Source organism: Hirundo rustica, chromosome 1 (genome assembly GCF_015227805.2).
Source record: "Hirundo rustica isolate bHirRus1 chromosome 1, bHirRus1.pri.v3, whole genome shotgun sequence".
Classification (NCBI taxonomy): domain Eukaryota; kingdom Metazoa; phylum Chordata; class Aves; order Passeriformes; family Hirundinidae; genus Hirundo; species Hirundo rustica.
The window spans coordinates 113,325,995-113,461,196 of record NC_053450.1 but is presented as its reverse complement, the minus strand read 5'-3'; the positions used below and the strand labels follow the sequence as shown (position 1 = coordinate 113,461,196).

Genomic DNA, 135,202 nt, shown 5'->3' with positions numbered 1-135,202 from the left:
ATTTGGCTGGTGCAAGCTGTGTGTGTTCACTGGTGCCAGATGACACTGCAGTCCCCAAGGAAGCTCTGCCACGGCGCAGTGCAGTCCTGCTCCAGTCACACACTGCCAGCTCCTAGGAAAGGTGTTTGCCTGAGCCTGGTGTGGCTCACTTGGTGTCACACGTGCCTCCAGGTGCCAGACTGCAGTTTATGACTTGCAGGATGGTGCAAGGCCCTGCAGCCTTTGCTCTTCAACCACAGCCAGCACAGGATCCCAATCCCAGCATCCCACGCCGAGGAAGCAGTACTGATGCCAAAATACAGCAAGGCACCCATGCCTTCATTCTGCTCCCTTACCTTGCTTCAGCAGCCAAACACGGGAGCCCACTGCAAAGTTGTACAAATGGCTGCAGTCAGGCTGCATCAGAGCCAGGTGAACAGCGGTGAGGGGTGGGTTTGCCATGAGGAAGGAGAGGTCACTGCGGAAACCTCTCAGTTTTCGACTGATGGAACGAGTAATCTCGTCACGAAAAAGCTGCAGCTGTACACAAAGGCCTTAACTGCTGCTTTAGTAGGTAGAAACATAACAGCAGGATTGTGCTAGATGAAAATGAAGGCCAGGCTGGGAGCTGCCAGCTGTACTCAGGGACTTCAAATTTACTCACAGAAGGAGGTTTCTCCTTGCTAGCTGGAGGCTCTCAGTTGCTCTGTGGGATAGGTCAGCCTTCTGAAAACACAGCAGAGCAACCGGGGCAAGTCTTTCCTCACTTGCTCAAGTGGGAACAGAAGGTGAGAGGATGCAGGGAGTGCCACAGGTGCTAGGGGAGCCCCTCTTTCATCCTGGGAAATTGCTGATCAAATCCCCTGTGAACCTTGATAGGGCTGACATCAGCCAGTATTAATTCTCCACTCCCAGAGGTAAATGAGAGCTGATGGCACGAGCTGCAAACATTTGAAACGGCTGACCTCAGGTATTTAGGGAGACATGAAAACAGGGATGATGTTTCAGAGAAAACAGCAGCTTCAGCTTCAGGAGCATCAAGGCATGAGAGGTCACAGCAGGTGGGTTAAGGAATAAAAACTGGTCTTAGAGGCAAAACCTACAGTCATTGCTTTATCCTGGGAAAGCAGGAAATGTCCTGTGCCTTTTGCAGACAGGGAGTCTGGGTGATGCACTGGAAAACAGCAGGTTTGGGGCAGTGCCGATGCCACCTCACCCACTCGAGGTCAGCACCTGCGGGGCTCAAGCAACGCTCTAGGGTGACGATACAAAAATGCCTGCCCCACGCAGGGCCTGCAGATGCTGCTGGCACCAGGGTTGCTGGCAGGGGGCTCCCAAGAGCCCCAGGAGGCTGCCGGTGGTGCAGGGCTGGTCTGGGCATGGGGCCGTGCTGGCCCATCGCAGCCCGCCCGCAGGCGGCTGGCTCAGGAGGCGACACGGCTGAAGGGCCGCTCCCAGCGCGGCAGCGAGCGGCTGTGGCCGACACCAAACCCGCCCCGGGGCAGAAGTGTCCCCCTCGCTCCCCTGGGGCGGGGAGCCGGAGCTCCAGCTCCAGCAAACACCGAAATTATGCCTAGCCGCTCCTGTCCGGGGAATTCCCCTTATACACTGAAGCCAGGCGGAGACTTAATTAGCTGAAGCGAGCCGGGAGACCTGGACCTCACAGACTGCAGCAAATGAAGCTGTCAAGCTCTCATGCTCACGTTACCTGCCAGACACTTTAATCCCGGTTCAGCAGATGTTAATCCTGGCCCGGGTGACTTGTGAGGAGGAAAGCTGCTCCCTTGAGAAGCCCCCCGGGCCCGCAGGGGGAGGGAGCGGGTGTGAAGAGCCCCACGGTCATTCTGCCCGGGACAAAGCCCGACGGGGCTCGGGGTGAGGCCTGGCGGCTTCCTCCTCCTTCTGTTTGAAACAACTCCAGGAAACAACCAGGAGGGAAAGGGGGCGGGGGAGGTTTTGTTAAAATGTAAACGCGTGTTCAAACAAAGCAATCTGTAAACAGGAAGGAACGAAAGTAGGGCAGAAGCTCGACACAAAACGTGAGTCCAAAGATAAGGGGCCAAACGCGGAGAGGCACAAAGCACCTGCAGTTTCCAGCGGGCTCAGATGAGGCCGCGTCCCCGCGCCTCAGCTCTGCCGCCTCTACGCTCCTGCCCTTCCGAGGAGTGAGTCATCTTGCGTCAACTGAGGATGGGCTTTATGCAGTTATTTATTTATGTCAAACCCTCCTCCCTGCCACCATGCATCCCTGATCTCATCCTCCTCAGAAAACAGATGCTTTATTACATGAGGGCTGGAAAACTCCATCTCACTTGGCTTTTGCTGAGGCTCCTTGTTTCCCAGTGGCTGGCTGGCAAGGAGACAGCGGGAAGGAATGAGCTGCACAGCACCTCACAGGCAGCGTGCTCTACGGCCTTGTTTTCCTTCTTGGTCACCAGCAGGCCTCTCCCTGCAGGGTGGGATGGAGCTGCGAGCCTCCACCGAACAAACTTGCTGGGGGATGTTTGCAGACGGCAGCAGGCTCCAGCCTGCACCCCCTCAGGCACAGACATTGCTCAGGTGCTTTAGCCTCAGAAGGAGAACGAGACCTTATAGAAGAGGGTGCTCAAAAGTCAGGGGAGGAACTTCCCTGTTTAGCTCCTGCTGCTGCAGGGGATTCTTCCCACCCTCTTGCTCTCTTTGCTGCAGGCTGTGTGTTGTTTCCCTCTTTCTGCACAGCATCCAGAACTGGACATGGACCACTGGCTGTACCAAACAACAGCGTGTGGTAGGGCCAGACACAAACACACAGATGTACCACATCACCTTCCATTGCTGACAGTTCCCAAGAACACTCTGGGGCCAGGACAGGATCCCAGATCACCCTACAGGACAAGCAGCTTGGGGCAGAGGTGGGCATGTTCCATGTCCCAGCCATAGGGAGGAAGGTGGGATGTGATACCAACAGATGCCACTAACTTAAGTTTCACACATGAAATCCTCTACCTAGTGAACTGGAATGATTTCCAGCAGATTCTTCTGATGCAAAGCCAAACTCAGCTCTAACTAGTTATCGATTGCTTCCATAACACAGCTCAAGGCTGAGGAGGAAAACACAGAAATAACGAGCAGTTAAGGGATTCCAGAAGGCGACTGGGAGGAGCAGCTGGGGAAGTGGGGAGGGGTGGTGGAAAAAAAGTTACTCTGACAAATGATAGGAACATGTTCCTCAGTTATTACATCCAACTGTTTCTGGGTGCAGACTTGAAAAATTCATGCATTAGAACTATCATCTCCCACAGAGAGAATTGTGATGGTCCAATTGTCACCATGCTTTAGCAATAGGTTCAGCTACCCCCAGCCACACCAAAAGGCTTTCTCAAAAGTGGAGCAAGCAAGAATGGACGCAGAGCTGTAGGGGGGAACCTGTGCCATAAATCCGAGCATCACATTCCATCAGCAGGTATTACCAGCCTGCAGAAGTCCCCCTGGCTGGGAGCAGCACCCAAGAAGCATCTCCTGCCTCAAGAGTGAACTCCTTTCATTTTCCCCCACATCCTCCACATAACCTCGTTGAAATGTGCTTGGTTTCACTTAGAGCACCCACAGTTCCACTCCCAACTGGTGTAGGGGGAGAGGTGTAAAATCACACCTTCCCCGCAGCAGACTTACCCTGTACACTATCCAAAACCACACGGCTCATCTGTGCTCCTGTCCTCATCTCACTTTACAGTCAGCACAAGGGCTACAGCTCCCCAGCTGCTGCCAGGCCAGGCAGGAGGGTCTGGAGTGGTAACACAGCCAGCCAGGTCTCTCACATGCACACCTACCTGCTGCAGGTGACCTGACTTGCAGAGCTGCAGCCACTGCCCCAGGAGAGTTTCCAGGCAGTCAGCATCACAGTGCTCTGCCTTTGCCAGGATGCTCCACTGGGGAACAATTTAACGTCCTCAGTGGCTCTGGGCAGAAATTCCATCCTCCAGCAACATGTCTCTGCAGGAACCCATCACAGTAGCCTCCTTCCAGCTGTTTAGGGACAAACAAGAGTGCTGGTAACCACTGGGGACAAAGAAATCCATGCACTGTCCAGCCACAGGTATGCTGTCAGGGAATCGGTTTTAAAGAAGCAACCATGAAGTGTTTTGGGAAGAAGCTAAAGTGGTATTTGGGTTTGAGGAAACTGACAGAAAGACCAGCTGTTGTTACTTTAATCCTCTGATGGAGGTTCCCAGACTCCAGGTGATGAGAAAGGACTGTTTGCTACCATCTTCTTCCCATATTCCTTTTTGTTTCTTTTGAAACCACCCGTGAGTTTTTCCCTACTTCCTGACCTGGCAGCTCTGTCTTCTGCTAACCTTGAAGGCCATCGTGTCTGCTGAAGATCTACAGATGATGCATTAACCAGAGACATCTATCTCACCTCCAGCCACCCCTACAAAACAGCAGCTACATCAGCTCTTCTCTGCCGAGACCTTCCCTGGCCAGACCGACGCAAGCCTGTGACATCACTGCTTGTGGGACAGGTGAAGAGTGAGAAGGGCTCAGAGGGGCCAGAGGCTGGCCCAGAGGGTTGCACTCCCACCTGCAGGACTGTGGACAGGCGAGATGCCAAGCTGCTTTTCTGGCTGTGACTCTAAAGCATGCACTGCTTTTCCTTCCTCTGCTCTAGCTCAAACTCCAGCACAGACATACAGAAATTCTGTCCCACAGCAATGCCTCTTTGATCAATACTTCAAAGAAAAAAAAAAAAAATCACTTGGAAGTGTGAGGAAAACTGTGCTTCAAAAGATTTATTACATATATTTGTACATATTTTACATGAATGGAATGTTAAACATACAACCTAAGAATCAATAAAAAAATATTTTCATTCGTGATTATGTACTGGCAAACCACTGAAAAGAGTACCTTAGAACAACTTAAGTCAACTTGCAATCATACTGCTCAATTTAAAAAAAAAAAAAAAAAAAGAGAAAAACAACAAAACAAACAAATATGTTTTACATTTACATTAGACATTGTAAATTACATTCCAATTTCCGCTCCGGGTAATGAAAGAAGGTATCTTGTCCATTACCACTGCATATACAGGTGGCATTTCAGATGCTAGCATGGACTTCCCTCTAACTCACTGTGGGCAAGGTTAGCTCTGTAGGAAGAGGCATATAAATAAAGGAGAACACACTCTCCTCCCTACCAGCAGATACCTGCCAAAGGGTAGGAAGAGCCAGAATGAGATTTGTAATCAAGGGATAAAGGTTAACACTGGATCACCACTCATTCCATCCCACACTACAGGTCTTAAATTTTGTTACAAGTAGTTTTTACATAGTTCATTAAATCATCCCCTCTACAGCTAAGCCACCTCCCTTCTTCCTTGAATAATAGAGCTTTGGCAATATCAGCTAGGGGAGAATTCTTCACTGTATGGTAACAAATATTCCAGCTTCATCTGAATATATACAAGAGCACAGAATCAAGCTTTGATGTTTCTTCCTCATAGAATTTCACACCTTGAGAGCTTGTGACCAGTCATGTTGAGAAGTGTTTACTATGAAATATAACCTATCAGCATTAAAAGGGACAGATTTAAGGGAAAACAAGAGGAACAGGATTCAGCAACAGATTATGTTCTTGCAACGTCAGGTTACTTACATTTGAAACTCTGCCAAAATGGAGCAAATCCTATTTATTGTTGCAAAATCTTTGCCAAAGCACACCCAAGGGCAAAAGTCTCTCAAACAAACACACATAGATTAAAAGCTGCCAGAAAGATCAGTGAGTGGGCTGGCTGCCTTCTAGTACACTGGCAACTTACTAGATCCGTGACAGAACCAAGTCCAGCCTTTTTCAGGTGCAGGATATTCCTATGGTGGTTTACCTAAGCAAGTCTTCAACAACTAATAATGCCCCCACAGTGAGATCATTTTACAGCTTATCCCATCATCAGCTCTGATGTACTAATTGAGACATGACCTTACAGAACACAAGCAGCTTGGGAAGCCAGTCTACAATTGTGGAGTAAGATAACCACATGTAATTTGAGAGTATGGACTGGGTTGGTTTTTTTAACCCCCAACAGCCTAAAATATCTCCAGCTTGATTTTAGAAGCAGGTTAACATATGTGAAGAAACAGAAACATCACATATTTTCCATTCAGGAAACAAATCCTGGATATAGTTCTGTTGTGAATTTCTCACACAGAGTCTTTTGAATGACAAAAAGTTAAGCAGTGGAGCTGCATGAAAAAACCCACATTTGGCTGGATTGTAGGAAACCCATAACAAGCCTTCTCTTACAGTTACAACCTCTTACATCACTTTTGCTGATGGAAAGCCTATTCATATGGGAATATGGCCTAACGTATATCTCATCTTCAGCTAGGTGGACAAGAAATTGATACTAAAATGACTTTAAAGCTTGAAAGGGTGGAAAGTGGAACATCAAACATAGCACTCATCAAAAAAAAGAGATAATCCTCCACTGGCAAAGGCGAGCTGGAAAATCCCATGGTAGCACTTCTGCACTCCCAGGTGTGTGGTAGTCTCTCAGCAGGAAAACTCCCAACTGCACAGCAGAATTAGTACTAAATTCGCACACAAAAACTCAATACAGGAATTACTCAGACAAATGACTGCCTGTATCAAAACCAACATGTTTTGCTACCATTTACAAAGAGAGAATAGTAAGATTCAAGTGCTAAGTTCCTTGGTTTTGGTGGAACACGGAAGAAATGGAGCAAGTTTCTAAAGCCCTCGCATAGAAAGGTAGCTCACTAAAAGCTACATCTTGCATATTAGACACATACCCCTCCAGAAACACCAAAGAGCCACATTTCTCTATAAAAACTATCTTTTCCATATTTGTTGAGATTTCAGTCTCCTGGGAGTCAGTTTTACCAACTCTCCAACCTTTCAACAAGGCTTAATTAAAAACCCAGTGCTCCTAAAACTAAGAAGCAGGCTAAGATAATCTTGAGATTCAGTCATAAACCCCCTTTACATCATAAGGGGGGAAGCAGGGAAAAAAACCAAGGTCACAAGTATCCACCCACATTTTCATACATTTCCTACATGTTTTCCATTCCAAAATACCTCAATACACATACCCTTGATTATGACAGCTAACCTGACTACAAATAAGACCATCTCGTTTTAGCTTTATCCCTCCCCAAAATAAAATACCAATAATTTGTGGTGTGCTTTGTATCTTTGCTTTGACATCCCACTCAACTCACTGCTGAATGCACACACTGAAAGAAAATGACCTACCTCTATCCAGAGTGAAGCATTTACTTCACTTTGACTTATAAGTGACTTTTAAGAGCCAGGACAAAGGGTGCCCTGTGCCGACAGCAGTTTTGACTACTTTGTTATTGTATGGGGAATGGTTATATACAATCCAACTCACAGCCACCTCCACTATGAACTTCAAAACACAAGTTGCTATTGAAGAGACATGGATATGCTACAAGTTCAGAAAAATCGCACATTTCAAGACAGTGTCAAATCTACTCTTCCCCTGCTGGCAAGCAGCATGTTTATGGCAGACCTGAGTATGGGAATTATTTCACACCCTTACATACTTAGGGAAGATATAGGCCAGATGACAGAAAATACTCTGAAACAGCACAGAATTGGCAATCTCAAGATATTTACAGGCAAAGAAGCATATCGCACCGAAACTGAAGTTATTGCTTCTTGTGGACAAGTGTGGTGTTCCTTATTTGAGACACAGGACTTGTTTGGTGTTTATTTTTCCCTTCTGAAGCACAATGAGTTGACACCCCTGTGAGGACATTTTCAAAATGAAGGTGCTGACTATGACTACAGCTCTGCCTACAGCGTGGTCATCACCAGCTGATGGTGACAGAAAGCTTACCTAGGTGAGTTTCCACAGGCGTTTTCAAGCCCAAGCATCGTTCTCATGTTTCCAGGCTTGGTCTGTCTTACAGGTATAAAAGAAAATCTCCCATAGTCTTTCAGAAGAGATTTATGGATCAAGAACATCAAACTAAGGCTGACTTTGTATCAGTTCCTCAAATAATCCAAGGAATTGCTGCACTACTGTGCTGACGGAAGCAGCGATGGACCCTTGCCTGCAAAAGCATCACCAGTGCAATGACTAGTGACCTGCTTTTCCCACACTGTTCCTAAACATGGGACAATAGTCCTAACTGCTGGGTCTTTAAATCAGCTACTTCCATCTGAATACAGAAAATTAAGGTTTTTGAGGAAACCTAAGTAAGTGAACTAGAAGTATGAACTACCAAAACTGAGCTCAAGTTGTAAACCGATTTATGTTTGTTGTATTTACCTACTTAACCCTCAAGCCAAAGACTATCTATGACCTCAGAGCACAGGACATCAAAACACTGACCTACCCCCTTTACATGACTACAGGTGAGTTTCTGTAGGCATGAAGCCAACAGTAAACATTAAATCAATGCAAATGGAAAAGTTTTACTTTCAGAAGATATCAGGAGTTTAAAACATTGGGAAAATGGGCCTGCAGGCAACACCACTATTTGAGTATTACAGGTGCTGTAATTCCTCATCCCCTCCCTCCCCCAAGATAATACAAGGCAACACAAATATTCTCATTGAAAAAGGACTCTGTACAGGGAATGACTGTACATTTGATGTGACTACAGAATCGAACGTGTGACAAAATGATTCTGCTCCCACTGAAAAAGAGAACTCAACAGGGCCCCACAGCTTACAGGTTCAGCTAAAACCAGTGATGAAAGCCCAAAACTGTAGAAACTGCACTGGCAATTATAACAATTATCTAGTTTGGATTCCTTTAGATTTGCAGCGTAACAAAGGCATTTTACAGAGCAACATTCAGGAGAAAATGTTATCCAGGGAAAAACTGCTCTTCAAGCAAGATGGGAGAGTTTAGGAACATGCACTGCACTTGTTCTCCAGATAGCAGCAGTTGCTCCTGTTCTTTGCCCTTTTTGATATAAATAACAGCAGCAACAGAGAGAAATGTGTACTTAAACAAACAAACAAAAAAATCAAAAAAACCCCAAGAAAAAACCAACTAGAATTATTTATGTACAAGACAAATGTTTGAAGAGTTGTGCAACTTATTTTAACTATTGAAACTCACTAAGAATACTGTTGCTAATAAATATTCATAAACTCTTCCCTGTGTTGCGAAATTCAGATACTACAATTAATTCTCAATATAAAAAGTATGCTTTTCAACCCTGATATCTGTTCCAGTTTATTCTCTTTTTAAAAAAAAATTATTTATTTTAATTGTGATACTTTTTGGGAACTAATACATATCCACAGTATTACTCGGTGTATCCACGCAGAGACATCCTGTGTTTTGTGGAGCTCTGGTATACCAACATATTACAGTAAAATAATAATAAATTAAACAAATGCAGATGCATTTAAAAAAAGAAAAAGAACCCATACTAAACAAAAATCCACACTGTCAAATGCTGGTCTCCACAAGAAGACACCCAAGGGTTTAGATGCAAAGTACTACAGGTCCTGCCACCGGAAAAACCATTCAATAAGGAAACATAAACTTGCGCATGTTCGAAAAATAAACACAAATCCCACCTCAATGTTATCTTGCCCGTGCCTATAAAAACCTCTCCCCGTGCCCACATTTGCAGTTATTCATTTACACCTCAGGAGGCAGCCTGGAGATGAGAGTAGTACAATAAAATAATTACCTGAAACATCTTTAAAAAAATACCCGTTAAACAAATTACCTTAACTGGCAGCACTTAAAATTGGTAATTCTTTTCTTTTTCCTATTTTTAAAAAAGTTGCATAGCTGTAAGATTTTGCTTTGCTGCTTTTGCTTTCTGTCATTTTGACTCACAAGCAGTAAAAGAGATGTTTTAGTTACTTAAATAGCAATACAGTGTGCAGATTTCAACAATCTCCATAGCTTGATCAATACAAATTAGTTACCTGTCTTGGTTTTACTCTTTGGACTGCATTGTGACAAAGGTTTAGTTACAAAACTCTGAAATACAGTATTCTTACGCGGAGCGGTTTATGTTTTCTGTTCTTGAAAAAAGTGGAGAACGTAAAACAGGATGTGAATTCAGTGAATCAAGGTCACACTGTTAGATTTTATTTAGTTTGCCATTTACTGTTCTTCAGCCAACGAGAAGGTGAAAACGTTCCCGCTCAAATCTGGGGCCGTCCCCCTGCGAGGGTCTCAGACAGCAGGTATCGAACGTCTCCGCTTCCACTGGAGGCAGTAGGAAACATGTCCAATAACTCGCTTCTTCACAGAACCGGAAGTTAGGCTGAAATTAGGAACTTTGGCCTTCGATACAAAATAGTGTCAGTAACGTCTCTGGGGAGTCGATTGTTACAGGATGTGCAGCATTTTCAAAATCCCTGTGTGTCCTTTGCATGAGTGTTTGGTATACCGAGCGCTACTGGCAAGTAACGGTGTCTGCAATGCTTTCTCTGTGTCACTGTCCATCTTTGCCTTTTTCAGCTACAAGGAACTAAGTCTCAAGCCAGGCACGCTGTGTTCAGCAAGGGAACCTCACATCTCCTATGTTTTCTGATCAGTGGAAGCAGCTGTTGGAAAAGCAGAAGACAAAATACCATTATTTCAGTACAGAAACCACTCGAACAGCATGAGCACAACCAAGGAGTTTTCCTTCCCCTTTTCTCCTAAGTCCCCAGTTATCACCATCCCTGCTGTGGAAAAAGCAAATAGAATTTAACAGGGGCTGGACAGCCATGAGCATGTACAGAGACAGAGGTATTCATGAACAGTATGCAGCCTTCTGCCACAACCAGAGATTGGGGGCAATATAGGAAATGTGTTTGTTTATTAATTTTGGCAAACGCCGCCCTGAGGTTAAAACAATTATCTCCTTAGCAGGATATTTTCCTTGAGGCTTTCTTTGCTACCCATACAATACAGACACATGAAGCAACATGAAACAAATGCACAAATAAATGCTGGTCATGAGTGCTTCGGATTTTTTTTTTTTTTTTTTTTAATTTCACTCAGAACAACAAAACCAAACTCCCAGCTACCAGACAGAATTTTAGGTATCTCTATTTCTCTAAGAATTATGATGATTGTTGGTGTGCTTCAGAAGGCTTAGGGGCAATTGTTTAATGTAAGGTAAAATTTCTGAGTTAGTCAACTAAAGAATAAAACTATCCTTTAAACTTTTAACACAGATTGCAGATCTGCAATCATTAACACAAAATGTAAGCTGGAAAAATGCGAACTTCTGTGAGATGGGATGGGTAGAAACACATCAACATTTTTTATTTATTTCTATGCTTTAAACATTCTGAATGCATTAACATTAGTGTTGAAAATACCTAGCTTCAACCTTTTCATATTATTCCAAAAGCCTTCTGCCAGAAATACATGCCAGCACTAACAGAACAACCCAAAATTACACAACTTTGTGTAATTATTTTAATTTTGTTTCATTTCTATGGAAAAATACTCTTAGGAAGTTATTGCTAAAGGTTTCTTGATACTGAATTGCCACTTTCCAGTACTAAAACTGGAAAGACCATGCCATGTTAGGATGCAGAAACCTGTAGCCTATATTGCAATATACATCAGTCTTTACTGATTAATATTGTAGGTCTGAGACACAGTAGTAAATCCACAATTAAAAAGAAATAGTACAGTTATTTCAGACAATCAAGACATTTATTGTTGGAGCATAAATAAACATTACCTAAAAATATGAATCTTGTCTTAATCTGATGGATGCTCAGGGCAAGATCTATTTACTTCAAACCATTCGTCTATGCAGCTGTTGGATACAAGACAAAAAATGAAAACAATTGACATGAATACCAGTAACATTTAGCAGCAGGATATAAATATAAATTGACTTCTCAATTTCAATGACTCGTAGAATTTTATATTATACAAAGAAATACATGCATATACACACATCACTGGAAAAATTAATAACCCCAAACCACAGCAATATTTGGGTATTAAACACTGTTGAAAACCTAAATTGCTTAAGTGCGAAAATTTTCTAAGGAAGCATTTTACAAATTACAGATTTTATACACGGGTTAATTCACTATTAACATTATCATCTTGCTTATATCATTCATTGACATTTTACTTTCTGTAAAGTACAGATACTTATGTGAAAAAAAAAAAAAAAAAAGAAACAGGTTAAAAAAACATTACCCTTCTCCCTGCCCAACTCTATTAGCATTTGACAAAACTTAAGCCCACAAAACCTAAGCTCCTCAGCCATGATACACATTTCTTCCCCATCCAGGTGATTTTCCAAGAATGAGAAGCTTGTAGCAGGGAAAATTAACTTCAAATACATTTGGTAGAGATGCAGAAAAATGTAATTTAAAAAACATCTTTAAGGCTTTAAGGTTGCAACTGCTGTTTCTTTGTTTTTTTAAGTGCAAAAAGCAATTAAGTTTAAGCACTTCTCTAAGCACCTCTTAAGAAGAGTTACTCCATAAATTCAACCTCCTGAAATTTTATATCCATCCTAAGGAATACTTGCCCTTTATGATATATGCAGAGGCAAGGCAGCCGTGCTATAGTATCTCCTTGCTGCAGCTCTTCCAGGCATATTGCACACTCCCCAGCATCTTTACTCAGCACATCCTCTGAGGAAAGAGCACAAAGTGAAATGGTTAAGAATCAGACTTCTATAAGCAAAATGTTGTTTATTCAGAACATCAAAGACAGCTAGAGAGGAAGGTATTTTTTTGTCTTGTACAGAGGTAAGGATCACCGACTGACTGGAGATTCAATGTGAAGGTTAAGTTCAAGCCTGAACATAACATTTCTCTGACAAGGCACTGTAAGTAAGTAACTAGATAAAGTTCTTCCTAGCTTCTAAACACTCAGCCTGTCATTTGATTTTTCTGCTCTCCTACTCATCTCTCTTCTGTACATCTGTCTTTCTTTGACCAGCCTTGCTGGTAACTCATATTTCACACCTTCAACCTCTTCTCACCACGCTAACATGTTCTACATCCCATCCACCTTTTTCTCAGTGTAAAGTATGAAACTTTTAACTGTAGGAATGTGAGATTTCCATGTAGGAAAGATCATTGCTGTATGGCTCAAATGACTCCTAGAGACACTGAATTTTTTGCAGTATTACCAAGTCCTAGAACAAAGGAAGAAAGAGTAAATTACTAGGAATGCAGAAGAGCTGGCTTTCACTAAGAAGTTTCTGGGAAAACATATTATTTTTAATAAAAACCTTCTCTTTTGGACACATCTCTTAGCCAGAATGTGAGATGCAGAATTCAGTCTTAGCGTGAAGCAAAACAGAAGATCACATAAGGCCCGTTTGCCAGATGCAGATTAGGAGTCTCAGTCAGACACAACCTCACACAGTCCACAGGGCACTCTCAACAAGAGACCACGTAGCAACCCTACCGGCAGATCAGAAAGGCACATGCTTGGCAAAATCAAGTCCACGTGTTCAAGTTTCCATGGTTTCATGGGAAAAGCTTCCCCTTCTTCGCCAAAAGGCACCTCAAATGGTTGCTTATGGAGAGCACCTTTTGCAGCTATGTGAGAAACCAGCAGCTCTATGCTGCTCTTTCCTGTGACTCCATCACCACTGGCATTCCAAACACAGATAATGACAGACAACTAGAAAGCTACCACGGCAGCAAGAAAGTAAAAGGAAATTATGTCTATGTTGTTTCCATTAAATGACAGCCAGATGTCTTGCAGGTGCTTGGGTTTCTGAAGCAGTGCTTATTTCAGTCTCCACTATATTCACTGGTTATGCTAAAAATACTGTATAATGCCACGTGTGTAGCACCTTCATAGAGATGTGAAAAATATCTAGCATGAAGCGAACTATTATAAAGAAAAACATTCAAAACAAAATAATAAACAATATACATCCACCACAACAAGGAAAACTTTAAAATGTATTTTACGCACAGTAAACTCCAATCAGAGTTTATCAACTCAGTAAACTTCAATCAGAAGCTGTAAGCTTCTCAGAACATTAGAGATACCGAGGAGACAAGGTAATTTAAAACAATACAAAAGATTTTAAGAACTCTTACCTATCAACTTGCCCAGAAGAGGGTGCTAAGGATAAATACTTCCTTGAGGTTGGATTTTGGTATTCGGTTGTTTGGGGTTTTTTTAATGCAAAGGTATTCTAATATCTGACACCAGGAGGCAAGCTCTCCAGACACTGCCCAGCTACAGGGATAACAACCTTTGTTTGACGCTGTCAGACCTCATCCTCCTAGACCACCTCTTTGCACCATTTTACAGGAACTCCTGTGAGCAGTTCTCTTCTCACAGTTAGGTTGTTGGAAGCAGCACCATTAATAATTCAAGCATGTATCATAATAGAGAACATACTTAATAGAAGTAACTTTTTCCACAGAGTGCCCTTATCAGATCAGTAGCTGCTACCCAAAACCAAAATGGGACTAAGATATCTCCAGTGAATTAAATCCCAGTCTCACTCCCTCAAGCACTCTCGAGAGGGAAGCATTTAGTCAAGCTTTGATAACAGAAATTAAAAAGCTGTCTGATAAAAATACAGTTTATAAAAGAAAGCATTCCTGTGAACAGCTTTCCCTTCATTCTCTATTGTACATATCTGGCTTAACCCGAACTTCCCAGACTGCACAATGCTTGGGTCTGAACTCCCACTGAACAATTTAGCAAGGTTCTGCACCTTTGGGCTAACATTAGGGCATGATGCCAATTTAAACATTTCTATCTCCCACCAGCCCTGGCCTAAGCGTCTGATGCTCCTTTATTTTCCCTCCAGTATTCCTGCACTGTCCCTCTTGCCAGCACTGGCCCTACTGCACAAGCCCCTGGCAAACAGCTTGCTGCCCTCCCTGGCTTCACCGCAGGCTTCCCAGCTGGGATGAGGCACCAGGCACACACTGGGCTTTGCCCAGTCGTGCCAGAGGGAGCTGGTGCGAATGACGGCTGGCACAGGCTGGGCCTCAGAAACACGGCGCAGTTCTGCCACCGCTGCAGAGGAGGTTATGTTAACAGGACTCAGCGCTCCTCTTCCTCTGGAATAAGGAGGAATCAGCATTCCCTGCTTGTGAAAACCTCATGAATCCTACCGAAGGCTCTAGTGCATAAATACTGAAAGTATGAGTACAGGAGAACAACTGCTGTAAATGCCCGTGCGTAACTGGCACGTTAACATACTCCAAACCCATATCATTAAGCTCATCACGAATTACACAGGTAGAGTGTTGACAGCAAAACCAATCCTTCACGGACTTACGACACCTTGGATCTGGCTACCTTTTGACCATTTTAGGTGATTCAGATCATCAACTTCAGACAAAGAAAAAGGAGTCAATAATCCTGCTAGACCTGGATCTGGTCAGAATTTGTTCTGTACTTGTTTCATACAGCACTCTCCTACACCAACACTGGCTTGTATCAGCTGGAAGTCAGTTTAAGGGCCATTTAACAATGACTTTAAAAAATATTTGTTACAGAAAAAATTGTATATCATTTTGCATAGAACTACTGCAGTCTGAAGAGGTTTTTTTGCTTTCATCTTTTCCTGCAGCAGAGTAATTCAGCAGACACATTTTATTTTATAATTTTTCCCTTAAAAAAACCCTGAACAAACAACAAAACACACAAACCAAAAAGAAAGAGTAAAGCAGCTTAAAACTTCATCCATGTTATGATTAAAATATTTATATCAGTGTATTACCTAGATGAAAGTGGGAAGAGGAAGTAAGCCACATTTTTCCATTTCGCCCACACACGGGTACACACACGAATACGACACCCCCACATCCACAAGCACTGCACCTAATAGGAGGCAAACACTCCTCCACCTTCCCAGCCACTTGAACAAGTACTCACTAGCCAAAGACTGGTGTCAAAGATGAAATCTTGAAAAAGAGCATAGTGTTTCCCTCCTGACTCTGCTCAAGTACTTCCTCCTCTTCTCCTCTACCCTTGGTTAATGCCATTTTAACTTTGGGTTGTCAGTAATTTTTCCTCCTAAACTTCTGCTTTTATCTTTACTGGAAAATAAATTCTACTCCATTTCTGCATTTATAGCAAAATAAGTAGTAGAGGACTAAGAAACAGACTTTCTGGCAATTTTGCACACAATTTACTGATTAAAAGCTTTTCCTATAACTTTTGAAAATACATCCAATAATTACAAAAGCCACTAACTCAGCCATGATTAGGATTAAAGGCAATATCTGTGATTAAAGTGTCTTTAAACTGAGGACTGCAAAAGCATATGCACTGCATACCTTCTGGGTAAGGTAATTAAAATCTGTGCAGGTGCTTTTTGTTTCTCCTTTTTAAACACAGATATAGCCCTAGGCTCAAGAAACCTAAGTCACAAATCATGGAAATGTCAATATATTTTGGGAGCTATCACTTCATAGCTGCAGTATTTTACTTCTCTCTGGGCATTGACTGGAAACAGAACACCAGGTTAGAAACACCTTGACCCAATTCAGTATGACAACTTTTCAAAATGTCTATATTTTTTCTAAAATTTAAAACCTTAAATGTCCATGGAAGCTGCCATCACAACTCGCTTACTAGTGAAGGACACTGCAAATTTGGGCCAACCCTTTCAGGAACACAACTGAAATTTCATGAAACATACCTTTTGAACAGTATTGGCACAAAAATTGGTAAAACAACAGCCATAAAAAAAAAATTGATGAAACTTTATTAAATAGTACATATTACCATGTATCTGTTACACATTCATCCAATTTTAAAGCTGATCACTAAAAACTGTGTTAGTAAAGTACCAGAGACTATCTCTGCTTGTTTTCAAATGAAGTAAGTAGAGCTCTAGACATCTAGAAACCAATATATCTTTTTACATGTCGAGAGAGCATGAATTCATCCATATTCCAGAATTTGTTCTACATTTTTACTGCCATCGCCTTTGCTGATATCACAAGGTGTCAAGGAGGATCTACATATTTCCACAGGTACCTTACTATTCAGCAGCCAGGAAGCATGTGTGGATATGATTACACACTTATTAAATGTTACTGACTTGATTCACTAAATCTTTATGGCTTCTGTCACATCTGTTTTTCTCCCTCTCCATTTCTTTCTGGCTGTTTCTTACTATGCTTTCCTCCTCTTCACACTCACTTTCCCTAACATGTGTTCTCTCTAGGCCTGTATTTTCTACCATTCCTCCTGCCCTCCCATCATCTCATTTAATTTTCTGTTGCAAAGCAGGCACTGGAGAAAGAGGAATAGAGAAATATTTCTAACTGTCAGATACAAATAATATGGACAGCCTTCTTATCCTTGGGAGAAGTAGACACTAGAATGGAAGGAAAACCATTATGCACAGGATGTGATTCTCTCATGTAGCTCAGTGATTGTCTTTACAAACTGGTATTGCCTGCAAGCAAAACCTGTCTTTCCCAGTCCATCCTAAGCACTAGGGGAGCCAGCAGTTTCTTTGATGTTACAGCTGGTTTTCAGTATTCTGGCTGCCACACGAGGAATACTCTTGATTCTCTAGGGATTATTCTTGGATGACCACGTCAGCCATCCACTACTGCTCAAAAGTTGAGGCAGAAAGACACTTGGAAGAAGAGATGATTCTTAAGTGCTCAGAGCTCCCAACAGAAGGAAGAACATCATTCAGCTGCAGATGCTTATTCTGCCACTCAGCTTTCACGGCTACAGGGTCAGTCAGCAGACTGAGCAAGGCAGAGCTGAAGCCATTAGCTTAGTTCACCCATGAAGATTGCGCCTTCACAGCCAGAAGTGGAACTTCATTGCCCTCAACAGGGAACACACCTTCTGAAGAAGCAGTGGTTTCCTAACTAGAAACGTTTATTTCTGCTCTAATATAAGCCACCTCCTCTGGATCAGATATAAAAGGAAAGATATTTGACATCCAGTGTTTTAACTTGTACCACAGCTAAGCAGTTCTCAGGATTCACAACACCACAAAGTCGAGCAGGTGGGAATTCAGTATTCAGCTCCCCTAAATAACTTAAATCCAAATTCCCTTTTATGCTGCTGAAAAACCCCAATGCCCTTGTGCTAATCAAACAAGCACAGGCAGTAACTTTTCATGCATACACTAACACCAAACACCACTGCACGACTCATGTGGTAATACCTTAACTTAAGCAATCCACAAATACCTTCCCAGTCACAATATACAAAACCCAAACCTCTCCAAAGCAAGCTAACAAGCTATAACAAATGTGACACTCCATCAAATACTGACAAAGCGCTTGATGAATTGCTGGGTTGGAGGTGCGGTGATGGTGTTTGGCATCTCACTCTTCACCCCTTACAACATGGCAGCCCATTACAATTTCCAGCTCTAAGTCCAAGTGTTATCCTTGTTTTTCCCATCCCTCTCACGTTGCTCAGTGTTGGTCCAGGACTGAGATACAAGCAGATACCCATCATGAAAGACTTCCTGCACACACAATGTCTACGGTCTTTGGTGCTCTCTTCTTAAAACACAAAAGGGGAGGGAGAACACAAAACAAAGGGAAAGTCACATGAGAAAAATATTTGCAGAATTAGGCCTAAGCGGCAATACGTGTGTAGCAACACCAGGCTGAAATGGAAGGAGATGGCTGCAAAAGTTTGATTGTTTCTTAGCTAATCCACATTTAAAGAACTAGATTTCAATTTTTTTGGGACATTCTGAGCTCAGTAAATTCTGAGAAATAGCTAGATGCTTCCTGTTCAGACAGATAACAATCGGGTTTATGGTAGAGAAAATTACTTCTGGTTAGATAGAGATAAAAACTGAAATAGTAGTGATAGAAATACATTTTAGGGAGCAGGAGTAAAAAAGGCTGTGTTGTGTAGTCGTAGTTCACCTAAACAGAATTGTATCCAGGTAGCTAATTAATATAGAAGGCAGAAGCATTTGCACACTGAGGAAAATTGAGTTCTTTTGTAGAGAGATTTAGCTTCAGCAACCACAAAGGAAACCTAGCTGGAGGTACAGGGTTCCAATACAAGTTACGGTTCTGAAAAAAAAATTAAATCCCAAGTGTAGATAACACAGGTTTGGTACAATGTCCAATTAAAGTATCTTGCTCAAAGACAAAGTCAAGTTTGCACCTCAGGGCTCCCAATAAAAAGCTAGGCTTTGCAAAAAAGGCCAGGTAGTCAGAGAAATAAAGCTCCTCACTTCCAAGCATCAACATCCACAGCCATTCCTGTGCTATTCTCATCAGCATACCAGCTTTCTCAGTCCATATGTACACTTCTGGCAGAAAGTGTTGGGGTGAAATAGGTATTCATACCAGATAAATTCTGTCAGCCCAACTGACCATGAAATGCCTTGTCCTCCCATCTTGAGATTTATTGCCAGTGACTATGCCTTTCCACAGTAATTCAAGATTTGCTCTCAATACAATTATCTGACTGACTCTAAAACTTCTGCTTAAGTCTTTCCAACATCTGTTTAATCAGTCTGACTGCAGTTTAAGGTGCCTTTGGACATTAAATAATCTCAAGATAGATAAATAACTTTCTCCTGTTGCACTGACTTCTAGAGATAAGTTCCATTCACCACATTTGTAAGTACCATGTCTTTAAATTGTCTAATTTTAGTCTAGGTATGGGCCAAAGAGCTGCACTGGACAAATAAAACAGTCTTGTCCTCCAGAACACGATGTAAAAACCCTTTTTGCCAGCCTTACCCAACTTGTACTGTCCCCGCTTCAAGTGAACTGACATATATTTGTTTTTTGAATGGCCCAAGGGGTACCTTGTTCTTGGAGAGTCTTCCTTGCCACGTTGTATTTTCTCCCAAGGCTTACCCTGCTCCTGTCAGAAACTTTGCTTCTGGGAGACAATACTTCTAAATACTGTCTTCTCAGGAGGTGATTGGGTGAAAAAATCTTGAATGCAGCCATAGCAAACTTGTGCCCCTTGTGAAAACCCGCCATGAATGGTGTACCCTACCACATGCTGCCTGAAACAAAGCTGCTCATTGCAGCACAGGGAATAAGGAAGCTGCCTTCAGGCTGTTTTCTTGGTTTTTCACCAGTATTACCTGACCTCTCAGGTTATCTCGTGTTAATCTTGAATGTCAGGAGTTAAAAGCAGCATGTAAAGGGGCAAACCCACAAAAAACAAAACAGCAGCAAAACAAGATACCTTAGGAAACAGCATAAAGAAAGGATCACTTGGGGAATACATCCTCCTTGGCTCCGTAAGGTAAGAATGATTTACACTTCTCAAGGCTGAGTTTACCATCAAAAAGGATCTTACACCACAAGCAGGCTACAAAAGGAGGAGTGGTTGATTAAATGGCCAGAGGCAACCAGAATGCATTGCTGACAGAGTCTGCAGAGTCATTTAGAGAGGATTTCTTACAGGGAGCTGGAGATAGAGCTGGGATGAAGAAAACTGACAGAGCCAGGCAAGAAAGAACAGAAGTGTTCTTTCCACACGTACAGATCTTTTATAATTTCTCTTTCAGTTTTGCTTGTTCGGAAGTAAAACAAAGCAAAATATTTAAGTGCTGCTTATGTGTACCCACCAATCCATACCAGCACGAAGAAACTGCTCTGACAGGTGAAAAATCAGCTTAGGTCTATCGAAAACTTGGGATTGCAATCCAGTTCAAAGGCCGGTGAGCCATACAGTTTCCGCTTAAGCAACAGGCAGGGTTACCAAGCAAGGTAAGCTCAAGGAAAAATGAGAGACCTGAATTCCAGCTTGTCTTGCATAGCAGATAACTGCTTTACCAAAGACAAAAAAAAACCCAAAACCCAAAACCAAACAAACATAAATCCAAACCCACCAAAAAAAAAACAAAAAAAAAACCCACTCGACCAACTAACCAAAAAACAAAAAAACCCCAACCCCACCACAACCAGCCAGGCATATAACACCAAGAATATTTATCTATAAAGGCTTCTTCTGGTAGTAAATCACTTGGCTATCTGAGTTAATGATTTCATGAAGAAAAGCCACCACTGTGGTCAGGAGAAGGGTGAAGAATTCCTTCCAAATACAGTGCAGAGATAGATCTCTTCCCTTAACTTTACAGTCAGAAGGAAGACTTTGTTCAGGTGCTCTAAGTCTGTTAAAATGAGCAACTTCTCCAAATTAAGACTGGACGCTATCACCAACAATGTTCTTAGAAACTTGGCAGGCAAGGCAGAGCATGGATATGGCAGAGGAAACAACAGAAGATGACTGATCAAGCTGAAGGAAAGATCTAAGTTGCATAAGATCTCACAAGCGCAGGATGTTGATGTGGCTGCTCAAAAAGATCCCCAGTGAGTTCAGGAAATCCCCTTTGCCTTGTCAGCTTTTTTAAATGACTAAATTTATTAATAAGATGTTTCATTCCTCATGGTCTGCAATGAACCAGGAGTGTCACGGGGACACGCTGCCCTAATGAAACGCGTGACAACTCTCACCTGACAGAGGGCAGATAAAAGGAGCACATTAGGAAACTTCACAGAAGGAAAGGGTAGGGCAGTAAGTGTCCCTGAACAACAGAGGCAGAGAGAGGGAAAGAAGAAAAGCAGCTCAGATGAAGTCATCTATTCTGTTAGTCTGGTCAATATGGGTTACTTTAATGGTGACTTGTTTTGAAGTCAGATGAAGGATTTGATTCCATATTTCGTTTGCTTTGTCCTTTTTCAGGTTTCTATTCCAGGCTTCCTACAGGTGCCCTGAGCACAATGAGTTTTGCCAAGTCTTTTTTCCAGTCTTTTAACATTGGCCAAGTAACTGACTCATTGCAAGCAGAGGAGTTCGGTTTGATCTGATGCAAAATGAGTGCACAGGGAGATGGCATGAAAGGTGAAACTATGAGCCTAAGGTAAAACAGGAGGGGGGGAGAAAAAGCAGGTGTGTGTGACTAAGACACTATTCTTAGGGAAGATAGGATGCATTACTAAGCAACACACAATGAAAACATTGGTGCCAAAACTCAGTGAGCATAAAGTCTGGCTTATTAACCCCAGTGCCAGGTGCTAGGCCTAGAAGGTACTTTTCCCAGCAGGCTCCAGATCAGCCTTCTCCAGATTAACACAATGTCTGGTGTTAACGTGCATACACGGGACAAGGATATAAATCACTGCATAATTTTCACTTGTCTGTCTTTTCTGTTTGTAGTAGACAGACTGCTTTTTACAAGCTATTCCTATTTTAAATGCAATTATCCTTGTGATATAGATGGAATGCAAAACATGTCTGAATGCAAAAGGTTCTGATAACATCAGATCTTGAGTCAGAGTTTTCAAAGTTATCTCTGTTTTTCTACTCTACACTAACCCATTATCCAGAATTATAATTTATTGCAACAAGCATAGAGATACAGTATTTCTGGTGTTAACAGGCACCTACAGGTTATTACTATCCCAGTGAGATATCCCAGAGCATGTAGGTATTGAGTTGCAAGAAGGTGGAACACCCCTCCCCCGCAAAAAAAACCCAACCAAAAAAACCCCAAACCAAACAAAAAAATCAATAAACACTCCTTTAAATTTTAAAGCAACTAAGTGAAATAAAAAACAAGGACAATTCAATTCTAATAGTACTCAGCCATCATGATCATTCACAAGCAATAACACAAAAAGATTAACATGGAAGGTGTGCTTAAAAAACCTGAAGTCCCCAAAGACACGTCTCCAGTATTTGTTCCAAGTTACATGCCCATAATCTGGCAGTATATTTCTACAGCCATATTAAAATTTTATTTTTCTCCTCATTTTTTTTTCAGTTTAGAGGCTACCAAAACTATTGAAGACCATTATGACATCATCTCAGCTAATAGAGCCATAAATTAAAACAGATTTCCCTGGAATTGGGAGAAGAAAAAAGGTAAGTGTTGACCAAACTATTTCTTCCTACACCTCTTCGTTCCAAACAAATGAACATTATTTATGGGCTAAAAATTAACAGTGAACACTACATTCTTGCTCAGCTACACAGAGGCTATCAAATACCTGGCATTACACCTGAATAGTACCTAATGAAACTTCACACAAGGAAGGAGGGCATGAGGAACATGGTCATAATGATAAAAATCTGATACGGTTTCAAATTACAGATAGCTGTTAGTGCAGGGTTAAAATGGAAGTTGAGGTTTTTATGAGGAAATTTTAACAAGGTTTCATGAGTGTTAATATAATTCAGCACTAAACACCACCACTGAAGTTTCTCATGTTTCAGCAATGTGTTAGAACTTGGGGATATTTCTGAAGCTGAGCAGACCTGTAGCCACATGAGACAAAGTTACATGAACTTTGGGGAGCTAGGAGGCTCCCCCAGGGAGGAGAGAATAGGCAAGCCTAGTATTTTGTACCTATGTCAGTAGGTGTTTTACATCCTGTTCTAGAATCACTGGATTTTGTTTAAAATACTAGAAACTGGTAATCTTTTCCCCCGTGTAAGAAGTGATAATAATCCCCAGTTTAAAAGTGAGAGCACTCTATCACACTAGCAGTGTTCTCACCCAGCTTGTTTCCGAAGTGTGGCTTCTTTTACCACTGAAATCCCCTACAAAAGCTGGACTGACTTCTTTTGTACACTGAAGGGCTGACTCTGCAGCTCAGAAGCACAGGACTATTTAAGTAATCAAAGGGTAGCAGGTTTTAAAGCAAGATTTTAATCTGAAGAAAAAAAATAAATTACAAATGACATTTCAGGCAGTACTTTCAAATTGATCTGCCCTTGGGGCAGTTTCTGAACAAGGAGTGCCTCTTATCCTTTTATACTTCTCTAGGAATAAAACCAAAAAAAACCCCAACACACCTTCTACAAGTAATTTGTATTAGCACCTTCAAAACAGTGAAAAAAATAGGGAAGGCAATACCATGAAATTCCTACAAGGATCACTCAATCGCAATGAGATGTATTCTGGCATTTACTTTTTGAAATCTAATGATTTCGAGTAGTTTTATTTCAAAATCCAGCAAATTAAATCCATTTTCTATGATTCGAAAAGTGGTATTTTCAAGGTTTTGTCTCCACAGGGCAACTAAGAAAAAAAAAAAAAAAAAAAGGCAGACTGCTGCTAGCAAGTGAGTAAAATCTTAAGGCTTTAGAGGTATCATCTTTAAAGGCTGCGGAATTACCATAGAAAACTAGCAAAACTAGGAACATTATTTCCCCTGGAGCTAAGTTCCCAGCAGTCACAAGACTGCAGCAGTTGCAGCCGAGATTTATGACATCCTCTGAATGACCTCTCCGAGCTGAAGGCTGATTAAGTGCGAGGCATGGAAGGTAGCTCCTGTCTGCCCGCATCACATGCTGCGCAGTCACAGCGCGGCGAGCGGGCCGGCAGAGCTGTCCCCGGGCTCCCTGCTGCAGGCAGCACTGCACTGCCATTATGTAAGAGAGGCACCAGGACACACACACAGCACAGGTGTCGGGTCCCCTCCTCGCCCCAGCTGCACCCCTCCTCCTGTCACCTGCAGATGCTCCTCGCGGCACGGGTTCACAGGTGTATCTGTCATTTTCTAGGACATGAACTGTCATTTGACTTCAGCGGTGCTGTCAGCGCAACAGCAAGACGACAGTGGTATCTGAGGTTAAGGAGTAGCATATAAGCAAGAGAAATAACTTGAGCTATTCAGCACGTGAATGATCCCATTTTCTCTATTTCTTTCAGAAACAAGTGGGCTTGTTCTATAGTTGTCAAAGGCTTTATTGTGTTTATCCAGTGCTGCATATCAAATATTCCCATGGCACAGGTATGCATTTAAATAAAGGCAATTCCAGTGCACTAAGAAAAAAATATATTGTCCTGCTCTTAAGAACTGAATTAAGTATGAGGTGACATTGAAGCTATTTTGCCATGGCTTGGTCACAGGAAGTTCAGTCTAGCAGATTTAGGCCTGGCTGAAGGTAAAGTACATAGAAAATATTTCTCCCCAAAGGTTTGTTAAAAGAATAAGTCACGTGCACAACAAATCAGAGAAAAGTTTAAGATATTAATAGGCGTGATCTCTGCAGTGTGTCCTTCTCAGCAGGATCCAAGCACGTTGACTTTACTTCATTACAGCAGAAAGAAAATCCAGCATCATCTACTATTGAGCATTTCCAACCTGAACCATGAAAGTGAGCTGTCATAGCTCCTTTACAAATCTATATCCCACCTTTCTCTTGCATGAGAAGTAAAATAATAAGCAATATTGATACTTCAACCTCCACCACTACATCTCCATGAGTATAACTTGCAGAGATAAATGGGGCAGTCTGAAGTTCTGGGAATTGCTGCTCCAGACATTCCAAGTACTTCCCTGTCAGTTACACTGTGTTCCCATTTGATGAGCTTTCTTCACAGCCACACCACTACAAACACACAGCTAACTTTTCTGGCTCCAAAGGGCTGACAGTTTGTGGGTGTGGAGGAAAGATAAGAGAGTGCAGCTTCTAAAAGTGCTGCAACTCCACACTGTAAGAGACTGACCCAGTTCATCCAGTGACTGGGGCTGGAATGGGGTCACTGAAGCAGGTCCTACCTCCTCCCTTTAGGAAGCAGGCACAGGTTGCACAAGTTGAACTAGAGTGTGGTTTTATTTAGTGACATTTATTGGCATTACTCTTCAAGATGAACAACCTCCCTTCCTAACAAACCTGAAATGCAAACAGGCTGCTTTCTCAGTGATGCTCTTCTGCGAGGTACTAAAAACTGCTGAAGGAGAGATTTGGGATGGCGGGAAAGTAATACAGCTTTACTGAACAAAGGGAGGAAGAAATTAAGTTTGCCACCATTCCTCTTGGCAGTCTGGTTTGGACAAGTAGCTATCGTTTGGCCTAGACTGGTGAACATCAGTAAAAGCTTGCTCTTGTTCAAACATTATCAACAATTCTTAAAGGGAGAAAGTACAAACCAGTCAATATATTTTAATCAAACATTACTTCAAACAGAAATTCTGTTCTTAAAATAACAATTCCCTCCTCAAATTTAACAATGATTTGCAAGACAAGTTATGAAAAGTCAGGGCCAATATTACATTAATTCACAGAAGAACACCTGTGCAAATATCTGAGATGAAAATTTTATTTACTATAATAATGTTCTACTGTCACCACATTAAACAAAATCTCAAAGTTCAACAATTCTTTATATTTTTAAGAACTACTAAAGAAGACAGTTTTAAAGCATTAGGGAAATTGAATGAACCTCCTACATACTCTGGAGGATGTTCACGAGTACACAAGATCAAAAGAAAGAGTAAATACCACTATTTTAATGGCAAGCAGGGCATAAGTGTTTTTTTAAACTACCTTTTAAAGTATGCCCTTCTGCCTCCCCAGCATCCCTGAGGACGGAGCACAGAACTACCTAGGGCAGAGTAAGAAGCTAGAAACCTATAGCCAAGAATCTTGTTAAACTTTTAAAATTATAGAATCAAGAAATTCTATGGAGAATCCACCTTGGATAAAGTGGAATGAAATAACTGATCTGCCTTAACATTATTTTGTACTGCTCTGCTAAAAGTCTAGTCCTATTAAAGGATGAGGACAAGGAGGAAGGCTTAAGCTTTTCCAGGCAGACTGGCAAGATGCCCTTTTGCAAGGTCTTTCAGGGTATGATCTCAGGAACCCTGGCAAAGAAATTAACTTGAAGTTAATAATTCTTTTCATTCCTGAGGTTTTGAGTGCATCAGTCGAAACAGTTGAGAGCATCAGCCCTGCTGAAAAAAATACTGTCCCTTGGTGCACAGAAGTGACCGAGCAAATCAAGTCACTGCAGTGGGCAGGACTACCAGAACATGCATTTTGGTGCTTAAAATATTAGGTTAAGGTGCACTGTTTTTCTTTCCTTCTACTGAGCAATATGAACGCAACAAGTTCTGGTGTAAGTATCTTGCCCCAAAGATGCTGAAACAGGCAGCAATCAACAAAGGTTGATTAACTTGTGTTATTAAAAATTAGGTCAGCCCCATTCACAAAGAAGGTTTCCAAAATATTTTTATTTAGTCCTTTAGGTGACTCATGCCACTATTTAAATCTCTGCTCTTGAACAAAATGCATGTTGTGGCCATCATTTCAGTACTGAAAACTCCTCTAGAAGGATTACTGCTTACACAGATTCCAGCTGAAAATTCTGACACTTGCTCACCTGCCAGCCTCAGCATATGGCAGTCCCAGCAAGAAATGGTTTCTTCACAAGACAAAACTTGATGCAACACCTCAAACTAATTTGGAACAAAACCCAGTGTGTTTATATCATGACAAACCCCTACTTTGCATCCTTGCTCATCTGAATCAATTGCACTGTTGTGGCCCAAGTAACTTGGAGATGGGCTCAGTTGGTCAGAGCATGGTGCTAATAACACCAAGGTTGTAGGTTCAGTCCCTGTGTGGTTCATGCACCTAGGAGTAGAACCCAATGATCCCTGGGTGTCCCCCTTCCAACTCAGAATATCCTGTCATTCTGTGAGTTCAGCTAAATGGCACGGGAACATTCCAGTATTTGTGCCTGGTGATGGACCAAACACCCCAGAAGACAAAGTCCATTGCCAGACAGGAAGAGCACATTGAGTTCCACTCCTGGTTTTCCTCCTGGTACTCATACCTTAATTTTTAATATTCAGTAACAGTTTTCCACACAGTAATTCTCCATTTCAAAGAAACTGGATAAACTAGTAATACAAAATCATATCTGTAATCCCTGCTATCCGTGATATCTGATCTCCTGCTGTTTTTTAATATGATAGGTCTAAAAAATTCACTTATTGTAATTTAAACAGAAAAATTACAAAGTCCTTACTTTGAGTAAGGAAAAAACCTTCAGCAATTCATGCACTGGATGTCTCAACACTCTTCCTCTCTGAATTACACTAGTGAAAGCTTCTCCCCTTAAAATGAACCTGAGTAAACATGCTGGCCATCAGTCAGACCCACGGCACACGTGAATTAAATGCAGAGCGCTCTGAGTGGGAGCAGCACTGATGTCAAAGCGGAACGGCCCCTGAGCGACCGGCTTTGAGGAGACACTGGCTTAGAAAGTTTCCAGTAGAACACCATTCCAACAGAAAGTGCTGACTTGATGAAACCCAAAATGTTCCACAGGAATGTGCTAATCCAATCAAAACTTTTCAAAGAGGACAGGCCGGCTCGCCAAGCCAGCCAACCAGCCTAGTGAGCTGCCTGGCTGTCCCCAGCTCTCCAGGGTCATTGGCTTCCCCACCTGGCCAGCTGCCAGGCTGCTATCCCTACCCTCTGAGGGGCCTTTTAATAATAATAATAATAAAAATAATGGAGTCTTACATAGTGTGCCGAGAAACAAACAGAAGGATTTAAAAACGAAAACCAGAATTATTTCAGAACCAACTGGAGGGTTTCATCGGAAGGAACTGGATGCATTTCTTGCAAAGCATCTAAAGTCACAAGTCTCTCCTGTGTCTCCTCACTCTTTTATAAAACATCTTCCAGTGGAAAAATTCTGTATCACTATTCCAACAACACAAAATAAGCAATATCTATATTCAAAATCCAAATTTCACCAGGCATCTGTATCTCAGCAAGCAGTTTAATGTGAGGTGCTTCCAAAGCAGTGAAGAAATTCACATAAATGCCTGTACCTGACTAAAACACAGGGCTACAGTGTAAGCGACACTTTTCACAGAGCAGTCCTTAAGTGGGCTCCCTGCTTGTCACCATGACAAATTTGAACAAGATGGTGCAAGGGATCTCATTTAACACTCTGGAGAAGCTCAAAGGAATAGGTATGGCTACACAACATTTTAGCAGTCTTTTTTTTTTAAAAAAAAAAAAAAAAAAAAAGTCAACTAGCAAGTAACCCACTTTCTTCAAAATTGGCTTTTGGCAACCTGTGGTTAACCAGTACATGGGAGCTACTCTGGCTCCTCAGCAACTCAGCAAGTAACAGTATTTGCTAATTGCTAGGGAACATTTTTAAAGACATCACCAAACACCACAATGTTTTTTGCATAATACCACTCATTTAACCAGCTTTTGTAGAAAAATGCCTAGATATTGGTTCATGTGTGAACAGCACAAGTAGTTTAAGAAATGTGGAACAAAGTTCCACAGAAAAAAAAGAAAGAGCTCTTTTTAAATGCCTAATTGAGTCAGCAATGAGATCTCTGTTGCAGGCAAGTCACATGAATTTGAAAGAATAAGGCTAATAAAATGTACTGATATATTTATATGAAAATCAGCACAACTTACAGCATAGAACTGAGACAACTTTGTGACCACTCTTTCAGAAAACACATGTAAATCAGACAGCTGCCCGAGTTTGCAGTTCACTGACCCTTTCAAATGCCAAAAGCAATGCACAAAGGTAGCTCAGAAAGCAATTAGAGATTGGCTGAGACGACTCATTAATTTATTTAAACTTCAAATCACAGCTAAGCAGTCTTGTAACGTTTTTCTGGGGACACTGTATGCCTCAGACTCATATTTAAAAAGAAAGGTTTGTCTTCTCAAAATGACAAAATACATACAATTTGTTCCCTGGTGTTTCTTAGAAAGAGCAACTAATACATTTACAGCACCATGAGGAAACACATCTAGAACAGAACAAGACATAAGCACAGTTCAATCCAACTGCTCAATCTCTAAATATTTCTGCACCTGTAAAGTCTAAGGCTCCTTTCAACCACTTGCAACACAAAACTCAGAGACAAAAGAAGGTGAAGAGCAAAAAAGGAAGAAAAGAAAAAAGGTGTTTTTCCTTCTAGTGATAATAGGGCTGGGAAATATCAATGACCAACACAAGCAAATGATGCCTGGTTGGCTCTATTCTAGTATATATGGCATGAGGCCAAAACAATGAGAAAATAAAGATGCCTTTCATTTTGGAAGCAGATATCAAAAGTTGACAGAAGCATCTTTTCTTCTCTCAAACAAAACTTGAGATGCCCTTGGCCTATGGCAAAATGGCAGATTCATCACTGATCTCATGATGACAAACAGCAAAAACAGACAGGAAAAAAATGCATGCATATAGACATTCTTATGCAGGTCTGGGCCTGAAATCATGTCAGCATTAAGTTACCAATCTGCTAGTTAATTTTCCTTCATTAGCCTCATTAAAGGGACCACAACTATAACACAAAGTAACAACTGAGCACTGCACAACTCAGAAGCCATATCCTCGATTTCTTCATGCTGTGGTAATTTAAATAGCCAGCAATAGGCTACAATCTAAGAAGACTCCAGGAACTAACCAACTGGGGCCACAAGGATCAATACACACTTCTCTGAAGTGTCTGTGAAAATCAGACACATCCTTCTAAGTAGCTCTCTCAAACCAGCCTACCTCATTTGATAGTTTCCTTATTTCACATGTACATAACCATTTCCTAGAATCAGTTTCTGAGGCTCACTGTAGAGCAGACACACTCCTAAACCGAGATGACATGCTGCTGTTAATTCATATTGCATTGTCCACAACTGCTTTTGTCATGCTGCAGATTATCCAGAGTGCCTTCAGCTGCCACTCACAGGTTTTACTTCTGCTCCTTTGTTGACTTAAAAAACTGTACAAAGGTAACAAGATGGCCCAAAGGAGCTCCAACCAGCAGTGCATAAGCTGAAACAATGCAAGAAGGAAAAAGGAGTCTGAATACAGCACCTCTGTGATTCAAACAAGCATCATAAATGATACTGAGAGGTTGCATTATGCAACTGCCGTCTCTTCGAACAAAAGTTACTCAGCTGAGTGCACTCCTATGTACATGTAGGAAGCAGCAGGGGAAAAGGATTTCAGTCAGTCAAATTTGTGCACACCCCATCAGATCGATTAGTGCCAGAGCTTGTCCTCTGCCAGTCTGCCTGCTCCTGCCCCACCCAAACTGATCCCAAGAGCATTTTCCTGCCCTCACTGGGGTGACGAGCATGCCTCTCTTCTCTGCAACGTCCAACATCCCTCAGTACACAACTTAGCTTGGAAAATGCACAGACCTGAATTTAAAAAGGAAAAATAAGGAGGAAAAAAGCCCCCTCTGTTAGATGAAGTCAACCTTCCTAAATATATGGGTGGTAACAACAGGAAGAAAAAGGAAATATTTACTTTTCCTAAGTACTGTGCTTTCAAATGGATTTCACAAATCTAACTATATGATTTCAAATTATTTTTGCAATTAAGGGCCAGCAGTATTGGATAGCATTATGCTATCCAAAAAAATAAGATAGGCCCAACCATTCTTCAGGACTTGTTTCACCTCTGGTGATCTTCTGGTCCAGCCCCTCACTCAAACCACGACCAAGTTAGAATAAATTGCTCAAGGATGGAGGTTGCACAACCTCTTCAAGTGCCTTGACCCCCCTCATTAGGTGACATTTCTACTTAACACTGAATCAGATTTTTCCCTGCTGTAACTCGTGAGCAGCAACTTTCAGCTTCTTGCTGCTTACCTCCAAAAATAGTCCAGTTCCCTCTCCTCTCCACAATTTCTTTCTAACTGCATTCTGTTCTGACATCTGATGACTGGTGGGCAATAATCTCATTGAAGATGCACTGTAAGATTTTCTGGCAAGGCAGGCACTGAAATTTCAGTAAGATTTTCTAATTCCTGGTTTCCTCAAGCCTCTTTGTGTGCTCGCCATAGAACTGAGTGTCAGCCTAAGCCACAGTGATAGAAAGGTTTGAGCACAGTGGCAAAAGTCCTGCTTGCCTTGCATTAAAGCTTGCCTAGAAGGAGAGCTCAGTAGTAGGGGAAAAAACAGTGCTACTACAGGTGATTCATTTGATATTGGCCAGTTTGATTAAAATAACAAAAACATATAACCAGTCTTTATGAAGTATCACATATGGAATCAACTGAAGTTCTTTCAGAACTTCTTTAGTTCCTTCCAGAAAGTGTACTTTTCTTGAATAATGTGCAAATGCACAGCATGTCAACTAACAGTCCTTAATAAAGTCCCCAGGAGACTCGCTCGACCCACCTCACTACTTGATGTCGTAAGATGAAAGGATGTGTAGACTACACATATCTCAACTGGACTATAAACACACACTGACCAGAGGTCAAAAAAATGGAATAAACACATTCAAACAGGAATAATTTTATATTTGCAGGACACGGGGCAAATTATATTGGCATGCAGTGCATAAAGATCAAATTCTTAGGAATTAATTTTAAAAAATAAAATACAAGCAAAAAAAACCCCATAATTTCTGAGTCCACCAAACTAGTTACCAGAATATCTTGCTAAGTAAAGGGTCATTATCACACCAATGTTTAAAATGAATAAATAATTATCAGCTTACTTCTTTCTTACCATTGTAGGTTATCCTTGGTTTTGTCAAACACATCACAAGATGTAAATCCATTTCATCAGAAGATACAAATTTTGAACATACAGGGCACTTGAATCCTATGGAAAATAAAAATATGTAAGTGTGAGCATACTCAACCATGTGGCAAGTATATCTACTCAAGCCAAAAAGCTATTCTGCACACATAAAAAGAAAGAAGAAAGAAATCCTGAAGGCTTTTCAGTTTTGACCTGACATTTCTTGCATAAATACAACTCCCTTGATTTCAAAAGATTTCAAAATGGACCATGGTTTCTGGAAATCATTCTGTTGACAACTGCAAACATTGTCAGCACCTCTGGAACGCAAATTTTCTCAACAACTTAAGACCAGTTTAGCGCAGGAGCAAGAGGATCTTATGACTCCACTAAAACAGAAATTACAAATGTGTAGAGGATATAGCCATTAAAATTTGAACTTGGGCAGGACTCCTGAATTAACATGCTCATTTTTACCAGGAATTGCACTGAAACTTTAACCAAGGATCTTGGTTTTACATCTTATCATACAAGCTGCAGCATCTTTTACCAGTCTGGGGCACTGGGAAAATATTAACTCGGGGTGTTGCCTCACCTACTGAATCACTAATACTTCCTGTAGCACTGAATTTATTTGACTGCTCTCATCCTAGCCAAGCGTGACCTTGTTTAGCTTTTGAGGTCACCGCCTCAGGCAACATGGGGTAAGGAATAATTAAGACAGTCTGGATTGTGAGGCAACTGCATAACAGTCTATGACAAAAGTGCTTAATACCTTAATTTAAGTCATTGCCAAAGACAGCAGTCTTCCAGTTAAAGGACAAGATCAGCTGGACAACTTTTACAGTCCACAGAAGAGCCTGATTGGTTTTGATCTGCTGAACAATTAACACACAAGTGAGAGACAAAGAAACCACCAACAGGGATCATCTCGATGCATAACAGTTGTTAAGGAGTACACCTACACGCAGATTGTCCAACAGGACAACATTGGGCAAAAATATCTAATCTACAGCCACTCCCAGGACAAAGGCACAACTTCTTCTCTGATGCTGTGAAGAGTAATGATGCAGGCCTGTCAAAAAGGTCACTGCACCTCCCAGCAGCAGGCCCACCTGGGCCTGCTCCCACATGTTTTAGTTTGCTGCCTCTTGCTTTTCTACTTCTAACCTTGGGAGTCCACAATAAACGGAGTCAGTCAAGGATGACAAGCAACTCGGTGCTGCACTTTCAAGTAACTGATGCCTGAATTTTCACCTTTACCGTTAATTATTATCCAGATGTAGATCAAGCAACTAACCTGAAGCATTAGCACTTGATACAAGTATTGCACTTCCTTTGTCAAGAAAATGATTTAGTTCTTACAGGCAGCTCATAGGAAGCAAGTCAAAGAGCACAGCTAGTACGACCATAAGGAACTCAGGGCAGCAGCTGAACATGTGCTAGAAACCACTTCCTGAGATGAAGTACAGTTCTGCTTCTTCCAATTTTAGTCAGATCTATTTCTTCTTTGTGTCAATCTTACACTTCAGTTTAAACACTGCTCTTCTCTTCTTAATTTTATTCCTCCCCCCGCAACCCACATTTTCACAAACAACAAATCAACAGGCATAGCACAGCCAAACACGTCTTCTGGAAAAAGCAGTTGAAAGTATTCATTTACTTGCTGAAAGCCTTATCAGTGACCTTTCAGACACCATGTAGCCTCCTTCACACAGGCTACACCTCAACATGACTAAAATCGAAATTAGTATCTCAGTCCTCCAAACACCCAACCCACCCACTACTATTCTGTTATGGTTTCTTCAAAAACTCACCCAGGGTAAATTTTCTTTCAATCTTTATCACCCTTTTGCTGCTGATTACTAGGTTTTGACTAGACTTAAGACCCAAGCATTATTGTCATTTATATGCTTCTATAAAGCATAATTGACAACACAGTTTGATGTGAAAAAGCCTCTAACCTCCTCATATGCTTCAGAACAAGTCCTGCTGTGACAGAAGGGGGTATTTGTATTACAGCAAGTTAACTTTTAAGTTTATGGCTAGTTAAGCACTGAGACAGTCATTAACAAGTTCTCTCTGCCTTCTGGACAGAACTCTTCTAGCTTATTCCCTAGAGCCATGAGCACATGTAATTGGGAGTGACAGAGGCCATGGACAACCACCAACAGGTCCTTAGAACCACTGTTAAAGTTGACAGTTTTAAGAAGGTAGGTATCCCAGGAATTCTTGGAGAAAATATTTTAATTAAAAAAAAAAAAAAAAAAAATTGAGGAAAGCTTGAGTGAATAATAATGATAATTTAATAATAATAATGCTTTTACTTAAAACCATGCTTGAAGATAGACAGCTGTGAAAAATATTTCAGGTTATCCATCTAGAGTATTCAGGTGAATACTGTCCTTAAACCTAGTAAATAAGCTGTGTTCTAGCAACATAGTAAGTATTTTAACAGTACATTTTGTTGTGGCTTGTCCTGTGTCAGGGGGGATGTGAAGGTAATGGTTAAACAACTACAAACATCCTCCTGACACAGCAAGTCTGGGATACCAGACTGCTGTAGCTCTACTCAGTGTGCAGAACTGAAGAACCCAAAGAACAGAGGTCATCACACTTAACAAAGCTTTAAGGAACAACTTAGCTGACAGAAGTAAAAGGCGCATTTGTGGAAAATATGCTTTTCCAGTGACTACAATCAGCTGTCTGCCAGAAGCTAGCATAATAGCAGAAAAAGAGCCCTGGGCTCACAATACGTGCTAAAACATTCTTTAAAAACAAGTGAAATCTGATTTCTCATTCCTTCACAATGGTCTGCTGCAATCCAGCTCCTGGATTTAGCCATCTTCCCCAGCAGATGCATAGTGTAAGTTTTGTGTGAAGGAAATGACCATTTCCAACTCCTTTCAGTAATCCCAAAGAACAATAATTTTGACTATAGACTAAATATTTATTTTATTCTAACCGTATTTGAAACATGTAAATAAGCAAACAATCTACACTGTCCACAAGCCAGTTGAAGGTCCTTAAAAAAGTTCATATTTTCCTACCTTTTCTCAAATCAGAAGGCAATAGTTTCATGACCCAGTTTACAATTAAGTACTGGGTAAGAACAAAGACTCTATTGTACCCTGCCCAGCAGGCTAACAACATTTATAGCCTACGTTTGTTTTTACCATCTTCCCAAGGAAGAATTCCACTGACTTAAAGAAAGTTTCACATGACTTTAACAATCAGCAATGGGTCAGAAATAACTTGCTCTTTACATGACTTGTTCTACTGAGTTTTGAAGATAATTCACAGACGTTTGGACAAAAAAGCAGAAGCAGTTATCAGGTGAGGTAGCATCATGTGAAGGGTCTTCTGAAAATCTATGAAACTCAGTCAACCACTTTCTCCCTCTCTTTACAGGGAGAGCACATCAGACAATATACAGATCTAAGTAAATATACAGATCTCTTAGGAAGGTGATGATTTCACAGCAAACTTTATTTTTGTCCCAGATGACAACCAGCACCTTTGTATTAGCATTGTCACTGTCAGTACATCACTGCAAAGTTGTCCTTCCTTCTCCCATAGCAGAGAACTCAGCCTGCATCAGCTGAAGGACCACCTCTCACCCCACTCCCTATGTACAGAAGTACAGCACTAAAGAACTGAGCACCAAAACTGAGCAAGCACACACCTCTAGCTGACTATCACAACTGCATCCTTAGGAGGGCACAGAGCCAAATTCTTATAAGCTCCCACCACTTAGTTTCACAACCCTGACTACAATAGTGAAAGTAACACATTGCTTAAAACACAACAAAAAAAAATTACAATTACAAGAAATGTAGAGAAGAGAACAGAAAGACAGAACAGAAAGTTGCGGCACAGCTACTAGAAAATCCCAAGATGACACACAAAATCTGAAATAACTAAACCTGTTTAAGTATCAGGACTTACATCAGAGGTGATTCTGTCTCTCACTCTCTTTTGAATGCATCACTTTCTTCAAGCTCTGCCATCTTTTGCAAATGAACCTCCAGTTAGCCAAGAAATCCCACCTTCTCTCACATCCACCTAACCAAACTCACATTTTTCATTTCTGGCAGACTTGGGAACTACGCACAGGGCCAGGCTGATGGGTGGCCACTCATTCTATCGGTACCAGTTTCAACCTCTTAGTGATACCTTAGTGTGCTTGCCTTGCTTTGCAAACATCAGACTGCTTAACTTGCACTTCAGTGCACAGCAGAGCAAATATAAAATGTCCAACGAAAAACAAACTCCTGGCCTGCTAAGATTTTTACAAAATCATGCCAGCATTTATTCTGGAATATCTACTTGTGGCACAAAAAAAAAAGAGAACAGCTAAGAGCTTCCAGACAACACAGTGCAGAGTGTCACAGAATTGCACATAAAGAAACATGTTAGACTTGCACAGAAGAGTGGATGATCCTTTCAGTCAATATTAAACAGTTGTAGCAAGAAGCAAGCACCAATAAAATCTGCACCAACACAAAAGATTGAATCAGCCTGATCAGAGTAACTTTTCAGCAGAAAACATCAATTGGAACACTGCCAAAGCTAAACTAAAAGTAGAATGGGAGCAGCTGCTCTTTTAAAGTATGCAGCAAATTACTATTTTAAATCTTTGTAGCCTTGTGTTTTCAAATAAGATGGATAAATCCACCTTGTTTTTGCATTTAAAGAAGTCATAAGAGAAATCCTTGCATCCACACACTTTTTTCTAAGGTGTATTTGAGAATAAGATGCCTGACAAATGTCACTTACATAGTCACACATGTTCTGTGGTACTTAGAAAAAGAAATACAAACAATCTGGAAACACAGCATCCAGTAAATCTGATGGTATGAGGGTGGTATGCAAAATGACTGTCACACAAAGAAAGCCTGCATAATAGTGATAAAAATGAAACAATACAACACAAAAAAAAGGAGTTGGTTACTTCTTATGTGTTCAGTAGACATGGAAAATAGTCAGTAACTCTGCTCAGTATAAAACACAAGCAGACACTGGGAAGTGTGCATCCTTTATATTTTTCCACAGTCTGAAAAAAAACAGGTTACTCCAATGTTTCCTCACAGGCCCTGGTGCTTAAACCTTTTATTGCTCTTCTTGTCCTCTGGCTTCTCTCCAATCTTACCATGGTACCTTGCCAAGAACTGGGCAGAGCTTTCAGGCTAAGACTTCACAAGTCCTAAGCAGAAATGAATACTTACCTATCACATTGTTCCATTACACTAGGTGTTAGTATATACAGACCTATCTACACACAGTGATATCTCTTCTATGGGTGTGTGTATATATAGGTAGGTGCATTTTAAACAAACCAACAGGTGATTGGCTCATTCCTCTCATGTCTCAAAACAACCCCATAATCTTCAGCAGAACTGTTGCTAGCCAAGTCCACTTTTAATGTTGTATTTCTGCTCACATTTATTAACTCTTGTGTCTTTTTTTAACCCATTATTAGCACTCTTTTAACTTGTTAAAAAAATTATGAACGTAAATTTTGCCTTCTGTAGTTCTAGTAAGTTTAGCATTTTATTTAGTTCCTTCAAGTGCCCAGCCTCCAAAAAAAGAAGTTGACTGAAAACAGACTCAAAGCAGACCACTGTGATATTGCATTTGAATTGCTTTCCTAAAGCAGCTGTAGGAATTTTTTCCCCAACTACTTCAGAATCCACCTACTTTTTCACCGAGACCAAATTCTCTAAGTTGGCATATAAGAATATACATCAAAATATCATAAACATTTTAAAGTTAAAGCATAATGCCTCTGTTTCTTCCACTTCTTCCTTTTCTGTTCAACTGTGTAGAAGACTATGAAGTGAAATTTTAAGAACGGCAGAAAAATAAATGGAAATAATTCAGCTTTTTGGTAAAGTAACAATTCTGGTGAAGATAAAATTCTGTTACTCCCTCCTTCCTCTGTAAACGAATTTGTAAAACCTGAAGAAGTTAAAAAAAAAAAAAAAAAAAAAAAAAAAAAAAAAAAAAAAAAAAAAAAAAAAGCTGTCCAGTAAAGACCTCATGGCCTATCAGAGTTATATGGTCAGAGAATTCTCTCTTCTCCTCAGACAGCCGAAATGGAAAAACAGAATGAGTAATTCTATAAGCTCAAAACCACGAAGCTTTGTACATGAAAGCATATTGCTTTAACACAGCTAACATCTTGCCCAGCAAGTTTACCCTAACCATCAAAGAGAATATGAAAATTATTTCACACTAAATTCAAGAACAAAGAACTAACATTTTCAAGTCTTTAAGTTAGAAAGCAAAAGAAAAAAGAGCATTACCAATTGCCAGGGAAACTTCTACAGGAAATTTTCTAAGTGCTGTAGATGGCAATACAAATGGCTACTCAGAGAAAGTTTGCCATTTTATGGACTTAAGTTTTTTGTTAAGGAAGAAAATGTCTCGGTGAAAAATCACATCTGATTCTCTACCTTTCACCCTTCCTTATGCTGACAATTGTCTAAGGCAGGAGAATGTAGCACCACCTGGAAAAGACTTCTAGAGATGAAAAGAAATAAAGAAATACTCCCCTCACTTTGGGAGAGAATATGAATTCAAATAGAAATAAGGAACACAGCACAAACATTCTAAGCTCTGTCTTTTTTAGAAAACGGGGTCACAGTTAAGAACAAATAAGCACTTACTGATTTCAGGTTCATAATCTAGTGGGGTTTTCTTCCCCACTTTTGCGCCATAACACTTTTTGTTGAAGTAAACCAATCTGTGAATCCCTTGAGGGAAACAAGGTATTTTCTCTTGTATTTTCTGATTTAAATGTCCCACAGAACTCAGTGGGAAAGGGGGATATATAAAGTGGGGGATAAAAACAAACCCAAACTATTTGAGTTAAGAGTCCATAGGACAATACTTAATCTCCTAAGCAAAAAGTTATGGAAGTTATGGAAGACAGAATCATAACTTCTTCAGCTCCCTTCATCTTGGTAAGTGGGAAAGTTAGATCTTCAGCAGTAATCACTGAAAAATAATGCAGTACAGAATGAAGAAGAGAAATTGAACAAGACATTTTCTGACTCATAAACAAAGCCTTTATCAAATACACAACTTCAGGTGCCTAATATCAATGTAAAAGTATAATGTGATGTTGATTACAATTGACAGCTGAACAGTTGTAGAAACTGAATGAACACAACCATTAAGAGAAAGGAAAAAAGCCCAATTTTAATATATCTTGCAAACTAGAAGATGAAGTTACAGGCATGCAAGACCTGTGGAAAGATTGATATTAACTTCAAATCGAAAAATAAGAACAGCTGTAATTAGAGGAACAGCCTTTTAAGACTAACATTTCCGATCGATGCAAGCACCCAACAAAGGGAGAAGAAAAGACCGTTTTAGCTCCACCTGTTTCGCAGGTCAGTGTTATCCTCCCAACCCATCACCCATAGGGATCTGTAGTCAAGCTAAATGAGAGATTGCTTGAGTCTCCATCATCCAAAGTCCTAGAATACTGGCACTTTCAAACTGACTAGCACGTAAAGAACAGTTTTTCAAATTACTTGTAAACCATTAATTCACTTTTTAACTTATTACTTCATTACCTGCATTTCAGACATGGCACACCCTTCCCATCACAGATCCATATCACACGTTTCTCAATGGATCTGAAGTAGCTGAAGACTCAAAAGTGTGTATATAAACTTTGGTTGGGAGCAAGCCTCGGTTTTCATATTAAAAAGGCTCCACTCACACCCTAAACCCAGAAGATTTTAGCTTTTGGCTTACAATGCTTGAGAAGCATATTTTCAACTAGCAACCAAAAACTCCCCTTAACAATGAGACTTTGCCTAGAAGATTATTTTTCACTTCCATTGTATTTTCCCAAGGAAGGGGGACAGGGAAGAGAACCCAAGGGAACAATTCTCATGTGGGTGCGATGACTCCCTTCCAAAACCTGACTCAAAGACAAGAAAAGAAAGACACTTTTCTTCTCTCTCATCTCTCCATCACCAGATCTTTGACAAGCAGAGACAAGAGCAAGATCCCCCTCTAGCCTCACCAGCAGGGTAATATAAGAAGTATGGGAAGAAACTAACCCTATCGCCATTTTGGAGGCTTCTGCACAAGTGGTGCCAATTGCCAACAGCTGAGCTGTTGTCTGAATATGAAGTCCAGCCAGGGTGGACACATTTTTGAGCCCAAATGACTACCTTCTTCAGAAAGTAACTAGCCAGAAAGCACAGTCAATAGTTGAGAGCACAAACATATTTTATTTACATTCGTCAGGCAAGATCAACCTGTCTAACTAGCTCAATTATGATGACAACTCACTTCAAGCCAGCTTGGAAGTCTGAAAACTTTTACACAAATGAAATGCCTGAAAACTCTTACTTCAGAAATACCCCATATTCCCACTGCTTTTTTCTTCTTAACTCACCTACCACAGTTCAAAGAGGAAGATTTCTGTCTCATTCCCAGTCTCTCCTAAACCTATACATTTGGTTTTTTCTTTCTTCCTGTATTTTGCTACTCCCTCAATTTTCTGTTATTGCCTGGAGCAACATTTTTCTCAAACACCTGAAAAAGGTCTTTTCACTCACCATTTTGCAATACAAGTGGAGGACGACATACAGGACAACTGTGTTCTGTTGTCAGAAGAAGGCACTTCTTGAGCAACTGGGTAATTTGGCAAGACAACTACAAATTTTTAAGTGCAGGGAACCAGTTTGTCTAAACTCCCCTGCCCTACTTCACACTGTCAATAACGTCACTACTTTCAAAAACATACCATGGTTAAAGAAAATTTTCCATTATAAATCACGTCATTGAAAAGAGAATATAAGAAGAGCTGCTCCAAGATCAGAAGAATCAAGTCCTACTTTTTCAAACTGCACAGGCATAAATATCTTGAAAACTTGTACTGTACAGTGCAACAAATCCGATCAAAATTACAGGAAGCACGATAACAAGAGAGAAGAGGGTGGCTTTTCCATGCTGAGAATATATTTAATGATAGCTAAAAGGGAAAGAGGTATGATGTGAAAATGGCTGAATAATGGTTGACAAGGATGACTAAACTGAACACGTGAAACAGAGCATCTTGTTGGATGCAGAGAAGTCTTCTGAGCAAACTGGCCAAAATGCATACGAGGTCTTATGAAAAAAAGAAATGGGAGAGACAAAGTAAACACTGCACTTGAAACGCAGCAGACAGGAACAAAGGAGCAAGCCCCAGGAGAAGGCAGCATCTTAGAAGGCAGCACAGATAATGATGCTGCTTGAAAGCATGCAGAAGACAAAGTCTCTCGGAAAATCTGAGAACTATTACTCTACTACACAAACAAGGCAATAATGGAGACCTGAGAAAGCACAGCATTTACAGACAATTAGTCTGTTGTCTACAAAGTTTTTACCAAAGTAAGTGAGGGTAAAAAAAAAAAAAAAAAAAAAAAAAAAAAAAAAAAAAAGAGGTCCTCACTAAGGCAAAACTTTGTAAAGTCTGATTTAGTAGAAATACTTACCAATAACCTACTCGTTCCTGCAGAAATAGAGGTAGCAGTGACAAAAAAAAAAAAAAAAGGGAAAGCCAATCAATGACAAAAAAGTCAGAGCACAAAATAAAAAGATTACATCTGGGACAAATATAAGTAAAACGATAAACTATTATGTGGGATGTTCCTGGGGTTTATATATTCATTCTAAACAGAAAAATTATTCATTTTTTGACAAGAACATTAAATTATATACCAAAAGTATTTAGTGTTATATTTACTACTCAGTATAACAGGAAAATTTTACCTATTACAGTTTCAAGAAACTCAGGAACAAAGGTTTCAAAGCATACTTTTCTTGTGCTTTTCCTCTATTTTTTTCATCACACATACAATAATTTTTATTACTTAAGCACAACAGCAGATTTTCCTCAATTATTATACTCTGAACTTTCCCCCTTTCTCTCTCCAAAATAGCAGTCCTCCATAGATGACATAATTTATCAATTCAGCAGGGAAAAATCTAACCAATGAACTCATTTACTTTCGTTCACTTGAAACTGTGAGAGTTGAGTAAGTAAGGCTGGTTGGTTGGTTATTTGAATTTGTTGTGGGGAGGTTGTCTGGAGGTTTTGGGGATGGTTTTTTGTGGTTTTCGTTTGTTTGGCTTGATTTTTTTTCCAGAGTAGGAGTATAGCTTATTTATAAGAACAGACCTTATTAGGAAAGTCTGGCTTAAAAATACCATTCATTGTCAGAACAAAAGAATTTTCTTTAAAGATTAACTTTTAAATAAAAAAATAGTGACATTTTCTGCTTATCATAAAGCAGCCTTTTGTTTTTAAATGGAACATTCAGGTAAGAGAAGTTCACTCTCCACTGATCCATCTCTTCTTCCAACTTGGAGAATATTTACCTTAACGTATGGACTATTGGCAAAACTAGGGTGTTGGACCATAAGAAGCCAGACATTTAAGATAATTAAAGAGAATATTACGAAATATAGAGATGTCTAAGGGTTGGTTACAAAACATGTTAATTTCAAAAGTGTATATTGGAATGAGACCATTGAATTCCTCAGTATTAACATAATTTAAGTGTTTAACGTGAATAACATACAAAATTTGGGAAAATGTGTTGCTGAAGTTTCCATAACACACTTCTATGTAATGCAACCACTAGTTTTGCAAAAGCTCCTATGTCTAGGAACCTTTTAAGAGCATTTGGGAATGGACCATTGCGAAGAAAGCATCCAAAATTCCTAATAAGAGGAACAGTAAAGAAGATGAATAATTAGTTCAGAAAAAGACAGAACTGAAGTCAAAACATATATAACCCCCCCAACTATTGTCAGTAAAAAAGTGAAGAAAAGCTATTGAGTTACATGCTTTAAACATACCAATCAGAGATTTGTCTATATTTAGTCTTTCACCTCTCTTAAGAGAGTACACAGCACCCATAAACGTGTCCTGCAAAATCTTTAAGAACATCCATAAATCCCAACCAACCAAGCTTCCAAATGATGCTACACCATTACTACCACAACAGCTAAGGCAGAAATGTTAAGTCTTGCTTTTTCACGGCTAAGATATCACCATTTGAACAAACTGTTCTTATTTTCTGTATCACTCATTTTTAAAATATCCCTTGTAAGGAATGCTACTGAGCATTTCCTATTTTTTTGCTGTTTACAACTGCTGCATTGGCCTATCAGTCAAATTGTTGAGAAATTTGACTGGTCACCCACTTTAAACATCTGTGTGTAGAAAAGAAACACCTTGTTTACATTAACCAGATCGTGCTAATAAGATGCACATATGCATGCATACACACACACAGATCATGGGCTCTAAATAAATTTTAACAGGTATCTGCAGCTGGAAAAAAAATCTACTGAATTATTGTTTGACTTTTCAGCATTTTGAAAAAACAACATGGTAACTCAAAAGTTTTTGTTTATCTAATTACACTTTTCACGTAGAGTGTTGTATGCTTTCATTGCTTTACTCATCCATAAGGCTACTGAAGGTAAGAAAACCTACACCTAACTTAAGAGGCATCTTTTTTCTTTACTCTTCAAAGAAAATCATGAACTGTCCTTTGATATACATAAGTAATATTCATAAAAAAAAGGAGGCACTGTCTTGAGTTTGAAAACTGAGACAGCATGAAACTGCAACATGCTAATGAATTATACTTTAATAAGAAAGGGGGGGGGGGGTTGTGTGTTTTTTTGGGTTTTTTTGGTGGTTTTTTTTTTTTTTTTTTTTGTGAGAGACTAAGGAGCAATCATTAGTAATCTTGTTAAAGGAGTGTCCTTATTAGATCAGAATCAGAGCATGCCAAGTGGTAAAAATATGTTTGTTCACATATATGTATTAGTCTCTCCTCCAAAATAGACAAGAATAAGCAGTGGTTATAATGGGATCAATGTCTCCATTATATACTTGAGAAAGGCAGTAAGAAACTAGTCCTACCTTACACAGAAAGTCAAATAAGTCCCATAACTCTCTGGCTGTCACCTTATATAAAAATGCCTATTTGCCCACAATGACATTGAGACAAGGGTCACAGAAAAAGTAAATCAGTGACATAAATTTGCTCTGCCTTTCTTTGTAGCACTGCCTTCTTACCTTCTTACCAGCACCTTACCTAATGAGTTAGCAAGGCTCTACCACAGGTCACTAAATCCAGTGACTGCATACTTTAAACATAAAGAATAAAATGCTCATTGAAAAAAAACCCCCATGTTTTGAAAGAATTAAAAAGCTCTTTAGAACAGTTCTTGATGGCAGCATAAAAAATGCCAGAGTTTGATCCTGCACTCCTCCCAACTTATTTGCAAGTCCATCTCTTCACCTTCCTTCTCTGTTGTATTAGTCAATTTGGAGACTGACAAGATCAAATCAGCAGCTAGAGGACAAAGACCAATAAGGTCCAAATAAACCCTTCCATGACATAAAAAACTCCAAATAAACAGTTAAAAACCCCCCATGCTAAAAAATTGCAAACAAGAGACAAGCTAATGAAAGATGTGCCCCAAATGCGTACTATATACATACTTTACTAGCAAACAACTTACTTATAGAAAAACACCTTCCATGATACACATTAAATAACCCAACACCTGGGATCTAATTCTCTTCAGAGATGCACTCAAATTATTTTTTAATGCCCCTCTCATATTTTAACAGGGATCTGCAGTTGGAAAAAACCAGATTTAATGATAGTTTGACTTTTCAGCATTAAAAGCCCTGAGGCAGACTACTTTGGACAACTACTACTGCTACCCCAGTGTCAGAATAATTAGACATAGATTTGTATTATTTGCCCATAGTAGCCTTTCATTCTAGGTTGAAATTCGTAACCTTCCAAAATAGTCTGTGAAGGAAACAATACTTCTAAAAAGGCACTTTTACTTAAGCAAACCATTGCCCAAGCAAGAAAGATTTCACACTGCTAAGTGTTCAGGCACTGAAATGTCACATAATTCTAACTAACACTTAACATAATTTATAGGCGTTTTTCTTTTTCAAATTAAATATTCTCCTTTATCTAAGAGGAGCATTAGTACTTCAAAAATACTTCTGTTTCAGTAGACAGGAGATGTACTTTCAATGCCTTATGAAATAAAAATCCCCATAATAGTCTTGAAGTATACATCTCTCAAACTGTTACCAGTTTTCTAAAATGCTTTCTTATCCTGGATTTTAGGAGAGGTCAAAGGAGCTGTTTCCCACATGGACACAAGTTTAAATCCACTCCTTTCATTGTGGGAAGAAGCCCTCAGAAGGCAAGTAAGTGCACTGCCCACAGATGAGTGTAAGAACAACTGTGATAAATTTCACAGTACAGCCATACACAGAATAGTGAGCTTAAGCCCGGTTCTAAGTCATGAGCTCTGGTTTAAAGGCAGACTTGTTCCAGTTCTTCCACAGCAAATTCTATCTGTATTTAAGGCTTCTGAGAAGTAAGTCATAGACACGTAAAGGATGGCCTCTGCCTCCAGGCTTTGTGGGTTTATCAAGTAACTTTTTTAAGACTTGCCTTTAACTATCATTTTTGGGACCACTTAATAAAAGCTCCTAAGGGAGGCCTGGCATTCCTGCCAGTCACCACAAAAGCATACTTCTTCTCTCTAGGGGATGTTTTGCCATACCTGTCCTTTACAGCAGTTGTACCAAATCAGAGACCAGTAAACCAAGAGATGTGCCACTAAGAGAAACCTCTTTTTATTGGGTTTTTCCCTTGAAATGAAGCAATACTCAGTACAATTCTTGGATTTGTGCAGTGCAAATGCCATTTAAACCACTAAACTTATGTCTCTGCTTTCCATAACTGTGCAAACATTGTACCAATTCTATTAATCCTGTAACCTACAACAGCAGTTTCTGGTCTGAAAGATCTCTGCAGGGCAGTGGGCACGCTACAGAAAAATAACATGACTCTAATCCTTCAGGGAGCTCCTCCAGCTCCAGGTTGCAAAATGAGTGAATGCTGAACTTGTTCTGTGAACAGAAGACTTCAGCCTGGTACACTCTCTGTCAGGTACTTTGCCCAGAACATGGTAGGATGCACTGAAATTCTGCTTCTGGTGTAAAACTGGTGCTTAGCTACTAAAACCACATCACAACTGTCCAGAAACCGGCCTAAGAGGAAAAAAATACATGTATTTGGAAGGGTTATGTCATATATATAGGAAGAGAATTATTTTTTACATGAGAATACACTTCTGGGTAGAAGTCAAAACCAAAAAAATTGTCCCTCTTCACTACTGTGGAAATAGGACAATTTCTATTGACATCAGAGATATTCAACACGGCAAATTAAACTCTTAATTAAGGAAGGACGTTCACAGCACTTAACTTCTACACAATAACTTCTTAAAAAAAAAACCCCAAAAACTTAACTCATTTACCAAGTGTCTACCTGCAGTAAAATTCATATGGGTTGCTCTAAATCTTGAAATGAACTGATCTCGTTACACTGTCACCTAGTTACTCTAGAGCCATACAGTGACAGCTTCAAGGGGAAACAGGTGATCTAGGCTCAGAAAAACAAAATCTGTGTGTCAATTCACCGTATTACTAACGCACAACACGGGTGGGATTATAGCTCCTGCAGTACCTTATTGTAGTTCTTGGCCTGGCTTGTCACAAAGTTGAGCGCAGCACTACCCACAAAATAAACCAGCAAGCCTTCTGGAATCAATTCCAAATATTAAAAGAGTAATACAGTATTCTAATCTAATAGTATTCTGGCAAGAACTTGAGTACACAAGTCAGAGTCTTTAAAACCAATTTAGACAAAAATTCTGATCTCAAATGTATTAATATAGACAGCTACAAAGCTGCCTTATTTTTCATAGAGAAATGGCTCATACACAAGCAATTTACAAAAGATACAGGAACATCTTCTGAAGTGCTACTTACGACAACTTGTATTATCAAGCATCTCTCCCTCAGGGATAGCTTTACAGAAAAGAAACTGAAAATTAAGCACAGAAAAATAAAACTCATATAAAACCACTAGCTTAAAGTAGGTTTTAAATTTATTTAATGTAAATGTAGAGGGTAGGTTCCATCCCTAACCAAGCAAATACAAATAGCATTTCATTTACTGTCCAATCTCTGTATATTTCTGTAACTACTCAGGGAAAAAAACCACCTGTTCTTATACCAAACCTAAGAAATCAGAACACCAAGGAAATAATTCCTAGAATGTGACTTCAATAAAAATCCTTGACTTATAAATAAAATAGTTATATATCATCTCCCAAATGGAGCAGGATTAAGGGGACGGAAAAAAAAAAAAAAAAACAACCTGAAAGGTCAAATGCAGTTCCCAGATATATGGCAGGGGTCCAACCTAAACAAAGCACAGTTACCCATAACTTAGGGACAAGTGATTTGCAAACACGTCTTTCCCATGGCTCTAATATTAATTTCATTTAATGATGGATTTCCACTTTTCATTTAGAAAATACACTCCAACAACTGAAACAGCAAAACCAGTTAATTTTCTTTTCTTCCTGAAATTCACCTTATTTCTTCCAGTGGGGAGGGAGTGCATAAAATGCACATGGGTTCCTTTCTCATTTGTTCACCAGCAAATTGAATAAAGCTACCAGTGTTCTTATAGAACCTGATGTAATGATGTGGTAGCATACCCAAAAGGTCTTCAGCATAAAGAAGAATTCATATTTACTTAGGATTCCCACTCCTAAGGCAAATCCTGCAAGACTTTGCTAAAAAGATGACAGTAAGTAAGGGGGGAAAAAAAAATCACATACTGTCTTAAATAAACTGCATTTAACAATATTAAAAAAAAATATTCAAACCACATAGCTCTCTGCAGCAGGGTCATAAAAAGAAAGGAAAAAGGTCACTAAGTATTTACAAAACTTGTTTTCACACAGGAATCGAAGTATTACCATGTTTTCCATCTTGGCTTTGAAAGCCATTAAGCGAAATTAATTATTCACGTTTTGTTCTTTTTCCTCCAAACACAAGATAGATCTTGTCTCGTTACCTCAGTATTACCGGATGCAAAGCTATCCCTTTTCAAAAGTATTTCAGAATACCACCTTGTAGATTTTATCTTCTTGAAAAACTAGTATCATTTCTAAAGGTTAATCTTTCAGTGAGCCTCGTACTGCTCGAGGCATCTTTCTAATACTAACTCAAAACATAGCAGAGGTTTCTCCAGTTTGGTAAACACTTAAGGTAAAATACTTTAATCCTCTCTTTTTCAAAACAGCGGTCTCACAGAGGGTAAAACAGACAGTGAGAACAGCAAGGATCTGCATAATTTGCTTTTTCGTTTCTACTTCCACTTACTGTAGTAGGGAAGTCCACAGTTGAAACCACAAGCCTACCGAAACTTTCAGCAGAAAAATGAGAACTAGCTCCAGAAAGTCCTTAAACCACGTGAAAAACGAACAACAGAGATGAAACTAAGAACGAGGAAGCTGGTGGTTTAGCAATGTTTTGGAAAGCTGTGACAGAAACCTATTTTCTAAGATAAAAGTGAACAAGTAAATAAACTTCTGATCAAAAATAAATAAATAAAAAACCACCCAAGGCCTGTGAGTCAAACTTGGAAAGAACAACCAAGAGCCTTCCAGGGAAGCGTGCCTGGTCTACCCTCAAGGCTGGGAAAGCCGCTTTCCGCACCACGGGGCACCGGGGCACATGAGAGCCGATCACAAGCTCTCGGTCTTTTCAACAGGCCTCGGCAGGCAGGCGGAAAGCGGTGGGGCACGGAGGCACGGGCAGGCGCCGGGAGCGCCGGCGGGCGGGAGGAGCGCGGACCCGGCCCCGCGTGAGCTGTCCGGGGCGCCGGTGCTGAACGGGCCCTGCCCGGCCACGGACTCGCCCGGCGCGCTGCTTCCTCCTCTCCTTGGCCTCCACAGAGCCGGCATTAACCCCAAACGATCCACCCTTGACTACCAGCCTTTTGCTCATCCTGTTATTCAGTGCAGTTAGCCAAACACCACAAGAATGACGCGAACATATTGATCCGTGTGGTCTGTCTTCTGCAGCCAGGCCAGGTTCAAGCCCTTTAGGTTTTCACTCTCGGCCTTAGGCCAAGATTCATGGCTTAAAGATTAAAAGTTTCAGTTTGTGTACCAGGATGATGAGGTATATGCAAGTGTAAGAAAAACCCTGAAATTCTCCTCTATTTATACAGCACGAGTGCCAATTTGTATAAACAGTCACAACAGGTACTTTGGTCTGTGTTAGAGAAACATCTTTTTACAGCTCAAACAGCTGCTTTTAGTTTCAAAGAGTAATTGCTGCTGGCTTTCTTGTTTATACAAGAAGCAGCAGCTTCAAGTTTACTAGCTAACACAAACAGCAACACTAGATAACTCTATACGTAAGCCTGTTTTCAATGAATTCTCTTATCAATCTATCCTCCTGCATCTCACTAGGCAGGCAGCCACTGACAGAAACAACCAACCAATGTTTTTAAAGACAGTTACTTTACTGTTAAACGCTCTTTTCTTCATTAGCATCCTGGTCCTTTTTTGTCAGACACATTTTAGCAAATTAGAGCTTTCTACAAGCTTAATTCAAAGTAAGAGGCTATAAAAATCGAGAGATACTAAGTGCAATAAATGTCCTTTCAGTTACATTTCAAGGCTATATGCATCATTGAAATTGTAGCTAATAGCTAGCAAGAGTCAAGTACAACTAGAAAGGAAAAAAAGAGCCCTTCATGATTGTAACCAGAAATGAACTATCTGTTAAAAAAAAAAAAAGAAGGCATCTGATGCAAATTTCTGCATTCAAAATTGGAAATCAGTTGCAAAACAGTAAGAGTAATTTGCTTATTAGGGATTTTTCCAATGGTAAAATTAGTTGTCAAAATAAAATACCAGTGAAATTAGATGGTTTTTCACTAAGAAATTAGGAAAGAGTAATCATCATCTGCTCAGAATGGGCTAAACCCAGCTGATCCCATATTCCAGTGAGAGCAGAAACCCCAAGGTCTCTTCATGTGCTAGGAACATCAGAGAGACTCTTGCCCACACATCACTCATTAGAATTAAATTGGTTTCTACAAGCCCTTTTGCATAAAGGTTTTGGAGAAAAGTCATTGTATGCATAATAACCTAAATATGATAATGATTTTTTTTTTAAATGATTAATTATTTTCCAAAGCATACTGTGAGAAAGGAAAAAGCAACGTTTCAATATTGCTTGCAACAATAACTGACAGAAATAGCTGGCTAAGTATCTTTCCTGCTATACTTACCTCTCTGTGTACAAGCGCTTGTGGTGATAGTTGTAATCCTCGGTTAGAGGGTTCAATTCAGAGCATTCACTGACTTCCAGGGTTAGGAAAGCACCATTAACACGGCTTACAATTTATGAGTTTCTGCAGGTTACAAATCTAACGACTTAAGAGCATGAACACTGAGAGACTGCAGGAAGAGCTCCTTCCCCTTCAGCAGAGGAAGAAATCCTTGTGAGTTATAGACAACAATTCCTGACAAATGGGATTATGCCCTTCAAGGTAGACTGGTGAGCAAACAAAAAGTTCTGCACGAGCAAGGCTCACTGACTGGAGTAAAGCTGTCCTCGCAGTGTTTTAGCTGTACCAATAGTTCAAAATCATTGTACCTAGTACATTCATCACCATTGCCTGAAGGAGCAGGAGGCTTAGTATGTCAGAGAGAAACTACAGGAGGGAAAATAAAAATAAGGTCCTATCTTGAGGCTTTTCTTCCTTTCTTATTTCTATCTGAAATTTCCCGTGTCAGAAATCAAATTACAAGTGTGTAATTTTGTAAATTTACAAATCCTTAAGGCATAAACAGAAAACCAATAGGATTAGAATTTAATATGTTGACATTTAAATTCCAGACCTATAGTGCCTTGTGCTAGATATACAGCCTATTTACATGATTAGTTCTTTGAGGGAGCAAATTTTATCAGTTTTACCTCAGATGTGCTTCAAAGCACTGCAAACAAAAAAGCAAAATTTACATCACATTTCAAGTTTGGGGTAATGCATGTTAGAAAAATTGGAATTCAAGAAAATATTTATGAATAGATACCCTAAGTTAAATAATTTAATCAAAATGGCCTCTTCTCTTTGATACAGAACTAATTATCTGTTTCAGTAGGTTTCTCTTCAGTGTTATTCCTCCATTAATACTACTGATATACTATTGCTAGATAAAACTAGGATATTAAAATCCAAATTATATATAATACCCTAAATTATGCCTTTTAAGAAAAACAAAGAAACAAGTCCCAAACTCAAACATTGATCTTCTTTTTAAATGTATTTTTAAGATCCAGCCAGGTCAGCGTTTCTGCCTATTTATTACTGTTTTCAAAAGCACTACAGTTACTAATAAAGGTGTTGCAAGTAAGATGACTCATCCACACAGAAAACAGCAAAAGGGCTGGGAAAAGGAAGAAAAAAGGAGAATCTCAGTAAGTGACACAGAGCTTTAGTGTCACAGGACCATAGTATAAGAGATTAGAAAACAACTGTATCAGTACTCATATCCCTGCATCCCATTTCCCTCTAAGTAAGAATGCAATGAACATCACCATCCCATACAGACCTTTCCTTCCCTCTTGCTTACAAATTTGGCATCCTTGCCAGATGACCTCTTCTGAGGCTAACATTTCCTGGAGTGCTTACGTTTTGCACTCATTTTAATTCTGCATCTTTGTGAATAGTGCCGGGCCAGGAACACGTTGAATGCAAACATTTGCTTTTAAGCGCATTTCAAAGAATGCTTGCACGCTACAGCTAACAAAATTTCAGGCTGCCATGGGACACAGCTATTTAACAGCTCAGAGATAGTGCAAATCCATGATAGAACAATGATGAAAACCAGGAGTACCTAGAGGTGCATCTTATAACCAGCATTTTGCAGCATTTTGGGAAATACAGGGGTATTGGCAAGCTGTAGTTTTGACCACTGGCTAAAAAATTATTTTAAAAACTTGTTAAATAATTACCCTTTTAACTTGTTTGTTTAAGCATAAGAGCAAAAGATTTCAAGGACCTTTGTTGTGGTCCTTGCTTTTAGAATAAAAAAATTAATTTCTGCTACTTCTTTCAACTCCTGGCAAAAATTATACTCCGAATAATTTTATCAATGCTAAGTACGCCTTGCGTTATAGTTGTTGTAGCATGACAGCCTTTCGCTGCAACTTGCTTATTGGCTAGCCAATCCCTAAAAGAGAATCAGCAATGGCCAGAATTTAAAAATTAGAATGCTTTTGACAACCACTCCATGACCATAGACTCCATGACCACATAAATTTGTGTTGATAGGAACAATCTCAACACTGCTGTCAGTCCAAGCTCCCTTCAGAGAGCTTAACTCCAGCTCACTTTTCACAAATTAATGGATTTTCCCAACATATAAAACAGTTTAATGTCAAGAAATTATATCATCCAAGCTTACAATGCCTTTAAACATTTCTTCTAAACAAAGCTTTAAAGCAAAATGTACAATGGTTAAATACATGTAAAAGGTTGGTTGCCTGCACACCTCTAGAGAAGTCACATGTACCAGCCCAGCCCACCAGGAGCAACTTTTCCCTCCAGCTCCAAACGTTGTTTGTAATTTCCTCTGACTTCATCAGCTGAGCACAACTGTGTGCTTTATGACTGGAGAGGCCAAGTGGAGACGCAGAGAGAATAACCTAGGCTGAACACGTCATCCATTCCCCCCCTTTGCACAGTGTAAAACACATTATTTGCATTTGCTTTCTTATCCCTTTGTTTGCGGCAGAACCAGTCCCACATTTCCAAGGAACATTTCCTCCACTCCCTAGTTCTATGCTGTCACTGGATCTCGAACTATCAAGCGCGTGAAAACCAGTTTATTTTGGTACACGGTTTATTATTCTAGCAATGACATCTGCATTTTCTCCAAACCAGAAGCTATTTCACTACTATATTTTATTTCAATAGTATTTTCAACGCTTTGGTTTTTCACAGCCATGGTTATGAAGAAGCTCAGTATCTTGTGTCTTTGAACATGTTATCACTTGCAAAACACACAAATTCACAGATCTGGCACACTGGGATATAAACTAATCCAACAGCCAAGCTATAGCAAGCATGCATTGCTCTTCAATTAATTTTAACTGTATTTCGGTCCTTAAAAAGCGAGGCAATGCCTCTACGCTTGTCATCTGGTATCTTAGTATTAGACATGCAGTATGCAAATGTTAGGACAGCTGAATCAGATATTCAAAGGGTGTCTCTTTGATAGCATACAGCCCCTTTCCATATGTGAATTTCATGCTGTTTTCATTCATGTGCTGTTTTAGTAAATCATTTCTCTTCAGCCAGCAACAGCTTTATGGCACTACTGTATGGGTGGACCAGGTATTTTATTTCTTTACAAAGCACTTTAAAAATACAGAAATAGTTTTACAATTATGTTTTATTATTTTGGCATTGTAACTTGTTAATAGATTGCTAGAGCTTTAACAAAAAATCAGGTCATCTTTGCTCTGCTTTGTACTCATGCAACCAATCTATTTGTCACTCATTGAGTAATACTCCCAATATAAAAATAAAACAAGGATCTATCCAAACTGATCTGACTGGCTCTAACAACTATACCCATATGGCTAAGAGAGTGGGAAAAACCTCTAAAACTCAAACCAGCTCTAATTTACAACTGAGTTTGAAAAAATCACAGCATTGAAAAATCAGAAGGGAAGTTGCATAGCCAACCCTGTATTTGGCCACTTTACACCTGAACTCAGCCTTACCACTTTTTAGAAAACTTCATCACAATCAGCTCTGAAGATGAATCATGATTATCCAATGTAAGATATTATAGGAGCTCTGAGTCCCTGATACACAAGCAAACTATCCCTTACAATATTCAGAACACAGGTGTGTGATTTTAAACTCATTCTTCCCAAAGGACAACAACACACACAAGAAAATGGACAGCAAATTCTCAAGTTTGGCATCTTAGGCTACTTCAATCCTCCTTGCTGAAGCAGCAAAGACAGTGAGAAGAAAGAGAACTGCCTCATAGTGAAAGCAAAGCAGTTAAATGACCACAGAGAACCACATTTTACTATTGTCACTGTTCTTTAAGTTCTGAAGATTGCCCACCATTATCTCTCTGACATTTGCTTAAATGATGATGCTCTGATCTATTTGGTAGGGCCAGAGCATTTTCTTAAGAGAAACAAGATCCTTTTTCCCCAAACTGGAACTTTTATCCATATTCACACCAAAGAATAAAGGAGGAGTGATGTTCTTCACTCTACAACAAGTAAAACTTCTGATAGCTACAGGAAATCAGGATTCAAATAACGTGATTTTCAGGGAACTATCTAAGATTCTTGACAGGATGACAATCTAGCTTTAAGTTCCCTCAAGGACTATCACCAGATTGGTCCAGATTTCATTATAAAAAAAATTAAGATTCTCAAAATACTGCTTATGTGTTCAGGCAATCTGCAGAAAGCCCCTCTGAGCAGTGTTTTGCTGCACAGAGAAAACTTCACGTTAGTGTATACTATGACAGTTTTTATTTTAGCAGTACAGAACAACTGCATTTGGGTTACACTCAGTTCAATCCAGCAAGAACCAATCCTTCAATTTTGTGTCAAATTCAACACTCTAAGACAAATGCATCTGTATTTTAATCAGACATGGGATCCTCCCCTTTCTGCACTGAGTCCCCTAAGTGCCTTAACTATATTTCAACTCAAGAAATTGCATACACACCTACACTTCAGGGGGAAAAAATTCCAGGAGCGTCATAACTAAGTTTCATTTTTTCACCAGAGAATAACCTTTATGGAATACACTAGTATTGGCATAAAAAATACTGTAATTTACTAGTATTGGCGCTATTCCAGATGCTCAAGTAACTTCTCATACGTAAAAACTCCACCTTCAACACTTAAAACCATAATGAAAATGCAGTATAAATCAATCTGACATAAAGACTAATTATGGGAGCCCAACTAGGAAGTGTTTTGGAATACCACTAGTTGTAAAAGCCATTTACAGTTAAAATGTTACTAAATAATTGCTTTATATAAATGATACTTTGCACGGAAAGCCAAACAAATCGTAACAGCTTGCTTCTCCTTGCCATTATTCTTAGGTGAATTTATTGTAAGTTACTAGAAGACACGCAAAGTGCATGCCAGATGAGAACTCTGTATTTATAGCACACTAAGTCAGTCAGCAAACAGAATCTACTAAAAATAGCCCCGATGGTATGCAGCACACCCACCCTTCGGGGACTGTGCGCAGGCTGTGGTGGTCTGATTTTGAGACAGAGCAGACTAGCGAGAAAACACCCAGCTAGGTCAGCTCCTGAGGAAGACAACTGAGAGTGACAGAGTCAAATCCCACACAACACTTGGCATTCTGCTTGGCAGGCAGTCAGACACCTCGAGGCCTATGAGATTTTCCTGCGTGCTTCCTGATCTCTCCAGGTCAATACTATTCAATTTCCATGCAGAAAATAGAAGCATGTCCTCAGTGAAAGGGAGAACCAGCCTCATTCGTTCTATGGCTTAACCTTCCATTTCAGTAAGCTCTGGGAATTTGAAGCCTCCCAAACAACAGAGGTCAAAGACCTTCTGGAGGCACACTGAGATATCCACATGAAAGTCAGGATGATCATTTACAAAGGAAAGGTGGTCTTGGGAACACAGGCACTCATTTAGGGACTATCTATCCAGATAGTAGACTACAAAAACCACTCTCCTAGATTTTACTCAGGTAGTTGTGGTTTTATACCAATTGTCTTCTTTTGATTAGAAAGATGCATGTCTTTAAACGTGCTCCAAAATAAAAATTCAGAGCACTCAAGGATTTCTCACTTTCTTTTCACAGGTTAAACATCTGCAAGAACAACATGCTCCATTACCATAGTAAATGAACACAATCTGTCGAAATGACCATACACCTCTCCTGAAACTAATTAAGCCATTAATGGGCAGGAGACACAGTGCAGAAAAATCTTGAAAATAATATAAATTGGTTGAATGCAAATAGCAAGGTAAACCTACCCAAATTTTTTCACAGTGTTATTCAAAACTTAAAACTTTCCTGCAAGACTAAGAGAGCAATTCAAGAACGTTTGCACGATGAAGTTTCCATGAGCAGCTGGCAAGAACAGGAGAGGAGAACTTAACCAAACAGATGCATAGGCAACATGTTTTAAAAATAGTTTTGAATTTCTAGCAGTGACAAAAGGCTTTCTTTATGAGATAAAGAAATTACTTGGGAGATTGCTGGAGACTAGTCTGCAATTATATGACAGAGCATGAGGAGAGACACTGTCAGAATATCAGTGTTGCATAGGTATTCAGAAGACATTAAATAAGAGGAAGGCCTTTGTTTGAACTGGCACCGCAAAGGTTCAATCAGGTATTATCACTACCTTGATAGCCAAAAGAAATATTTATATATGCCATTACAATTAGGCTGTTTCCTTTTCTTCAGATGGTTAACTATTTACATTTCTCCCACAAATGTAGTGTGGCCATTTTTTATTATTTGGCTTCTCCTAAACCCTTTCATTTACCAAGCAGGAAGAGTGGGGGAAAAGAAAAAAAAAAAAAAAAAAAAAGGCGCCTTTCAAAGATCCCCAATCACTCACCTCAGTCTTTCCTTCACTGCTCCAAGTACTCATTGGCACAGAGACTGTTCTCCAACTGAAGGAAATGAAAGATGACTCCCAGGGACTTCATGAGCACCACCAGAAGACTCAAACAGTTCTTCTTTTAGCTCACTTTGTCCAAACACTTAACATTTTAGATGATAAGCACTCTCTTGACTGAGCTGGAGCAGGTGGCTGGTGGTGTTGGACTTTTTGCTACTTTTTCTTGTCCTTGACTCAGGAGGGTTTACACCTTTGCTGCCAAACCAAGAACTGTATATTGCCCACTAAATGTATGCAGGAGCTGAGAAGTCCAACTAAACACTGGAACAGTGAGACTCTGCAAAGGGCCTGGATTCCTCAAACTCATCAGTCAAAACAGACCTTCAAAAGCTCATTCTCAACAGGACTTGGACTTACCCTTGGACTGCTAGCACAATGGATTTTTCAATCTGTGTTTTGGTGAAGGGGATGCTAATATACTTACAAAATCCTCCGTATCTTCAGAAACTGTAAAAGTGACTCTTCTCTCTCACTTTGGAGCCAACCCACTGATGTAACAGAACATATCTATCCCTTGTGCCCAGCATCCCAACAGTCTTGTTGCAAGGCACACTTCCCAACCTTTCTCCCAGTACTGGGGGCAAAGACCCCAGAGTGCCCCTTTGGCTGGCAAAATGGGAGCAGCATTAAGTCTGAAGTGTTCCAGAGTTCCATAATTTCTCAAAGCAATACTACTGGTGTCATACTGGAAGAGAAGGGCAAGGAAGTGACCAAAAGATGGTTGAACCTCAAAAATATATCCAAATGTATCATATAACTAAACAGATCTGATGGGAAACAGAACAAGATGTGGCCTTCTAGGCAGTATGAGAGCCATCTAAAGGACTCTTCTGAAGAGTTCACATCATTCTTCTACTGTTATATGCTTCCCACGATCCAACTAGGAATTCAGGTTCCTGAATTCAGGAACATGAGGCTTTCATAAACTTTCTTTCATAGAATGAAGAATTCATTCATTAGTTCTACTGTTATTACGAACAGAAGCTACTATAACACACCTACAAGATTCTGCCCACACTGAGTTACGTACATTCAGCAGCTGGTGATAAATCCTGCACTGTAAAGTATTTCATTTAAAAAGTCTGATCATTATTTGGCTTAAGAACGTAACAAATTTGCTTCTCCTAATAAAGCTGAACAGATGCAACCTAATCTCCAAATCATTACTCCCAATCTTGACATGAAGACTGTCAGCGGTATCGGACAACACTATAAATTTAAAAATCTACCTATAAAAAATCATAAAACCATATATGACCATATACAAGACAAACTGAGATTTTGTATAATGCCTGTAAGGTCTCTGCTCAATCATCTTGAAAGAAGAATTTATGTGAAATTTTTAAAAACTCAATATGTTTGAGTTTCTGCTACCTTCAGCTGAATTTAGTATATTAGTCCCTAAGAGACTCATAATGACGAAACAAAAAAGAGCTTAATGGCATTATTGTCTTACAACAACATTCCCAAATTTGAACACCAGAAGGATACTTATACCAGGTGTTTTTGCCAAGATTTCTCCCAGTTATGACCACCCAGAAACAGGAACATAAACATGAAGAGGGTTCTGAGGAGCTGTCAACACTTTAAGGGACGGAAGTAACACATCAGCAGTTACCCAAAGCAAAGACCACCCCAAAAGTCCATTTTTAGCTGAACCAATTGCAATTGCGTCACGGACAAAAACAAGCTATATTGTAACTACAGTGGTAGCTTTGCTGCACTACTGAGTATGTATGAGTATGTAATCTCTAAAAACACAGTGGAAAAACTAATGTGAATCTGGCCCCATGGTCCTCTGCCCCAGGGCCAACTCCTCCACACATAACAGAAGGTAAGAATATTTACTTTGGGGCTAGAAGAGAGGGGAAGTCCCATTCACTGAGGAACAGAGCAGGGAAACTACTGGTCAAAATTCCTGATAAGTGTTATCACCTTAAAGGAAGCTGGAACTTGGCACTGTGCTGCAAGAAAGCCCTTGAATGTCACGCACAGGTTTGGCCTCTCTGGGAGTGCCGTAGGATCTTATGGAATTTGGGTCTCACTCTACTTAACGCCCTAAGCCTACTTCAGGCATGCACACAGCACGAAGTAAAACACACATATATATATATATCTGTTTTTGTGAGACCAAGGCCCTGATTATTGAGCGAGCTGAACTCCCCCTGAGATGAGACAAAGCTACACAGCAGTATTTATTCCACTATATGTTGTTCATAAAAGTACCTTAGCCTGAGGTCAGATGGGAACATGAGACCTTCACAGTCAGGAAAGGCTGTTAGCACTCTGGTTCCTACTAAAGGAACAGAGGCAGTAACTGAACGTACTTGCCAATACATTAACATAATTTTTATATTCTCATTCAAATGGTGCATTAACAGGCTTAGTATATATTTAAGCACGTTACATCAGAGGGTTAATATTTATATATTACTTCAGCATGCAAAACAGCTCAGTAAAAGTGACAATAGAGTGTAATTCACTGAAGGCAAATTAATTACAGTAATTTAACAAATGCACCACCCACGTGTCACTGACTGACAAAGCCAAGCAGTATGCTTAAAAACATAAATAGCTAGAGATTCATAGAGATTCAGCTCAACTTACGGAAGGTATTCTTGATCTTCTTTTTTGTTTTAATTTTCACAGAATTGCAATGCTAATTGTCACAATTAATTTTGGCAGTTTTCAGGATAAAAAGAAATAATTCAGCTAATTTGCAAGTTACAAAACAAGGGAGGGGACTTCAAGCATGCTCAAGATACACAAGATAAATGCCAGATACCACACCTAGACAAGCTTGAGCTAGTTATCACCAGGACAAAAACAATGCTTCAAGTTATTTTTCAGAATGCTGATGCTATTAATGTACAATCTCCAGTTGGGCTACTTTTTCCAAGCATGTAGTTACTACAAGGAATCAAGAAAGCACAAAGTATGCAACTAGAAAATGATGGCAACACTGAGTGGGATGTGGAGTAATGTATCAACAACATCACAAAATATTTAAATTGGGAGAAAGAATAATGCTTCAAGTGAGGCCTTCTTCACAGGTGTTGCAGTATTATGATTAAGCAGTTATTCATCCCACTAAGATACGCTGTCTTTATGTGGTCACAACATAGTCATGAATCTATTTGCTTCTTCACTAAAAATCTTACTGTATCTTGAAACTTGTCAGTTATACTCCTAACATATGGCAGTCCTTATTTATTAGTGGGTAGATGAAGACAGTGTATCCCTCCTGGCACTTCTCCTGTACCAGTAAAAGCAACAAGCTTTGCATCACTCCAAGGACAAAATACAGTGTAGTACAGCAATTTAAAAATTATTACATGCCATAGAAAAGTAAGATCAAGTTCAGAGTTATTCTGAAGAGACTTTCCTGCATCTGAATACAGCTTCCTAGGTTATTTATCCTCATCACTTCATTTATATTTAACCCACTCCTTCCGGGCACCAAGGCAAGTTGCAGTACAGTCTTTAAGCAAGAGGGGGAGGAAAAAAAGGAGTTTCACCTTTGAGCAACAATTGGATATACATTGTAATGATTCCCTTGTGCTTAGCAGGAGCTGTACAATACTCCATGATAGCGCATCCTTTCATCACTAGAAGAAACACATGCACCTTCTTCCCCCTCAAGATAGTTTGATGGCATAATCCGTATCCTTGCAACAAAGCACTGCTGTCAAGCAGCTTGGTACTACGAGAATAGTTATGTTTTCCTTCTTAGAGGAAAATATTATTTTATTAAAATAGGGTTTGACAGCTGTTAATGTTTAACCGCTGGGACGAAGCAGTTTCAGATATAGGAAGTAACAGCTATTGCTGTCTTGAGGTCACCACGCCAAGAGGCGGCAGGACATGTGACAGAAACCTCGTGTACCCTGCAAGGGTCAGGCTGCACACAGCTCTACTTTGGCTAAAAACTGGGTGAATTACAGGAAACAAGAAAGCCAACTTGCTACAAACAGTATTCACAAATGGAATAACAAGAATACAGAAACGTGGAAATTTTACATTACCCTCTTCCTCCCCACCCCCACCAAAAAAAAAAAAAAAAAAAAAAAGCTTTGGGGTATTAAGTTCATATAGGTGTATATATATATATGTATGTATTAAAAATATTAGTTAAGAATACATCTATTAAAAAATAAAACTTGCACACTGCTTGACCTACATGAACAGCCTTTAGAATGAGCAGTACTTAAAGGAGTCAGTAACTCTGAAAGCAGTTGACAACTAACAGGATGATCTTCAACTTCAAGGTAAAAAGCACAGGCAGTAAAATGCTCGTCCTATACAGCCCTATCAATCTCGGTAGCGCAAGGCAGACAAAAACTACAACGTGCTCCACGTTTAATGCGCTTCTCAGAGGGCCTCAGCGTCCTGGTTATTTCAGAGGTTAGCTGAGTGCTCCTCCTGCCTCAAGAGCACATGTGCCCACCCTCAAGGCTACGGGGCACTGGTGCTGCAAGCCTGCACTCCAGCGCAGGCACAGCCATCGGGCTCTGCTCACCTCTTAGAGGGTGCATTAACAAAGAAACTTATTTTAACTTCTGTTTTCCTGAGGAAAGAGGGCTTTCTGAACAGAGAACCCGAGAACTCAGAAAGAGGAACGAGCATCAGCCACACGTTAATCAGTGCCTAAAGAGGAGTTTGGTCCGATTTTAGAATAAACGGCGGAGACACATGATCCAATTAAATTCTAATTATGTAAGTAGTAGGCAAGAGTATTTACACAGGCACTGATTACAGCTATTAGAGTCTAAAGTCGCCGGCCGGAGAGGCTCCGCTTCCTCCCCGCCGCCAGGCTCGTTTCATTTTTAACCTCCCCTCTCACAGCTCTCCTTACAGACAATAGGAGACGCCGGCCCGAGAGCCCCGTCTCCAAACCCGGACGCCAGCCTGGAGGAGCCGCAGCTCTCCCCGGAGTGATGATTCATTACCCGTCCCACCCCGGGGGGGAAAAGCCGGGGAAAGACCCCCCCAACACACACCCCATGCCACCGCCCGCAACCCCGGGAGAGGCAGCGAAACCCTTCCCCGCCCCGCCGGTGCCTCTTACCTCCGAACAGGTGCGGCGAGAGGTGCGCGGGCAGCGAGCCGATCACTAGCCGGGGCCCGCCGGAGGAGCCGCCGCCGCCGCCCCCCGCGGGCCGCTCCCGGCCGCCCTCCTCCGGGGTGCTGCTGACCGAGTCCTGCGAGCCATAGGGGCCGCTGCTGTGGGGGATGTTGAAGGCGGACTGCGCCGCCCGGGCCCCGGAGGCCGTGCCCCCCCCCAAGGACCTGCTCCGGGGCGCCGACCCCGCGGCACTCCCCGCCGCCGCCGCTCCTCCGGCCGCCGCCGCCGCCGCGCCGCCGGCAGCGGCGTGAGGCGCCGCCGCCAGGTGCGCGTAGCGCCCGCCGCCGCCTGCCGAGCGCCCGCCGGTCCCGTTAGCGCCGCCGCTGCTGCTGCTGCTGCTGGAGGAAGGCAGATCCCCGCCCGAGTACGCCCGGGTGCGGCCATTGGCGGCGGTGGGGCTGCTCTGCTTCGCGCCCATGGTCCCGCCGCCGCCAGGCGCTGCCCGGTGCCCTTCGCGGCCGCCGCCTTCCCCGCGGCGCCCGGGGGTAGCGGCAGTCCGGCCCCGGCGGGGGCGATCCGAGGCGCGGGTCGCGCCGGGGAAGGGGGAGAGGGAGAGCCGGGGAAGGGGGACGGGTCGCTCGGTGGGTCGGTGTGGAGAGGGGAGAGCCGCCCGCCGGGATCCGGCTCAGCTGGCGGCCCCGGCGCGGCCGCTGCTGGCGGGTCCGGGGCGCCACCATGAGCTGCTCGGGACGGTGCTGGCTCCCGCCGCGCGGCCGCTCGGCCCCGCCGCCGCTGCTGCTAGTGCTGCTGTGCCCGCCGCCGCCGCCACCGCCACCGCCATCCTCCTCCTCGTCCGCCGCCGCTGAGCCCTATACGGGGCACCGGCGGCAGCAGCGCCGCCGAGGCCGCTCGCTCGCCCGCGGCGCGCCGTGCCTGTGCCGAAGAGGCGGGAGGGGGCGGTCGCCCCGGCGCAGCCGCTCCTCTACCGTGTCGCCATGCTGGGGGCGGCACCGGCGGGCGGGATGGGGAGCGGTTACGGCGGGCGGCGGCCACCGCCTCGCCTCCCCCCCCCGCGCCCGGCGGGAGACCGGCCCCCGGCGGCGGCCGCGCAACGGGCCGGGCCCGCCGGCTCGCCCCGCCTCCCGCGCCGCTCCCCCCGCAAGGTGCGGGACAGCGCCAGGTGAGGCCCGCGTGGGCTCCGGCCGCGCTCGCCTCGCGGGGAGGGAGAGTTCCCGCGACGGGGCCGCCGCCGCCGGGACCCAGATACGCGCACGCAGACACGCACACGAGGGGAGCTCGCTGTCCCCGCTGCCGCAGGCGCGTCCCGCGGGCAGCCCGCCCGCCGGGGCAGCAGCGAAGAGCCGGACCGCCGCTGGCGGAAGGCGAGCGGCCCCTGTGTCCGCGCTCCCATCGAGCCCCGGCAGGTAAAGAAGAACGACTGCAGCGGGAGGCGGCTCGGCCGGGCGGGCAGGGCCGGCGTGGCGGAGCGGCGGTGCCCTCCTGTGCCCTCCTGCGCCCTCCTGCCGAGCCGCCGCTCGGTTCTCCGCCACTGCGGCCCCAGCAAACGCCCGGATGCCCGACCTCGGCTTCTGGGGCGGCTCCCAGCCGCCCGCCTGGGCCGCGGCTCGGCGGGGCAGCGGGGGTAAGGGCCGCTTGCCCCCCTTGGGAGCTCTCCCAGCTCGGTGACTTTCACCCCTGCCACTCTGTTCTCTGAGAACCTGAACGTACCAAGAGACAGGTGGACATACCGGGAAGGAAGAAGGACGAAAATCTCTGACATCTTTGGTTTACAGGTGATACAGGAAAGTCCTGTGTACCTTAGTCTCTCTACTCAAAGTCACGGGTTTATTTTTTTTACACGAGGATTAACTAGGCTGAAAATATTATCCCGGTGAATAATACCCATGTGGATAGCAGGCTCGGTTAGCTCATGACAAAACATTCAGAGACATAAAACTGTTTTGTGCCTTGTTTGATACTGAGTGTCACATACATTGAATTAATATAAACATGATTCCTACAGTCGGTCATCTGAGGAAAACTGCTTGTTTTTACGGATTATTGTCTGTTCTAAAATAGACTGTCACCATGAAGCCGTGCTTCAGGACTCTCCATCTTACTGTCTCAGTAGGGATCCCAGCTACATTTCTGCCTATGGTTCACAGTGGCAGAGTATCCAAGCTGTGTTATAATTAATACCATAAAACTAAACCAAACCTTAATTAAAGTACAAAATATTATGGAGCATTACATTTACACTTGTGGCATCTTTGATGCTCCTTCTCAGATGTGAAAGGCCTTCTGTTCCCCCTCCTTTTGCCATGTCTCTTAGAACTGCATGTGGCATCACATTCTAGCATCACACAGCTGGGTCTGCGAGAAGAGGTACCATCATTGGGGGTGGCACAGGTGGTTACTAGCCCTACCTCTTCATTCCAACACCACTTTTCTGGATAGCTGAGATACCCTGTGAATACTGTGAACCCCATTTAGAGAATGCTGGTGTAAACTGTTTGCCCGTTTCAGCGAGAGGCAGTGATTCCACAGCTGTCTCATCAAGAGTCTTTTGTGTGCTGGGTGTTGGGCGGACAGCTGGGGTCGATAATCTGCCGTCCCAAGCTATGTCATCCCCACTTGTGAATTATAAGCTGCAGTCTCTGCTAGCAGTGGTAGATACTCCAAAGTAGATCAATCATGAGCACTTACTAGTTCAATTCCCAGGAGAAAGAAAATTGGTGTGGGTATTCTGTCTCCTCCGCCACTGGTTACTTTTTAAACTCTTGTCCAGCTTCAGCCAAATCTCTCAGAGGCATTAACAGTATAGAAAATAAGTGGTTATGTAGAAGATAGAGATTCTAATGTTCCCACAGAAAGGAAAGCTACCGTAGGAATTCCTATCCTGCTAGATTCCAGGAATCTGCTTGGGCAAAGGATGTTGCAAACATGACTCATAATTTCTGCTGCTCACAGAATGCCTGTGGCATGTTGAGCCCTATTGGAGCAGGGTTAGAGGGAGCATGCTCAGAGTTTTATGGAGTTTTTAAAATTTCCACTGCTGAGTGTTAGTAGAGCTGTTCAGCTGCTAGAATAAACAGTGTTGAAAATAGTACATTGCTGCACAGTATCATAGCCCTTTCTGTATTTTTTTACAGGGGATTTAATGATTGAGCAGGTATTAAATACAGATAATATTTGACTGTGAATAAGATTTTATTCAATTTAGGATTAAATTCTGAAGCCTATGGCGGGAAAAAAGCCCTACAAAAAGGCATCTACTTACTCAGTCCTACAGTCAGAAACTTACATAGGAAACTACAGCATAGGATATTTTACAGAAAAGAAATCACAACAGCAGGACAGCCTGTGTTCCCTTCTCAGAGAGCATGACTGCTCCCAGTGCAATGTGATTTTCTTTTTTTATTTTATTTTTTGGTAGGCTTCAGTCTTTGTTTTGCATCTAGGACATATTTGCAGCTCTCTCACTATCAAGCGTGAGTCTAAACAAAACACATCTCTCAAATAACACCTATGTCTTCAGAAAAAAAAAAAAAAAAAAAAAAAAGTGCCATGCCTTTGAGCCAGCTTTCTCCCCTCAATTCTTCTTGGTCTCTCTGAAAAATGAATAGAAATTTTTCTAGATATGAAAATTTGCTTTATGTAAGCAACAGTACAGTTAGGTTTTTAAGCTAACATTTCTTCTAACAAATGTCTATTAGCTGTCTTGTCTTGTATAGGCAAGCACCTGGCACTGTAACCTCTACCTATTCCTTCATGTTTGCATTAAAACTTCGTAAGTTATGAAAGAAAGTCATTAGTGACGAGAGAAAGCATTGCAGAGGGAAAGTAGAGTATCCCACTGCTGACCATGCTTCTACAGATTTCAAGAACTCAGTGGAAAAGCAGATAGTTTTATAAAAATGAACTTTCATAGGTCTATAAGGGTGAATGCTGCTTTTATTCCTGTAGAAACATATCTAGGGAATCATAGTCATACTTAAATAAGCCCTACTTGTTCCTTGTCCAGGATAGTGGGAAAAAACTGGTTTAGACAGGCAAATATACTCAGTGTTCTTTGTTACAAGCTGCATACCTCCATTTCAGTTCTGGTTATACCACCTTGTCTGTCAGCAAGTGAAAATAATGAACTTGATTCTTGACCAGTTTCCTTGAACACACCGGGTGACAGGTGTGCCCTAAGCATAGAAAATTAGGTGTAAATTCATAATATTGCACATTTTGGGAAATGCCTGCTGATAAATGGAACATAAATGGAACAGGGGCCTGCATTTTGCTCGATAGTGAGCTATGCAAACAGATAATTTCCCCTCTTCTTTGATGGCTTTTAAATGGACATTGAAACAAGAATTTAAGCAAGGTTTCATTACTGACAGAAGCATCTGACCCTGAATTAAAGCCAGACAGAGTTTCATTCTGTTCAGAACCAATCAGACACTCTTTTCTAAAGGAGAAAGATTTAAAAAGTCTTGGCATACCCTCGTAACGTACAGCTTCATTTTGTAATAACTAGTGTGGGCTTCTAAAACCTTCTAAACAAAGGTTTAGCCAACTAGATTTTCTGAGCAGGTACCAGGCTAGAAGTGCACATTGTGACTGGAAGAGGTCAGTGCAGTTTTTACATTACTGTGTGTTTAATCTGTTTGAAAGAAATAGCTCTGCACGCCACTTCTGCATAGATAACTGAAAATAGAGACTTCTGATGTGTTCGGTAGCTCATAGGGAAAGCAAAACAGAACTGTTTTATCCCGCTGAGATAAGATGTGTAAAATGCACATGCCTTACATCTGTAGCTAGAGTAAGCCATCCAGCAGACAAGGCTGTTTTATGTTCGCATCTGTACACTGAGGGAAACGGGTCCCATATAATCCCTCTCAGTGTGACTGCAAACAATACATAAACCTATTGTAGGAATCCCTTCAGATAGATTTTGGTGTCAGTGATGCTCCAGCTGGTGTCTGCTGTTTTTATAAATGCAGGAGACCCCATTATCTGGATTTAGGTTTTTATTTGTATTGAATAACTCTTCACACATATTGATGTTAATCATATGAAGATTTAGGCACTGACATGCAAAACAATTCGGCAACATGTTGAGATCAGTCTTCATGGAATAAAAAATCCAAGCTGCTTGTGAAAGCAAGCAAGCAACCATGATTTGGTTTCTGAAATTGTTTTGGAAATGGGTGGTGCTCGCAAGGGTACAGAAGTTACCCTTGCTTTATGAAAGTTTTATTTAAAGCCTCCTATCTTTTGTTTGAAGTTTGTGCTTTTCAGAAGTTTCTATCATGCTGCAAACAATACGCTGTATTTTGTACTCTAGAGTTGCCCGTAGAGAAAATTGATGTTCACAAAGAAGATAACTTAATCTTGAAGAAAACCTGACATTTTGACTGGACTTATTGATTGACCATTTTGTACAGGAAGAAATGCTTGGAAAACAAACATGGCAGTTTGTGCCGTGCACTTCATTACCGCATGCTATAATGTAGTACTTTAAGAAATATACTTCAGTCCAAGATTTCTCATAGGAAAGGGTATTTCAATAATTTCTATGCTGTCCTACACTCACAGTTGTATTATCATAGCCACTGAGTACCTATGTAGGTAACCAGAGGCAATACCAAATGCTATTCATATGAACTTGCCTTTTTGGTACATGATCAGGCCAGTACTGTTACTGGTTCTCCCATAAAATGTAATAGTTTTACTTGGTGGGGTTTTTTGTGGTTTTTTTTTTGTTTTGTTTTTGGTTTTTTTTGGGTTGGGTTGGTTTGGTTTGGTTTTTTTGTTTTTTTGTTTTGTTTTGTTTTTTTGGTTTTCTTGGGTTTTTTGGTGGTTTTTTTTTTTTGGCTTTGTTTTGTTTTGTTTTGTTTTTTGTTTGTTTGTTTTTTTGTTATCAGCTTTGCATTAATCACCTCTCTGTGTGGTTTCCCTATCTTTCAGGCAGTTACAGCCCCTCCAACCCTCATTTTTATTACATGCTTGAGAAACAAGAGAAGACAAATAGCTGCTTAGGCTGTGCTCATTTCTACACTGGAGTCATCTGCACCATTCCATTAATGAAGTGACATCAATGCCTGTCTATCTGGGCAAGGCATGACACATGTATCTGTGTGTATGCGGGTCCTGGGCATACAAGCTGACATATAAAGGTGCCATCCAGCTCATTTTTGTGTTTCTGTGACTTCCAAGAGGAGGTGGAGGACAAACTAACAGATGGGAAGCATGTTTACTCTCTCTTGTTCTCAGATCTCCTATGTCAGTACCCAGCAATGCTAGGTGAGCTCAGCGTGTATTTGGGCGTCGGGGGAGGACGATTGATCACCTTAAACTCCCTTTACTTGGGCAGGGGGAAGTAATGGTAGTCTTTCGAGGTATATCCCTGAACTACACTAATTTGTTTTTCAATGCATGGTGGGACCACAAAACCCTTCTGCACCTAAAGAGGCAGCTGGTTTAACAGAGAGCTTTATCTAGAGCAGTTCATGATAGTTAATAATAAGGAAGATGCTTCAAGTCGTGACACACTGAGAATTGCACAGGTAAATCAGTCTTCAGAAGCTGATTGCAGGAAAAGCTCTTTTACAGGATAGATCTTTCATTATTGATACTAATTCTTTGAATGCCAGACATCCATAGAAAGAGGTAAGTAAATGGAAAACAGTATTACAGAAGAGTAACAGCGAAAAAGGTAGGAATGGGAGCAGGTGGTAGAGCCATGTGACATTAGATTTGCCAAGTACAATTTGTATTCTCTCAGGTTCTCTATTAAGCACCAGATATTACCTTAACTTCTCAGAGCCCAGAATAATAAATGCATTTGTCCTTATTTTTGCACAATATTTGCTAATATTTTATATGAATTATTATTCTACAGCCCCCTACTTGCAGTCTGCTACTGATAAGCCTAATAGTGAGAAACAAAACCACACAGGAATGTTAAGCACAGCTGCTTGGGCAGTCACATGTGTCACAGTGACTTTGTGCAGCGGGAGTCAAAGGGACAGTAACAACCATAAAGTATAATAAAAGTGAGGTGCGCTCATCTATGTATTAGGAAAATACTTTATTAGCTAGTGCATTGTGAGGAATACAAAGGCATGTAACTGGATTTTTCTGAAGGCCTAGATCACAGCTACAATGCTCCCGAGTCGGGAGGATGTCAGAGAGCTCCACACTCTCTGCCAGAAACGTTTTCTGCCTCGGCTTCTGTGCATCATGCCTGGTGTAAACCAAGCATGAGGGTGGTGAAAAAGGCTCCATCTGTCGTGTTGGCTCAGATCCACTCGACAGAAGCCAAAACCCATGAGCGTAAGAGATGAGAAATCAGAATTGTGAACCCACTTCCTCCTCTCTCTGCTTTGCCTTTCCCCAGTTTGTACTTCTCCAGGAGCAAGAGGAGCTGTGTCTTGCTCTAGATTGCTGCTTGCAAAATGAGGGGAGTCAGGGTTCATCCATCTTCCTCAGCCCTCCCATAACAACATAGGAAATAAGGAACTTAAATTTCTTAAAGAAGCAAAATGTTTTCTGAAAGCCGTAGAAACCAGTCATTTCATCACTTCAGAAAGACAACATACACTTCCTGGCTGGTTTCTCTGCCCCAAGCTGGTTTCAGTTCAATATTCAGAAAATGCCAGGCAAATAGTAAATCAAGTGCAAGTTAAAACAGTCCTTGTAACTGCCTGGTGTAGCAAAACACTTCAAGATGATGCAGTATCTTTCTAGGCAGTAGGAATGCAAAGACTCAGTCGTGTCAGTAGGTTCTTGTTGAGATGAGTGCTCTTAGTTGCAGGATTAACTATCCCCATGGACCACCTGTGCAATGCTTTCTTAGCAGGGTCACAAATTATCAAGATAATTCAGAACCATTTCTTTTTCTCTACTATTTTCTAAACAAAGCTTTTCCTCTGGACTCACAGCAACTCTTCTTTAACTCAGTCATGATATGATCACAATTTAGATAGGGTCCTTTTGCAGCCAATCAAGGACAGAAAGCAGTTCTACACTTTCCACGGGGAGTTTAAACAGAAAAAAAGACCTGTTTTGTAGAAAGCATATCATGAGGCTGGAGAGGCTTGGATTAATTCTGGATAGCAATTCTTCCTCTGTTGTTAAATAAAATTTACAAGCAATCTGGTATTGCAAGTCCACACTGACATCTAGTGCTGAAAAAATTGCACTAGCCAGTAGGGAAACAAAGGAGGAAAAATGTGTTGGATTAGGAATGAAAAATCTAAAATTATCGCTAAGCATCCCTCCTGCTTTATGAAAATGCCTGGTGGTTTGTGAGTCTGTCCTGTGGGCAGGAGGTGCTCTGTCTCCATGATCTTGGGTGCTGAGGGAGCATCCTTGGGGAAATGCATGGGATACTGGGTCTGACAAACAACACAGCAATCCCTGGCTGCTCCTGATAACTGCTCTTGAGGTCATGAGGAATCTTGAGTTGTGACTGACTTTAAGTTTGTTTTGTAGCCAGTGCTACCACAGGACTTGGTCCACATCAGCATAACTAATAGAGAACTGCTGCCAATGGCCCAGTAATCTTGATGTTATAAGCAAAGACTTCACAAGATTAAAATGTTCTCACCTTTCAATATTAGAAGAGAATTTCCTGGTGCTTCGGAAAGATTCCCTCTCTGAGCTGTTTCTAGGGAAGAGGAGCTTCCCCCACCCCCCACCCCCCCCCCCCAGTGGCTTTTAGTTCTTGATGTTCTCTTACCTCCCATTTCAATACAAAACATTCTCATCATTTTTATGCACACAGAGATCTTCACACTTTACAATATTTGACTGTGCCTTTAAGGGCAGGCAAAGATTGTAAAACAAAATATTTGTGATTTTTTTATTGTAATTTCTACCTTCCGTATGGAAGTAAAAAGTAATAATAATATACAGAATAATGAATGTTTTTCAGTATCTTAGCTGCCAGCACAGTTCCTTCCCTGTCACCAGGGAAGTGGTGAGATTAAAACCATGTGCTCTGCGTGCTTCAGAAGTGAAATATGCATGTCAGTGTTGTATAAATCATCAAAGGAGCCGAGCAAAAGGACAGATCCAAAGCCACCAAGATCAATGGACTTTTTTTTCCCCATTAAATCCCATGAGCTTTGGATCAGGTCCCGGCACATGTCAGAGCTCTGCCAACCCTACTGAGAAACTGTAGTCCAAATGCTGGTGTGCTGTTTGGCAAGGCACAGCTGTGAGGTTGGCAGATGTATCCTTCACAGAGAGAATCCTGGTGTTGATGAGCAGGATTTCACAGTGGGACCCAGCACAGGGGAGTTCTTGTTTCTCTGCATGGAGGCAAAGCAGGGTCTACCCTACCAGTGGTTGCTGTGTGTGAGGGCATCCTCCTCCTTCAGACTCACACTGAGGCACACCATCCTCCTCCTCCTCCTATTCTTCTGTCAGTTTTTGAATTTTTTTTTATTCTGGGAAATAATGATACAGAAGTAAGAGTGTTGTCACAGCTAGGCTGCATTTTTTTGCCCCTCCCCAATATCTTGTCATCAACAACAGTATGCAGATTTTAGAAATGTTTTCAGACTTTTGTGTCTGGGCTGGGCAGATTGGGATATGAGCGGAGGACTGGCAGACCAAATTAGACAATAAATAGTGTAAGCAGCTGTCAAAAAATAAGGCTAAAGCAAGAGAAACCATGTGGCATCTCTCACTAGATAAGCTAGAATGATTGGCATATTCAGTCAGAAACAGTCATTTTCTGATTTAATGGGGGCTTAAAACAAATTGTCTTGCAGCTGAGACCATGCAAACCAATCATTAAAATGTCAGGTTAGAGTCCAATGTCAGTTAAAATTCCATTAATATCTGTAAAATTGCACCAAATTTATCTATCCAAATTTATAGGGTGCAAAAATTGACCCATAATTACTATTAGGAGCAAAAGCATGCAAAACTGTATCACATGTCTAGAATTTTCTTGAAATAAAAAGTAATAGTAAATATATCAGTAAATAGAATAGTAAAGCCAAGAATGTATAATAGACTCGAGTAGAAAAGGAAACAGACGGAAAAAGAACAGGAACAGGAAAAGGAAAAGGAGAGGAAAAGGACAATGGAAAGAAGAAAGAAAAAGGGAAAGAGAACAAAAGACTCAAAGAAATGCCAAGAAAAGAATGCAGCAAATTTCCCTGAAGAAATTTAAAAACATGGGGAAAAAATCTAAATGTATATTAATAACATTGAATTAAATCACTTCAACATTACTATCATCATATCATGTTCATATTCACCTTTCCCTTTCTGCTTCCAAGAAAATCCAAAGGGAACCCATGAAATCTGGTGGCAGTGATTTATTCAAGGAGGTGCCACTGTAATTTTAAAGGTGACTAGTTTGCAGAGCTTATTTGGTGCAGTAACTGAGCATCCAGTACAAACACAGTCAGCTGACATTAGTTCCTAAGCCTTCAGGAACATTCAGAGTGTATGGAAATCAATGTTTTTTCAGTGTGGTGCTAGGCAATAACAGATACATTCCCGACCAAGAGCACCGGCTTGCTTTGTGCAGAGCACAATCTGTTTGAATTTCAAATAATTTGGGGGGAGGCAGTGAGTTAGGTTGAATGGTAATAGTTTAGTATTCTCTGCTTAACATCAAATCTTCCACTTGATCCTTTGCCTTCTGCTTAGGAGCGGGGTTCAGTGAAGGGAACATTCCTGTTCATACAGTGTGAGTTTGGGCTACACCCACAACCCAGGTCAGAGAGCCCCCATGGGGCTTCCTGGTGACTCAGGACCTCGACAAATCCCCAATCCGGGGTGAAAGAATAACTTTTGGAAAGCAGTAGATTGGTTTTACAAACAGTAGCTGCCCAGAAGAGAGGAATGACAGAGTTTTGGCAGTGTGCAGACCCACACAGCAGGAGATCAAGCTGGGGTGGCTGACACGAGTACCAACGTTGCCTCATCACGCTGCCCTTATCTGAGAGGCTGGCATCCTTGCCTGGAGCTGACAGAAGGATACAGACAGCTTGACGTGTTAGAGTAAAGCAGAAAATACGTCAGTCAGGAACAGTGGCAGTTCAGGAGCAGCTGTGTGACCCATCAACACCCTCCCCTGTGAGGCTGGGAGAAGGGGTGGGACAGCCCTGCTTTAATCCATTGCCACATCCAAGTTGATATCCTGATACTTCAGCATTCGGCTATGAACAGCTTCAGATTCAAGCTGGCTGTCCTCAGCAACAAAGAAAAATGTAAATGCACAATGACAGTTATGCAGTGTGGTGTGTTAGACAGTGACAAGAGTGAAAAGAATGCTTTAGAAAATTCACAAATACATGGTAAAACCCCTAGAACTGAAGAAGCTGAGGAACCTTTTTTTTTTTTTTTTTTTTTTTTTTTTTTTTTTTTTTTTTTTTTTTTTTTTTAGCTCCTTCATTATATTAGGAGTAATTCTCCTTGCCTTTATATGAAAATGGTTCTTTACAAAATCCTTTTGGACTTCAGACTTCATTTAAAATCATATTTGATGATCAGATAGTTTGCTCTGCCTGACAGTATTGCAGTGCAGGTTCCAACAGCTGTAACCCACCTGAACTGATGTGGCTCTACTAATAGTGTTCAAACCAGGGCTTCGATTCAGGTCCCTGTTTGCAGTGGAGGCTGAAGGACAAATGTTAATGCAATTCCACTATTATGAAGGGCATTTTCAAAGGGAAGAGAAAAAGTCAAGCTGAATAAGGATGTTAAAAATTATCAAAAATATATTGTTAAATTCAAAGTTATTTACATGAAGGTTGCCTTCCCTGTGAAAGAAAACTGGAAAGACACCACATTTTCCCAGAAGAAAAGGAATAAAAGGAAAGACCTATGCTTGAAGAGCAGCAGCATAGGTCAGAAGAAAACTTGTCCTTGTTTTTCAGCTATCAGGCTTAATTATTTGGGCAACTTATAAGTCAGTCCAGTCTCTAGTTGATTCTGTTCTTCCCTTTCTATTCCCTACCTCTTTATCATTTTGTCAGGATAAAACACATTACGAATTACAAGAAGCTCAAGCAGTAAGTAAAAGCATGTTAATAGGCACAGAAGGTCAATACATTTTGTACTATAGCCTTATGATAAGAAGAGCTTTGGAAACACAGAATTTTAGGGAACTCATGGTATCCAAGTTATGCAAGTACCAGTCACAAAAAAACCCCATGTCACTAATACTCACCTGCTACAGCAGAGTCATGAAGCACAGAACATGCAATAAATACTTCTGCAAAAATACCTTGTAGGTTCATATACAGCAGGATATCTCTGAAAAAATGAGTCAGAGAAATACATTATCGTGTAGAGATTGTAGCAGCTTGAGAAGCCACTTTTGAATTCACCTGGTGATTTATAGATATGACCTGTAGTAGAGATAAAGAGAGAAATATTTTTTTCTGATCAGCAGCTGACATAAACCAAATGTATTTATTGTCAATGCTGCACAATTATTCACAAAACCCCAGAAATCAGATGGTACAGAATGTATTGGGTTTTGCTAATATTGCTGTATGGTACATATTAGGGCTTTCTCAGGTTAGAAATTAATTCTTAATAAATGAATTACTGTGGGCATCAAAACAGAAGTAATGAGACAAGAATTAGCTGGCAGTCCAGAGGCAAATGGGCTGGGGAGGTCTGTATAGAACAGCTCCTTCATAAACAGTAGGTGAAAACCCATGAGAAAGGAGGAAGATGCCAAATGGAAACAGCTTTGCCTATAGCCTGAACAGTCTTACCCCATTTTAGAGAGGTAGGGTGAAACAGAGGTAGGCTGATCTGTGGCACAGACAGGCAGTAAAGAATTTGGTCTGTCTCTTTATTAGTTAGCTAAGTGAGCTGACTGCAAATTCAGACCACTGGTGGAAGTTTAATTATAATCCCTGTTGTTTTCATTATAACCTGCTGTTTCTTGATGGTTTATCACTTCAGTTTTTAAGGCCTTTCTGTGTGTGGTTTGGTCACAGAGGTAGCAGAGCTAGATGGATTTAGAAACAGATTTAACCAGACTGGTGCTGAAATTGTGGTTAAACTAGCCTGACATACTTCTTCGCCTCTTTCTGTAACACACATGTTAAGCAACCTGCCCTTATATTTACCAGAATTAAACATAACTGGAATTACATCAATAGTCTTTGCAGAAAAATCTCACTAAGAGGTCTCTTTGAGAGGCATGTGATTAACCTGGAATCTCTTATTGAGACTACAGACTGGCTCATGTCCAAGGTGCAGGTCAATTGATCAACACTTGCAAGAAATTGTGAATAATATTCCAAATTTCGTTTTTAGCAGAGCTCAGAAGATCTTTTCCCTATCCTCCTCTTCAAGATCAGGGATATGCCAGTCTCCCAGTTCTATTGGTTAATAAAGATGGGAAAGCATAGCTGTTACTGAGAGGCTTACATGTGTTTCACATACCAGCAAATGCGCCTGAGAAGTGAGAACCTGAGACGACATAAAGCAGATTTCTGTAGACAGTATTGCCTTATGCTGGTTTTCAAAGAAACATGGTAGATTTTAAGGTTTTTTTTTTTCCCCTCCATAAATCAGAGAGGTTAGAAAGGATGATTTGTTCCTCTTCTACTCCACACCAGACTGTGGTTTTGAAGGCTTTTCAGAGTACCTGCCAAAAAAGTGTTTATTACCTATCTGTTCAGGTCTTTAGAGGGCAAGAATATATTATTTTGGAAGGTGTAATTATATGGTTACAAATGCAGCATGCTGTGTGGCTATTGGTGTAGACAGACATTATAAAACATATATATATGGAGAGGTTGGGCCCTCAGTACTGACAAGATGTCCCGAGAGAGACTGACACCATTTCTCCTGGCAACACTAACTTATCAACATCTGGCTGCCATGGTGCTTTAGCTGTATGAGGGTTTTGACCCCAAAGGCACGGGTGGCTCTTCCCACTCTGAGCTGTTTTCTGCAAACCTGTAAGGGCAATTGGAGGGTCACAAGCTTTGCCTCAATATCTTCTTCCTCCTGAAAACCCCTGCCCAGAAATGCTTGATTTAAACAGCCCATGCGAGGAGCTCCCCAGTTTCTGGAATACGGACAGCTCTTTAATTAACCCCATTTATGGCCTGACCTCTTTTTACTGTCAGATCTGCTTTCACTTTTTATTTCCTCCCAAGCATGACCCTGATACTTACACCTTCAGAAGTGTAAGTTTAAGTAACTTCAGGAAATTTAGAGATTAGCAGTCTTGATGGAGAAGTGTGTAACTTCCAGCAGAGAGGGAGCATATCCCAAACGGCCTGAGGAAATCAATCTCTTTCTTCCTTACAATTCCTTGTCTTGCACATGTGATATCCCATCTCATGTTCGTGCAGGAGTATGTTCTCACCAGTCAATCCTTTTTTTCTATATGCTGTTACTATTCACATATCAGTAAAGCTACAGAATTAATATATTAATGTCAAATGGATTTTAATTAGTCTCATAATACTATTTTCACTAAGCACAAGGTCAGATTATATTTCCCCAAAGGCACTTTAAGACCACGTTTGGTTTTCAGTTCTTGAACACACGAGTTACCCAGCATTTTTCTCTCCTACACAAAGCAAACTTTGATAACTGAGGGTCTCCTTGCTTGACACAAACCTGCGTTTCTGTCGGATGACTGGCCTTTGAGCCACACGCACACAGACCTCTCATCTTCCAGCACTCAGCCCGAGCCAGGGCGACAGACGAACGGGGCATCCTCTCCTCTCCTCTCCTCGTCCGTCTCCTTGTCACGGCTTGCTGCCCGGCTGGTAGGTTACTGCCCAGAGAGTCCACCACGCCCCAGGCACTGCCCTATCTCAAGAGACATCTAGGAACCATTTGCAGATCCAAAGCGAACCCATTTTATCCTGTGTACGGATACGCGTTATCCAGCCTGCCCGGGGTGTTCTGGAAAAAAAAGAGAGAGAGTCAGAGACTTGCTCTTTTTGTATGTTGCTTTATTATCAAGCTTGACCTTGGGGGAGAGCTTGCTTGCTCTCTTGGCAACGCGGAGGAGGAGGTACACACAGCTTCACTTCACAGCAAAGCTGGGGACTCCCACCCCCCCTCACGGGCTTTTTCCCCTTGCCAGGGAGTCCGTTTCGCGTCGCTGATCAGGGGCATCCAGCGATGGGGGACTCCTTCTCAGGTCACGGCGACTAAATAGAGCTGCTTCGGCGGACCCCCGTACCTTTTGCACTAGTCTAAAGTGCGACTTCAGTCCTGGATTTTACTTTGGTTCTCTGCTTTTTAGAGTCTCTAGTTCTTGAGTTGTTCCCAGAATTCCAGTGTTCTTTTTATTTGCATATTCAGGCACTATCCGGCGAATGGGAGCAGAGATACAGGTAATAAGGTGAATTCTTAATTAACAAACAAGTAAATAAGGTGATAAATCAATATTAAAACAGGAATAAGGCAAATTCTTTATACAGAACTAGCATTAACAATCTTAATGAAATTACTTAACAATTAAGTAACTAAAACATAGATTATTCAAATAGAACTTATTTATAACAGGGGTGAATTTTAACTGGCGCATAAGCGCTGCGTGATCATTGTTTTGTGCGCTATTTCGGCCTGTTTTAGGAAGGTGCCGCCCTCTGCATGGCTGGGGTGCCGCTCCATTTGTATGGTGATGAATCAGTGTGAAGGAGGCCTTTTCTGCTCCGCTCCCTGCCCGGCCCTGGTCCCTCCCATAGCTGGGCAAGGCCCCCGACAGCAGAGCCGCTCACGAAGGTAGGGGAGATGGGGACAAAGAGCCCCGCCGTACCTATTCAGGGAGAAATCTGCATCTGAAAGTGCCCGCTGGAAATGGGCGCCGTGCCAAACAGCAGGGAGAACGGGGACGCCCTGGAATATAAAGGAGGGCATGCTATTATCTTTTTTTCTGTCTTTAAGTCACTGATTATTCGGCAGGGGAAAAAAAAAAAAAAAAAAAAAAAAAAAAAAAAAAAAAAAAAAAAAAAGGAAACAAACAAGGCGGACGGTTTGATTTAGCAGCTGGGCATTTTATATCCATAATCCAGCAAATGTAACACCTTTTCTCCCACCAACCTGCTTCCTGCTGCTACTCTTCTATTACTGTAAGCATTCTCCTCCTCCATGTCTCCACCACCATTCTCCCGTCCCATGTCTCCGTAAGAGTCTCTACCAAGAGCTGATCAGTGTGCTGGATCTAGAGCTGCCCCAGGATGTAGCAGTTCAGGCTGTGCCTTCTGAGCAAGGAGGTGACTCAAGCACTCATTTTCAGGGATCGCTTTCTTCTGGGGAGTGTAGGTTATGCAGCTGAGCACGATGCCCACAGCTCAGGTCACAGCAGTGTTAGGAAAATTAATCCACGAACACCAGAGGTTTATGTCCAAAAGGGAGACAAAGGAGTCCTTTTACTTTATTCGAATAACGGGAGAGGCCATGGGGCATTTCCCCTGGAGTCTCTCAGTTTTTCAGAGGACGAAGCCTCCTTTTTATCCTAATTTCCCGGCCGCATTTCCCTCTCTCTTTCCTCACTGGCTGAGATACTTGAGAGTTACAGACTTCCCGAAATGCCTAAGAGCTCAGATTCCCCTTTTAATGTATAAACCCCCTAATTTTTATGGGATTTATGGGTTTTTCCCCATTGTTGCTTTCATCTTGCAATATTCAATTTCATTTACAAACAAACCTATGGTTTGTTTGTAAAGGCAAGTATCTTCTTTTCCAGTCATCAATCAATAGAATCCTTCCTATTGTTTCTCTTATCTCTCAGTGCTGGTTTTATCTACCAGCAGACCCAGGGCTTGTTTGTAAAGACAAACCTTGTCATTCCTCTCAGCAGCACCCATTGCTCAGCAGCCTTTGCTATTCCAGTTGAATGGGTTTTGTTTCCTAGTTCTGCTTCCACCCATGCCCTCCAGTGGGGAAGGTGCCACGGTCTTTCCCACTACAGCCCCTCTGCGTGCCCTGCTGCCTCCAAGAAAATAAAGCTTTCTCCAAGAGACCGTGGCAGCCTTCAGGTCCTGATGTTTAATGGCATCCCCTGCTGAACACAGGTCAAAGCACACAGCTTGCTTCAGAGGAGAAAGCGGGAAGCAGATCGGCAGCAGCAGGTTCATCAGTACTCACATTCACGGGGGACAAACTGCAGCAGGAGCCTGCATGACAGGTAGGAATGGCACGCACAGCCAGCATCAGTGGATAGCATAATGCTGGAGCAAGAGCCTGTGCTCTCCCTCCCCTACTCCCCTATTCCCCTTTTGGTAGCTAGGCTGGTAAATAGGCAACAGCCCTGCCTCTGGGGAAAAAAATAAAAGTATTAAATGTAGGCCTAGAGTGAAAGAGTTCAACTGAGGGAGGCCATCTTCCCCCAGCAACCTCTAAATTATGCTCTAAACCCGGTGTTCAGCACGGTGGGAGAAGACCTTCAGGCCCCTCAGTGCAAGTTTGATAACAGAGTGTGAATCACATGCCAGGAGACCTGGGCTGGGAACCTGCTACCCAAATCTCAGCTGCCCCAGTGCCAGAAGCACCCAGCTGAAACTCATCCAGGATTCATCTGCAAAGACTAAGAAAGAGAAGGAGCAGTGATTGACGTGGTAATACAGCATCTCCCATGCAAAACGGCCCTCAGCAGCCTCACAGCATTTTCATAACCAAATACACACCTTGTTTTGCACTGCAAAGAGCATGGGAATGAAATGTGATAATGAGACATAACGAGATGCATGCATGAGACAAGCTGTGGACAGGCAGTGAACATAAAAAGACACATATACATGTGCACATACGGGAGAAGTGGCAGGCACTTTCTTATAATCTGGCAACAATAATCATGACAATAATGGAGTTCTGTTTTAATTTTCCATTCTCCCTGCCCTTTTGTGTCCCTTGAGAAAAGAAGCAAATGACCAAATTGCAGTTGCAATTTCTATTCAGATTCTTGTAACTAGAGTTCAGTGAGCCCTGTCAAAAATGTCCACTAATATCCACTTATATGATCAGGCAAGTTTATTTCATCTGTCTTCCTGCCCCTTGTAGTCTGTATTTTTTTCTTTATTAAAAAGGAGAATGCTGCATGGAAAGCCTGTAAGAATGCCTTTTACAGAGAATATTGGAAAATATCAATTCAGAATTCCCTTTTCATAATCTATGGCACACCCAGTGCTAAAAGCTGCTTCCACTTTATCAGGAATCAGAACCAATGCCAGACCTGCCTCTGTTTCTTACACTTGCAAAATTAATACCAGCAAGCTTCATCTCAGAAAGGACTTTGCGAGATTGTCTGGCAGATATTTTCAAATGATAAATAATAGGGGGGAAACAAAACTCTCTGGACAGTGTACCAGCTGAAAAAGAGGCAATATTGGTTCACTGAAATCTTTTCTAATTACTGACATACTGCAACTACTCATCATGAAAGGCAAAAGAAGTTATAATCTATCCATGTCCTCCTCTTTTTGGACTGTTCCTGCTACTAATTTCAGCAAAGCGTTCTGGACTGAAATCCTCAGGCTTTTCTACTCAAAGAAACTCAGAGGCTGCACAAAATGTTGCAGGATTTCTGATTTTTTTGCAACAATACTTTTGTCCTTCTGACTTTCTGTGAGGCCAGGGATCCACAGCAACAACCCTTTAGCTGAAAGCCTGTTGTAAACTGAACCAACAGTAGCAGATGCAGAAACAGATTTCCCTTGGGAAATACTGTCAAGGCAGTCTGGCAGCTGTAGTGGCAAGTACTAGCAATGTTCATTGCCCTTGTAAATCCTGGGGATAGACACCCCTAACATGTCAATGACTGATGCTGGAGACTGAGTGGAGGGTAGGTGTCGTAGTGCACAGTGCACATTCCTGTGCAAAAATGGCAAAGAATGATCATTTATGTTGGGCAGGGTGTAATTGCCTGTGCTGTGTCACAGAGCTCGTGGGCAGGCAGTGCTGGGGTGGGTGCAGAGCCTCTATGTGAACACGTCATGATGCTCAGCATCCATTGATTCTTTTACTCCCTTGTATTTGTTGCTGTCCAGGTGAATGCTTCCTCTTATTGAAGCAGAAATTGTTTATGCATAGCGCAGTGCCAAGAGCCATGCAAACATTGAAATGTGGATATGATTCATTCTTGCTGGTGGAAGCAAAGCCATGGCATAAGAGAAGGAATTTATTCTGTTTCTTTCCACCATGGCATGAATGTCTCTATAACAAGCTTGAGGGATTTCTAGTCTGGCTTTGCTCCCTCCTGGAAAGAACATTCCCCTGCTGCAGCCTCACAAGAGAAGTTGGGCTGGCTGCACATCCTCTTCTGGGCTGAGACATGTGCCTGTCTCATGACAGTGAAGCCTCCCTCCAGGCAAATCCTTCCTCTCAGCCAACCTTCCGGAGACCATCTTTTTGCCCTTTTTGCATTAGAGGGCAAGGAAATTACTGATGGGACATCGACGACGGGAATTTCATTGGCAAAACCAGCAGCCCGCTCTTCATTGTTAGTTTTTACTCATGCCTGGATCACCTCGCAGTGGTTTCTATGACAACAGAAAAATTATTTTGTAACATAAATCAAGTTTGTCAGACTTATACTTGTGCGTTGCACTTGCTGAAGGCTAGAAAAGCAATTCTGAGACCAAAAGCAGAAAAACTGATGGGCGCTGTGAAAATGGAGCTACCAAGGATCTAAAATGGAAAAGATTCCTTGTTTTCCTAGGGAAATTTCCTCTTAGTATTGCACTGTTGCTGTTTTTTTATATTTTGAGAAAGAAAAGCATGGGAATAGTGAATATCAGAAGTAATACACTTATATTTTAAATGCAGACACTTTGGGGCAAATCAGCTGTCTTTCTAAAAAAGTAAGTGTGAATATTCCATATAGAAACAACATAGGAAAAAGAAGAAAAGAGAAGATTCATAGGAACTCCTTTTTAGAAAATGTAAAGAGGTTTCTGAAAAATCACATTCTGCGCTTGTTTGATGCACGGGTAGTGATAATAGTTCTTGGTAACCTGGTCCCCAGAATGTGAAATCATAAGTTTACCTTTTACTTTCACCTTGTTTCTCATCTTGTCCTCTGGGATCTTTTTGTTAGCCCCTAAAAGTATAGTTAGCATTGGCAGATTTCAACTACTGTTTTGCAAGCAGTTCATCCCTAAGCCACGTGTTTCTGCTGCACAGCGATTAGCCTTTTAAAATAGTGTGATTTTTTTTTTACAGACTGAGTGAGGAATGGTAGAACCCCATATCTGTTTAATCTAAAATTATGATAATTTTTAGTTACAGCAAAACGCTTCCAGAAGCTTAGTGCAGTTTGTGGTATTGGTATAAGCTAGTGGTTCTAAGCAGTGGGTTACTCTTGCTAATCTAAAATTGGTTTCAGTTGAGCTGTCTCTGGCCAAGGAGGTTCATGCTGTGGAAGAGAACAAACTCCACCTCCACCCCTGGATATGGAGAATGAGCTACGGTATGAGTATGGACAAGCATATTGCCTTCTGTCCATAGCACAGCTCCTGTTTGTCTCAAAGAGGGCTTCACAGAATGAATAAAGGCAAAGCCTCACCTTTCGCTGCAGAAGGTAATGTTTATTATCCCTTCACTTCTTTAGTATTTGATTCAGCGAAACTCAGTAGGAGTGATTTCCCTTCTTTCCCATCTTCCTTTCTCTCTTTCTGTTCTACTTCCTTCTTGGCATCTCTCCTTTCTCCATCCTTCTCCTTCCAGCAGTTCCAAGCCCAGCCTCAACTGCATCTTGGCTTCATTTCTATTCCTCTCCATCTGCTAAAATGTATTCATATATAATGTATCAAATGTTGACATTTATAATGTTGTCAATAAGGTTTTGAGTTGAAGCCTGAATAGAAACAAGCAAATTGGGCAGCATTTATATCTCATCAGTATAATTTCAGACTATTTTTGGACTGAAGAAAGGAAACGCTGCGTAGTTTGGATCTACTAGGAAGATTTCCTGAGCAACCATGATAGATAAGAGCAATTTTTGTACTTTAATGGAAGTATAAATGCCAAAGAACATGGTGGTTCCCTATGGTTAACTCATGAATCAAGCTGACATAGCATTTCAAGAATCCTGTATCAAAGTAAACATTTGCCACTGCAGTGAAGTGAATGTGCAGTCCTTTTGGAACATACACACACACACATATGCATGACAAGGAGTGGGGTTGTATTCTTAAAGCTGAAATTCCACAGCAGTTTAGTGTATGATCTAAAGCCGGGTTGCCCTCTGCCTTTCCTTACATGTTCTCTCCACTCTTCTCTTTGTGTGATCATACAGAGAGCCAGTTACAGGGGTAGAAATTCATACTGGCAAAAACTGTACCTAATCCTGCAGAGAGTTGGAGAGCTAAACTGGAAGTAAATGCTTCTTTTCCCCTCTGCACACCTCAGGAAATGATTTGCTCATTTGTGGGGATTTTGAAAATCTCAGGCACGACTTTGCTGTATCCATAAAAGCAGAAGAGGTGTGTCAAACTTGCTTCAGAAGCATTGTGGCATTAGGGGTGCTTCAATTTACAGCCCTGTTTTCCATTTCTTGTCTCTGATGTATTGATTGCTACCCTTCCTTCAAGCTGCTTGCTATGCATCACACTTTGATTTTAGGAGAGGTCTCAGACAGCTCTGGATATCTGGATAAGAAAAAAAAAAACCTCCTGCTCTACAGATTTATTTGATTTATGTTTATGGGATGCCTGTATCTGACTGTTTGGATATGAACTCCATATACACCAGAATAATTTGATTGCAAGTTCCATAGGTCTTCTAATTACAAGAGGCTACAATCAGATGGAAGCAAAATATGAAATAGGAGCAGGTACAGCACCAGTCAATAGCTATTTTTCCCAAAATGTGATTTTTTTTTTTTTTCCCCACCCAATAAAAGGTTCAGCACTTGGAAGAAATGGAACGGAATATGATAGAAATCCTTAGGTGTGATTTCCTCTTGGTAAAAAACTGAAACAAACTGAAATTCAGCTTCTCCATTAACATGATGAAACAAAGTAAGAACTAGGCAAGGTAGACTAACAAGTACATGGCTGAATCCGGAAGGAACAGAAGTGAAAAGAGATTATAAGTGAGAAGAGAAAAAACAATGGTTTTCTAAATGCCCCAGTTGGTCAAAGCCCTGCACAAATGCCCAGCTGGGTGAACTGTGTCCCTTTTACTCTCTGATCTTGGTCTGCAAATGATTCATGGCATTCACTGCACCAGCTTGCCAGTCAGTTATTAGGGAATCACAGTTTCTCTTTTTTGCATTCTGTCCTTGCTTTTACTTCATTCAGTTAATCTCTCAGTGGTGTATTTGCAAGTGTGAAAGAAGCAGCAGTGAAATGCAGAAGAGTTCTCCCTGTGTGTATGGCCCTTCTGCCACCCTGCCTTTGTGTTTAAATGTTTTCTCTTGTGTTTGGTTCTTGCTGCTCCCGGTCTTTTTAAATATACCTCATTTTCTCTAATCATTTTACAAACACAGACTCAACCAAAGGACACCCTCCAGGGCTAAAAAACTTCTGCTTTATTTGCTCTTAGAGGTTACCTACCCTGAACATTATATTCACAATTTATTTTAAAACTGCTGTTTATCCATTCTAAGTGGTTCAAGCCATACATAAAATCCTAAAAAAAAGACCTGGCCTTGAAACACTCTGAGGACCACCCAAGAACTGCTGAACACTTCCCAATTCCATGAGAACTGAAGGCTCAAAGTAACCCCCTGTGCTGTGCCTTAACTCTCCTGGCAGAACAGGACTGCGAGGCTTCACCTTGATGCTTCTGCTCCCCACCTTTCCTGTTTGCTATGCATCAGCTGACAGGCACCAACCAGTACCTGTGGTTGCACTTCTTCAGGTGTGTCTCAAAGAGAGAAGAGCTCAGGAGCACTTTTTCATACTCAGAACAACCTCTTGTAGCTACCCAGTCAAAGGAAATTAAATGTGGGAATATTTGCAGGAAAATTCCAAATCCCACCTCACAGTAGGTGAGCACTAGCCTTTTTGGGACAACAATGTTTTGTATCAGTCACAAAGAGTTTACAGATTAAATGTGTCATTCTGGTGTATGCGACATCCATGACTTTTCATTCACTACAGGATGATCCTGTGCCATCACAGGATGATACCTGTCTGTCCTAGAAAGGAGGCAAACCTTCTTCTCTCAGGAGGTGAATTCCAAAATGGAGTAGTTTATTATTTAGTTTCTCTTTATTATTTATAGTCACAAGGACCCATTAAAGCTGCGAAGCTGCACAAATGCTTGCTAAACTGGAGCTGTATTCTTTTAACTCCTAATCCACCTGACAACACAATCCAACACCTCATAATAGACACCTGGGGAAAAAAAGTGATGTTGTGAAGAGATTTCAAAAGGAATCAGAAGTGTTCGGTCATGAAGCTAATATTTGGCAAGGGAAAAGTGACAGTCTATAGAGAACAGAAAATATATTTTCAGAGGATAGTGACTGGAGAAGGATATAAGAAAGTTGTGCCAGAGGCAGAAACAACAAATGAGAAAATGAACTGTACCACTCACTGGAATTTTACATGGCAATACATTATCTAATGGGCTGTAATCTCAGCTAGGTAGGCTGACAATAACTCCACTAAAATCAATGAACTCAGCAACTCCAGCTGGGAACACGGAGAAAGATGTGCCTTTAGCAAGTCTTTTTGTTTAAATTACCCTAGCACAGGTGCTTACTATGCTGTTTGTTTTCCTCTTGTAACACACTAAGGGCCAAATTCGTTTTCCAAGGTTGTCCAGCACCCAGCTCTATCAGCATCATTGCTGCTCCTGTCAGAACCAGCACATGGAGAAGTGCAGCAGATTGGAGCAAAATGCCCGTGCTGGGCAATGGTAACAAATGGTAGCCAGACAGGAACAGACTAGAGCCTCAAAGCAGCCCTCTGAGCTGGCCTGGCCCTGCCAGGACTGGCAGGACAGCCCAGGACTGGCAGAGCCAGGGGTGCTTGGGCAGGCAGCACTCCCAGGGAGATGTTACGCCTCATCTCCTCTGCAGACCAGCTGCTTCTGCTCCTCCATTATTTTCAGAGGAGCCAGGAACAGGCGATTACAAACCTGCACACATGCTGGCCAATCTGTTGTCCCTTTATGTCCCTTGATCTGCCCTCTCTATGTCTAATGGAGTAGTGAAGTCAGACACAGGGCACACGTGAGCAGTTTTAAAGGAAAAGCAAAGCTTTTGACAAGAAAGAACTTTGAGGGAGCGAAAAATTTTATTTTATGGCATGTAAAACACATGCTTGTGATGAAATGACCTAGTCATATGCAACAGACAACTTGCAGAAAAAAACACCAGTGCTAAGCACAGAGCAATGTGAACGGGAACAGGTCTCCTGAGAGTTTTTAGAGGTTTTGCTTTTTATTTTCCTTTGGCAGCATGGATGCAAGAGAGGAAAGCCACCTGACTTTTCCCTCAAACTTATTTTCCCAGACCTCTGCAAGTCAGAACCCACCATAGACAAAATTCTGGAGCAAAGATCAGCTACATCAGACCTCCAGGTAAATGGATGCCTTAGCTCAGAAAGGTCACTGTTTTCAAAATGAGTCACTCTTGTTATTCCCTCCCTCAGATTGCAAATGACATTTATTGAGATTTTCTCTCTAGATTTTACCCATCATCAAATGACCTTTAGCTGTGTGGGCAACACCAAATAAATATGACCCTGTCATATTATGGGTTAGGAGGAAAAGCCTAGAAGAAATGCAAGAGTTGACGTAAGCGTGCTGCCAAGCAGTTCACATATTCATCAGCTAATCTCAAGCAAGCCTCCTGAGATGTTTATCAAGTTAAATGCTCAGTTCCTTTCCTTCTTTTCCCATTTTTCCTCTTGCCTTTGGATTTGCTACCTATCCAGAATAGTTGTCTTGGTAAATAGCAGTACTTTGGAACCACGTGCTGGCTCTTCTGGGTGACTTTTCCAGAACTCTTCCATCTCTGGGCACTGCAGTACAGAAGCAAAGCATTATGAAGTTAATTGAGTCCATTATTGAACTCCTCTTTAGATACAAGATGTTCTAATTTATGAACGGTTGCTGAGTTTCTTTGGCATAGTGAGGACCTCTCTCTGGTCTTCCTCACTACAATTATAACCTACAGAACGCAAATATTAAGGACCTGTTAGTTTTTCAACATTTTTCTGCAACACCCTCAGGAGTCACCAGGAGCATAATTTTCCAATGAAAAATCACTTATTGTTGTCAGCCTATTAAGACTTGAGACTGTTCAAGTCTGTTCTTGAGCTGCTCAGCTCTCCTTCTTCATCCCAGAGGTACCTAGGGACCTCATCAAAATCGGGAAGTTTGAGAAGAAACTGTGTTTCAAGTGATTTTGAAAAGCTCTGGGCAAGGAAATCTCTTTTCCAATGTACTCCCTTTTCTCTACATATGCATTTATCTTGTGGTACAGGCTGGAATTATAAATCTTAGTCAGAAAGGTAGACTTCTGAATGAAAATTAGTCCTGAGATTAAGGAGGAAAAGGTTGGCATCCTCCACTTAGTCAATGGTCGATGATAGGTATCTTCCAAAAGCCTTTCCGCCCACCAAGCTTGCACTCCTTTTTTAGGGTATGATAATTGCCCCCAGTGGAGGACAGGTCTCCACAGGTTATGGAAATAAACTCTGTGCCAAGGTTTGTGTGGATGCTTGGTATCTAGAAGACTAAATTTGGGTAAGATGAATGTTCTCCTACATTATAAGATTTTGTTAGTACTTTGGACCTGATCACCACAGATTGCACCCAGCCTGGTCACTGTAACCCCTCATTTGGTATTGCAGCCACCGTTTCTTTGGCTTTGCTTTCCTCCAACGATGTTGTAAGAAGCCTAAGGCTGGCCATTTTGGATTACAGAAATCAAAACCTGTGTTTCCTTTCTCTCCTTCAAATGACCCGGTCTGTCAAATCTTGTGTTGGAGACAGCATTTTAACCCCAAAATAGTTTTCTTTTTTTTTTAATTTAAACAATCATTTCTTTGCCTCTGCTCAAGCTGCCTGCATGTCAGATTTTGGCAACCATGACATGAAAAGAACTGTGTAGGACTGGGACTAGAAGAGTTTGCTGTGCCACAAGAGGAGTCATGAGTGTCTTGGGGACAGGTCAAGCTCCTTGGAGGTAACTGGCTTCATCAATTCTGCTGGAATATGGTAAGACAGGGACGGGTGTTACCAGCACTTGGAGCCAGATTTGTGATATATATTTAGTTGCATGACACCCAGGCTTCATTTGCCACTGAGAGGTACCCTATCCATCCCTCTATTATTGGTGAGTTTAATCTTTATGGCCTTATTTTCAAAGATAGCTGTCTCCTTCAGCCTCAGTGACTAAAATTGTACTTTGGGGGATTTACTTCCTGTGTATTCTTAAATAACTGCTCTATTTGACTTATTAAAGAAATATGGGTATTGATCTAGTATCGATACCCAACTGTGACAGACAAAAACTCTCTAACAGTTTAAAGTTAGAAAGTGTATGTTTATTACAGCCGGGCAGCACTCGGAATAATTCCCTAATTTGCACTGCGAAATTCACAGGTAATTACAAAGCCTTTTATTTACAAAAGTGTTGAATACCCAAAATACAAATGCATATTCATACCCCTGTCACCTCCCATTCCTCGCTTCATATGCTAATTGGCAAAAAGGCTATTAAGCATGCGTACTTTGTTTCTTAAAATGAGTCGGGGGTCTCTCCTGGGGAGGGGTCACCCAAAATGAGGAAGTAAGATGAGTCTTCCTCGTCCTGACCTTTCTACCTTTTCAATGCATTCGTGACAAATGAATCCTTGGTAGAACTTATAGTTTCCTGTGTTCAATGGGTCCTTTAAGCAGGAAATCTGCAGCTATCTTATGTCCTATTTACCACATTTTGTTTTTCATTACAAGCACAGCTACATAAACATAAAGCTGACAAGCAATGAGTTACTAAATCCAAGATATCTTATCTAAGATCTGGCTTCTGTTAACTGTGAACAAAGATTACCTATCTACTTCAGCTATTTCAGCAACTTATTATCTTAACTTTCCTAAAAACCCTAATTCTTCAAATTTAATGTCTCATACTGATTACACAATGGGGAAATATTGCTACTGTATGTAAGAGCTGTGGGATTGGAGTCTTGAGGGTTAAGATTCTCCTGGCTGTAATCATCTTCCCTGTTTGGTCAGCTCCAACAAATTGAAGACAAGCAGAACATCAGCACACAGGACACAATTACATTTCTGACATGTTGCGACTTGCTGTGCTATCTCTTCTTAAATCAGAACCTGTTTTCACTCTTATAATTTAATAGAGCATGATATGAAGCTTTGAATAGAATGCATTTCTTTAAAATTTGACTAAAAATAGCTTTCCTTCCTCAGTGAGCTCACGTCTTTTTGCTTTGTTTTATTGTCAGTTGACTTCCATTTCACACATATTTTATGAAGTGGATTCATACAGATGAGATCTCTGAATCATTAATTTACTTTGTGATTTATTTTAATAGTTTCCTTATATGAGTTCTCAGAAAAAGAGTTGGGTGTTATGTAAATGGACATTTTGCAAACATAGCACCTCTTCTTGTACATAAACATAGTTAAGTATATACTTTTATGCTTTTCCTTTGAAAAGCAGTAGAGTTGGTGTCTGCTGAGGAAGAGTTTAATTTACACACTTTCGTGACCTCTGGGCTTTGTTAATCTCTGTGACTGTAAGTTTGCAAAATAAGATGTATAAATTTGTTTACCAGACATAACAAAAAGTCCTGCATTAAGAAAAAACTGGTTTCTGTTCCTACTGAGTTAGGTACCTGAATTTTAGCTGTGGGAAAAGCTCTATTTTTCATTTCTTCAGCCATCTAAAACAACAGGGCTTCCAGGCCTAACTACATTATCTTCTGTTTCCCAAGGTTTTCTGTTAACTCTGGGAAATGGACATCTGCTGGGAACTGTCTGTGTAATTCCTGGTCAGATGGTTGGCCCCTTCATGCTCCACTTATGTCTTAAATCCCTTTTCTGTGTACAGTGCAATTGGGTTTCTTGTCCCAGCATGGATTGTCCATTTTTATGAGTACACTTTGCAGCACAAAACCTGGGCATTCTCATAGGCAAATGTTCATGATAAAGTAAAAGTACTGTTTTAAAGAGAGCTGTATCTTTCCAGAGTTTCTCTGCCATATCTGTCAAAAACCAAATTGCTTAAGGAGGGTGAGAAGGGAATTTGCATTCCCAAAGTTCAATCAAAGCAAAAATCCCTGCTCAAGCTGCCTCATTAGCCTGGCATTGGTTTGTGGAGGAGTACCAGCAGGGCACGGGTTTGTTCAGGGGAGCTGTGACTGATTATCAACAAAGATTACTCCTAAGACCTGAGGAGACCTGCAAGGCAATTAACACTGGAGGACAGAAAATGCTCTTGGCACAAACCACCTCATTAGAATATTTATTGCAGTAAAGAAGACAAATTTGAAGGTGTCAGTTATATTCCAAGGAAAACCCCTTTATGACACGATGCTTCAAGAGCACAAGACCTTTAACATATTTACTCTGTTAAGGATATTCAGGACCAATGCATTAAATGTGGTGGTGAAAACAAATAAGGAAATTTGAAAAAAAAAAGGAAAGAAAAGGAGAAGTAGGAGGCAAGCTTAGATTTCATTATGTTAGAAGCTGCACCTATTGACTCAAAAAGCTTTAACATCCGTTAAAAGGATTCTGAGCTTGTTTGCAGAAGGATACACTTTCAACAGATTTGCAGAAATCTGAAATATTAGAGTGACATTAGGACCACTAGATTACACTTCACCATATCAATATGACTTTTCACGAAGCATTTGTTAGGATGTCCAGAAATCTGCTGAACAACCAGGTTCAAATATTTCCTCTCACTATTAGGCCACTATGGCTGAAAAAAATAAAAGTAAAAGAAAAAGAAGAAGCAAATCAAAACCCAGTGTTTCTGCAGTTTAGCAGGGTAGCCAAAAGGACATCTGGCAAGTGGCAGAAGTTCCACCATGGATTCCTTTGTCACTTAATCAAAAGCAAAACAATGGGAAGAGATGTCCTGTTACACCGCTGCAGTAGCTGATTTTTTGTACTTTGCATTTGTAATGAGACTTGATACTGATCTTCACAGTAAACCTGATCTCCAGAGACCTCCACAGAGGATATAAGCACTGAACACTTAAAAACTATAAATCCTGCAAGACAATTAAGATGCCTGATTTCATCACACAGTGATGTCAGCACTACAATCAGCAGTATGTAAGTGCCAAAACAAGAGTCTCCGAGAAACCATCCCTCATCATGGACATAACCAGAGATAGCTCAGGAGGTAGGAACATTCCAGTTGACTCAACAGCTTGAAGCTTCCTTGAAGTTCCAGCAGGGACTGCAGAAGATAAAGTCCTGGGCACGTTGAACATCTGCTAAAAGCATGGTTCTACTTTAAAGGAAAACCCTATGGAAACGTAACAGAAGAGCTGTATTTGATAGAAACATCCCACCCAACATGGAGAAAATGGAATGGACCAACATGACTGAACACTAGAATTGTCAGTGTTACAACCTTAACTCTGTCCCTTGGTCCATCACAGTACCAGTCTGTGGCAGGGCATAATTTAGGCAGGCTGGAAGGAAATATCGAACAGTCTGTAGCTTCCATTAATGTGTATCTTAAACTATTTCTCCCAGCATCTCTGAAGTCCCTCCCAAGTCAGTTGTCTTTTGTGTGTCCCATCATTCTCCCGTCCCTCCCACCTGCCTAAAGAAACTCTCTTTTCTGATTCCTCTTTCCTGTGGAGTCTGAGGGAGGGGAAATTCTGCTCCTTCTCTGTAAATCCCCCATTTGCTCTGAGAAAGACATTATCAAATTTACTATCAGCTAAGCATTGCCTGGTTCAGGCGATTCCTGAAGACTATGGGAGGTGACAGTTTAGAGAACAGCTCTACTACCACACCTGGTTTATATCTTTTTCCTGCTCCAACAGGCAGCAGGAATGTAACACAAATGTTCTCTCTTTTCACTGTTGTTAAATTGTGGCCTGCTACAAGTGCAAGTTCAGCTTAATCAATATTAACAGTAATCATAAAAAAAAATTCCTTCAGGTTAAATGGGAAATGTTTCCATTTCAGATGAAGACCTTTAAACAGCACCTCAACCGTGAAGTAGATGTCTGCTGGTTGCTCATCATTTTGTCATATTTTAATTCTCACAGATAACCGGGTTGTATTTTTGGGGGAAGAAAAAAACCCCAGAATGCAAAGTTTCTCCTGTTCTTGATGGTGAATATTTTGCTGTATGGCTCATGACATTGGAAGGTACATATATCCTACCTGAACAGAAAAACTATTTCCAGTTCCTCATCAACCATTAATAATATTGTTGTTAACCAATACGCAAGGACTGTAACATAAATTGTGCTGATTTTTACTCCTTGCAGACTGCAGATCCCCATAACTTGGGGGGGGAAAGGAGGTTATGTAGGTGACTGTCTCCATTAATTAAGCTATTCAAATCCAATTAGCTTTTTCTAGAGGGTACTTTGTCTCATTACAGTTCTCTCGACTTAAACAACAAAACAAACAAGCCGAAACTACAAACCCAGTCTTGCTGTTCCCATGTCACGATCAGTTAATGTCCTGCTCGCCAGAAAGTGAGCAGTGATGCTAACGCGTCTAGTCAGGCCTGCTCTTGCCTTCATCTAAGACAGGGAGCAGCTCTGATCTTCATTAGAGACACTCGTCACTGTCACAAGAGAATGGCAAGTCGCACCACAGCAGCAGTGGCCACCCATGGTCCTCACATTCCAGCAGCAAGAAGCTTTTGGATGTAACTTGCCTCTGTAGGGAATCACAAGCCTGGCTACTGCATTTAAAGGTGAGGCCAAAGTTCTGTTCTTGATTCAGAAGGCATTGCCTGTGTGGTGAGAGCGTAGCACGTGTGGGGATTTCCAGGACTAAGGCTCAGCATCGTTGTTTCTCACACAGGATTTCACCCAGCCATGTGGAAGTGAAATGCTACACACACCAAGTTGTTTTGCCATCTGGACACTGCAGGAAGCATTTTGCTTCTCATAAACAGAGTGAGATCATCTTTCCTCATTAGCTAGGTCATTGAATGGCTAGCTATCGTGCCGTATTATAACATGCATACTCCAATGCCTAATCACTTCAGACCAATAGCCTCCAAAACACAAAAATAAGGACAGATCCATAATTTAACATTTCTTTGCCGAAAGGTGCCCCAAACCCATGTTCAGTGCTACCCGGCAGTGTGAATGAGCACCATTCAGGTCATTTACTCAGCAGTGACAGTGATTGGCAGCTCTAAGAGAAATACCCAGATGTTCCTGTTCATTACTTGCCACCTTGCAGGACTCTGGCAGCTGATTGTAATCCAAGTGAGGACTCATAAAACCAGAAAGAGGGGGTAATAAAGGCCAGATATGCTGGGGAGCCCATGAGAACAGGGAAGAAGCTGTTCTGTCAGTGACTCAGAAGCAACTCCCTCCCTTAGGAGTCATTTTATGGTTTTTTGTTAGAGGGCAGAATTTGAATTAATGAGAGACTTAATGGATATAAGTAATAATACTTCTATTTGAGAACTTGCATAGTCAAGAAAAACAATCTAAACAATCCATGAGTGCTCTAAAAATAGATAATCCCTGAACTAGAACAATGTAGGACTTGGCAAGTTGGACCTCAAACCCTTTTGCCCATAGTAGCTGGCATGCAGGTGGAACTCAGTAGTTGCCAGGGATGGAGCAAACTGAGAATTGCTGTCAACAATGCACATTACCAAAAAGCCTGAGAGAGAAAAAAAAATATGCCAAAGTAGTTTTAAATTAAAGGATTTCAAAACTCTTGTCATTGATATCAAAAAGGACAATTTGGCACACAACTCCTTTCCTCCTCTGGTCTCTGAGGCAAAGCCTGTGTGTCTGCAATGTTGTTTTGTACCGTATCAGATTCTGCAGTAGTGCAAAATTGCATGTGTTGACTCATCCTTTTGTCCTGCCCTTCTTCCACAAGTGGTGAAATTGCAAACTATATGGATAAACAGCGATTTAGAGATCAGCTCTCTGTAATCCTAGTTTCCTTCGGTGCATGGACACAGAAGGGACAGCATCATAGACCCTGTTACTTTATCAGATGACCTGGGTGGGAGCTGGGAGTGCTGTGGAGGGCATAGCTGGTGGCGAATGAGGGGAAATAGGGCAAGAATCTGTAGGAATTCAATATATATTTGTTCTGGTTCTGACAGAGCAACGTGTTTGCGCAAGACCACACTTGCAGCAAACTTCAGCACCAGGGTCTGCTTTGTAATGCTGGTGAGCCCTGGCAGCAGAATTTCCCTGTGACGTTTGAATGGTTAAACAGATTTTGTTTCAGATACTAGAGGAAGTATTACAAGTATTATTATGCTTAATGGATGTTGTTATACTGCCCATTTCCTAGATGTGTTGTAGCTAATTTTAGCCAACGTGCATCAACCCTTTGTGCAGTCACAAAATCATTGGTTGTGAAAATACACCAATCTCTAAGGAATGTGCAAAGCTACAAGATGGGCACGTGAATTTTAGATGCCTGAGACAGAGTCTCAATGTCAATGACATGTCCATGCAACACATATCTAGAACCCAGTATGGGCAGGATTTGGGGGAGCTGAGTTGGGCAACTCTACAGAGCCAAAAATAACCATTGGGGAGGAGAGCAGAAATAACATGCATCAGACATGCAGTCATTTTGTCTGAGCCCTGAATCCTACATCCATTCCAAAGACAACTTCATAGATGACTAAATGACAGGTTTGCTTTTGGAATGCAGCATTTACTGCTGATTTGAAGGGATGGTGGCACAATTGATAAACTTGACAACCCCTATGTAGCTGGCCCCTCAGGGAGATAGTGACCCTGGGGGAAGATGGTTTTTGTTGGTACTTAAGATTAGGTTGAGCTCCTGGGTGATGCTAGAGAGGTTGTCTCTTAAGCATGTGATGGTGTTACAGTCACCAACAGGGGTTTCTGGATGATCTCTTCAGTGGCCCTTGCAATTGGATCTCAGCTGCTGTGGATGAACCAGTGACCACTGTCACCATTTGTCACAGTCTGAGGGGCACAAAGCCTGATGACTGAAGACAGGGGGGGTTGAAAAAGGGAACTACTACTTGGTCCCGTCTTAATTCCGAAAACCTGCTATCTTGCTGACATTCATGTTCCTATGTCATGTACTGGTGTGTCTGCTGGCATGGGTCTTGAAGATACTCAGACTAAAATTAACCACTATAGCCACTGATTGTTATACATCTGAATGATTGTATAATCTGAGCTACAGGGTTTAACCCACCACCTTGCCCCTGATAAAGTGATCCAGACAGTCATTCCTGTAAGGTAGAAGCATAGTAGGAGCGATGTGAGTGGATGGTGACTTTCTTCTCTTCTCTGGTGTACACTGCTGTGAGAAAGAAATCAGACACAAGATTTCTCATCGAGTCCCCAGTTAGAGTAACATATGGTACAGGTGCTGAGCAGTCTCTTGTTCTTCATCTAACTTCAGGTTTTGCATCAGTAATGTCCCAAGTCAAGGTGGGTGTCATCTCATCTGACATCAGATGTCTCCATCTGAGCTGGCCTTTATCATCAGTGAAGTAGATACTTATAGGCATGAGTCATCTGGCCTCTTTGAAATGTCTGCATTGGCGTGAGATGACTCACACTCTTCCCACTTACTACAAAGGAAGCTCAAACCTGCAAGCTCAGACTAGCCCAGCTTTATTCTTAATATCTTGAGGTATGTCAGTGGCCCAGTCGAACTCCTGGCCTGTCCTTTCTAAATAAAACAAAGCATTTGCCTGGAGAATGATGTGTCGAATTCATGCCTAGTTCAGTGGACACTCTCAAACTGGAAATAACCTAGTTTCAAGTAAAGTGTAAGTATCATGGAAATATCTCCTGTCCCTGGCTTCTATAAAGCCAGCTGCTAGCTAGCTATATTATGCTGATGTTTTACAGTCACATCTTTCTGTTATCTTTTAAATTATATTTCTCCAGCTACCTTCTACTCCTGACAAGCTACTACTGAGACACCAAATAAAGCACACAAAAAGTGGACACAGCAAAGAGAAAAACTAAGACATACAACTGATTCTGCCAGCTGTTTGAAAAAAAAAAAAAAAAAAAAGTGATTGCCCAAAGGATTTTTTCACTCCTGTCTTTTCTTTTTCAAAAAAATAAAAGTAGCTACTTATAACAGCAATAGAGACTTCTCCAGTAGAGTGATCTTAGTGGGCAGTGTCCATTTAAATTAGATTTTTCTAATCAAATAGCTAACTTCATCAAGCAGCCAAAATCAATGCTTTGTATTAGACACGGACCCAAACTCATTAAGGCTTTATTATTCAAGCATGCACCTCCCTTCAGCTTTTATCTCCCCTCAAGGGTTTTCATAGTAAAGCAGGCACTTTTTTTTTAATTAGCCCTTCTGCCCTGGAGTCTTCTATTTGATTTTCCAGTATCCAGGGAAGTATTGTTTTTTTTTAACTACTCAATCCTTGAATAGAAAATTTTGCCTCTTAGTTCTACATTATCAGTGATAATAAAGCTTTGTGGAAGACATTTTGATAATGCAGAGACAGAAGTGCACAAAGGCAAAGTGACACTTCAAAGAGCATTAGCTCTGATATTGGAATCTCATTTATCTAACTCGCTCCTAAAGGACAAGTTAGCAATTCACGAGGGTGCAGTTCGCACGCACACATGAAGTGGCATGAAAGGCCTTTCTCTTCAGCAGAGCTGCCTGATCCCAGTGCCCTTGAGCGTATGGAGCTTTATGAATGCTGTTGTTTTATTTTTATTTTTCTTCAACCTTATTTTCATATGGAGAACCAACTGCTTGCTTGGCTGTTTCTGTGTGTGTTGTGCGGGACCCGGAAATGGTTGTGTAAGGATTATGGTTATTGTACGGGGTGTAATCTGCAGGTTTGCTGCTTTCCCATGTGTGCTGAGCAGCCTGTGACTGCTCCCCAGCCCATGACTGCCCACCCAGGTACATGTCTCAGTGTCAAGGGTGCTCTGCCTTTGCTGCTTAACTGTGTTGTATCTCATAGACAGGATAACAACAACGCTCACAGAGCAGAGCATTATTAATCAATGTCTGTGTATTAAATGGGGATAAGTATATGTCTTATCCACTGGAAATGCCACATGCACCTATTCAGGAACTATCATTTTATAAATAAGGGCATTAAAGCATGTTATGTAATGGACTCCTCAAAGCTCAGTTCACATACTGGACCACATTGCTGTCAGTGACAGGTGAACCTGTAGGGTGGGTACCACCCTGTAGGAGCACCAGTGAACCTGGAGCTGCTCACAGGGGCTCATCAAGACAGAAAGGCTCATCTGCTGTAGCAGCCAGGGCTCCCAGATGACAAAGAGGTCTAAAGCTGCTGTCACCTTTTCTATTATTTCCATGCTTTGCACAATAATTCACTGTGTGCCAGCCTTGAGTGCCAAGGCAGACATTGCACATCTGTGGCACAAAACAACCTGGTGCTGAGCTGGGTCAGACAGACACACCCCAGGTAAATTTCCACTCTGGCAAGTAGCTAATACATGGGTCTCCTTCCCTTTACCAAAGGCTTACATTTACCTTACTTCTGTGCTTGACAACTGCCAAAGTCTCCATACCTTGCTGAAAAAGTGGGATGTCAAAACTGAGACCAAAGAAGTGAAAGCTTTCAGCAAGAGACAAGCTCAGGAGCTAGTGTGACTGGGAAAAAGGCTTTTGGTGAAGTTTTGCCTCAGTTATTTTCAAACTAACCATCCTCACATGAAGAAAACTGAATGTGAACTGTTAGCAAATTGTTCTCCAAAGCACGAGACAGTTACTGCCTGAAACTTCGAAAGGAAACTGTTCTACTCCTTTTAGTGAAATAAATGTATGCAAGCAGCCATTTAAATGTCTATGCAAATTAATTCATTCGGTGATCATTTTGCTCCTGCTAATGAGTTTATTCATATTCTCCCAAAGTCCCCAAGGCCTGGGAAATTTAAGGTTCTGCACTGTTTTGGGGGAAACCACAAGAATAGCAGATGAAAAATGGAATTTGTTGAAACAGTGTCAAAGAACAGAAATTGGACTGAAATAGCTGTCAGACTGAAATTTTTTGCCTTGCTTTCTTGGTCCAGTCAGCTAATTTTCAAAGTTAATTGCTTCTTAGTGTAAGCTTGTCAGAAGCAAGCCCCAGCCCAGCACAGAGGGCTCTGAATTGTGCATTAATTTTCATATGTACTCTGAATGTTTTCATATTTAAATCGGGTTGCCACAGAATCCATCCTGCCAGGACTTTCCCGACAAAAGAAGACTTAAGACAGAGCTTAGCACCATCCTGCTCCCCACATGGATTTGGAGACAGAGTTTTCTTCATTCTGCTTCACCAGCATGGGAGATAATTTCCCCTACGGTTGTGCACGCTTCTCTGCCCATCATTCCTGCAGGATCCACACATGAAGGGAGAGGGCTGGCAGCACAAGCAGGTGGCTGGCTTTGCAGTGCCCCATGTGTACTTACTTCTCTTTGTTCTTCAATCTTTTTGTTCTCAGTTTTTCCATGGGTGTTAGTTTAGCAGGGGATTTTGGCACATTGCCACATCTGAACTTGTGTGATTTTGGTGGGCACAGTAAGCCAAGGCAGGCTAGCTCATGCTCTTCTGGGAAGTTCTGTACCGTACTGGACAGTAACTGGAAGTTTCCAGAGTGGAGTGTCCCTGGTGCTTGTTCCAGCTTGTGATGGGGATTCCCAGCCCCTCTGGCTTGACACCTTACCTGCATCTGTAAGCACTTCTAACCCTGGTCAAAGCCAGTCAAGGCTGCTTCTTGTCATAAGTCACAGAGCCTTGGTAACTTAAGGAGCCCATGGGGACACAGGTTTCATAAATGTGTGACCCAAGGATTTCATGTGCTCCATGTTCAGACGGTGGCTGGCTGGCAAATTGAAGAATATGCTGAACAATTTTAAAATATGTGCCATGAATAGCATTTTTAATATAGATAATTTGCTTGGAACATGGCTAGTTGACTGAAAGAGAAGCTTCTCTTTTTAGCCAGGCCATGATTAAGACCATACCAAATATACCACCTAGACTTGGTACTAAAAACAAATACTTGGCTCTCAGGAACTATTTAGATCATTAGCATATCTAAAAGTGCCTCAGGAAATAGAACTGCCTCAGGCCTTTAGTATCCACTGAGTCTACCATTCTGCTCCATGATAGAATCAATTAGAAGTAAACTAGATTTTTGACAAGAGTTTTTCTAGTCTGCTCTTAGAAATCTTTAACGACAGAGACTCAATAAACACCTAGGCAATCTCCCCCAGTGTCTCACAACGCCTGGAGTTAGGAAACTTAATTTTCTGGTCTAAGTCTGGAGTTTAAGTTCACTTTGCTTGTCCTGCCTGTGGTGGAAAGACTATTCCCTGCCCATCAGCAACAGCATGTTTGTGGGCTGCAGTCCTCAATGGAAATCTTCTGTTTTCCTTTCTGGTCTTACTAAGCACTGCCCATTTGTACAGTCTTTTCTTATTGGTAGTGTTATTTAGACACTCTTACTCTCCTGGGTCAGTGCTTTCCTTCAAATACTGGAATATATCAAGTGGTTTTATTTTGGTGTGTTGGTAGATGCCAAATACAGGCCTCCAGCAGAGCTGTGGTGCTCCAAGTGTTATGGATGACACTTACCCGAGTGAATCGAGTGTCTCCCACACATTTTCACCACAGTGTGTTATCATCCATGCATGTTAAATTGTCACCCTTAGGTCTTTCTGCAGAGCTTCTGGTGTCCAGGAACACCAAGAGCTACAGAGGTAAAATGGCTTGAGCAGTCCCCTCCAGATCAGAGGCAGGCGTGGGAACAGGCAAGAGGAGGCTGGTTTTAGAGAACTGCATGAAAAGCAGGGAAAGAACAGAACGTGGGAATGCAAGTGTCAAGGGTTCACAGAGAAGCTCTCATCAGAGCTGCAGCCAGTTCCCAAATCACTCTCCTGCATTCCAGTCCATCCTGGAGTTTTCTCTGTTTGCTCCAGACAAGCCAAAGCAGTTAATCTAGCACTCACAGCCTTAAAGAGGTCCACGAGGTAGTGAAGGCCATACAATATCAAATTCAGATACGCACCTGGAGCCCTCCCTGAGTGCTATTCTGCCGTGCCAGAGCACGGTTCAGAAGTGAAGGCAGCCAGCAAAGCAAACGCTCGGTGCTGTAAGGGTGTGTCAGGCTCACCCGCAGTCTCCACGGCACTGGGGCAGGGCTGGGCTGAGCACAGCCCGCTCCCTCTCTCACCGACACAGCGAGAAGAGAAGGGCGTCGGGGTACAGTGCCGCGTTCAGAGAGGCCACAGCACACTGTGGTGACAGCATCAAGGCAGGGTCAGAGCACAGGAAGGATGACTGATGCAAGCAAGGTGGCAGGGTGGGGAATGAGAGAACAGAACATCGAAAGCTCTGAGCATATTACGCTCTCTTGTTCCCAATTTTCATTTGCTTTGAGAAGACAGCTTTTTTTTTCTAGTCATCACCAGCACAGAGCATATTTCCTGACTATTTGGAGAGGTCCAGTCAGGTAAGATATTCTCACTGAAAGCTATGTTGCTTGGAAATGAGAAAGTCTGTGTTTGAAGAAAGCCCCCTTTTTGCTCTTCCTTGATGCCCTATTGTTTGTCAGGCACTGACAATGCTCGATGCCACGTGCACAGCATCCATGCCTGGAAGGAAGGCGTACTCCGTGAAGAGTGGCACAAGGCTGTCATCCTGGCTGCAGAGAAACAAAAGCTCCAGGAGGCACTGCTGTCAGGAGCAGAGCAGAGGGGACACGGAGCCTCGCAGCTGTCACCCTCCAAGTGAAGCTCCCTATTCACTCACCTCCTGCCATCCATGCTTATCAGGGCTCCAGATATTCCCCCCTCCCTCTGCTTGTCACTCATGGGCCCCCAGGGATGCTAATGCCATACCCTCTCCCCTGCAGCATGAACGAGCAGCTCTGTTCTGAAGTCGGTTTGGTAGGAAGCCTCACAGCAATAATTAGAAAAGATTCAGGATTTGGTTGGGGTTTTGTTGTGGGTCTGCAGCAATGAGCCAGCTCCCGTGCCCCCAGCGTAATTATTTATGAATGTTCCACAGAGACCAGGACCTGTCAAGAAGTGATTAAGTCAAATGCTCACTGGCTGTACCACTTGGCTGTTGTGGCAGTCATCCTCGCTGATCGCTGGCAGAACAGAATCCTGCCCTTATTAAAACAGACTACCTAACTGCCTCCTCTGGGAGAGAAAGAGCTCCAAATCCTCATCTGCTTGGAGGGCAGCAGACCCCAAATCCCTGTTTATATCTCTATAAAAATACATGCATAGGTATTCACATGACTGTAGTCAATGCATACACACCAGCATGTGCACACTGGCATCAGAGAAAGGTGATAGTGACATCTTGAGATCTCCTGCATTCTGCGAGGCAGGGGGCAGCTGACAGGGCGGTGGGTGGATCTCACCAGGCATCACAGAGATGACAGCTCAGTACAGCTGTGTAAGGAGAGAGAGAGCAGAGTAGCTGGGTCCCTTCACACTGGCCCCTGATGGATAGTCCCTGCCTTGATGCCCCCTTTGCTACACCACGGTATCACAGACCTTCTCCCAGTCTGTGGTCTCACAGGCCAGCAGCAGCAGGAGAGAGGCTTATCACTCTGTATTTACAGTATTTTGTAGTATTTGCACCCTAAAAAAAAGCAGGAGCACTGTTACCCTGGTTTTTCTGAGCCTTTTGATTTTCTTAAACGGAGTCAGATCTTTTTAGTTATTGTACAATATTAAGAGCAGTTTTCTACCTTTCCCACAGATGTAACATAAACAAATCCTTTGTTTTTCATTCTCTGTCCTTTGTTTGCATATTTCTTACCTGAAAACAATTGTAACTGACAATTGGTCTGGCCACTGAGGCTGAGGGGTGGAAACCCCAAAAAGCCAATCTTCTGCTAGACCCACAAATGTATAAAAAGTAAGAAATAAACAAAGGGATTCTCTTCTCTCTGCTCTCTCAGCTGGGAGTTGGATTGGAAGAACCTCTGTGAAAATCTCTTGTCTGCGTGTGATTGCTTTGTGCGTCTTGATGACAGAGCACAGCTTACCCCGTGTCTTGGAGCACAGTAGGCGGCCCACTGATCTCCAGAGTGCTGAGACTGGTGAGTGGTGTGGCCACCTCGAACCATATCCCCTATCAATCATATATCCTAGACACCTCATGTGGTGTGCAGTGCCCTGATGAGGATATGAGAGGATGAGGATGGATGAGGAGGAGACACTGACCCAGTGACTTGTCTTCTGTTGTGCAGTAAGTGCTAACATCAGAAGTTTCAATATGTGATGGAGATGTATGCTTTTTCATATGAACTGTGAATTTTGTTTCCCTGTCTGACAGGTCTCTTCTGTTCAGGACTCAACGCAGCTCCCATTCTGATGGCTACATGCCACTTCTCTGCTACTAAAAAGAAATTAGGCTAAAAAGAAAAGGGGAAGAAGGTCACGACAGCCATTTCTGGTCCCCCCCAGATATCCGTTTTTCCACAAATAGTAGTTGAGTGAAATTTTGGGCATCCACATCCTGTGTTAAGTAACATATTCCAGCATTGAGTACATTTTGGTGAAGAACTTAATTGAGCCTGCCTTCTGCTAGTTTTATTTCATTTTCTCCTCCTCCTGTACCGAAGCAGAAAGTTTAGGCCTTTTCCCTGCTCTCCATGGTCACCTCACTTATGACTTCACATACCTTTAGCATCTTCTCTCTGTATTTTCTCTTCTACAAGAAAAAGAGTCCCAGAAACATTTATCACTGTTAAGTTTTATCTGCCATTTCATTGCCTGTTCCCCATGCAACTCTTTGCATTTGCTTATGATTTTATTACACTTATGAATTCATTTTCCTACAGCTATTAACTTGGACTTCCACAGATGAAGAATGGGTATATCCTGGAGCCAGGGCTCATGCACATCACAAGTGAGACTCCTTTTGCTGTGTTGGAAGGGTTCTTCAAAGCAGGCAGCCTTGGATCTGATTGATGATGCCTCCAAGGAGAGCTTAATTTGTAACTCCTGAACAGAAATTCCTAAAGATTTCAGAAGCAGTTAGCCCCATTCTGCTGGCTGAACCTCATGCCGTGAAACAGAGAGGACCCACTCCTGGTAGCTGATGCCTTTGGGAGAGGTGCAGGGAACTGATTGATGTAACTGGATATATGTTCTACTCTGCTACAGTGAAAGGATAGAGTTTGGTGAGGCATGCAGGGTCTTGTTTTAACCCAGTTTTCAAAGGAAAGAGGCAGCTTGCTGCTCTGCCACCAATCTGTGGTTTTTAAAAGCCTTGAAACACTGCTAGCAAAGGGCAGCTGTCCATGGGTTAGATACAAAAAGAACTCCTTTTGACCTAGAATGAAGTCCCTCTCTTCCTAGTTTCACAGCATCATGTGCCACCAGAGCAAAAGGATTTGTAAAAGCCTATAAATAAAACATTTCCAAAAAAAAAACCCCACCAAAAAAAACCCCCCAAACCCAAAAAAACGGAGGCAGCTGCACTTCCACAAGCTGCTGCTTCCCTCTGCCATAGACACATCCCTTATGTGTCCAAAGGATGGGTGAGGTGAATGAGGTAAGTGCTGAGCTGTGAATTCCTGAGCCACCCAGCCTGTTACTAATTACCATGATTAAATATTGACACAGTGACTGCACACAGAGCTCCCAGGCAGAGATCAGTACCCCTCTGTGGTGGCAGGAGAGAAATCCAGACAAAGAAATAGTTCCCCAAGCACTTATACTGCAAGACCTCATCCTACAATTATCATCCCCTGGGGACTGGCAGCATGTGTGAGAGCTTGCAGACCTCTAGCAAGAGGCAGATGGGGGTCAAGAGGTTTCTGACCCCAGATCATTTCCCTTGGGACTCCCTTTGCTGCAGTCTCCAGCAGCTGTGTAGGGCGAGCAGGACAAGGTAGCACAGAGGGATCTGCTTCCCTGCAGCAAACACAGGCTGTTACTTAGAAGAATAATAGGGTCCTGCTGCTCTGGCTGCCAACCCCACGGCATCTTCAGGGAAGCTCCCAGACTGACCTCCCAGTCCCGCTGGGCTAACTCCCTGTACGCCTGCCCAGGCTGGCAGGTCTGGTAATTGTATCCCCACACTCTCCCTCAAGCATCTTATGCCCTGTCCTCTCATGGGTCCCAGTCAGAGATCAGGACAAAAGCTCGTGAAGCTGCACTTGAGATTGCTCTATTCAGGAAAACATCTAATCAAATGTCTAAGAGTGTCCTGCACAGGGATGCACGAGCACACCCAAAACGGGAAGATTTTGCCCTAGAGACACCCACTGCCAGAACACGGAAGCCTCTGGAGCCCAGTTCCTAGTTCCTTCTTCTCTCTCCTCTTCCCCAACACTTCTGGTTTATGTGCTGGGCTGTGTGCCAGGAGAGCAGATGTACTACAGCATGGTTTTTACTCTCATACCGTAGCCGTGTCCAGCACTGATTTTGACCATGTTCATTTTTTAATACAGCAGCTGACTTGGCCACAAGTGAAAAATAAAATATGATCCCTCGCAACTGCAAACTGCCCAAAGCTATCTGAGCTCCTGCTCCTCTGGGAACAAGAAGCAGTATCTGTGAAGCTTTTCTGTATCCAGTGCACCTACTAGCCCAAACTCCATTCCTTCTTCATTAGATTTTCAGTCTTCATCTCTTCAAATCAAACTGGGCAGCTGCAGAAGCCAGGATGAATTGTGCCAGGTTAGTACTTGTAAAGCAGCAGAATATTAAGTTTCTCAGCTTGACCCTGCTCTAGTGCTGAGGTTTTTAGTGAATGCTGCCTGTTGCTTGTGTTAAGAACAATCACTTCAAAGTCTCAGGCTCTAAGGAGCATTTGCTTTGTGGCTGAGCTTTCTCATCCTGATGCCAGACAGAAAAGTATATTTCATTTCAAAAGTGATGATGACAGAGGTAGCTTCTGAGATTATATTTGCAGGGAAACATCTAAGACACAGCTTGTATATTGACACAAAATGTTGCAAGGCATAAATTTCTCCATTCCCCTGGTTTCACCCTGCAGCATCCAGCAGCTTTGCCCTTGTAGGATGAAGGGCTACAGCTGCTGCAGCTGCCGTGAGGCTGGATGGGACCACCCTGGCTCCAGCTTCCCTCCTTGCTCTCCCAGAAGCAGTGAGGATGGAGGGAAAGAGAGAGGAAGTTACGCTGCAGCTTCTTTCCCCATGGAGTGTCAGAGGCTGCAGAGACAGATGGAGGCAAAGGGCCAGAGAGAGGGCTAAGGTACTCACTTGTGGTGGTTGCTTATCCCCTTTCAATGTACCTTCTGCTGAGGATAGCTCATGTTCAGAGCTAATGGCAGCCCTGAAAAGCACCCACAGAACCTACTTATTTGGGATGGGGAGGGGGAGAGGAAGAGGAGAAGACAGGACACAATGTATTTCAGACATAAACAACAAGTGTTAATTACCAGACTGTAGCACATACAGCTGTAACATACATGGTTTATACTGGAAACTGTGGTTTAAAGAAAACATCAGGGATGCTATTCCTTTGGCTTCTGGTTTGCCTGTACAGAGCATGTTGCTTGTTACTTTCGTACAAGCCTGGTACATTTCCAGTTAACCAGAACTTAGCTGGGAAGATGCCTGAGCCATCCCCCAGGTTTGCAGATAGGCTGGGAGAGGGGTCAGGGAAGCACAATTTTGTACCACTCCGCTTCAGACCTTTCCCCTGTCTTCAGGGAAGATGCTGGGGCTGAGGGGGTCATCCTAACCCAGGTGTAGGTCCCACACATATGGCCTGATTTAATTGTTTTTTTAGCAGCTGGGAGCTGCTCAGAGTCCAGCAGTAGGAGAAGTGCTTATCCAGTGGGAATGAAGGGGAGGGTGATTTGGGAATCTGCGGAGAAGGAAACACACTTTGTCCTGATTTCCCCAGGTACTTTTGTAACCTTGAGACAAGTGAAAGGAGCTTCAGTTCGATTCTTCCACTTTTGATGATATTTTAATAGTCGTTAATTAACACAGTTGTGCATTCAAGTACTTGAACACTCGGGGTTTAGGAGTAACTTCAACCAGCACTTGAGGATTGGGATGAACATCGTGGTCCATTACCAAACAGCTGTGAAGCACCCACACAAGAAGTGACACACCACCATCCCAGGCAGTCATTTGACTCACATTGCTTTCAGCTGTAGCTTCTTTTCTTGCTATTCCCCACCCCTTAAGAATCCCCACTTGCTACTCCATTGTCTCCAGATTTGGAGCCAAAAGGCTAACCAGCCTGGGTTACAAATAACTTCATCTGTATGGAGGTTGTTTTCAACACAAATCAAGTCTTCAGTCTATTTGTTGTGTGTCCTGGCAAATAGTCTCACTGACACAACCGAGAGAGCAGGGCTGGAAAGAAATGAGTGGGCAGACGCAGAATGAAGTCTCACTTGAGCTAGACCTCCTCCAGAAGTGTGCATGCCATCCAGATGCTAACTCCTGCTCATGCTGCTGCTGCTGTAAACACAGGGGCTGCCTATTGCTCACACTCTTCAGAACCTGCGTGGGCAGCGCAGTGGGAAATGCACTCTAAATCTGAGTATCAGCAACTGCTTTACAGCTGCTGAAGAGCTGAATGTGTAACAGAGAAGGCAGCAGTTCAAGTGGTAGTCCCAAGTCTTGCTGCTGTTGGTTCCACAGTGACTCTCCCCTAGTTCTCGATTTTTTCTAGCTCTACTTCCATTTCTTACATTAAAACACATAACAAAGAATTTCTATCCTTGTTTATGCAAATCTGTAGCCGGAACTTTAGTTATTGAAAGAATAGCATGGGCTGAAGTACAATTGGTCTGAATTTTCTGATGGAATTAATCCAGATTTTACTCCCTTCTTGAGAACAACTAAATACATGGTGGTAACTTACACCTCTACAAATCAAGTACTTATTGTTCACCTAAATTTCTTCAGCCTTCTTTCAAATCACTTTGTCTCCTGCTTTCCAGAAGAGAAAGCTTCAAATGCTTGAGTTCAGCCTGTAAAAGTTGCTCATGAGTTGGCACAGAGTGTGAACCGAGACAAATGTTGTGCCAGGCTATCTGTCACTTCAAAAGCCATCAGTCCAAAAGACCAGAAGCTGATTTTACATTAAGGAGTCCATGGCACATCTGGTCCTATAAATACATCATAGCGGAGACTTCTATGGCTTGTCAAGGAGCAGGTTTGTATTTATGGTACCCAATGAATAAAAAGAGAGAAAATTAATTTCCTGTTTTGAAATGAGTCTCAATTTTATCATAGGGAAAACTACATCACGAAGCTGACTGCAGTTTAATGTACACAGCTTTCCTATTCAGCCATTAAGCAGATTATTCTCTGCTGGATGGATGTGTCATTCCTTTGAATGTTAATGATAGTCTCACATATGCTATGACAGAATAAATGTCAAACTATGTGAACCATTTAATCCCTAAAGGAAAATGGAGTAAATCCTTCAAGCAATGTAGGATCTGCCAGCAAAGTGATGGGAGCCTGTGAAGGGTAGAGAAAGCTTCTAGCAGAGCTGAAATTTAGGGATGTTGCTTTGCCGGTTTTGGCATCAAAGCCAACTGAAGATGTTCCCATCCATCCCGTGCCCACCCCTGTCCCCTTGCGCTGTCATCCCCTGCTCCCTGAGTTGAAACAACTGTAAAAATGAGCTGCTGACAGGACTGAGGTTTAAATCACCCCTTCAGAAGAAACTAGAAACCCAGTTGCCCTTGTTGGTCTTTAACCCAGCTCATTTCACAGTTCTGCAGACAGTTTTACCAGAGGCACTGGGAGCAGCAGTGGCCAGAGTCCAGGAAGAAGCAATTAGGGAAGGGCTGTGGAGAAAACTTGCTACGCTGGTGTAGGAGGAAGCAGGCAAGCCGAAGGATGCGGAGTTATGCCGGGTGCTTGCCTGCCTCGGCACACAGAGCATGGCTGTGCCACCTCTGCATAGGAACACTGGCTCACTGAGCTGTGGCTCACCCAGCTGATGACTCCAGCAGGGTTTGGTCAGCACCTGGCTTCTCACCTGTGCCTTTGCCTAGGCTTTGATGTGGACTGTCCAGTTCTCCTGGATCACACCCAGGTTGTTCAAGGTCCATCCCTGTTGTCTGCCCTCTGAGGCACCTCTAGAAGTCATGGACACATGCCAGGGGAGCATGACAGGGGGACTTCATGACCCAGAAAATCCTGACGATTAATGGAAAAGGCAACACCAAAACATCCTTTGGAGTTCTTTATGCAGCCATAAAGCAATTGTTTAGATGGACAAAAAGAGCAGGAGCTGGATGAAAACCAGCTCTAAGATTCACTGATTAAGCTGAATAGGAAACTGGGATTTTACTCTCGGATTTTACTCTTTGATTTACTCAGTAAAATCAGCTTTAACTGTGTATTTTCACACAGATTTCACAACTTAACAAGTTTATAAATAAACAAAGCCAGTGGCATTACTTAATATCTTGTGTGCTAACTTGCCAGGAGGTCAGAGCCACAGCAGAGGAACTAAGCTGGTCCTGCCCACTCTATTCTCATAAGGTGAAAATCCAGTGGGTGCCCCCAGTAACAGCCTACCTGCAGACCTGGGATACTTTCATTCCCTGCACTTTGTCACAAAACATGTATTTCTTTAATAAAAAAGATTCTTGCCTTTGGAGCTGAGAATCTTAGAGGTCTTTTCCAACTTCAGTGATTCTATAATTCTATGATTCTGTGCATAATGCCTCGTGGTGTTAATGCAAGATTATATCACATTGAAAGAATGCAGTCAATCACAGCAGAGGAGGGGAAGTAAAGCAGACTTTTGATGCTTCAAACATAGAGCAGGTTATCAGATCAAGTTGTTTCCTCCCCACATAGGGTTTCTTCCATGGATGAGTCAGTCTGGATTCACATGGAGTCTCTCATATGGTACCAACAGGCTATGAAAGAGAAAATAGCCAGGAGGGTCCACACTGCAGATCTGGCCGGTCAGCCTCTGCAAGCCCTGTTCGCTACCCCACCTTCTCTTGCCCTCCAAGACTGACGGGGATTTGGCAAAGCCCTGATGTGTTGTAGTCAAGATAGCTTTCCATGCAAGCCTGCTGCTCACTGGCTGCTGGCAGTGACTCCAGTCCATGCGTTTGACCTGCTCTCCTGGCTGGCTGCGGTTTGGTGAGCCACGTCCCTGCTCCCACACTCCCTGCATTGGATACCATTTGTTGTAGCATCAGCAACAGCAGACAGAAGCAGGGAAGAGGACAGAGGACCTTTCCAAGGATACCTGAAAGAAATACCCACCTTAGCTAGGAGGGGCTGTGCTGTTCATCAGAGAGGCTGTGAACTGTGACCTGTTTCGGTCAGATGTACAGAGATGTAACTCTGAGCATGGTTGTCTATTCAGGAGCACATGCCCACCATCTCCACTGCCAGAATAGCTAATATGAACATTGGTTATTTCATCAGTCTTCTCCTTCTTCTTGGAAGCTCTACTCTGCTATCACAGCTAATGAATCATTTTTATGGGATATTGGGAATGCAGATTGAGACTATTTAAGTACCACTGCCAGAAAAGAGTTGCATGCATTCTGAGAAATGACAGGTAGATGACAGGCACTGACTGGAAGGCTTACTCTGCCAAACAGCAGCGGCAAAGGCAAAGGAGAACAGGGGTTCAGGGACCTGCAAGACCACATGAGCTGCCCATCAGATGTGCTGGCTTCAGTGGCAGTAGCCAGAGGCATGGTCTTCACATCTTTTGTGTAATTTGCTCGCATGTCTAAATGTCTGATACACAGCAGCAAGCGTCAGGCCACTGCAGATGACTGAATGGCTAAACTTGGTCACTTTGCTTTGACTGTAGTAATTCTCAGCATCATCATCCCATTAAGCAACCTGTGGGCCTGGGCAGGTCCCTTCTCCATGGGTAAGGCTTGCCATACAGCATACAAACAGCCCTGTCGCAGGGCCAGTGGGAGAAAGGAGAATTTCAGGAAGTCAAGGAAGTCATCAGGAAGGAGAGCACGATTTTTATTGTTCTGAAAGAACAGTTGGTGGTGAAAGCTCTAATGTGTGATAACATGTACATGTTCATGCAAACAGACGTGGTGACAAGCTGTGCCAAGGCTGCAGAGGACTTTAGCCTCAGAGCTGCAGCAGTGCCTTCCTCACAGAGCAGCAAATAGCCCTGTCTGATCAGTGTGGTGACTGGCTGGGTGTGGAGCACTGTGACAGCAGGACAGCACATGGTCATAAGGATTTGGGGTCCTGCCAATGCTCTTTTTGCAAAGGTTGAAGAAGCTGAGTGGCAGGAGAAGGGGCCAGAGGGGCAGTGGCTGCTATTCACTACTTGGGTTCCACACTGATGACTTTTCTTCTCTCCAGAAACTCCCCCGTTTTGAGATGTTATCTCCACCACTTCTTACATGCATTTGAAGACTGTTTAGTGGCAGATCTGGCAGGGTTAGGTAAAAGGCTGGTCTCAATGATTAATTAGAGGCCTTTTTGAACCTTAATGATTCTAACCCAGAGATGGCAAGTCTATCCCCAGTTTCTCTCTTGAGCTCTTTTATGTGCTGATGTATGAAAGCATGTTCCCGGGGTCTTTGCTGATCTGCTGCAATGAAATCTATCTTTCAGCAGGGACGTTGCACAGGGCCAGTTACCTACTTGATTGCTCATCTCTGCCTGAGGGGGTTTCAGAGAATGCTGATGAACCCTGGTTAGTGATCACATTACCGGTTCTGCAGGCAGTGCCCTCCCTTTTTTTTTGGATGACACAACAAATAAACTGTACATGGATAAAACCTAAAGGAATTTAGCGAGAGTCTTGCTCCGGTGATTCCCAGAAATGTGCCTCCTGCTATTCTGCAGAGCTAGAAAAACACACACTCATGCACTGGTCCTTATGCACAGTTGGAGAGGTCTCAGCAAACATTTCATTATCCAACTTTATATCTGCAGCTCATGGATTGTTGCACCCATAAAACTGTTATGACCTCAGGCTCAGATATTTTGTGATGGCAAGGAAGGGTCCACAGTCTGTGCTTTGTAATTTAGGTTTTGCATAAATAATTTTCTTTCAGCCTTCCACACTGACTTCAGAAGGCTCAAAAAACAGAGCTGTATTCATCAAGGCTAAGGCGTTCGCTTTCCATAGCCAGAGGCACATGGAGGAGGAGATATGTGACCAGCACCTGGTTGACCACCCTAGGCATGGCAGCCAAGAGGGCCACTGAGCTGGGTGACACATCAGCAGCCTTTTTCACGAGATGATGTGAGCTGGGCACAAACTCACATGCTCAGCTCCCAGAGCTGCCACTCCCCATTGCTGCTACATGACTCACAGGCAGCTCAAAACCTTCCCTGATAAGGGGTTTGCAGAAACAAAAAGAAATACAGTAAACAGGGAGTAACAGGATAATAAAAAAGAAGAGTCAAAATAAAAATTTCCAAACTTTTATTAACCAAACCAGACTGTGTGAATAAAAACTGGCACTGTTTTTCTGTGTGAATCGCTTCATTTCTAGAACTATGTGTCCTCCTGAACCAAGACTGCAAGTCTCTGTTCTTTCCTAGAGCTGAGCATATGATCCTTAAGGATGCAGAGGAAAATGGAGAGCTGTGCTTGGATGGTTTCCAGCTAATCAATAGGGAAAGGGGCAGCCACAGACCTGAGTATGCTGACCAGGAGAAGAGCTGGGGAGAAAGAGGTATATTTTGCCAACTGAACTCTCAGTTATTTAGCTTGCAGCTGTAGCTGGGGAGAGGGTGAGCAGCGTGTATGGCGAATGCAAGCTCCCGTCCACTCAAGGTAACTCATTTTCTCATTACTGAGAAATGTGATGCACATGTTGGCAGTGTCCTGCAGGCACTGGTTTCAGGTGTCCCCCCTGACAGGACTGCTTGCTGCAAGGCAAAGACATGGAATATGTGGACAATGTGTGTGCTGACTGAACATGGAATGACTGTCTGTGACCTGCTTGTCAGCCTCAAATCATTTCAATGTGGCAGAGATTGGCTCCCTTACACTGCTGTTCCAATCCCAGAAGCTGAAGGAGTCCAGGGAAACTCAGCTCCACCTCTAGTCCTGGGCCAGAGTGGCAGGTAAAATGAGTGCCTGCATGAAGTAGGCTGGGATTGCAAGGATCTGGGCAAGCAGAGGTAATATCTGATCAGCAGCTGCAGCGTAGCTGAGGCCAGCGTGGCACAGTGCACACAGGTGAATGCTGAGAGCAGAGCAGTGTGACCAGCAGCCCCTTGCTTCAGGTTCTCAACCTTACTGTCCGTCTGCAAAGGAAAAACCTGTCTCCAAAGCAGGACTTCCTGGCCATGAGCTGATTCTTTTCTTACCCAGCCTGATCCCTTCTCCAGCAACAGCCGAAATTGCCAGAGAGAAAAAGCAGAGCCTCACAGGCCAGCAGCAAACTTGCTTTCCTCATTTCTGCAAAGCTACCACCAGCTAGAGCTCTTTCAAAATGTAGGCTCTGCTGACCTCTAGGGGACTGCTACAAACCCAAACCCATAAAGGCTCCAAATCTCATGGCATATTTCAGCCCTTCTTCACAGGCTCCTCAGGAGCCCCGCGGTGGGGACAACACAGCTGACACAATCCACTCCTGGTCTCTAGCACTACTAGGAGCTGTAAATAAAACCCTGGCTCCAACACTGCCTCTTCCATCTCACCTTTATGGCAGCAATACCTCAAGAAGCGTGTAGAAGCAAGGTTAGGTTGTCGCGGAGGTATTACCTGCTGTCAGACTGCCTCACATAATTGCTGTTTTTCGGCATGGAGAAGCACGCTGGGAGTCTGGCAGTTTGTGGCTTTCAGTATCAGTTTGTCTAATAAATGGTATAAAAGCCTTGCCTTCGTGTCACAAGTACAGCACTACCCGGAGAAAAGCATGGATGCATATACCTAGGCATTGGAAATAAAGTTAAATGTGCTTTTTTACGGCATTTCATCACTCAGTAAACAAGTGGCAGAAGTAAGAACGTTGTTGCAAAGTAGAAGGAACATGAAGAAAATGTAAAATCTGATGTGCTCCATAAAACTGCACATGGTGCTGCCAAGGGCAGTAACAGCATTTCCCAGCTGGCTGATTGAGGACAGACCTGGGGAACAGAGCATTAAGCAGGAGTCAACAGAGGCAGCACGCACTGTGTACCTCTAATGGACCTGTTCTTGAAACAAAGCCAAAGCCTATCATAGCCCTAGAGTATCCTAATTTGAGCTGGGAAAGGAGTGACATAACTTTAGAGAGCTGGAGTGTGGACAAACTTGAGCTGGGAAAAAAACCCGGTGTACATGACAGTGCCCCCAGGTGCAGCCACCACCTTGTAGGGCAGCTCCCCACCACAGCAGGGCATATGGTGTCCTTGGGCTGAGGTCCATGTTAGCAGACAGCTGATGTCTAAACCATTTAAATTCACTTGTTGACCTTCTGATGCAGGAAGAAGCCCATCCAGCAGATCTGAGAGGGCAGCAGGATCCAAGCAGCTGAAGAGGTGCTTGGGAACAGCACTGCTTCTGCAAAGGCAGCTTTATCTGTAGCCAGAGCCTAACTGTCCCAGTGGTTTCCACCATATGAGAATGTCTCTCAAGAGGCTGTGGGGCCCATGCTGTTGGGATCGTGCTCCAACACGAGGGAGGCAGTCCTGGCAGACACTCCAGCAGCCATAGGAATGACTTTATAGGCAGTGCTTGGGGTTATGGGCACACCATAGCGTATATACTTGGTGTGCTCCTAGGCAGTGCTCATGCCCTAGGGAGTGCCAAAAATACAAGGCAAGTGCTAAGTAAAAGCATTTCCTCTTCCATGGGCTGGAAGATGTCAACCCACAGAGGCTCATGACAACAGGTAACTACTGACTTGACTCTTTCAACTAAATCAGGGTGAGAAGATGTCAAAGGGGCAGTTAAAAGTGAAGTGTTTAAAGAAAAGAGACAAATTATTTTAATAAAATCACCATTTTCATTTCAGCATTGTTACACATCTCTTAATTAGAACAGATGTCTCCCTGTTCTGTGCAAAACAGAAAAGGACCTGCGAGGTCTGAAATACTGGCTCATACACAAATACTACCACCAATTCCTGGCTTCTGACAGCAAACCCACAGTGCCAGACCAAACCACCTGACGCTTCTGGGTCCATCAGGGCTGGCTTCGCAGTGCCCGAAGCTCAAAGGACATAATTTTCTCCTCCTTATACCTGTAAACACTGTGTTATCCCACCATGCACCAGCAGTGCCCAGGAAAGTCAAGCCTGTGCCACAAGCACTCTAGCAGTGTTTTAGCCCCTCAGATTCACAACTGAGTTGATTTTGCTCACAGAGAAAAGACACCATCAGTCACCAGTGTTTGGTAAGCTCTTTAATGGGAAGCTCATGGTGTAATGACACTGCTGGATTTGACACCTTGGTGGTGGATGAGGAAAGAGGATCAGAAGGCAGGCAGTGCTCCACTGAAGGTTTACACCTTTGAAAGTGCTGAACAAAAGGGCAATTTCTTTTGCTGACTCCTTTCACAGCTTTATAGTCCCAGAGAGGTCTTCCAGCCAGAAAAAATAGTGGAAACCACACCAAACACAGCCTTGTCACAGTGTGGCCAACATTTCTGCTTGATGTGCTGAGGGCTGACCAGTCCCTGCATTAGTAAAGGAAAACCTGACAAAGGAATTACATTGACTGAAATCCAGAGCTGATATTTCTACCACCACCACCCCTGAAGATGAAAGCTTCCTTTACATGCAGTGTTACCACAGATCTTTGCCTACATGAGCAACAGCATGTTGCTACAGAAAAGGAATTTCAAAGTTCCATGTATTTTACATGAAACCAGTAAGCTTCATTATAGTCAGAAATAACTAGTTCAAAGAAGTTTAGTTTTTTTTTCTTGCAGACAAATGAAGGCCCTTTTTGTTAATCTGTATTTTTTTTTTTTTTTTTTTTATGTCCAAGCTCGTACTGACAGTGCAGTGCTACGTAGCTCTATATAAATTGGGGTTTCTGATAATGCAGATGTGCCTTTAGGGACTGTCTTTCTTAAAAAAAAAAAAAAAATCAGCAATGGGAAAAAAGTCGAACACAGACCATGTAAAAGACAATTTGGCTGACTGAACAAGTATATGTGGTTAAGGGAAGAGGTTTCCTCTGCACACCTGCCACAGACATCAGACACCAGCAGTGCAACTAAGTCTCAGAAGTCCAATGAAAACCCAAAGTGACAGGGTCTGCCTTCTAAGGACCAAATTTAAGGACTCTATTTAAATACCTGCACTGGAAGTGATGATCCCTGAGCCCTTAGCTCTGTGGCTACCCTGCAAGGATGACCTCAAATCCAGCCTTTATAGGGCATAGGAGCTGCTGCCCTGAGTCACTCCTGCCTGGCTCTCACACAAAGCCTTCCCAGCTGCAGCTGCCTGCAGAGACAGACTGCTGGGGAGGAGGGGAGATCGTGCCAGAATTAAACACATAAAACAAAGCATTTGCCTCTGCTCAGCAATTTACAGAAAGGGGCATCCAGCTAATGTCCCTGAAGGGATCATTCCCAATTTCCCATGTCCTCTGGCCAGACTGAAAACAGCCAGCACTGAGAAAGACCTCCCAGTGACCAAGGTAACCAGACAAGTCTCATTTTCTGGATGCCCAACCTGAAGAGCCTCAATGGATTATGATTTTCAGAGACTGGATTATCTGGCTAGACATAACTTCCTGTGAAATAAACTGGGTTTGACACCTAAAATGACTGCTTGTCTTCTGCACAACCCTTGTCTGGCATGGACCACTCACAGGTCCTCAAGGGGTAACACATCTCCCATGCCACCTCATCCCCTGTACAGAAAGGACAGTGTGGCTCACACTGTGCTGAACTGCAGCTCCACTGATGCACCTGGCTGCAAGCTGCGGGAGGTAAGAGGTGTTTCTCTCCTCCTTCCTATGCTTCCCTTCTTCTGGGAGTGAGAACTTCTAAGGTTCTGGTAAGGATGGACAGGAGGAAGTATGGACACAGGGTAAGGATGCAACCTCACCTCCTGCCACTGCTAAAGTGAACACTAAGTTCAGCCATAGACATCAGCCCTGGATCACAAAGATCAGGAAAGATGCTGAAAAAGACTGGGAATATGTCCTAATTGGCAGCTCTCCAAAACAATGTCCATAATGTTATTGCAATCGTTTTTACTGTGACAGTCTCATGTTCCACCTTGCAGAGGGGTAAAGGGCAGGGACCTACTGAGCAGTGTTGCAGCAGAAACTCCTCCCCGCTGCCCCTAGCCACCGATCTCACACAGCACACATTCCAAGATGCAGCAGCTGACACGCATGCCACTGACATAAGAAAACTAGCTATGGCTATTCCCAGAAAAAGTGTCATTCTTACAAGCATGAGACTTTCAAAGGCACAGCATGGAGGAAAACTGCCTGGAAAAGAGCCAGGAGCAGGGCAGAAGGTGGAGTTGAAGTCTGGTAAGGGTTCAGGTCATCGTGCTCAGGGGTGAGCTATTCTCCCCGCTTCTGTGAGATAACAGTCTGACTATTTTTTCTTTCATGAGCAAGTCCTTTTAAGAGATGTTATTATGCACCTAAAAATGGAGCTTCCTGCATCCTGACTGCTGCTCCTACCAGCTCACACAGTATCATAAATGCTGGAGAAGAGGAACAGGCTTTCCAATTTGTCTTCTCTATCCCTTCCTCCCTCAACCATCTCAATGCATTAATCAGGCAGGACACTAAAAGGAAAACACAACTGAGCTCAAGGCCTCAGTAGTGTCCAGAGGGGCTTTTTTAAAAACTGCATGAGTTCAATATGCAGATACTTGGCAGGATGGCTTTGGCTGTCTCAGAAATCTCAGCATCTCTGTCTCTGAAGGGGCATTGCTCACTCTTGCCCCTGCACTCGCCACAGTTCTTAGATGCCTTCCCATCTGGCATCCCATGTATTTCTCATCGCCCAAGCAGCACTCTGCTGACTGCATTCACACAACTTATATTCAGAAGCACCAGTTCTGCAAGAGGCTCTGCTCTGCTGTATTGACATTTAGTTAGAGCATGGAATACCTGTGAGAAAGGCTGAGGGGAAAGGGAGACCCTTCTGTGTCCTTTCATTACTGGTTTGCTCTGAGGATAGCAAAGACAGTGCATGTCTCTGCTTACCTGCAGACCTAAAGCACTACATACACTGCCGGACAAATAATATTAACAGTACCTTTTACAAAAGCCTTAAGGAGGGACTTTCAAAGAAGTTACCTTGCTCCTGCTAAATTTTCCAGAGGCCTACATGCATAACTGGAGGCCTTCATTGAATTCTCAGAGACTGAGACCCACCTAAAGCTCAGGGCAAGGCAACGGCAGAGCTACAAACCCACATCTCACCGAGTACCCACGTTTGCAAGCATTTATGCATGTGTTGGCCAATCTTGTGTCCCAGTCTAGCAGCCTAGTCACTGGGTCATGCTACCCCTGATTAATTATTGAATGGCTACTAACTGCAGTATGTGGTAGGAGGGAGGGAAAAATAAAATACAAATGAAATACAAAAACATTTCTTAGTACAACCAAAGCAGTTCCACACCTCTTACATTGTTTGGCAAGTATGGAAAAGTAAAGTAATACAGAAATCTATTTGGTCAAAGCAAGGAATCAGTTTTGTTTTTTTTATAAAATACGTTCTATATTAATGCTCATTCAGATTTATTACATGTAAATTAAATTTTCTGTGTATAAAATTCCAGTTTATTCTCAGCACTGTCTGGTCATGCTTCAGTTCAGCAGCAGGCTCAACACATTCAGCTCCTAGTGATGTGGGAGGAAATGAGAGTGCTCAGCTTTCTGCAGGGCCAAGCCTCACACATCTACTGGTCCTGCAGGTTCTGTCTGAACAAAATCTCAGTGACTTCAGTGGGAGTTTGGCAGGGGAGAGCACTGCAGAAGAGCAGCACTTGCAGTCTGTATGGAAGTCATTCAAATGGCATACGACGTTCAAAAGAAAAAGTGAATTAGTGAATACAGAAAATAATAATAATATATCTACATATTTGTATGTTTGCTTGCAACTGTATTAATGCTCAACCACTCAATAACAATTCAATCAATATGCAGGGAAAGGTAGCAGAGTGCAGTACACATTACAACCTCCTGCATGCAATTACAAGCACGGGATCTTCGTCTTTCCTCATTTCATGAATTCTTGCCTATCCCACTGCCACCCATGCCCAGTTCCCACTGAGCCTTGTGGAGTCAATCCCTCACAGCATTTGGGCCGGTCCACACCTCTGCCACAGGCCCCTGACACCGTGCAAGGTGCATTTAGCAGCAGGTCCTCAGCTATTACCCATGTCCACCCGGCAGCCTCCCCTCTGCTGTGCCAGCATTGGTCTGTGCAGCCACACGCTGAGCCAGATGGTGGGACTGAGCCAGCTGGACGCCTGCCTGTCTGTAAAAGGCAGAGGGTTGTGTCCCAGTCAGGCTGGGCTCACAGCCCAGCTCACCGTGCAGGTGTGCGTGGGGTGCCTGCACCTGCACACTGGTGCCAGGCACCTGCCCCTCAAACAAATGGGTGCAAGTGCCCAGCAAACCTGAACAGCAGGACTTTGCCTCCAGCCTGCCCTTCTGTAAATTGCTCGCTTACGTTACACAAGAGCAGAGCAAAGTCAGCCCCGTAAGACCTACTTCTGTGAGCCACAACCCAAGGGTTGGATGCTATGAAGAGAAAGGTTCTCCCAAAGGAAGGCTCTGTTTAAGGTTATAGCATCTGTTCCTAGCTGGAGAGGAAAGAAAAATTTAGGGGCTTAAAGCAGGATGGAAACCACTGGTCTTACACTTTATTTCAGTAAGCAAAAAGCCTATTGCTGCTGTACAATGTTATACAGTGAACTGCCACAGTTCTCACATCACTAGTCCATAGAAAAGGTGCTGCAACTACCATGTCTATGCCTGCATGCTGCAAGAATGTACAAAGTTGCACTAAGCTCTACTTTTCTTCCACTTTTTTTTAATATATTCTTAAACTCTTTTACAGTGTTGCAGACACTTCTGTGCAGACTCAGGTTATACACATCGTCCCAGTTATGGAAGATCTTTGCCTCCGATAGAAAAAATCATGTGCTATGCATCTCTCAAACCACCATCATAAATGTAAACCATCAAGAAAACTTGCTCTCTGTAACCCTGGAAAAAGCCTCTAAAAAATCTATTGAAAAGAGGACATCATTAACAACAGGGTTTTCAAAAAGATGCGGGTTGTTTATAGGAGTTGTCCAAGCATTTTCTCTTCATTTGCTCTTTGTTTTTATAAAGCTAATTCTGTATAAAAGGGCTTTTGAAGTGTGTGACTTTTGTTTCACAATTTTTAAAAAATTGGAAAAAAGGAAGAAATTTAGAAACATCTTTCTTGATTGTGGAAAACAGCTGTATTACAACAGAATTACCTTTGCTTTTTATATTTTTAGTACAAAAGGCAAGTAAAGAAAGAGACCCTGCATCTTCACAGTCTGGCATTCATCCAAGTTACTTGGAACGACACAAAACAGGTAAAAAACATGAGGGGTCATCTTCTCCTTCATACCAAGACCCTTGCCAAACCCGTCGGGGAGCAACTCCCCCGATAAGTAAAACCTCACTAGATTTTATATCAACTGAAGCAGTATTTCAGCTCCCCTCCAATAAGGTGTAAATGCCCAGACCAGCTCAAAGACCCAGGAACATGCCCAGCTTAATTTTAAGAGCCAGGTGCTGGTTGATACCCTTATGGCTTCAGTGTTAAGTTGCATTCAAGTTGCACTCAAGGAAGATCCTGGAAACAACAGGCCTGACAGTCTCACTTCAGTGCCCAGTAAAATCATGGAAAATATTATTCTGGAAGGTACATAAAAACACCTGGAGTACAATGCAGTCATTGGTCACAGCCAGCATAGCTTCACAAAGAGAAAGTCCTGCTTGTCAAACCTTATTTCCTTTTATGACAAGGTATTCCACCTACCTGATCAAGGGAAGCAAGTTGATGTAATATATTTGGAGTTCAGTAAAGCTTTTGATACTGTATCAAAAGTATCCTTCTGACTAAAATGTCCAGCACACAGCTGGATAAACATGTCATGGGATGGGTGAGCAACTGGTTCACAGGCTGGGCATGAAGGATTACAGTGAATAGGGTGACATCAGACTGGCGATCTGTCACCAGTGGGGTTCCACAGGGCTCCATCCTTAGCCCTGTGCTCTTCAACATCTCATTAACAATCAGGATGCAGGACTTGAAGAAATACTAAGTAAGTTTGCTGACGACACTAAATTGGGAGGAGCTGTCAACTCTCTCAAGGGCAGAGAGGCCCTGCAGAGACCTTGACATTTTAGAGAGATGGGCAATCACCAACTGTATGCAGTTTAAAGGGGCAAGTGCTGGATTCTGCACCTCAAAGAGGGCAACCCTGGTTGTGTGTAAGACCAGGGAATGAAAGGCTGGAGGGCAGCCCTGTGGAAAGGGACCTGGGGGTTCTGGTGGATGGCAAGTTCAATGTGGGTCAGCAGTGCCCTGGCAGCCAGGAGGGCCAAGCGTGTCCTGGGTGACATCAGGGACAGCAGCACCAGCCAGGCAAGGGAGGGGACTGTCCTGGTCTGCTCTGCTCTGCACTGGGGAGGCCTCACCTCAAGTGCTGGGGGCAGTTTGGGGAACCACAATGCAAAGAACACTTTAAACTATTTAGAGAGTATCCAGAGGAGGGCAACAAGGATGGTGAAGGATCTGGAAGGGAAGCCTGGTGAGGAGTGGCTGAGGTCACTTGGTTTGTTCAGCCTGGAGGAGACTGAGGGGAGACTTCATTGTGGTCTTCAGCATCCTCAGGAGGGGAAGAAGAGGAGCAGCTACAGATCTCTTCATTCTCATTACCAGTGCCAGGACCTGAGAATGGCCTGAAGCTGATTCAGGAGAGGTTCAGGCTCGGTATCAGGAAAAGGTTCCTTACCCAGAGGGTGGTTGGGCACCAGAACAGGTTCCCCAGGACAGTGGTCACACAAGCCTGACAGAGCTCAAGACGCATTTGGACAATGTTCTCAGGCACACAGTGTTACTCTTGGGGTGTCCTGCGCAGGGCCAGGAGTTGGACTCGAGGATCCTGATGGGTGTCTTCCAACTCAGCACATTCTACGATTCTATGGTTCTAACGCACAATGCCACAAGGTTTGAATAATAATTTGGCAGTGTATCAAAAACCAGCAAAGCTTGAAGTTAGTTGTCATGCAGAAGTGGGAAAGGCGATGACTATTTTTTACTTGATTTGTAAGAAAGCAGCACTTGCCTTTGGATCACATGGTGTTGGAGTACCAGGGTTGGTTGTAATTTGTGCTGTTGGTGCCAGTTACTCCCAGTTATTAATTCAGCACTTGGAAACCCAGGTGTCAGTGATACGACATCAATATGTCTGAAACCTCCTGAATTTCCTACTTCCCATTATTTTTGTTAAGCCTTCATATGCACTTCTGCAGCACCAACCACTACTAAACTACTGTTTTTCAGGTGAAGTCTCTCCACGTTTGGTACTTTGTCAAAAACCTATAGCTGTTGAACTAAAAAGAGAAGCGCAGGTTGTGTTTGCTCTCTGCCCTGGTTTCCTTGGAAAGGTCACTGGTGAGGACTGGGCACTCTTCCCACACATCTCCTACATTCTCAGTACTCTACATTCATGTCAGCAAACACTACTCTCGAACACAAATCGAAGAGACAAGTCAGCGACAAAACTACTTCTACACTGATAACGGCAGAATGCTACCAAGACAACTCCATAGAAAACCCACTGAAGCAGGAGCAAAATTCAGGTCACTTCTTAGCAAAGCTCATCACGGATTATTATTAATTTTTTTTTTTTAACCGTTTTTTGTAAAACTTTTATCTTGGCAGCCAGATAATCCCCTTGTGATGTGCTAATTCAAACAGGCTAACGTGGGACCACCTGACCCCACCTGGTACCAAAGGCTTCCGAATTTTTTTATAGCTTCTCCGAAAATCACTGCTGACTGACACCCATCTGTTGGTGATCGGCTTCTGGTTCCTCTTCTTCCACATCTGCGTTATATTCTTCAAATGCATCATCATCAACATCTGGAAGCCCAAGTAACTACAAAGAAGAGAAAATACTGTGTAACAGTGAATTACCCACTCGTGCAGCTTTGCTGCAAATCTTCACACAAATCCTACGTGCACTTCTTAAAAACCTCAAACGTTGGAATAACAGTACTGCATAATGATCTTGACTCTCTTTCTCTCCCTCCTGGGATAAAGAAAGATTTGAAAATGCATCCTCACACCAAATTAAGAGACCGGAACATAAATAAAACCAAAACAAAATACTTGCAAAAAGCTTCACATTCTTCCCTGAGGTCACATTATGAATTGCAGAGTGTTTAGACTTGGCAGTGGTTTAACTTCAGAAGGAACCATGATAATACTGTAGTAGTAGTTGTCTTGGTTTAAGTTTGTTTTTCATCAGCCCCATAAAAGCCAAAGAAGAAAACATCCTCATGGAGGACTGGCTAGTGTGGAGTCCTTAGGGCAAGGAGTCCCTAAAAACCCAAAGAACTTGCCATGTCAAATGCTTCTCTTGAACCCTTCACTCCATCACACCAAACGAAGTCTTGCATGCTGTGTGAAGCCCTTGCAGTAAGAATTACTGTGTATTCCACTGAAATACTGTCCCTTTAAACTTCTGCAAATTAGATTTAGGCTTGCAAGGAATTGCTAGCCCCTCTTCGCTGGACAATGTTTGGATGCCTCCACCTGATGGTTCCCAGCGCTGCAACATCACCTCTTCACTACAGGAAAAAGAGCCAACAGCCATGTTTGAACCCTCTCCCCCAAAAGGTTGCCAAGCCAACAGAAGTCAAGAGGAGAGATACACCATATAACAGTCAAAATAATGCATCTGTTGTGGAAATCTTGTATTAGAATCCTACAGTAACAGCTATTAATAGCCACAAAGCAAAACCATAGGCCAGGCCTAAGAATACCATGTATTTAGCTTGGCAGGGCTGGAAGAGCAGCACAGATGCATGTAACACCCTCTCTGGAGAATGACACAGCTGTTAGCTCTTGAAAGAGGCAAAGCCCAGAAAAATCTTGAGGAGGGTGACACTCTTTAGGTGAGAGAATGGAAATGAGAAGGCTGCAATGAGGCAGATTTTCAGGGACCTAAACTAATTCAGTCTGTGATCGACATTCAAAATTATTCAGTGGACATAAATACAAGGCATAGAATTAGCTTCTGGGTGCAATGAAGCTTGTACTCCTCACTGTCACTGGGAGAAAATCAGATTTCTAGTTACAGGGTTTCTTTGGCAGGGAAATGGAAGGAAAATTTGCTGACTAAATTCCCTCCTTCGCATTTTAAAAATACTTACAGAGAGACCCCAAATGGAAAACATTCTTGTTTTCCGAGCAGAACAAAGTGATTGTTCCTATGCATATGTATTTTTCAAATCAAATGCTTAACTGAATGTGAACTGCTCAGTTCATTTTCAGGATGCGGGGGTTTTATTTTGTGTTGAAGCTAAAATTACTCAGTTTTCAAAAGGCAAAATCACGGACACCTTCTAGACTTTCTTATTCACCAGTATTATTTTTGCTGAACTAATCTGGTATATTCAAATTAAATGTGTGTGTTGTATTCCTGTTTGTATCACCCAGCAGAAAGACTGCATTTTTTTTTTTTTCCCCACCTCTGGTCATAATTCCTCTTTGATTTGCAAGGAAATGAGTCACATGAATCTTAATTTTATGGGATACTGTACTGCAAAATTAGCATGGAAAACACAACATACTCCACAAGAACTGCAAAGACATACACAATCCCAAAGGATGGGGAGTACATCCTGCTTTTCAAACATTCCCTCTCTCTTTGCCATCAGGAAATCCAGCTCCTCTTCCTGGAGCAGTGTAAATCAAGAGGGATGATGTAGACTTTAGTGGTTTTACAGAGGAAGAATGGGGGTGGGATGGGATGGGATGGGATGAGATGGGATGGGGTGGGATGGGATGGGATGGGATGGGGTGGGATGGGATGGGATGGGATGAGATGGGATGAGATGGGATGGGGTGGGATGGGATGGGATGGGATGGGATGGGATGGGATGGGATGGGGTGGGATGGGATGGGATGGGATGGGATGGGATGGGATGGGATGGGATGGGATGGGATGGAAGGCTCCTCCAAGGGATATGCAGTTTTATTCTCTCACAGACACTTTATGACCCTCCAAGGCACCAAGGACCTTGACTATGCAGGTCTTGCTTTTAGGTGTCACATCCTGTTGCTTCCCAGAGGATTATGGTGGGCCCTCACTGCTGTTAACCACCTACTGCTCTCTGGACTGCAGTGAAAAATCAGCCCACACCTTCAAGACAAGGAGGGAGGATCAGGGTCGAAAGCGCAGGGAGCACTACAAACATTGGGACAGAACAGAACAAGGGTGTATAAAAGGTAAGGACAAAGTAAGATGATGAAGATGGCCTGGGCTGATCCTAGACTGACTCCCACTTTGTCTTCTTTCCCACATACTAGTTTCTGCTTCTAGTCCATAGCTGCTTCATATATTAAAGTATCAGCTATGCAGCAGACTTGAAAGGACTTAACTGGAGAGGAAAACCAGGGGAAAAGACATAAAACAGACAACTGTTGTAGAGAGAGCTGATCCATCAGCAGAAAAGCCAAGGGGAACAAAACTGCCAAGCAGGGATGCATGGCAAGGAGAAGGTCAGAGGCATGGTGAGGAGGGAAGAAGGGAGGGTAACAACAAGCAGCATTGCCTGAACTACAGCTATTTATTTCTACTGGCCAAACTACCCATCTGGAGGTAAAGGAGAGGTCACTGGAACATGCATGAATACAGTGAATATGGAATAAATGGCTTTTACACTGCAGACTCCCCACCTCAGATGTAGGCTTCCCAGGCTGAAGATGAGCTCAGTGTTGGACCCCTGGAATTTGCTGCTGAATTGTATGACTCATGCTTTGGTTTCCCGAAAACTTTGCCAGTTGGTGTGATGTCCCTCAGGCATTTCTTATATTTGTCTTTCTTAACCCTTTCAAAGTGCCCTGATTTTACAAATAACCTCACAGTTACCAACTCATGGAAGCAGAGTGACACCCTCTCCTACTAAAAGCTGACACATAAGCACACTGAAAAATAAACCAAGTACAAGACTGAGCTTTAGCAATCCATATGATGCTACACTAGAGATACCACAGTTCTGTTGAATCCCTGTGGGAAGGACTATGTCTCCAGGCAGATATGCTTAAAAGCACCAGCATGGGCACCTCCTAGCACCAGAGCATGGCACCTCTGACACCAGAGAGACTGAGATACAGGAGGAGATGGGATGCTCTGAGGCAAATGACAGTATTTGAGCCCAGTGCTATTGGTTGATATCATGTACCTTTGTGTTGTCTGGCACTTCTGGATACACCCTGAAAAAGTGGATAATAAGGCAAATCACAGAGTTTTGTGGAAACCAACCCAGGAAGGCAGTAGTGGGTAGAGACAACATGCCCCTCACCTCCTTCAGTAAAGAAACACATTGACCATGTCTACAGCAGGACTTAAGAGGTGTGGTTTAGTTGTTGCAGGCAAACCAGCACTTTTTAAAAGCCTTATCTAATTAAATATCCTGCTTGACACTGTGTTTAGGCCCATAAAATATTAGGGAGAGATGTCTGAGAGCAGCGAGGGACAGTGAGCAGACCTAGACCACCCTCATTGCCTTCATTGCCCAGGGAAGACTGGTGAGCCAAGGAAATTCTCTGTCTCTCACTGAGAGGGATGGCACTGCTGGGAATTCATGTTCTCACTATCTCCAAAACACGGGGAGCAGCAGCACAAGAAACAAGTCCCTTCCCACTCCACAGCCCAAGGGCAAGCTCATGGAAACATGGCTGGACTGTTATCATGAACGTGCAGAGCAGGGCTGAGCTGAGTTACTGGAAAAAGTCGTTTTTGGAGCCCTCATTTATGGGAAGGCAGACACTCATGCTGTGCACAAGGGCATATGGAAAGCTGCAGATGCACTGCCACTGTTCTCTTCTACATATTTCCCTTCAAAAGACCCCAACAAAGAATTTCAGAACTGTCTAATAATCATGGATGTCTACTGGGAATACCAAAATGGAGAAGAGTTTCAGAAAGTGCTTAGCAAGCACCTGCTAAAAACCTGGTCCCCAGGGCCATCAGATACTTCAGAAAAGGCCAGTCTGACCTTCAGTTGCAGTTTTTTTCCTAAACTGCCATTTTTCAAACTGGAGTTTGCCAGATTGGCCTCTGTCAGCTGATTTGCTAAGACAGAGGAGAAGAAATGCCCTGCAAATGCACTATTGCCTTGAAGCTGTCAACAAGGTGATTTCATTAGTAAAACAGGTCCAGCAGAGAAAGGACAGGAGACAGTATGAAGTGATGCCAAGGAAATAATTTCCCAATACTAAAGAAAAGTGGTTTTGTCCTGGCAAAGGCCTGAAGGTACAAAATAACCATTTCCATACATCTATTGTAACACCATTCAATTTTTAAAAGCTTTCCTTCCATTGTATGTACTATTTTTAATAGTTACTGTAAGGGAAAAATGTCAATACATTCCTAAATTACACTTGTTTACATACAGCCGCACCTCAAATGATAAACCCAGTTTTGTTATGCTGATGCAAATCTCTCAATACTGGGTCAAAGGAGAATCTGAGAAACTTAGTATCTGCGGTACAACCACGAGAAAATGAAGAGACACTTGATTACAGTCTGCAAGAGGTCTCTGGCAACTGAGGACACCATTTTTGAGCAAACAAAAGCAAAATGAAATTCAACAGCTGGGAAGCAAAGATAGAAAAATGCAGATTGTAAACAGACAAGTTATTCAGAGCACCGTCACTAGCCATGAGGAGAAAACGTGCCCAGCAGTGCTGTATCCTTTAAGTCACCTGAAGACTACATCAAGAGTGGGTGTCTTTGGAAAAGACACATTCTAGTTCAACATCGATTTATATGGTCACCTGTGGGAATCATGAGGTGATGTATTAATGAAGGGCCCAGGCTACCCGAGCATAATGGTTCCCCTTGCTTTGAACCTTTTTATTCTGAAGAGTAGCTCAACTTGGTTTGACTGAAGTCAGTTTCTCAGTAACTTAAGTTATGCTGTAATAAATGTGGTTTAAATTAAATAAGTAATCTGCACCAATTTAATTAAGTCTTTTTGAAGTTCTCCTTAGTTAAACCAATGGAAGTTTCTTATCAAAAGCACAGCTTCCCTGAACAAGAGAAGACAGCTAGATGATCCTAAAGTCCAGTAATGTTCCGGGAAACATACTTATATTTTTTGCATGTTTTCACAATTACAAGCAGCTGTAGTGATAGATCAGATTTCCAGTCCTTTCTAAGAAAAGTGTGCATCTGTTCTATTTATTTCTAGCCTCTCAAAGGGTTCTTTAAAATGATGCTCTTTTATGTCAACCAGCTGTGGTGATCTGTGCAAACCATTGCAAGGGTGTAATACGGGGAAGGTCAGTGTTTTCATATCAGTGCTCCAGGCACTCACTTTTGCACTAAATATTTTGCATTTCCAGTCTTCTCAATTAGTCAGCCAGAAAAAGAAAGGAGGGAAAAGGTCTACATTTTCAGTTGAGTATAAAAACACCCATTGGTGAACTTTCTCATGGACATCATGGGAGAATGGCTCTGGCTACAAACCTCCACCCTGCTTTGCACAAAGCCCTTAGCCAGCCGCAAATGTTCAAAAGGAGAGGCTGTGGAAAGGGAGCATTTGGCAAATAAAGGACAACGGCCAGCCTAAGACACCTCACCCTGATAAAATCCAGGCTTTGGCACAAATCTTTGTGTTAAACAGGGACAGAGAAAGTCGAGTAGCAGCAAAACAGAAAGATACAGGCCCCCTCCCCAAAAAACCCAGCTTCTCTTCCAACTTCTTCTCAAGCCATGACCTGGCTTCCTCAAGCCATGAACAACTGTGTGCAAACACCAAGTGGCAACCATCCTAAGAGCAAAATGTCCATCACTTGGGGGAAAAAAACCCAACCATAAGATAAAATAAACCACCCTAAGGAGAGACCGTACTTCCCTTTTCCCAGAGGTTTACTCTTGCTGTTCATAACCTTGCAAAACTCCCCAGTTCCACTGCCAGGAAAGAACTCTGTCACAAAGTCCCGCGGCGCTGACTCGAATCCCGTTCCTCAGAGTCAGCGCTGCATCAGCAGGACACGAGCCCCTGCCCGCTGCCACTGGCTGACACACCAGTTGGCCTCCCACCCTGCATGGGAATCTCATCCTCTCAAACATAGAGACGAAAATAAAAAGGCAGCTGACTTCCAGAAAACAATTTCCAATTGCCCAATGGTAGCTTATGTGCTAACCCTCCTGTACCCAGGCAGCTAACTGGAGAGGTAAATCTCTGGAGAAGAAAAAACGCCTTGCTCTATCCAGTGCTGTCCTATTAAAAGTAACAGGTAACTGTCAATGTTTAGAGGGAAAAAAAAAAAACCACTTACAGGTCTGAAGGATTTGAAGACTTTTTCCAATATTTCATGGAGTGTCTTTTTCCCACAGGAGGAGATGTAGTCCTGTGCAAGCTGCAGAAAAGGTAGGCAGTCCTCACTTTCGCTCCACACATGCTGAAAGCCAACAGCAAGACAAGAAAGGGGAGGCATTAACAGGAATTCACGCCAACCTTTCCATGGGATTTTATAAGGTGACATGTTGTAAACATCAGCCAAAGTACACCTAGCCTCCTGCAGTTCAGACCTGCCCTGGGGACAGCCACTGGCAGGCTCTTTCAGAAGCCATGTTTCTGAGGAGGAATGTGGATTTTACTAACATGATGCATCAGAAATCAGGGAAATCAATCCAGAAGCAGATATGCCTCATGGTTGCACCAGCCATGAAGGGTACATGCACTTGGCACACGCACATTTTACCTATAAAGGTGTTTTTGTTTGACATCAGCCCTGCTCAGACCTGGAAGTCATGCTCGGTTTTCTCTTTTTCTGCATCCTCTGCTGCAGTGAAGCCCTCAGGAAGAGCTAAAGCTTCTCTTTGTCTTCCTGCCATTAGTGCAAATATGATGCGACCCTGGAGGTGGAACTTGATGTGTAATTCTCTCAATGATGCAGAAGATGCAAAATCTGCCTGCAGGCTAGACACAGAGCCACAGAGAGATGTTTGGGCACTCACAGCATTCTGACACTTTGAGCCTCCCACCCTGTTTTGAGATATATTCTTCCTGGAACCCCACCTTCTCTTCCCAGACAGGCACATTTAAACCCATTTGAGATCCTCCTGTCTTACTCCTGCTCTGGAGATGCTGGCTCCCCAGCCTTACACTGTGAAGCCTCTCTCAAAACTGATGTTTATTCTGCTGCTAGGAGGTTGTTTGAAACTGAGCTGGCAAGCAATGGAGGGAGCACCCAGACAACAATGCTTCCTGTGCCCAAGGGCAGCTAATGCATCACCTTAAACACCTTCTGCTTGAAGACTTGGTGCATGAGACTGGCTTAGGCAGCTTGCCACACAGAGAAGTTCAATACTGCCAGATTGGTTTGAGACTTGTACCTCTCTTTTTGCACAGCAGCTCTTTTCCCCAAAGTACCTTTTTACTTGCTATAAACAGCAGGTTAAGCTTAAACCAGGAAAGAGGAGGATCTCTCCAAAGCTTAACTAACATTCAGGGAAAAACTCAAAAATGACAGATGTTTCAATCCCTAGCATAAGGCTTGCATGTTGTCTTCCTCTTCAGTGTTGAGTACCTGCCAGGGATGCAGTTTTGTACTTAATGAAGGAAAACAGTACTTAACATCATCTAAACTTCACCTTTAAGATAAAACCTGTAATTGGTTTGCTATGAACCTCACTTGACCTACATTTTCCTTGCTGCTTGTTGCACTTTACAAGCATAAACAGTGAAATGTTCTGTTATGAAAAGAGCCCTGCATTACTGAGTAGGTTCTGCTCTTTCCATACAACCAGAGTCATGTCTTAACCATTCTGGCAATAAAAATAAGTTCTTTACAGTCTTGCCAATTCTCAAATGCACATACCACAAGTCTCATGATACTCCATGTCATCTTAAGAGTCATGGGCCTTGTAATCCTATGAATATACAACTAAATCTCAGCTTCTGTTTACAACAACAGCAACAACAAAAGTCTGCATTTTGTGATTTCTATGGCCTAAAAAGGCAGAATGTACATGAAGTAAACTCAAATGAGCGCTCTTCAAAATATCAAATGAACACTTCCAAATCACATTTTAAAAACAGCCTTTGGAGAAGGTTTTGGAGGTCTGGCTCATGATTTCTTCATACTTGGGGTTAGCAAAAACTGTTTAGTTACTCCTGAACTTCAGAGCTGAATGTTGCAGCTTGGCAATTCCTGGCTCGTGCTAGACCTGTTGCAATTGTTTATATACATAAAACAATAATTACTGCTGAGATCCTTATTCTTGTTTACATTGTGGCTTCTTTTGACTACCAGAGCTATACACAGGAGCTTCCACATAAATGAAAATCAGGCCGTGCCCTTTAATAAATCATAGCTGGTTTGTGCCCCAGGGAAAGTTAACCCCATGTTGTCCTATCATGTTTTTACAATCTCTTTTTAAGCTGCACCATATTTTAGACACCAGTGTGAATTCATCAGCACTAGGCAAAATAAGATGATCTAGCACAAGGGGAAAACCTAAGAGAATAACCTGATCACTGAGTTTTTGAGGAGATTTTTTTGCATAGCATCATAGGACAATTAGCAAGAAACAATCCCAAAAATCTCCCCACCTGCAGAGGATTTTAAATGTTGACTGTAGTAACAAACGCACTATGAACGGTTTCATGTGCCATTAGTGCACACATCTCATTTGGAAACGGGTTGATTTAATCTTTTCCCTCAAAAACCTCAACCATAGTAAGGACCAGCGTTGTAATGCCTGTAGGTTCAGCTGCATCTACAGCTCTCTGTGGTGGTTCAGTGCTGCACCCAGGCAGCACAGGAACTGTCTCAGCACTGACTCACCCATCTCCAGAGGAACCTGTGAAAGGAATTTCAGCCTTTCAAAACAAAAACAAACATAATTTCAGGATTGAGCTCCTGCTTAGAAAGTTCAGTAAGGCTGCATATATGGAGATGCTTTTCCTGGAAAACCTGATGCCTGAGGATCTCTCTGCAGTGGGAGAAGGTGGCTGCTGGCTAACTGATGGGCCACTGTGGCTATGCAATTAAAAGAATATTAACTTCATCATCAGAGTATGTGTTTTCCAAGCTTGCCCAGTTTTGCTCACAGTTGCTTTGTGTCGCTACAAAAGCACACAGCCACTAATTTCCACCTCAGCTGCCCTAAGATCATGGTTGAATTATTTAGTTCAGCATCTACACACAGCACATAGCTGAGGAAATTAACAGGGCTGCATCTGGAGGGGTTTGCTTTCCCTCACACCTTTCAATGACTCAGTGTAGCTGGATGACAGAATCACTTGCTGGCCCACCTTTTTCTAAGCAGCCCACTTGTGCACGACAGCAAAACTTTTTATTTGTGGGGATGATTTGACTTGCATAAAATATTCAGACCCACTGACTCTGTTCTGAAATATTTTCAGGAAATCTTGCAGCAAGATGGTATTACATTTTTATTTGTTTTATTAGTTACTTTGAATACCAGTAATAACATGGTGACAAAACAAACAACAGACTGTAAGGAACAGCATCACAGCCCTCATTCTCCCTGATTATGGCTACACGAGTCCAATTAATTTCTGCAGAACCTCAGGAGAATCAGGAGCTGAATTATACATTGTTCAGCTATCTAAAATGCTGATTTGGAATTTCTGTGTCCAGGTGGTACTGAAAATGCCAATAAGCAGCATGGGTCTCCTGCATCCCTAGCATGTTAAAAGCCTAGCCTAAAGATTATCTTTTCAGGAAATGAAAAGTGTCAGATTGTTGTGATCTGGGATCTCTGATGTTAGACAAAATTCAGTGTTTTTCTCCCCTAGATTGCACCTTTGCAACTTTTCCACGTTTTTCTCTTCTCCTCTTTCCTTTTAAGTTCATCATGCTCATCATTTCCTCCTTACAAGTGGGTTATCATGGAATTCTCTGGCACCTCCTACATAGCTTTTTAAGTCGCATCATTATGAAATGACGACGTAAAGAAAGAACAAGAATACCAGGCAACAGATGCTTATGAAATGTGAAGCTCCTGTATAAGAGGCACAGGGTGCAAGGCAGCTGTAAAGTGTGTCACTATGAATTCTGTTTATATTTACTCATTTTCACACTCCACACTGCCATGCAACAAGGCTTAAAGTGCAAATGATAACCAGTCCCTTGGCTTGTACTAAGCCTCCTTAAAATAAATTTTAGCCTGCAATTGCACATGGAAAGCAAAGTTATAATCTGGAACATTAAAAAAAAAGGAAAGTGACTGCAAAAAAACAAGATAATCAAGCTGGGAGCAGAAATTAAGTCCCAAAGTGCCCTAGGAGAAGGAAACAGGATGCTGGAGAAATCTAATCACTAGTGGGTCTTAATCATATTAAAAGAAACATCATCTCTTTAAAGAATTAAGAATGACACATATCTGTCTGACTTAAAAGTATTGTCATTACAAAAAGTGCCTCAACTAATAGGGCCAGAAAAGACAGAAGAAAACACCACACTAGTTTTCCACTGTTTATGTTCCAGACTTGACAGGAGTTGGCCCTTTGCTCCATTTTACTAGTGGTGACTCTGGGCAGGGAGTTCTTCCCACACCAACCCTGGACTGAAAATATTTTCAAAATAGAAGGGAAAATGTGGTTTCAAAAAAAAAAAAAAAAAAAAAAAAGGGCCAGCACTGAAATAGGGTCTGAAGCTGCAAAAGATTTCCTTTTGAAGTTGACTGGACTTTGTACGGAAGAGTTCACTCAATTACTGAGCAGCGTACAAAGAAACAATACATGCCTAAGAAAAATAAAGAGACTTTGTCTGCAATTTCCAGTATCATTAGTTGCACTGGAAGCATACGTATTCCTGTTTAGGAGTGCAGCAGGCATGGCTCTCTCTGGACACAGGCATCTCTAGAGAGGAATGAGAACTGGGGTCTGGTAGGCTCAGAGGTGCTGATAAGACAGATGTGCAGAGCTATTCCCACAGAGGACTGAGAAAATCCACAGCCTGAGATACCTCACTGCTACATCTGAAGGTCTCATGAATCCCTGGACAGATGCATAACTAAACTCCAGATAACTTCTTTCATAATTCAGCATCACCCTCTACTCGACACAATAAACAAACAAACAAATAAATAAATAAATGTCCTCCTCGCCGGGATCTGTGGTCCTGGAGAAGTCACTTCACTGCTCTTTGTTTCCTCCGCCCCATCTGTCTAAAGGGCTCACTCTGCACTTACCTGTTGGAAAGGGAATTAGCAATTATTTGCCAAGCAAGTGGAGGGATGAAACTTGCTCCATGAAAGGAAGAACCCACAACATTCCTACAATAAAAGTGCTAGGAGCTGTTTTGTGAAAATAAGCAAACCAAAATCCTTTCATTGAAGTTAACTGGCACTTGGCAGCTTACAAACCCGGTGGCGAGGTGCCGCTTTTCCGTGACTCTTCCTGCACTTCTGCTCACCACCGGGAAGGGTCTGGCCGAGGGGAAAAGCACCCTTCGACCCTTCCCAAAGACCGAGGTTATGGTGCCGGAGCTTTTTCCGCACTAACTCGGCGCTGAACTCCGCGAGAGGCGGCGGGGCGGGGGCGCCCGGCCGGCACCTGCACGGATCCCGCGGCGGGTCCGGGGGAGCAGCGCGGGGGGGGGGCGCGGCCCTCCTGTCATCCTGACTCCATTTTATTCCTGCCCATTCTCCATTTGCCGTGACAGCCCTGCCAGTCCTCCCGTCCCCGCGCCGTGCCCCAGCCCCGGCACCCCGGGAGGATGGAGGGGCCGCGGGGGGAGCGGCAGCTGCAACCCCGCGGGGCGCGGGGCAGGCGGGGGGGACCGCCCCGCTCCTCCCCGCCCGCCCGGAGCCCGCAGCCACCCCGGGCCGGGCGATGGGAAAGGGGGGGCGTGGGGTATCCCTGCCCGCAGCCGTGCCCGCGGGGCCGCCCCCCGCCGGCAGCCGACTCCATTTTGCAGATTGTGGGAGGATCCCCCCGGCCCCCGGCCCCGCCGCCCTCCATCACCGCATCCCTCCCTCCCGGGCACGGCCCCGTCCCCCGCCCCCCCCCTCCCCCGGCGCTCCCCCTCGGGTGCTTCCCTCGGGCTCCGGGGATCCGCACGGACGGAGCGTCCCGGAGCGGCGCGAGGGCTCCCCGCGCCTCCACGCACCCGCGCGGGGGGTGCCCCGCACGCCCGTGACCGCCGATCCCCTCACGGGGCACTCACGAAATTGTCGCCGCAGGCGGCCTCCGGGCAGAGCACGTAGAAAGAGACGCCGGGCTCGGCGTAGAAGTCCATGCGCCGCTCCGTCTCCTCGGCGGCGATGAGCTGGAAGGGCGTGCGGGCGCACCACCGCTCCGCCGCCTCCGCCAGCGCCTCGAAAGCCATCGCCGACCCCGCCGCCGCCGCCGCCGCCGCCGCCTCCCGCCCGCGTCCCCCGCGCCGCCCGCGCCTCGCGCCGCCCCGCGCCCGCCCCGCGCGCCGCCCCTCCCGCCCCCCGCGCCGCGCCTCGCGACCCGCGCGCGGCTCCCGGCACCGGCCCCGCTGGAATTCGCCGCAGACAATTGACTCGACGCCTTCTGGCAACTTGGGGGAGAGGGGGGGGGGGGGGAAAAAAAAGGAAAGCCCCACGCATGAACGCGCTGTCGGCCAGACCGGGCCTCGCATCGCCGCTTCCCGTCCCTCTTCCCAGAGCTGGGCCGGAATCTCGGCAGAACCCATTGTGCTGAGCACACGGGTACCCCCTGTGCTGGGTTCCGTGGGAGCCACCCACGTGTGGGCTGCTCAAATACGGACAGAATCACCCCGCGGCACTGGAAAGCTTTACGGAGGTTCCCCCTGGCCCGCTGTCCCGTTAAGCGTGGATCTGTGGGTCTGCGATGAGGTTCACGTTACTCTTCCCAGCTTGTCCCGAGGGATTATCTATATGTCCAGCCACGGCGTAGGAGATAGGAGAGCTTATCTGCATTTATAAAGGGCCTTAGGTTTGCATTGGCGTGCACTGTGCTGCAAAGGAAAACAAATCCTCACAGGCCTGGGTGGGTTTTCAGTGGGAAGCCCGGGAATTCATAGAGGTGAATGGGAAGCGCAGAGCC

The 135,202-nt window shown here is 42.7% G+C and overlaps 2 protein-coding genes across 4 annotated transcripts; both read right to left on the bottom strand.

Moving 5' to 3' along the window:
- Positions 1-4,733: 4,733 nt before the first annotated feature.
- ZNRF2 (zinc and ring finger 2) lies at positions 4,734-62,657 on the bottom strand. Its single transcript, XM_040076284.1, has 5 exons — positions 61,923-62,657; positions 32,165-32,260; positions 12,477-12,582; positions 11,667-11,744; positions 4,734-10,530 (listed from the first exon to the last, which is right to left on the bottom strand). The coding sequence occupies exons 1-4, from the start codon at positions 62,395-62,397 to the stop codon at positions 11,687-11,689; spliced, it is 735 nt and encodes a 244-aa protein (XP_039932218.1). The 5' UTR covers positions 62,398-62,657; the 3' UTR covers positions 4,734-10,530; positions 11,667-11,686.
- A 12,777-nt stretch (positions 62,658-75,434) lies between these two features.
- MTURN (maturin, neural progenitor differentiation regulator homolog) lies at positions 75,435-134,527 on the bottom strand. 3 transcript variants are annotated; one of them, XR_005703271.1, is made up of 5 exons: positions 134,334-134,496; positions 128,469-128,591; positions 121,895-122,049; positions 76,539-76,829; positions 75,435-75,552 (listed from the first exon to the last, which is right to left on the bottom strand). XR_005703271.1 is itself a non-coding variant. In XM_040079901.2 (4 exons), the coding sequence occupies exons 1-3, from the start codon at positions 134,493-134,495 to the stop codon at positions 121,939-121,941; spliced, it is 396 nt and encodes a 131-aa protein (XP_039935835.1). In that variant the 5' UTR covers position 134,496; the 3' UTR covers positions 114,306-114,610; positions 121,895-121,938. The 3 variants fall into 3 exon arrangements, 2 of the variants coding, with proteins under 2 accessions (XP_039935835.1, XP_039935824.1); XM_040079901.2 differs by lacking the exons at positions 75,435-75,552; positions 76,539-76,829 and adding an exon at positions 114,306-114,610; XM_040079890.2 differs by lacking the exons at positions 75,435-75,552; positions 76,539-76,829 and having other exon boundaries at positions 119,165-122,049; positions 134,334-134,527.
- Positions 134,528-135,202: the final 675 nt, after the last annotated feature.

Coding starts and splice junctions, on each gene's coding strand:
- ZNRF2 (XM_040076284.1), bottom strand. CDS start 62,397: ATGGGCGCGAAGCAGAGCAGCCCCACCGCCGCCAATGGCCGCACCCGG. Junction 32,261..61,922: donor CTCGCCGCACCTGTTCGGAG/GTAAGAGGCACC, acceptor TATTTTCCATAG/GATTCAAGTGCCCTGTATGT. Junction 11,745..12,476: donor CTCTGCATATATCATAAAGG/GCAAGTATTCCT, acceptor TGTATCCAACAG/CTGCATAGACGAATGGTTTG.
- MTURN (XM_040079890.2), bottom strand. CDS start 134,495: ATGGCTTTCGAGGCGCTGGCGGAGGCGGCGGAGCGGTGGTGCGCCCGC. Junction 128,592..134,333: donor CCGCCTGCGGCGACAATTTC/GTGAGTGCCCCG, acceptor GTTGGCTTTCAG/CATGTGTGGAGCGAAAGTGA. Junction 122,050..128,468: donor TCTTCAAATCCTTCAGACCT/GTAAGTGGTTTT, acceptor TCTTCTTTGTAG/TTACTTGGGCTTCCAGATGT.